Source organism: Callospermophilus lateralis, chromosome 18 (genome assembly GCF_048772815.1).
Source record: "Callospermophilus lateralis isolate mCalLat2 chromosome 18, mCalLat2.hap1, whole genome shotgun sequence".
In the NCBI taxonomy this organism is placed as follows: domain Eukaryota; kingdom Metazoa; phylum Chordata; class Mammalia; order Rodentia; family Sciuridae; genus Callospermophilus; species Callospermophilus lateralis.
The window spans coordinates 40,233,238-40,368,426 of NC_135322.1; the positions used below are offsets into that span (position 1 = coordinate 40,233,238).

At 42.4% G+C, this 135,189-nt stretch overlaps 4 protein-coding genes, 1 long non-coding RNA gene, 1 other non-coding gene and 1 pseudogene across 7 annotated transcripts; 3 read left to right on the forward strand and 4 right to left on the reverse strand.

The window, feature by feature from the left end:
• Positions 1–359: 359 nt before the first annotated feature.
• Positions 360–18,225, reverse strand: Nudt21 (nudix hydrolase 21). Its single transcript, XM_076838950.2, has 7 exons — positions 17,982–18,225; positions 14,402–14,602; positions 13,543–13,606; positions 8,614–8,703; positions 3,370–3,445; positions 2,054–2,168; positions 360–694 (listed from the first exon to the last, which is right to left on the reverse strand). The coding sequence occupies exons 1-7, from the start codon at positions 18,095–18,097 to the stop codon at positions 673–675; spliced, it is 684 nt and encodes a 227-aa protein (XP_076695065.1). The 5' UTR covers positions 18,098–18,225; the 3' UTR covers positions 360–672.
• LOC143383974 (small ribosomal subunit protein eS12-like) lies at positions 6,165–7,051 on the reverse strand (annotated as a pseudogene).
• Positions 18,226–18,466: 241 nt separating the features above from the next.
• Positions 18,467–42,289, forward strand: Ogfod1 (2-oxoglutarate and iron dependent oxygenase domain containing 1). Its single transcript, XM_076838464.2, has 13 exons — positions 18,467–18,656; positions 20,335–20,480; positions 22,904–22,950; positions 27,578–27,678; positions 30,685–30,801; positions 31,401–31,492; positions 31,701–31,829; positions 32,286–32,399; positions 33,846–33,925; positions 34,212–34,519; positions 38,326–38,448; positions 38,963–39,021; positions 39,576–42,289. Exons 1-13 carry the CDS (start codon positions 18,503–18,505, stop codon positions 39,735–39,737), a joined length of 1,632 nt encoding a protein of 543 aa, XP_076694579.1. The 5' UTR covers positions 18,467–18,502; the 3' UTR covers positions 39,738–42,289.
• Positions 34,237–72,097, reverse strand: Bbs2 (Bardet-Biedl syndrome 2). Of its 2 annotated transcripts, XR_013154568.1 has the most exons (18): positions 71,828–72,097; positions 66,911–67,138; positions 63,547–63,672; positions 63,270–63,332; positions 62,197–62,274; positions 60,402–60,506; positions 60,234–60,320; positions 57,245–57,380; positions 56,871–57,010; positions 55,850–55,994; positions 55,589–55,760; positions 55,098–55,227; positions 52,752–52,883; positions 52,131–52,268; positions 51,351–51,463; positions 48,412–48,560; positions 35,892–36,029; positions 34,237–35,326 (listed from the first exon to the last, which is right to left on the reverse strand). XR_013154568.1 is itself a non-coding variant. In XM_076837827.2 (17 exons), the coding sequence occupies exons 1-17, from the start codon at positions 71,942–71,944 to the stop codon at positions 47,631–47,633; spliced, it is 2,166 nt and encodes a 721-aa protein (XP_076693942.1). In that variant the 5' UTR covers positions 71,945–72,097; the 3' UTR covers positions 47,122–47,630. The 2 variants fall into 2 exon arrangements, 1 of the variants encoding a protein (XP_076693942.1); XM_076837827.2 differs by lacking the exons at positions 34,237–35,326; positions 35,892–36,029 and adding an exon at positions 47,122–47,737.
• Positions 72,098–101,948: 29,851 nt separating this feature from the next.
• Trnaa-cgc (transfer RNA alanine (anticodon CGC)) lies at positions 101,949–102,022 on the reverse strand. Its single transcript has one exon. It is a non-coding gene; the product is annotated as a tRNA-Ala (tRNA).
• Positions 102,023–106,352: 4,330 nt separating this feature from the next.
• On the forward strand, positions 106,353–108,363 carry LOC143384036 (metallothionein-4). Its single transcript, XM_076839089.1, has 3 exons — positions 106,353–106,383; positions 107,720–107,785; positions 108,272–108,363. The coding sequence occupies exons 1-3, from the start codon at positions 106,353–106,355 to the stop codon at positions 108,361–108,363; spliced, it is 189 nt and encodes a 62-aa protein (XP_076695204.1).
• An 18,354-nt stretch (positions 108,364–126,717) lies between these two features.
• LOC143383884 (uncharacterized) lies at positions 126,718–127,809 on the forward strand. Its single transcript, XR_013089203.2, has 3 exons — positions 126,718–126,903; positions 127,316–127,431; positions 127,722–127,809. It is a non-coding gene; the product is annotated as an uncharacterized LOC143383884 (long non-coding RNA).
• The last annotated feature ends 7,380 nt before the right edge of the window (positions 127,810–135,189 follow it).

Here is a 135,189-nt window from a genome sequence, read left to right on the forward strand (position 1 = left end):
TTTTGTACCAATTCCCATGACTTTGCTAACCCAGCATATTTTAATTATTTCCCATATGTTTAATATCTGTTGTTACTAAGGCCTAGATGGCTGTAAAACATACTGGTAAGTTAATATCCCGGGAGTTCTCAGCAAGAGAATTCACAAGAGTGTAAAATGTGGTACAGGAATTGCACCTTGGACTCAATCAGACAAATTAGCTCCCAAAAGTAATGAAAGATCCTCATCATAAATATCAGTAATGGGTTTGGAATATGTGCCCCCAAATGGTACTGGAGCCAGGGTCCCACAAACTCAACTAATCTAAACTGCCACTGTTTTAACATTCACTAGCCTAAAGGAGGGAAAAAACAATCCTCAACTTTTGAGCTTTTCAAAGTTTAATGAGAAATTAAAAAAAAGAATACAAATAGAAAGAAGTTTGCTTTCTTTAATGTTGTACAAAAAATTATGAGTAGAACCAAAAGTAAATAAACATTATCACATTTGTTTACACCACTCTCTAGTTCCTCATATTAACTTTACTATTCAAACAATAGAAAGTTGGCGGCAATTTAGGGATTGGGAAAGGAATAAAAACCAAAAAAACTTTACTAAGACAAAATTCTTCTACACTGTGTATAGCTGTGCTCACAGAGACGGCTTCTTTTACTTCTCCTCTGCTGCAGGTATTCAGTTGTATATAAAATTGAACCTGAATTTTAAAAAGAACAATACCTTTATTAAAAACAGTATTTGTTACATTGGTTCCCTTATCATCTACAGTGGAAACTATCAGGATGTTTCTACCCTCCCTTGACATGATTACCATTTTGTACCTCACCAATCATTACCTTCTACATTAGATAAGTGTTGCTGGATATTTATATTGAAAAAAAATTAAAGACTATATATTTGATTAATTGTCAATTATCAAGTTCCTTGAAAGCAGGAAAAGTTTTTACATGTCCTTGTATTCTGATCACTCAGCACAGTTCTACACCCGACAGGTAGGAGTTTAAATGAACACTTTTTTTTTTCTTTTCATTTTTGAGTACTGGGGATTGAACTCAGGGGCATTCAACCATAGAGCCCCATCCCAAGCCCTATTTTTGTACTTTAATTTTAGAGACAGGGTTTCACTGAGTTGTTTAGCGGCTCGCTTTTTGCTGAGATTGGCTTTGAACTCGCAATCCTCCTGTCTCAACTATCCAAGCCACTGTGCACCACCACGCCCATCAATTTTTTTTTTCATATACCATACTTCAACTTATAACTCATCAAGAGACCAAAGTGGAAGAACAAAAGACCAAGTTTGATTAGTGACTAAGTAGGCTGATTTCATATTTAACAAGCTTTCATACAGGGCTAAAATCACTATTGAAGTAGTTTTTACACTAGCATTTATTTAGTACTTACCTGGAACCTAGCACTGTTCTAAACATTTGCATGTTGTTCCACTTTTTTCTCATATACAGAAGAAGAAACACACAAATGGGTATAAAAGTTTGTCCAAGGTCACATTATCACTACTGAAAGTATAATTCAAATATAAACACTGACATAAACTCTACATCCATAATCACCATGGTATTATACAATTCTTATCTGTGGTTAGTTCTAAAAACTTTAACCAATACAACTTTTAAAAAATCCATTTCTCATCAATTTATCTGCCTAAAAATTTAAACTCCATGTAAAAATTTGGAAATTAATCTCATATGCCCTAATTTAAGCCAAATATAGTAAATTCCAAAAAGGAAAGAGAATATATTACACCAAGAGATTCAATTTCCACAGTTTTATATAGACTCCCTTATACACTGTTGACTATTTCACCACTACCTTTTTGAATGAAGAACTCAAGCTTAACTATAGAGAATATCAGATCTCAGGAAGCAGTTACATAAATGTCAGAACATCATGCCAATTGGTTTACACTTGACCCCAAGAGTCAACCTACAGTTTTAGTTTCCTTAAATACCAGATTTTGTGAACTGCCCCTTCTCAAGTGGCTCTGAATATTTTAAATTTGACAATTTAAATGGATGAGAAAATGTGCAACTTTCCATACCTGCTCAACAGCTGAGGGAGACTAGAAATGATGGGTCCATATCCTGGTGCATTGTCATACAATTCAAACAGTGGTGCAGCTACCAGCTTGTAATTTTTAGGGACTGCAAACAATGCTAAAATAAACAAAACAGGATTCGTTTTCTGTAACTTCTCATATAGTCACTAATTCTACTTTATTTCAAATTAATACACAATTTTAAATCTGAAAAACACGTCTAAGAAAAAAAGATAATTCTCATCAATACATTTTGGTTGTGTCTTCTATGCTAGAGATCAGTCACACATTTGAAACTAACCGATTCTCTTAAGAGATCCATGGTATTAACAACATGTACAACTTTATTATAAGTACTGCTCCAGGAGAAAGGAAAAAATAGCCTTGGGGTTATAATTCATTTTGAATCCCATTATAAAACCTTTGTAAAAAATGGAATCATTTCTTGTTAAATCACATAACAGGCCAAGACTCTCTTTAAGGTTTCACTAGTTTTTCACAATATGAAAATCAATACCAAGAGCTGAAAAAGTATTAAAATACCATCATCTGCAAGCATAGTGACGCTTGCCTATAATCCCAGAGGCTCAGGTGGCTGAGCTAGCAAGTTCAAGGCCAGTTCAGCAATTCAGCAAGGCCCTAAGCAACTTAGTGAGACCACATCCCAAAATCAAAAATAAAAAGGGCTAAGGATGGGCTGGGATTGTGGCTCAGTGGTGGAGTTTGATCCCCGGCACCACATAAAAATAAACAAATAAAAAGGTACTATGTCTATCTACAACTAAAGATTAAAAAAACAAGGGGGGTGGGGTGAGGATGTGGCTCAGTAGTAAATTGTCCCTGGGTTAAATCCCTAGACTCCCTCCCACCTCTGGCAAAAAATGAAAAATACTACTATAATCTGGTATGTTAGGTTCTAAATTTACTTTTCCCTCAATACCACGACTGGCACAACTAAGAGAAACTAAAGTAATTCTGCATGAACATGCCACGTTTTTTGGTTTTACAATTAAAAATAAACAAAAAAACTCTAGTAACCTGGGAAAAAACACAAATAGAAATATCCTTGAAAACATTCTACAAGTGTTTAGATGTACCTTCAAAAAACAAAATAACTGTGGTGGACAACTGTAATCCCAGTGACCTGGGAGGCTGAGACACAAGGATCATGAGCTCAAAGCCAGCCTCAGCAAAAGCCAGGCACAAGCAACTCAGTGAGAGCCTGTCTCTAAATATAGGGCTGGGGATATGGCTCAGTGGTCAAGTGCCAGAGCTTAATCCCTATTACCCCCACCCCCCCCCCACCAAAAAAAACTTACCTTTCTCTTGAAGTTGAACCAGAAACAACTTCTTATGTTCCTTAGGCTTTGTAATGTGTGCAGGAATATATGGATACTAAAATAACAAATGAGAGTAATTTGTAGTTTTCAAAACCAACAATTCTTTCTACCTCCCCACCTTTTAATTATCAATATCTCACATTTCAGACGCTAAGGCCAACTACAAACCCTTCTCAGACCAAGTTCTTTATATTCTAAACACAATTTTAATTTAACATGTACTCCATCACATGTGTTTATTTCTTTATATGTTTATTCCCCAATACACTGTAAACTGATGGTAGAATATTATTTTCTAGTTTTCCAATTACCAGGATGGATTACCTAAAAAATATACTAATAAATAAGTATTTTCATTCATATAAAATAACAAGTAGTTATAAGTACTTGTTATTTTATATGAATATAAAATATAAAATTCAAGACAACTAAATATGAAGTCACATTATTTATGGCCCTAAGAAATTTACAACATGATGAAGTTTGACTTTAGTGTCATTACTGTTTTAAAATATCATTACAAGGTAAAATGCTCTAGAATCCTATGTGGAACATGTTTACTTTGTTAAAAGTTTAAATATATCCTGTGAGGTATTTGACAAGATGCTTTGTGTTCCTTCTTCCCTCAACAACCCTCCCAACTACACATACACAGCATACACTAGACAAGCCAAGTAAGCGGAGTTCTGCCAGTTGGACAAAGTATAATTGCTTGGTAAAATGGAGAAAATATTTTAGACAATTTAAAGGGATAAAAAGAATTAGAGAAAGAAACTACTAGGTAAGAATGAACAGTTTTAGGGCTAGGGGCATAACTGAGTGGTAGATTGCCTGACCAGCATATGTGAAGGCCTGAGTTCAATCCACCAAAATTTTATTTAAAGAATTAAAAAAAAAACCTAAGGGATTTTTCCCCCAACCCTACCATGTATACTTAACAAAAACTTCTGCTATATCTCCCCACAATACATTCAGAAATCTATTTTGCTTCTGGAGTTTTATTTGAGGGCAAGAGAATTAAAAAGTGCTGAAAATAGACATAAAGGGAAGGTAGAAAAAAAGTAGATGCTGCCAAAAGGAGGTATTATCATCATCTACATTTTATAACTTCTACTAAAAGAGACCAAGAACGTTTCCCAAGATGACTCTGCTAAGTAGTGAAGCCAAAATTCAACAGCATCTGTTCAACTCTTTATCTAATTATAAAAGTCTATGTTGCTTTTCATCGTGTTACTCACTGGCTCCTAACCAGAATTCGGGCTAGGTTCATTATACATCACAGCCATTCCTAAAGAAAATGGTTTGAGGTGATGTCCAAGGCTTTGGAGGTCCCTTAGACACATTAGCAGCAGAGAAACAAACACACTAGCAGCAAAGATCTGAGAAGTGACTTAAATAGCACATAAAAAAAAAAATTAAAAATAAAACCTGTGGCTCCCATATAACAAAAGTACCCAACTGTGACCAAACCAATGTGAGTGCCATTACCCTAATTTTCTTCCACTTGAAGCTACAGTTCCTTTTTTTTTTTTTTTTTTTTTTTTAAGCCTGTCTTCTACAGTCCTGGAGTTAATGTCTAAGGCAATTACACTCTTATCTGAAAAGACTGTAGGGAGCTTATAATTTTGTAACTTCTTCCCACTGGGGCTTACCTAAAATTCTAGGTTTACTAAATAACCATACAATCCTTTTGTACCTGATACTGCCAGGACTTCAGCAAAGGGAAGCATTCTAGGACCATGGCAGGGGAGATGGATGAGAGTATTCAGAAAGTAGACTGTAAAGCAATTTCCAATTAGGTCAGATAATGTTCAAAAAACCAAAACCAGTTAAGAATAATTGCTCTGATTATTTTTTTCTTTCCACATTTTTTTATTGGTGCATTATAGCTGTACATAATGATGGGATTTGTTTGCTCTGTGTCTTTTTGAACAAAAAGCAATTTTTTTTTTCTGTATGGAATTAAAGCCAGGACACAGACAGATGTGTTCTCGGCAATTCTTAGGCAGTGTGCACTAGCAGTGTGCACTAGCACTTTCAAGCCCTGTGTCCTCCTATCCCTCTGCTATGCAAGACAGTCAAATGAGAAAGTACAGAATCATCATTTGTTTGGCCAATATTTTGTGGATTGCTTAACCTAGAACATCCTGTCATGCAAAGAAGATATCAAGCCACAGGGCCTTTGGCCAAAAGAATGCAGGACCCAACTTTAAGATGTTCCTTCACCAGCCAAAGTAGGAAAATCTAAGCATCAATAACATTATCAATCACTACAATAGATTGTAAAATACATCAAATATATTTAAATTCCTGAGGTCATACTGACACTTCAAAAGGTTACTGAAATGTACTTTTTAAAATATAATGTAGTTGTAGCTGGACACAATATCTTTATTTTTTTATGTGATGCAGAGAATTGAACCAGTGCTTCACATATGCTAAGTAAGCTCTGTACCACTGAGCCACAGCCCCAGCCCCTAAAACATGATTTTTATGCCCAATATGACAGAACCACATTCTCCCTCAGATTTCAGGGCAGCTGTGTTTGGAAGTGTCAGAAATTTCCCTGCTTTCTGCTATTGTTCCGCTCCCTGTTTTTCAGAATCTAAGCTTTTCCAAACCCTGAAACATCTCTCAACTCATGCTCAGACCCAACATGAAAGTGCAAGGGAGTTAATGTAACTCTCACACGATGGGGAGAGGGGTCTCTGGCCTTCTTTCTTCTTTTCTATGTGTGTATATGTGTGTGCACAAACCACATTCTTTTAATTTGCTTATTTCTTGCATTTGAAGTACTCTTTGATGACATCCTTGACCTTAGATTCTTTGCCATAGTCCTTAAGCACTATAAAACTGTTAACCACTTTAAGAGATTTGCCCTTTCAATCAATTTGACAGAAGCCTACCTCTTCTCCCAGTTTCTTGCTGTCATCTCTCTTAATTAGGCTGATATTGTGCTTAGCACAAAGGGCCTCCTCGAACTTGACACACATGGGCTCATTACAGTCGGATGCAAGCACACAAAGATGGGCTTGTCTCTCCTTTTTTTTTAGCTTTATTTTATTCCTTTATTTTATGTGGTGCACGTGCTAGGCAAGCACTCTACCACTGAGCCACAACCCAGCCCCTGGGCTTGTCTCTTATCTAAGGTTCCAGCAGCTTTGCATATTCCATGTGTAAGGCCTTCATGGATGAGGACAGTCTTCAATATTGACGTCCATCATACCTCCAGCCGCTTTATACCAGATGGGTAAAGCCAATCTTGAATGTACCTGAGCCTCTGTGGGACTCAGCAGCGGCAGGGAAAGAGTCTGCTCTCTGTCTTTCTGATGGGCAATTCTGAAGTACAGTCCACATGGCTGCTGATAGTCCTTAGCTGGATTCATTTAGTTGCCCTCAGTTGTAATAAGATCAATAATAATGTTCCTCCTCCTCCTTTAAAAAAAAAAAAAAAAATTCTGCAGCTGCTACTCTCCTCTCCTTCTCTCCCTATACTCTTCTGTTTCCTATAATCACTTCCCAGAACTATCTGCACCAAAGTCTATGTCTTATTTTGAAGAAAGTCAAGTGTCTGCAGGATGCTAAATAATGAACTCATTCTTCTGAAAACTGGTAAGTAAAAGAAAAAAAGAATATTTTTTCTTATACACATTATACACCTCTTTATAAATAAGCAACAATTTGTCTTTACATAAGTGTTACAAACCTAATGAATTCACAGATCCAGGAAATTCTCATCAATTAGTTAATATTATAAAACGAAACAACCAGATATTCTAAATACCAGATGGGGATGCCAGCCTCTAGATGACACCCAATGATCCCTGTCTCCTTGCATTCACACCTTTGTGGAGTGTTCTCCCAATGCACTAGAAGGTGATCAATAACATACATCAGCATCAATGGTATTCCACTGCTTAGATGAGGTATAAGAAACTGTAGCTTCCCCTATGGTCACTTTCACTGACACCCACCACCTCTTCAATTACAAGCCAATTGAGGAAGCCAGTTGCATTACTGAAAGTTATCCTTTGGAGATGTTCTTATGACAAGTAACTGAGGGAGGCCTTGTGTCAACAGTCAGCAAAAACTAAAGCCTTTAGTCCAACACCCCAGAAGGAACTGAGGGGTTACATGTGAGCTTGGGATCAGAGCCTATCCCAGCGATGCAGTCCCAGTTGCCAATCTAACTTCATGAGACCCTAAGCTGAACTACCCTGCAAGGTAGTTTCCAGATGCCTAATCCTGGGAAACTAAGATAACACATTTCTGTTATTTAGGCCACTAAGTTTTGAGGTATAGATTGATTATACCTTATCAGAAATGCTTAGAACCAAAGCACTTCAGATTTTGGAATTTTTTTCAGATTTTTGGAATACTGGTAAAGACTTAACCAGTTGAATATCCCTAATTAAAAAATAAAAAATTCTAAAACCAAAAACTTTTTGAGTGTCATGTCAACCACAGTACTCTGGACTTAAATGCTTGATTTTAGGAATGCTCAACCTGTAATCTGTTACACAGGAATAGATATATAAATATATCATCAATGATAAGCCTTGTTACTCCCTCTTCTCCCCACATAAAGACTGAATTCAATCTTTTGATCAAACTATCAATTTATAGGACATACAGGAGAAAGAAATACGTGTCCAGTGAAAAAAGGGGGATGCAAATCAGCAAAGGAAACACTAAGACTTTAAATAGCCTGTTTTCATCATTAATAAATTACAAAAAGAAAGAGACACCTGTAGGAGTTAAAAAAAAAAAACTATGCTAATTGAAACAAATATAAAATAGAAATAATCAAGACAGTAAAAACAGTGACTGAATATATTATGAATTATTTCTCACTTTTTAGTACAATAATGTATGTATGTTTAAAAGGTCCTTATCTTTTATGATTCAAACTGAAGTATTTACAAGTGAAATGATATCTAGGGTTTGCCTCACAAAAATCTAAGCAGATAAAAACATGTATGATCATGAGTTGGTGATTGATAGTAACAGGATTCATTTATTACTAGTCTCTCCACTTTTGTATATTTTTAAATTTTTCCTTTGAAAGGAATGAATATGTGGCATTGTCATTTGTTAACTAAATGAAGGAGGGGAGAAAAGAAAACTCAAAGTCAAATAGTACTTTGATCATTTTTTAAATGTCTAGAATTTAATCATCTTTTTGTTTCTCCAAATGCCCAGCAAAGATAACTGAACACTGACCTGAGGAGGTTCAAAATTTGGTCTCCACCAGTTACCAATGCAGTCATCAATGACCCAGTCTTGCAGGACCCCATCTTGACGACCCAGTATCTGTCAAAAGAAATGACATAGCTAGTAAACTAAATATACTTACTCACGAACACCCTTCTTTGATGAAGAGACTATTTCTGGCAGCACTCCTAGTATAGACATACAGCTAGTTAATGTACCTTCCTTATATACTTCGTCTCCATAATTCCTTGTTTATTATCTATGTCATTCTGCCCAAGATAGACACTGTTGGTTCAAAATTAGCATTCTACTATGAACATAATGCTATATAGGGCCAACAAATCTGTTACTGTGCTCTGGGTATACACAAAAAACCCAAGTTCATCAGTCAATTACATCAACCAGCAATACAACAGTTTCTCTAGAATCAAATAGAGCTTCTATAAATCCTCTACCTAACCAAGTTAGAAATATTTTCAAAATACACAATCTTCGTTTTTATTATTCTGTGTAACATTAAACTTAGTTAACTTGATCAAAATTATAATCTACACATTTTCATTGTTCAAAAATGGTTCTACAAGGTTCATATAGTAAGAAAGGGAAGTTATCTGTTCCGCTTCACCTGTTCCCACTGGCTGCAACATTCAACTCAGTTGTCTATTCCTCTGTTGCCTCTATTTTTAAACATACTGTTTTACCCGACCAGAAAACTCATAAAGATAGTTCAAAGACTTTCCATGTGTCCTACACCTGGTTTCTCCTTTTGTAACTAATGAACCAATACCAATACATAATTACCAATTGAAATCCATACTTTACTCAGAAATCCTTAGCTTTTCACCCAATGTCCTTTCTGAGTCCTGAGATCCCATTTAGGATATCACAATATATTTGGTCATCATTTCTCCTGGGGCTCCTATGGACTATGTCAGATTCTCAGACTTTCCTTGTTTTTGATGATCTTGACAGTTCTGAAGTCTATTGGTCAGCTTCTGTAGAAAGTCTCTCAATTAGACTGAGATAATGAATCTTTGGGAGGAGGACCACAGAGGCAAAGTGCCACTCTTACAGCATCACATCAAGGGTACCACTTACCACTAATACCAACCTTTATCACCTGGTTGAGGTTGTGTTTGTCAGATTTATCCAATGTAAAGTTACATTTTTAAACACATTCCTTTATGACCATTTCTTAATTACTTTTATTTTATTGCTGGGGAGGGGATAACCAGAGGTTGAACCCAGGGGCACTTAACCTATGAGCTACATCCCCAGGCTTTTTTATTTTTATTTTGAAATAGTCTCACTAAGTTGCTTAGGGCCTAAGTTGCTGAGGCTAGCTTTGAACTTGAGATCTAACTGCCTCAGCCACTTTGAGCAGCTGGGATTACAGGAATGTGCCAACGCACCAGGCTTACTTTTCAATTTTAAAAACCTAGAAGAACCCTATTATCTCCCTCTATTACACAAGAGAATTTAGATATTAAAACCATATCACCCACTCATACTTTTTCTCCTTACATTCTCTCATTATCAACAAATTAATATACTTAGGTAGATCAGTCACAATAGTGACTAGTAAATGACAATTACATTTCCTTATTTTTACAACTATTTTTTCTTTAGAGTTGATAAATGTTTGATTTCATTTACTATCACTATATTTATTCCCACATAATAATTTAAATTTCTTCTCAATTTAAGCATCAAATTACTCTATCAATTTCACTTTTTCAAAGAGATGTTATGCTCCAATCTATACTAGATGCACTCAGCCCTGCTTCACACAGCTAGAGTCCTAGGGCTTCCCTTGACCTTTCTCCTACAGTTTGATGCTCTCTAATATTCTGATCCTATGTCTTCAGTCTTAGTTTACTTCCTCATTGTGGTAGTGAAAACCCTCTGAAGTTTGCTAAGCAAAGGTACAAGGAATAATACCAGTTTTTGAATCTCTTCATGTCTGGAAATAACTATTTTACCTGTACCCTTGACATGTAAGACTTTAGACAGGAAATGCTAGGATGGAAATCACATTCTCTCAGAATTACAGGAGCATGCTCTAGTATCTTTTAGCTTCTAGTATTCTTTGTTGGCAGTCTGATGCCATTTCTGATTTTGATGCTTGTATTAACGTGTATGGCTGCCTAGCCACTCCCCTCCTCTTTGGAAGCTTTGAGTACCTTCTATCATCATTGGTCTAAATATTCATAATGATGTACCTTTGGGTGGATTTTTAAATACTCTTTATAGAGGGCAGGCCAGGAGGTCTTTTCAGATGTCCTTTGGGCTTGGGAAATTGTCTCAAATTACGTTTTGCTAATTCTTATTCCTCAGTTCTATTTACCTATAGTTTATATTGGTCATTTTAAAAACGAACACTAATTTTGAATTTTTTCTAATCTACATTCTTTTTATCTTTTCATTTTATTTTCTGATAGTATGAACTACCTTTTAACCCACCACTGAGTTTTTTGCCCTAACATTTTAAAAAATATTCATGAGGTTTTATTTTGGGTTGGTTAAAATCTTTTTTAAAGGACGCTTTGTCTCATAGATACAATATCTTCCCTTTTTTTTAAATACCTTTATTTTATTTATTTATTTCTATGTGGTGCTGAGGATCGAACCCAGTGCCTCACACATTCAAGGCAAGTGCTCTACCACTGAGCCACAACCCCAGACCCACAATATCTTCTCTTATTGTACCAAGAAAATTAATCACAGTTTTGTCACTGAATTTTCCACTTCTCTTGAATTCCATTTTTTTAAAAATGTATGTATGTACACATGTACTTTTGTAGTACTAGAGATGGAGTCCAGGGCCTTGCTCATGCCAGGCAAGCACTCTACCAATGAGCAACATCCAGCCCCCTTTTGCTTCTTTTGACCTCTCTTATTAAAAAGCCTTTCCCACAAGTCTAGCATACTTGTTATCTGCTCACAATTAAGGATAAAGCATAAGAGGTTTAATTAACATCTCTGGGTGATGAATGGCAGGGCTATGCTATTTCTTCAGGAAGACTCCCAAATAGCATCACTTGGGAGTTTTCCTTAGACTGGTCCCTCTCTCCAGAAACAAAATCTTCAGCCTTCTGCCTGGGTATGTAAGCCTAATTGTTAACATTCCGTCAGCTGGCCGGAAATTTTTTTATATAGTTCTGCTCCATCTATCACTAGATGCTCTGAGCTCGCTTCAGAGTTGGAGACATTATTCAGGACGGAAACTTTCACTTACTTCTACCCATCCCCTAAACCTTTCATTGAAGGTTTCATTCTCTGATTCCACTGCTTTCTCTGTAGAATCAATCCCCAGCCACTCTGCCTAATTGTACAGAGTAGGAGAAGACAATCTAGCTATATAAATACATCCTTTTATTTCATATTTTTAATTGTCGATGGATCTTTATTTATTAATTTATTTATATGTGGTGCTGAGAATCAAACACAGTGTCTCACACATGCCAGGCAAGCTCTCTGCCACAGAGCCACAACCCCAGCCCTACAATACATTTATCTTATACAGACTTATCTAGCTTTCAACCCATTCAAGCACCGACCTTCATATGTACCTGGCACCTCTAATTCCTCAGACTCTGGTGTTGTTCACTGTTAAATTCTATTCTGCTCTCCTTCTGGACTGAGGCTTCTGCTAAGTCAATCATTATTTGCCCCTCCTAGCTCCTCCAAAAATTATGTTGTTTCTTTTTGCACTCCTTCAATCCTATTGGATTCATATGTTTTTAAAGATATCCCTTTCCTGCCTCTTTGGTGGGGTTTTCAGAAGCATAGGTAAGCAGGTAGATTCAATCTACGTAAGTCCAAGCACAGGAAATGAAGAGTTATAACGCACTTTAACAAGTACTAGAAAGGGGCTGGGGCTCAGTGGCACCACACTTGCCTGTGAGGCACTGGGTTCGGTTCTCAGCACCCATATAAGTAAATAAAGGTCTATCAACAAATAAAAAAACAATTTAAAAAAAAAATCATATTAAAAAGAAACAAGTACTAGAAAAACCAACCAAATAAGTTCATAATGACAACTTAAACCCAAGTGTTAGTATAATGTTTATTTTCTGAAAGTTGAACTTATACCTAAAGTTTATCTTTAGGTGATTTTAATTCTGGTTCTCCTTTGCTTCTCTGTGCATCAAGGGTTTTGCAGAAGGTATGGATTAATTTTATTATTTAGAGGAAGACTGCATTTTAAATATGAAAAAAAAATCAATCATTAAAACAACCTACAGTTTTCAGTATCTACATATTTGAATGCAACTATTAAGAGGTAGACATTAGAATGATTTTTTTAATTTTTTTTTTAAATATTTATTTCTTAGTTCTCGGCGGACACAACATCTTTGTTTGTGGTGCTGAGGATCGAACCCAGGCCGCACGCATGCCAGGCGAGCGCTACTGCTTGAGCCACATCCCCAGCCCTAGAATGATTTTTTTAAAAAAGTAGTACAATTTGTGCAAATTTTAGAGACTTATTTTGAAACTATGAGCATTCATGTCTCCAGCTCCACTACACAGTAGCAGTATAATATCAAAACTATCTATATCCCAGTATCCGTATCTGTAAAATAGGATTAGTAATAATAGTACCTACTTCCCAGAGCTGCTGTGATGATTAAAGGAGTGACTATATGTAAAACATCTAGAACACTGTCCAGAATAGTAAATACTCAAGAAATGCGGGTTTTTATTTATCATTATTGTTATATCAACATCTCAATTTTTAAAATGTTTAGATAAACTTATAAGTTCAACTTTCAGAAAATAAACATTATACTAACACTGAGGTTTAAGCTGTATTTATTAAAAACTAAATATTCAAAATAAATTTATCCTTTTCAGAAGACAAAAACAAAATTATATATAAGTTGATGATATTCAGATGGGCAATTAAACCGTCAAAGTGGTTAAACAGAAAAATACCTCTGTCATTAAGCGTTTTAGTCCTTCAACTTCATCTTCTCCTGGGTTAAGTTCACCACCAGGTCTGTATAAAGGTTAAGAATTTCAGCTTTCAACTTAATACAATTTGGGAATAACAACAAAAATACAATAGTAATTATTTCTCTCAATGTCATATAAGGCACTCAGAACAAACAAATGTCAAAAGCAGGGGAAAGAACATTCTGGAAAGTTGAATTCATAATGTTAATTCATCAGACTAACAGTATATTGTGCTGGTTTTAAACAGAAAAAATATATAACCCAGTATAAACATAAAGATAACTACTGGACACCAATTCATCCCAATATTCTTTCTGAAATCTATCCCCTAATAATGGAGTCTAGAAATGCCCAGAAAGCATAGACCACATTGTTTAGGTCTGGACATTTTTCAAGAATTTCAATCTAAGTTTCTGAGAACTTTCTTTTTTGATATAATTAATCAAAAAGCCGTGGGCCAAGTAAATATTAAAAGATTTATGAGGTCAAATGATTGAACTATATTAAAATGAGACTAGAAAACACCATTCTAAGAAAGAAATAACATCAATTGCTCTTAGTAATACTATGCTGACATCTGGAAACTGAGCTTGAACTAATCTGTTCCATGGGGTTTCTTCCAAGCTCAATCATTAACATCAATAATAATAGAAATGTGCAGATTTCTGCTTAGAAAAATAAATGACCACTCTCCTGGAGAAAACACACTTTTTTTCCTTTCAAAAGACTCCACTGAACAGTGTTTGTTGAAATGAATAAATGACTAGGGACTAAAACTGTTAAATAAGCCAGCCAGCCTATTAAAAGTTGTCTTGCTGTTAATTCCAACACCACTTACAATTTGAAGAAAGTTGTTCCCAGCTGTAGCAGTAACACATGGGGTAGCCGGTGCTCATGTACAATCAGAACCCCTTCTACAGTCCTTCTCATTCCAATTTTATCAAATTCCTCCCTCATGCGCTGAAATCTGGCTGCAACAGAGCTGTCCTTCTCATAGAGGGGCTCTTTTGTACCAAAAGTATAATTGGTAAGAGGGTACCTGTGATCCAAAAATAAACATCTAGTATGAGAACTGATAACCATAATTTGCCATAACAGAAACCAACTACATCAAAAGAAAACATAATCAAAAGTGTTACCTTTGTGCTCAGAGACTTAGGATTTGCCTAAAGTTACACAATTAACAAATGAAATAGCAGAGAACAGAATATTGCTCTCTGAAGTCTTGAAATCAGAAAACCATTATGATCAAGTGGCTATCCCATAAATGAACTTTCAGGCATAGATAATGCTACTATAAGGCCCTTAAATGCTTAGAGAGGTGGTTATCTAGATATTGGTAATACTTTGGTTTTAAACCATGGCTGCTATATCAATAATTACCAACCTGATTCCTCTAATACTCTAGTCATAAATTCTATTAACTATAGGTGCTAATAGCTAATCCCCTTTTTCCTATATACTAAGCATTTCTCTATTTTTCATTTCTCGCAGTCAATTATGATCAAATTTTTCTAGCACCAAAAGCTTTTCCATATCAACGTTCCTATGTTCTTTCCTCTCTAAACCTACAAAGAGGCCTTCTTAGCATTCTGCAAATTATTCTATTCAGTATCCTCATTCTTTCCCTCTCATTTGAATCTTCTACCCATCATATCTAATCTGAATACACTTTTCCTTATCAAGAACTCAAAATATGGTTTATATTGTTGAAGATAGCTGTCATCTTATTTAGTAAAGATCAATTTTTTCCTTACAGAGTTAAAACCCCACGTGTGTATTTTATCACAAGCCACCCTGTAATACCTTGATTATATAAGCCTTTCAATAAAAATGTCTTAGCCACATTCTCTCAAAAGCCCTTGACATACTACATACCCAATCCATTCTACTTTTTTTTTTTTTTTAAAGGGAATTGAACCCAGGGCACTTTTCACATCCCCAGCTCTTTTTATTATTTTGAGACAGGTTCTAAGTTGGTGAGGTTGGCCTCAAACTTGTGATCCTCTTGCCTTGGCCTCTAGGGCAACTAGGATTATAGGCAGGCCAATGGGTCTAGCCACTCAGCCATTCTTGAAAAGGGAAATCAAAATTATCCAAACAAAAAAGTTACTTTAATTACAGAAGCCAAATTCTAGGCAAAAATAAAGTAGCTTTAAAATACATTAACATTGTCAATGTTAGCAGGAGCACACAGCACTATGTGTCAGGTAATATTTTTAAAATACTTTACATAACAGGTAGTTCTCAGAACCTAAATTAGAAAGATAACACATCTCTTTTGAAAGAGCCAGCTCCCATAGCAAGAAGGAGATATTATCAAGATGAAAAGTTTGAATTTTCAGCTGTGAAATCAAAGTGCCAGCCCAAATACATACATGTTATTCTATTATAAGCATCATAAAGCAGGGGCTGGCTACATCTTTCTTATCACTCTTTATCCTGTATTAGGCACACTGCCTGGTACAAAGTAAGCATTCACACAGTATTTCATAGATGAAAATACTCTGGGGGACAGGGGACTTGTTTTCAATTTAATAGATCATTACTCAGCCAGTGTAATTGCCATTCACAACACAATTATTTCTAAATATCATATTTATATGAAAAGAAAAGTATTATAAATCGATTCATAATTTTTTTAATATATTGAGGATTTAACACAGGGGTGCTTTACCATTGGGCTACATCCACAGCCCTAATACGTAACTTTTTTTTTTTTTTTAATATATTGAGGATTTAACCCAGAGGTGCTTTACCAATGGGCTACATCCCCAGTCCTTTTTTTATTTTGAGACAAGGTCAAAAATCAAAACGTTTTGTTCATAGCATCAATTCTACATAATGGCCTGCTGCAAACTGATCCAGTAATCAAGTAATCAATGCAAAAACAAACAAAAGCTCAAGTGGGACCTAGTTCACATCATGACTGAAAATAATCCAGAAATTGTGCTTTCATCCATTTTTAAAAGAACTCGTCTTTTCCGTTTCATAGGAATCGTATATGAGGACTTTTTAAAAGTAGTATCAAATTAAAGCACTACTACATGTTAATGTAAATAATACCTAAGGTTTTAACATTTATACACATGAGTATCAACTAATTCCAAATTTTATAAACCTAATATTTTTATTATCCAAATTTCCAAACCAGCAACTGCTTTGCCAAACAACAATAATAAACATCCTTTCCATTTCAAGACACTTGTTTTATTTGAATATAAAACACTTAGATTGTCTTACCAAAAAAAAAAGCAGCAAATCCTTGCATTTTTTTAAAACACAGACCAGTATAAACTGGTCACGTCCTCCGTTATGGTCAGCACCACACTGCCTCAAAATCAAACTCTAAAAAAATCAACCAAAAAAAAAAAGCATACTGACCCTCCCAAACACACAACACACACCTGTAATTCCAGTAGCTTGGGAGGCTGAGGCAAGAGGATCTCCAAGATCAAAGCCAGCCTCAGCAACTTAGCTAGACTCTGTCTCTAAATAAAATATAAAAAGGGGTGGGGATGTGTCTCAGTGGTTAAGCGCCACTGGTACCAAAACAAAACAAAACAAAAACCATACAGACAATATCTTGAGCAAGACACATCCCAAATACCAATTACTTGTACCACAAGATTATGTATGTCAGTGACCTTGAAATGCAATGATATGCTTAAAGAGAAAGGTATGTTGAAAATAAAACAGCCCACCATGGGTTCTTTGAGGCAATACTCTCGTTCGGTCCACTATCTAAAAGCCCCACCACCATAACAGCGTCCATACTCCCAAACTGAGGCCTATTGGTGCCCGGGATGCTGCTGCAGAGTTAGACAAGACATGTGAATGCACAGGGTAGTCCAGGTATCCCTGAACAGTCAGATTAAAGGTGGTGTATTCCTTAGGTGAAATACTATACAGCACTTAAAAGGAGGGGAACACCCTAGACTCTTGCATACAGATATGTCCCGAAATCTTACTCTGTTAAAGTGAAAACTGCAAAAAGGATGCTGTTACACCATTCGTTTCCAGTAAAACACACAAAGAAATACCCTACACGTGATGGGAAAGTATAAACACTGAATCGGAAAGAAAAACCACATTTTGAAGCTGGTTACCTCCGGATAGGTGACAAAAAAATTAGTTCAAAGCAAACATCGATTTCACCAGAATGACTGAATACAGAGGAATGGGAACAAGCTCTGTTTTCAAATGAACGAAACTTTTCCAAGAAGGACTCTAAGCCCCAGGAGCTATGAGACCAGGAAAGGGCCTGAGGAAGAGAGGAAAGTGGCATCCCCGAGCGGGCGTCGGGGTGGCAGGGAGGCGTGCAGCCCGCCGACCCGCTGAAGGCGCGCGGGAAGCAGAAACGTCTCTATGAGCGCTCACAAGGACAGGGATGTCCGCCAAGGCCGCGCCGCACTTACAGGTTGATGGTGCGCTCCAGGGTGAGGGGCTTGGTCTGCTGGATGTACTTGTTGCCAAACTGGGTGACCCCCCGGGGCCAGCCCGTCTGCGAACGATTGGGTGGAACCACAGACATGCTGGCGAGCTCCGGAAATGGCAGGGAGCAGAAAGTGGGAGTCAGGGGAGACTTTCCCCGTGCGGGCAGCGGTTATCAGCGTCCCGCTCAGCAGCCGCCGCCCGCCATTAACAACAGAGCGCAATAGAAGGCGAACGCACGCCGGAAGTGAATCCGGGCTCTCTGGCGGCAGGAAGTAGAGAGGCGGAGACCTTCCAGGCCGAGAGCCATTGAGCCAATCGCTGGCGAGGTTATCTCAGTATCTGAAGCTTCCATTGGTAAATCAGATTTATGGTTCCGCCTCCTCGTATTTTCATGCCTCCCATTGGGTAGCGCTGGGGAATCGCGGGGGGCATTCTGGGAATTGTAGTTTCCGGAACGAAGTAGCCACTTCATCTGTGTGGCGTGGTTCATATACCTTGTGAGATGAGTGGAAAGCGGCCCGCGGAGCCTGGCCCGGCTTGGGGGGGAAAGAAGGGAAAAAAGGAGGTGATAGCACAGTTTTCCGATGCTGTCACGGAGGAAACCTTGAAAAAGCAGGTGGCTGAGGCCTGGAGCCGTAGGACAGCGTTCAATCACGGTAACCGGGTGCTGTGAGGGAGGAGCCCCCGCGCAGGGGTCTGGAAGCCTGGGGAAAAGCTCTGGGACTGGAGCTGGGCCCCAGGGAAAAAGGTGTTTGGATGACTTTGGTCACCTCCGACTCTCCTGCCTCAACTGCTGCTCCCTTTCATTTTAAATTTAGTCTGAAGTGAGAAATCTGAGAAGAAAAAATGTAGGCCGGAGAGTATCGGGAAGTAGACGCACCAATTGATAGAATTCTGTATTCCATGATTACGAAGTTAGCATTTTTACTGATGGTGCGTCGTTGGGCAATGGATTTAATCTTTTTTAAGCTTTAATTCCTTTCACACACATATATAGTATTATATAGATTAACAGTATTTATCTCGGAAGGATGTTGAATGGCAATGATAGATGCATGCACGCATCAGTAAATGTTTCTCTGGGTAAGGGCCAATAAACATTTGGACAGATGTTCAAGTGGCTTTCGTGATGTTTCCGGCAAGCGTTATGCTCGATCATCCCATGATAATTTAGCCAGACCATTTGCTGTGAGCTGTCAGAGAGCAGATACCTGAAGCACTTGTTTTGGAGAGTCTGGCTGTATGACCTAAGAAATAAACGTGACTTGACCAAAGAAAGGATCACTTGAACATCTCTCAAGGAATTCCACCCTCAGCTCCAAGTTACAATTTATAGGATACAGCTCTTCATGTGTCATGAATTTTCTTCCAAGGTTCACCATATTTTTTTGTTTCAGTTGTTAAAATGCTTTGAAGAGGTAAATCCTGGGTGTTTGGGATACTGAGAAGAAAGTGAATCGCTTAGTATTTAAAGTGCAGGGTTTGGACACTGGCAGACTTCTCATTCCCTCATCTCTAAGATAGGGGTAGTGATATCTACCCCACACATTAAAGTTAAATGAAATAATAATGCATGAACAGCACCACTGAACCAGGCACCTGGTAGGAAGTTGTGGTGGTTAGTTTTAGAGGAATAGTGATCTAGCCTTCCAGAGATAGAGGGTGCAATGTTGGGATAGAAATCAAAAAATCAAAAGTTATGCCTGAACTGCTTTATTTTTAAAAAGTATGTAATAACTTCCTCCCATAGTAAACTAGGGGAAGAAATGGCAGAGTTGAAGAGAAATTACCAGCCAGTGTTGCTCTTGTTTTTCTATTGTAATTTTAGATTTGGGAGGAAAGAATTAAGAATCTAAAATACATTCAATAATCATTAAACCGAAAAACTAAAATTTTAAAAAAAGCAGGAACTTTGATTTAATGATGTCACCTATGCTCATCTTAAGGACTAGTATTTTAAGCAGCATTTAGCCAGGCGTAGTGGCACAGGCCTGTAATCCCAGTGATTGGGAGGCTGAGGAAGGAGGATTGCAAGTTCCAAGCCAACCTCAGCAAGTTAGCAAGACTCTGTTTAAAAGTAAAAAAAAAAAAAAAAAAAATGGCTGGGGATGTGCCTTGGTGGTTAAGCACCCTGGGTTTAATTTCTGGTACCAAAAGAAAAGAAAGAGCAGAGCTTCTGATTCTTTCCTCCCCACCCCCAAATCTTAGATATTAGGCATTGGGTCCCCTAAAATTCATGACCGACATCCCCTTTTATATTCTCCTTGTTGTGTTACTTTGGGGTCAAAAACACAAAAGGAAAGAAAGCCATAGATAATATTTTCCTTCCTACAGAAGCCATTGCCATGGACATGGACCCCTTTCTACACTGCGTGATCCCAAACTTCATCCAAAACCAAGACTTCTTGGAAGGGCTTCAGAAGGAACTTTTGAACTTGGACTTTCATGAAAAGTATAATGATTTATATAAGTTCCAGCAGGTATTTATTCCCCAGTCACATTAGTTCTTCCACCTCAGAAATTTATTGTCTATAAAACTATTTAATACCTTTAAGACTCAAGGTTTTAGATTGAGTTTGCCTTAGTGGGGGTGATGCCAGGAGAAGTCCTTAGTGCTCTGTTGTTCAAAGCATTCCTTCATTTAATGTAACTTACTGAGTGTTAACTATGTATTAGGTGCTATAATCATAAGGGAGATTTTGACATTGCCTGCTCTAGAAAACATTAAAGTCTGAAATAATAGGGGTGACAGTGACAAAGGTAGTCAAGAATAGACTAGCAATACATTTTGCCAGTAAGGAAGTTCGTTATAAACAAAGGCACAAATTACGTATTTGAGAGTGGTATAGTGAAGGGAGTTATGCATTAAAAGTTAATAACCATTTAAAATTTTGAGTTCATGTCTTTGTTTTAGGTGGGCTTCATATGTTGTTGTATACTCAGCATTACACCCTGTCCAGTTAAATCCATTCCATTTTGGTGGACAATTTAATTTGGCAGAAAAGACTATCTCGAAATCAAGATTTTCTTTACTCTTAAAAGATTCAGCCCAGACTAGCATAGAAATATGCCATTGGTTTTCCCAGTTTGGGAGATATCATTCAGTACAGGGAATATATCACTGTTGGATATCCTTTAGAAAGCCTCATGACATCAGGGCCAAAATGTTCAAAAAATACAGATAAGAAAAATGAAGAATTATTTTGTTTTCTATGCGATTTCCTTTTGATTTTATCTGGGATAAAAGTAAATAATGGGTTTCTATCCTTTTTATTATTTTATACTAGAACTAATTGTCTGGTCAGCTGGCAGTATCCTGCCCTACCTCAATCTATCTTGGACCTCACACATGTGATTTAATCAACCAAGCTAAATACAGGAAAACAGTGAGACTCTTAAATCAGAAAACCTAATGAAAATTAAACTTTTGTCTATAGTAAGATTACACAGGTTAATGAAAACCCAGTTATCTGTCTTTATAAGCCCTCATACTTATAAAACTGAACTCCTAATCTCTGCCTGTGTCTGCTTCATTTTCCCATCTCAGTTGATCGATCACCAACTTGATCTTTCTAGTAGTTCAAGCCAAAAATGAGTCATCTTTGATTCCTTTCTCACCCCTCATGTCCATTCCATCAGGGAGATTTTTCTGTCTATACCTTCAAAATATATTCAGAGTAATAAAAAAAAGCCCCTTTTTACCATTTTCACTGCCAGTAGCCAACACCTGATCCAACCTGTCCTTGTCTCTTACTGGGATTATTCTACTAATATGTTAATTGGTCTCCTACCTCATTTATTTTTACAATATCAACTATTGTGTTCTTTTGCAATGCAAACTGGCCCTAGACTTTGAAAAATATATGTTCACAAAAACTTGTTCACAAATGTTCATAAGTCGCATTACTTATAATAACTGAAAAGGGGAAAACTCAGCTGTCCATCAACTGGTGAATGGATAAACAATAGTTTGTTCATTCCATGGGATTTTATTCAGCTATAAAAAGGGATCCACTGCTGCAACGTGGGTGAACCTTGAAAACATTTGCTAAGTGAAAGAAGCCAGACACTAAAGGCTGTAAATTGCACTTCTTTATAATATCTAGAATAGGAAAGTATATCTACAGGGGCGGGAAATGGTTTTAATGTAGTGATTTCTAAGAGCTAGGATAGGAGAAAATGGGGAGTGACTTCCTGATGGGTATAGGATTTCATTTTTGAGTGTCAACAAATTCTGGACCTAGCATTGATGGTTACTGCACATCATTAATACATATGCTGAAACCAGTTGGTTTACACACTTTCAAATGGTTAAAATGCTAAGTTTTACGTGAATTTTAACTGAAAATAAGTCACGTAAATGGAATCACATTATTTCTTTGCTTTAAAACTCTAATGGTTCCTCATTTCTTTGAATAAAAGCCAAATAACATAGACCAGCTCCAAGGACCCCTTTACCTCTTTGATCTCAACTACTACTGCTCTTTCCTTGCTGTGTCCTAATCCACAGTATCCTTTCAGCATCTTGAATTGACTTGGCCTCACCTCACTGAAGCCTACTCTTGTCCCATTATTTATCATTGCAAACCCCTCCTGGCTCTCAGCACTCCCCACTCCTCTTTCCCAGCTTTATACCAATCATGTGCCCTTTTTTACATTGTCTGTCTACCTCAACAAACATGAACTTCTCTATGAAAACCACTTATTTATTGAATGAATGAGGTACGGTCAGGCCAAGTAACTTGCCCAAGTCAGAATTGCCAGATGGAAGGGCTATGTTAGTCTGGTTTCAGAATGCAGGCTCTTAGCCATGATGCTCTACTGCCAGATTCTCGCTAAACTGCTCTTCTCCTTGTGTCTAATATAACAAAAAAAATCCTTGTTTTTTTCTTTCATGATGAAGTCTGATGATTTGAAGAAGAGAAAAGAACCTCATATCTCAGCAGTAAGGTAAACAAATAATCATGTCTGTTGGGTGCCAAATATGTGTGAGGCAGAGTAGTAGGTGCTTTAAATGTTATGTCAGATAGTCTTTGTTGACATTATTATCCCATTTTGTATAGTAGGAAACAGACTCTGAGTAATTAAACAACTTCTTCAAGTCTCCCCAGCTAAAATTGAGAGATACAAACTCAAACCTATGATTTTAAAGCTCAAGTTCTTTTGGGGGTGGGCGGTGCGCGAATACACAGCACATGGGGTCTCAGAGGCCACTGGGATTGAGCCCGGGCTTTTTTTTTTTTTTTACATTAGTTGTCAGTAGACCTTTATTTATTTATTTATTTTATTGAATCCAGTGCCTCACACATGCTAGGCAATCACTCTGCCACTGAGCCACAACCCCAGCCCCCAGTGCTTTCTATATGCTAGAAAAACACTCTACCTCTGAGCACACCTGTAGCCCAAGGCTCAAATTCTTAATAATAAGTGTTTCACTTTGTTAGTAACTGGAGATACCATTTTTTTTTCACACTGTAAATTGTGAAGTACTGAAAACAAAACCTCTGTTGTTGACAGGACTATAAATACCTTCATACACTGCTGCAGTCTTTTTTTAAAAGATGGTTTGGAAAGATGCATCAAAACCTTTAAAAGTATTCATATCTTTATGCAGAGTAATTCTAGTTATAGGAACTTATTGCAGAATAATTAAGGATATGCTTAAAGACTACATATAAGATTATTATATTATTCATTGTAATAAAAACTCATAGATTTAAGTAGTTACTTGCAGAAATAAGGTTACAAAACATAAAGTAAAAACTATATAGTCATTAAATGTGTGTATGAATCATAACATGGGGTAATATAGAACTATATACAGATATATTCATAGATATAAGGATATAATTTATTTATTTTAGTTTTTACATTTTAACATCTCTGAGATCCAGTGATTTTTATAATCACTGTTTTGCCCTAGTTTAATTGGCAACATTTTTTCTTAGGGATATATACAATAATACTTCTTAAAATCAAGAAGATTCATTGAAATGCATTTTTTTGGGCTGGGGTTGTAGCTCAGTGGGAGAGCATTGGCCTACATGTGTGAAGCACTAGGTTTGATCCCCGGCACCACATAAAAATAAATAAATAAAACAAAGGATATTGTGTCCATCTACAACTAAAAAAATAAATAAATAAAAATAAAAAGAAATGCATTTTTTCCCTTAGCCTACTAGGGATTGAACCCAGGAGTGCTGTACCATTGAGCTATATTCCCTGGTCCCATTTGTTTTTTATTTTGAGACAGGATCTCACTGAGCTGCCTAGGCTGGCCTTGAATTTACAATTCTTTTGCCTCAGCCTTCAGAGCAACTAGGATTACAGTCGTGTGCCAGTCCACTCAGCATGAGATATTTGTGTCAAGGGAAAAAAAAAACAGTATATACAGTATGGTCTTGTATTTAAAAATAAAATGCACACATATACTTGGATATCCATGTGTACAAAATAAAAGAAGTAGGATTACACAGCACATGGGGTCTAGGGGGCCACTGGGATTTGGGGGGGGGTTGTTTGTTTGGGGGTTTTTTGTGGGGGGGGGATCAGTGCTTTATCACTGAGCTGTATCCCCAGACCTTTTTTATTGTTTGTTGTTTGAGACAGGGTCTCACTAAGTTGCTGAGGCTGGCCTCAATATTGTGATCCTCCTACCTCAATCCCGCCCCCCCCAGTCACTGGGATTACAGGCATATAGTACCATACCTGGCTAGAATTTTTCAAATAGATTTTTGTTTTTCTTTTTTCACTTCTATAGGATTTTTTTTTTCCTGTATTGAACACATGTTGCTTTATAATAGCTGTTTATCATCTATCTGGTATGAACTATTTTTTTTCATTCTCTTTTTACTCTGAAATACTTTCAAATGTGGCGGAAACATAATAGGTTATTTCCTGTAAATCTTGGTTTTGGTTTTTTGGTTTTTTTTTTTTTGGTTTTTTTTTTTTCCTTTTTTGGACTACTGGGGATTGAATTCAGGAGTGCTCTATCACTGAGCTACATCACCAGCCCTTTTTTATTTTGAGACATGGTCTTGCTCAGTTGCTAAGGCTGGACCTCAAGTGTGATGCTCCTGCTTTAGATTCCCGAATCCCTGGAATTACAGATGTGCATCACCATGCCCAGTCTATTTCTTCTAAATCTTGAAGTATTGCTTACATGTTAACTGAAACACAGTGTTTCATATTTGTGTAGACTTTCCCCACCTTCAGAGCAAGACAGTCTCAATTTAAGGCATCATCTCATGAGTTCACAGCACCCTTCTGGTAATTATTTAATCTGAGACTATAACATCCATAACTAAAGGTTAACAGCCAAGAATGAGAACCAGAATTCCTTGATCATTACTGAGAGTTGATCTTTTCATTCCCCATTTGGATTCTGGAACTTCTCTCATCAGTACTGATAGTACTGATAGATGGTCATTATTAATGACCATGAAGAAAGCCTATCCCTATGACAAATTCATAGAGTACAAGAACCTTTTTTTAAAATGAAAAAAATTTTTTGGTTGTAGGTGAACACAACGACTTTATTTTTTATTTATTTATTTATTTATTTTTATGTGGTGCTGAGGATCTGAACCAGTGCCTCACCTGCACTAGTGAGCACTCTACCACTAAGCCACAACCCCAGCCCCTAGAAGAGCCTTTTATGGAAAAAAGTTGTGGAAGTTTATGATACCAGTTAAAGAAAGATTTAAAGTTTTAATGATATTAGTTGTTTAAAGTATCAAGACTTTACAGAAATATTTATCACACAAATTGCTTGCAATCTCTGCCTATCCATTCTTTATAATTTACAGTGACATTAAAAGTTACATAACACTTGTGGTTGAACTAAGCACAATATTATATAGAATATTTTGGTTTAAGTAATATATAATATAAAATGGTATTTAATAATGAAATATTGTTTAAATATCTACCTGGAGACTTGATATTTAGTTAGGAACATTGTGCATTTGAACTAGGGTACTCTAAAAAATATTAATGAAGTATCTTTATGTGCCTATTCAAACAAATGTAAATCCTTTAAAAACGTTTTTAACTCATTAAGGTTAACATAATTTCACAGATGATTGGCCAAATAAGTCATAAATTGTATTAAAGAGATTTCTTTAGAGAACCAATTTAGCTAGAAAATGGAAGTGTTCACATATTTTACTGGTATCCTGCTAGCATCAGAACTTCAGTGAAGGACTTTATTTATTATTGTACAGCTAGTATAGTACTCATTGTTAATGTGATTTAAAGTCATGATCTTCTACAACAGTATTACCCAAATGTTCATTAAATGGTCTAGTATTAGTGTTTGTGATATTGCTGTTTATAACAGAAAATGTGTGTGTGTGTGTGTGTGTGTGTGTGTGTGTGTGTTGTACTGGGGAATAAACCACAGGGCTTGTGCATGATAGGAAGTATATATTTAATCTTAGTCCCCATTCCTGGCACCAAGCTCCAAAAACCTTTGGAAATTTGTTAAGATTAGTAAAGATGAATGGAGCTTCTTTTTTTTAATTATTATTATTACAAACCCCTTTTAGCCATACTTGAGTTTATGTTGATGAGATGACTTTTGAAAAGCCCAAAAGCTGGGGAGGGACTAGTTACCAAGGAAGCTAACTATGTGATGGTTCTGTTGGAACTTTTAGCCCTGACCATCCCAGCCTCCCAGAGGAAAGAAGGGCTGGCAGATTGTTGGGTTAATCAGTAAAGTCTCCACAAAATTTTCCAACTGAAGAGTTTCAGTCTGCTGAAAACATGGAGGTGCTAAAAAGTGGTGTCCCTGCAGAGGATATGGAGCTATCTGCCTCTTCCCCAGTACTTTGCTCTATGGATCTTTTCCATCTGGCTATTCCTGAGTTGCATGCTTTATAATAAACTGGTAATATAGTAAGTAAACTGTCTAAGAGATGGCCAACATTAAGGAAAATGTTTTAAGAACCTTTGATTTATAGCTACTTAGAAGCACTTGCGATTGGTATCTGAAGTTGCATGGCAGTCCCATGGGACTCAGCCCTTAACCTGTGCTAACCTCTCGTAGGTAGTGTCAGAATTGAACTGAAATGTAGGACACCTAGGTGGTTTCAGAGAATCAGTTAGTATGGGGAGAAAAACCAAATGTGTTTGGTGTTGAAAGTAAAATATATAAAGGAAAAATAGTGAGGCTGAATGTGGTATATACCAAAAAAAAAAAAAAAAAAAAAGGTTGAGTTTTCCATTTTACTGCTGAAAAACATGTCTGAAAATCAGTAATTTAGAATGCTGTGATAAGTTGATATGACAAAGGCCAAAGTGCTGCCATGGAAGGTCATACTTTAAATTTAAGAGGAGGAAAATATTAGGAAATGAAATATATGTTATAGTAGCTAGAGATTTATATTTATTTCTTTGGGAACATTAATCTTAAATTACACAAGTTTAAACTGAGAAACATTCTCAGAATGTCTTGAATGAAATAAGAATGAATTTCTTTAATAAAATGTGATCTCCAAGAAAGAAGAGTTGTGGCACAGATCCAGGTAGAGCCCACACTCTGGCATAACAAGTTATTTTTTGTTTTTACTTCTAGGAAACTTCTATTTGAAGATTTCCGGACCTGGCTTTCTGACATTTCTAAAATTGACCTGGAATCAACCATTGACATGTCCTGTGCTAAATATGAATTTACTGGTAAGGAAGATAAAACCCTGATGTCTATAAGATTTAAAGGCTTTAATTCCAGCATGATAGAAAGATAGCACTAGTACCAAAATACTAGCCTAAATATCCCTATATAACATCAAGATCTTCCTAAGGACCCAGCTCATATACAGAAATAGCCACTGTGTTGGGGAGGATGAGACAGCTGTTCTCTTTGGAAATATGATGAAAGCTATTGACCATATTTTCAAGGGAAAAAATGCTCATAATGCACATATACACTAACCTTGCAGGCAGTATCATGAGATTCAAAGATAATAGTATAAATTCTGTTCTAAGAGTTCCTAAGAAACAGTCGTCTCCCTCAGTGCCATTTCTCTTTATTTCAAATTCAAATGTGAATGCCATGACAGTCCCTGTCACCTCCGTACTCCTCCTTCTCCTCAGAGATATTCATTGTCACCAGTTTGAGGTGCATTCTTCCAGTTCTCTTTTCAGGACACATAAATGTATTTTTTAATATAAGTTTAGCTTTTAATGTAGAGGGAGCAGTATTTTCTCTCTTTTTTAATGTTATTGTATTTTTTTATACCTTTATTTATTATTTTTATGTGGTACTAAGGATTGAACCCAGTCCCTCACACATGCTAGGCAAGCACTCTACTACTGAGCTATAACTGCAGCCCCAGGAAAAGTATTTTCTTATTGTTTGTCTTTAACTTACTTATACATATGAAAAGCCATGTCGTAGAACAAAATTTTATTTATTAATTAATTGATTCCTTTTATGGTACTAGGTATCAAACCCAGGACCTCACATATGCTAAGCAAGTGCTCTGCCAATGAGCTATATAGCTCCAGCCCTTTTCTTTTTATTTTGAGACATGGTCTTGCTACATTGCCCCATGTTGGCCTTGAACTTTATGATCCTCCTAACTTGGCCTCCCAGGTAGCTAGTATTACAGGTGTGTGCCACTCTCTGCCTGGCCATTTATATTAAATATATTTTTTTCTTTTTATTTTCTAGTAATTTCAAAATTATAGAAAAGTAGCAAGTTCAAATAATTTGTTTCCTGTTTTACTTGAAAGTAGGTCATAGTCTTGGTCATCCATAACCCCTGAATACTTCAGTAATTTCTGTAACAAGTATGTTCTCCAACATGATAGTAATAAACCATCAAAATCAGGAAATTAACCTTTGTACATTATTCTCATCTAATCTGCAGGCCACATTTACATTTCATCATCTGGTCCTTGGTAGCAAAAGAATCCAATCAAGGGTTGCACATAGTGCTTCCTCATTGTGTCTTTTCAGGCTCCCTCAGTTTAGAACAGTAGTTCTCAGTCATTCCTGGACTCTCCAAATCTTGAAGCTTTTGAAGATTTACAGATGAGTTATTTTGTTAATATTCCTCAATTCGAATTGGTCTTTGAAGTTTCCTCAGGATTGGATTCAGTCCGAGCAGCTTAGGCAGGAATATTATTAATGTAGCTGTGTTCTCTTCACTGAATCCTACAGTGGTACACAGTTTCTCTGTGTCACATTATTAGTGATATTAACTTTGATTACTTAATTAGGTTTGCTGAGAATAGGTTAGTCCACTGTTCTTTTTTCCCTTCATCAGTATGTATTTTGTGGAGAGATACTTTAAGATTAGGTAATTGTCTCTTTTCTCACTGAACTTTGATTCACTCTTTTAGTGGTGTCTTGCTAAATTATTGCAGCAAAGGTTGCCAAATGTTGATTTTATAATACAGTTATTTCTTCTGTTTATTGTTATTTTACTGTAAAGAAAATCTTTCTCCCCACTTTTAATCATTTAATCAGGTTGATATGGATTATGTAATGGTTGTTATCAGTTACTATTATTGTATTGATGCTTATATCATCCTTGATCAAGGAGAGTATCTTCAAACTGACTTCTGTCTCCTTTCCTTAGTCCCATCTTACTTTTATTTCTTAATGCAGAGCAAGATTTTCTTGTGCTTATATTACTGATGCCTAGGTCCTAGAACAACTTAGGGTCAGCCATTATTCCAAAGAGCCTTGGTTCCTTTTAGTGAAGAATGATACTTAAAAACTAAGCTCTAGGCTCTAAGTGTCCTTGCCACTATGGTGCACTATTCCCAGACCCTTTTATTGGAAAGAGGTAGCCCATACTTGTATACATATCAAGATACACATGGATGCATAAACACACATTTACATTTGTAAGTTTTTCTATACCTATATAAGTCCATACAGATATAAGAGACTGAATTTACTTGATCCTCCAGTTTGAATTGAACATCCCAGGGTTCCTTCTAAATTTCTTCTTTCCCATATTTGTAATTCCCTTCTTCCACAGTGAGAAACCTGGTTTCCATTATCTTTAATACGTTTATTTATTGGAACAATCATTCCATGTTTATATGATCTCAGTCCCGTGAAGCCTTCTCTCCCCATCTCATTCCACATAGATACCTACCTTGCTAAGGCTAAAGCCCATTCAATGGCAAATGTAGCTTAAGGAGTTAACGGGAACCGGTACTAAAAGATCTATATATAATATTTTTAAAGTATTCTTTAAAATAGCCAAGTAGTAGAAACAACTTAGTTAACAAATAGGAAACCAATTAAAAGGGGAAGGAAGTAAATCTATAATTCATATAGAATAACTCTGCAGCCATTAAAAGTGATGTCAGATCTGTATGTTGATGTGGAAAGATTCTTGCCATGTAATAAAAAATGTAGGCCTCAAACAACCACTGTAGGAGAACATTATTTTTTTAAAGTAAATGCACACATATAAGAAAAATACTGGAAGAATACATATAAAAATATTGTATGTGCACTTTTCAGTATAGAGTTTCTATGTTGGCAGTTTTGTTTTTATACTTACAAAAGAAAAAGAAGTGTCATTTTAAAGGCAAGGGACATTTAAAACTGGAGCTGGCATTAAAGATGAATATCAGAAGGACTGATCGTTGATGCATAGTAAAGTGGCAGCAGCTCATTGTCTACAGGGATCTGAGGTGTGCATTCAACTATTGCAGATGCCCTGCTCTGTCATGATGATGAGCTGGAGGGGCGTCGGATTGCCTTCATTCTGTACCTTGTTCCTTCCTGGGATAGGAGCTTGGGAGGCACCCTAGACCTGTACAACGTTGATGGTAAGTTAAGTATGTGTTCATCACTGCCACTGACCATCTCTGAATTAATCCCTGTTGATTAAGCACCACCATTCTTATATACACTGTGTGTCCTCCCTAAAGGGCGTGGAAGCTATTCATTATAGTGACTGCCTCAGGAGGAATTGAAGCCAGCCCTGACAACCACCTCTTGAAATTATACTTAAAGTGAATATTACTCTGAAAGTTAATTAGAATTGATTTAAGGTGAGAAATAGCTTCTGCTTCTGATACTGACTGTGGAAAGGTAGAAAGCATACCTTTCTACCTGTAGCTGGTCTGTATGATAGGAAGTCAGAGATTTTTTTGAATGATTGACACCAGAGGTTGACACTAGGAGATTTTTCAGAACCTCCCCCGCCCTTATCAAAGGCAGATGTGTGATACAGTAAGAATACATGTCACCTAGCAGAACTAGCAAGTATGAGTGAAACAGATTAACAGGGTAATCTTTCAGGATCTGAAGATTTTATAAATCTAAAAACCCTTAGAAATTTGAGGATTGTCAAGAGACGAGGCAGCCTGGGGGGATGGTTAATGATAATGAACCACCTTTGTGGATGTGTTCTCTCCTGGCGCAGAACACTTTCAACCGAAGCAGATTGTCAAGTCTCTTATCCCTTCATGGAACAAACTGGTTTTCTTTGAAGTGTCGCCAGTATCCTTTCACCAGGTAAAGATCGTAAGCCACAAATTACATAGAGTGCTAAGGATCATGCTTTTTTGTCATCTATTATCTAAATGTGACAGCTTCCTGTTGGGCTTATTATCTGACCAGGTCGTTTTAGTACCTAGCTTGAAGGAGCCCCAGATTAATGTGCCTTAGCTGATGCCCTCTTTCTTCATCTTTGTGTTGATGTGCTGCTGTCTTGTCCTTTCAGGTGTCTGAAGTTCTCTCTGAAGAAAAGTCACGTTTGTCTATAAGTGGCTGGTTTCATGGTCCTTCCCTGACCAGGCCTCCCAACTACTTTGAACCCCTCATTCCTCGGAACCCTCACATCCCGCAAGATGTAAGGATAAATTATTGGAATTCTTATCTTTGAGCTGTAGTATTTTATTTGTTTTTCTGATTTTAAGATGAGCTCTTCCTGATAATGAAACTAGATTTTGAGCTTGCCCTTTCCACTTTCAAATTTTTAAATAATTTTTTGTAGTGTTTTTTTAAACCCAGGGCATTGTATATGCTAGGCAGGCACTCTTATCGCTGAACTACATCCCGAGGTCTTTTTATTTTATTTTCAGACAGTGTCTCACTAATTTGTCCAAGTTGGCCTTGAACTTGGGATGCTCCTTCCTCAGCCTCCCAAGTAGCTGGGATTACAAGTGTGTACTACTGTGCCTAGCTGTTTAATAGGAGAAACTTATAAAGTGAGGATTTGCATGTGTCTTACTAATGTGAAATAATGTAAAAACAAATGCTGCAGTAATAATTAAATCATCTTTTGCATCTGTGACTTCTTTAAAAGCATGAAATTTTATATGAGTGGATCAACCCTACGTATCTTGACATGGATTACCAAGCTCAGATTCAAGAAGAATTTGAAGAACGGTCTGAAATTCTCCTGAAGGAATTTCTTAAGGTAGGTCAGGCACTGAGCTACATCCCCACCCCTTTTTTGGTCTTGAGACAGGATATTGCTAAGTTGCCCAGGCTGGCCTCAAACTTGTGATCTTTCTGCCTCAGCCTTCTGAATAAGTAGGATTATAGGCATATACAACTGCATCTGGCCCTGTTCTGTATATCTTGTTTGGTATACAGTCTTACTTGAATGGGTGAATAGACAGAATACAAAAATGGTGATGTTAAACATTGGTGTCAGTCGTATGTCTGGTAGGTTGAATCTCCCCAGTTCCCTATCCTTAATGGTCCAAACACACAAAACTTCTACGTTGAAAGGGAGTTGTGTCTAGTTGCTTTTCTATTCATTTGACGAATATGGTGCTTATTATTGTTTTATAATAGATTATTAATTACAGTTGATTTACACCTACTAATGAGTGTTTGACAATGATGAGGCAGATCTGAAGTCAGAAAACTGATCATGTCCTGACTCTAGTTTTACTAACTTGAGCAAATCACTAAATCTGTGTATCTGTTTTATCATTAATTTTACTGGGATAATACCTGCCATGTGTTTCTTGGCAGAGTTATTGTGAGAGCCACATGAGATAACGTGTTGGTAAGGTGCTTCACAGTTGACCATGAGTCCATGGAGTTAGACTTCCAAAAGGAGCTTCTCCTCTATGAAAAGGAGAAGAGAGATTTTACATTCTCTCACACATAACTTTCTCTCAATTTTCTCTCTCTTTCCTTCTCTCTCTCTCCCTCTCTCTCTCTCAAATTGTTATAGATGACTTTAGAATATTATAGAATTTGAAAATTATAGTAAATAAATTTGCTTAACCCTATTTAATTGAGCTTACTTAAACCATGCTGTCCTTTATCTTTTACATATTTATAACTGTTAAGAAGCCATGGGAAATTGCATTAAACAAATAAATTCAAAGCTTCTTGTGGATGTTTCAGTAGATTAATGAGTTTCTTGTATTGTACTTGATTTTCTTTTTTTTTTTTTTTTTTTTTTTGGTACCAGGGATTGAACTCAGGGGTACTGAATCACTGAGCCACATCCCCAGCCCTATTTTTATTTTATTTAGAGACAGAGTCTCACTGAGTTGCTTAGCATCTCGCATTTGCTGAGGCTGGCTTTGAACTCGTGATCCTCATGCCTCAGCCTTCAGAGCTGCTGGGACTATAGGTGTGTCTAATGCTAATTGCTCCTGGTTTTTTGTTTTTTTTGCAGGAGATTACCAGGAATTGAACTCAGTGACACTTGACTACTGAGCCACATTCCCACCCCTATTTTGTATTCTATTTAGAGAAGGGTCTCACTGAATTGCTAAGCACCTTGCTGAGGCTAGCTTTGAACTTGCGATCCTCCTGACTCAGCCTCCTGAGCCACTGAGGTTACAGGTCTGTGCCAATGTGCCTGGTGTTCATTGCTTCTTTATTGCTTATTTTCCAGCCGGAGAAATTTGCAAAAGTCTGTGAGGCCTTGGAGCAAGGAGATGTGGAATGGAGTAGCCGTGGTCCCCCTAACAAAAGGTAGAACCCGTCCTCTGAAATGTTTGCATCTGCATTTAGCGTCTACTTTTTTTTTGTCTGCACAGCTTACTTCCAACAATAGGACCTTAGCTTTAACAACCTTTTGTTTCGAGGAGCATCCATTTTGTTAGGGATATCTTAGACCTTAGCAAAATCTCGTAGTAACTTTGTTTTAATAACCTGGGCCAAGATTTAGGGGAAGAGGTACAAAGTTGACGATGACCTTTTATTCCATTAATAATTTTACATGTGGAACTTGATGCAACTTGACATTATTGCTTTTCAGGTTTTATGAGAAAGCTGAGGAGAGTAAGCTCCCTGATGTACTGAAGGACTGTATGGAGTTATTTCGCTCCGAGGCACTGTTTTTGCTGCTCTCCAACTTCACAGGCCTGAAGCTTCACTTCTTGGCACCTTCAGAAGAAATTGAGGACCAAAAAGAGGGAGAAGCAGCCTGTACTGTTGATAGCACTGAAGAAGGAACTAGCCAGAGCTCCTCTGAGCCCGAGAATAATCAGGCAGCCATCAGGAGCAACAGCCAGCAGAGCCATGAGCAGACAGACCCAGTGCCAGAAGACAATGAAGCAAAGAAAGGTGAGCTGCTGTTAGGATTTGACCTTGTTTACCATTAACCATTTATCATTTAGTCATTTATTCATTCAACAAATATTTCTTGAGCATCTGCTACTGTGAGCCCCATTTCAGGGGCTGGAAAACAAAATGGACAAGGACAAGATCTCTGTTTCCCTGGAGCTTATGTTGCAGTAGGAAGGGACAGAGGTTAAATGATTCTACACACAAGAAGTATGATAAGTGCTGTGCATAGCATTGTAATAGGGGCATGTGATAAATGACTGAGCCCCTCCAGAAAAGCCTCCCTGAGGAGCTGCCGTTTATTTAAGCTCAGATCTAAATTACAGGAAGGATCTGCAGAAAGAACATTCTAGGTAGGGGAACAGCTAGTACATTGTATTAGGCTAAGAATAGTACACATGGTGGAGAAAATAGTATAAAGGGTGGAATAATCTTAGGCTATAGCTGCTACAATTGCTCTAAAACACATGAACGTGAAGGAGAGGAAGGCTAGCAACTAATTTCTGCCAAGACCGAAAGTAGCCTAAGAAAACTTGCTTGAATTTGGACTGGTTTATAGAGGGAAATTATTATAAGCAGCGGAACTTAAATCATCTACAAATAAGATGGAAAAGAAAGCAATACAGGCAGTAATTCTTCTTTGGAAATTTTGGAACCATTAACCAAGCTACAAATTCAGCTTAGATCTCTCAGCATCTGTTGACCATTTAGATTGGAAAATCCGTCACCCAGTCACTTTGCTCAGTCTTACATGCCTTGCTTCCACTTTGCTTCTTTCAAAGGACCCTGTGCAGCAAGCGGGCAGACCTGTGGAAACAAAATCTCCTTTGTAAGATGCTAACCATGAGCAACAACACTCACTCTGTGGCCTCCCACAACTGACTAACCAGGCACTTCAGTCACCATGGATATTTAGGAAAACTAGCCCTACATGGCCTTTTCTGTGCTACTCAATATACAGGACAACCTCTTTTTCATAGATTAGTTTTCCTTGGTAATTGATACTGGCATCTATGCCTAGAACCTAAAAGGAATTTGGGTGAAGGTCAGTGAAGAATCAAGGATTAAAAAAAAATCTTCTGTTCCTTTTTGGTTTCATTTTTATGGGGACCTGCAACTTAGAAAAAAAATCTGTATGAGAAATCAAAAGATACTTTATTTTGTTTTTTGAGCATCTATTGTATGTAAGGCCCTAGGCCAAAAATTAAGTAGGGAACATAAAAATGAATTAGAAAGATCAGTTTACAAAGTTTACCTGAACAAAGCTATAGTTTGTTTTTAAGTAAAAGGTGTAAAATTGCTTTGTGTATAATAGCAGCATTTTGGACATAGTTAGGGGATGACTAGTCAGATAACAAAAACCAATACAAACCTGGTAATTTTAAGGACATTTTAAATATAAAGACACGGGCTGGGGATGTGGCTCAAGCGGTAGCGCGCTCGCCTGGCATGCGTGCGGCCCGGGTTCCATCCTCAGCACCACAAACAAAGATGTTGTGTCCGCCGATAACTAAAAAATAAATATTAAAATTCTCTCTCTCTCTCTCCCTCTCTCACTCTCTCTTTAAAATATATATATATATATATATATATATATATATAAAGACACATGTCAATTTCAGAATGTTGAAAACAAATAAATAAAGGGAAAATAATAATCACCTAAAGGTGGACACTATTAACATTCGTAATATGTCCCAGTCTTTTTTTTTTTTTTTTTTTTTTTTGCTTTGTAGGCATATACACATGTACAGGGTTTGTGTGTTTATAATGGGATTATACCATATATGTTGTATTGTAGTGTTTTTTCACATATAGTATTTTATAAGCCTCTTTCTTATATCTTTTTTTTTTTTTTTTTTTTTTTTTTTTTTGGTACTGGAGATTGAACCCAGGGGCATTTACCACTGAGCTACACCCCCATTCTTTTTTATTTTTTGTTTTGAGAAAGGGTCTCACTGAGTTGCTGAGGGTCTCACTGAATTGCAGAGACTGGGCTCAAACCTGAGATCTTCCTACCTCAGCCTCCGAGTCTGTAGTTCATTTTAAGAATGCACAGCTAAAAGTTTTGAAAACCACTGTTATAATTTTTAATGACTGCAAGGTATTTCATCACATGAACTTAACTAGTCTTGTTTAGTTATTTAGATTGTTTCTAGTTCTTCACTATTGTTATTTCTTAAAATAACTTCTTACAAGTGCATATTGTTTAGTGCAGTGGGCATAACTTGGGAAACTGAGTCAGGAAGATTGCAAGTTCGAGGGCAGCTGCAGTATCTTAGTGAATTCCTGACTCAAAATAAAAATAAGGAAGAATGGAGATGTACCTCAGTGGTAGAGCACCTTTGGGTTCAGTCTCCAGAATACCACACACACAAAAAAAATGCAAGTGCTATGTCAAAACTGCTCAAGAGTTTTAAATCAACCGGCAAACTGCACTCCCCCAAACTGAAATTATCCCTGCCCTCCCATCAGCATTGTACATGACACTTCCCTTCTTCCTGGGAAACTAATTATGTGGTTTTTTTTCCCACCTGTGCTTATTATGTTGGTGAAATAGCATATACCTTTCACTGATTAATAATGTGTAATTGTAAAATTTCCTTGTATTTATTACTAAATTTTCTTGTATCATTAGGGGGTTTTGTCATTTTCTTATTGGTTGTGAAAAAATGTTATGTATAGGAACCTTGTCCCTCTGTCCTGTTGTAATAGTTTGCTTTTTTAAGTTTTGTTCAACTTGTTTTAAACTTTTTTCCTTCATGCTGGGGCTTGAACCTAGGGCTTCTTGTGTACTAGGCAAATAAGCACTACACCACTGAACTCTATTCCCAACCCACAAGTTTTAGAAAATGTTTTAGTAATCAGATCTGTCTGCTTTTCGTGGCTTCTGGGTTTTGTTTTGTTTTGTTTTGTGTGTGTGTGTGTGGTAACATGTTTAGAAATCACTTCCTTTACTTCAAGAGTATATAAAGTAATTCTTAGGTTTTATTTATTTTGCATAATTCTTTACTTCATCCGAAATTTATTATAAAGAAATTGAAATTCAACCTCCCTCCCCAGCACCAGAGTCAGACCCAGTAATTTCTTGTCATTTGTAGGACTGGATGGTAAAACTATGCATTGGTGGCTTGTGCCTGTATTACCAGTTACTCAGAAAGCTGAGGCAATAAGATCAAAAGTTTAAGGTCAGCTTGAGCAATTTAACAAAACCTTGTCTCAAAATTTGAAAAAAGGTAGCTCAGTGATAGAGTACTCGGGTTTCAATTCCCAGTCAAAAAAAAAATTATTTTTAATAAATAAAATTTAAAAGACTCGGGGTAGAGCTGGGGACATAGCTCAGTTGGTAGAGTGCTTGCCACACATGTACAAGGCCCTGGGTTCAATTCTCAGCATCACTAAAAAAAAATAATAATAATAATAAGACTCAGGGTATATCTCAGTGATAAAACACTGGCTTAGCATACACAAGGCCTTGAGCTCAATCCCCAGTACTGCATAAATTTTAATATTTATTTTTTTCAGTTGTAGGTGGACACAGTGCCTTTATTTTATTTTTATGTGTGCTGAGGATCAAGCCCAGTGCCTCATGCATGCTAGGCAAGCGCTGTACCTCTGAGCCACAATCCAGCCCAGAGTTTTTTTAAAAATTAAAAAAATAACCAAATGGTGGAACAGTAGATCAGTTGAAGGCTTAGGGGAATGGGTTCCTCTTAGTACCCTACATAGTTCTCATTTCCTTACAATCTAACGTTTATATCAGAGTTATTTTTAAAATCTACTGGCCCTTCTTTTGTTTTTCTAAGAGTCAAGTGTCCCCACATGCCAGGGAGAGCTGAGGCGTTGGAAGACTGGGCATTACACTTTAATCCACGACAACAACAAGACAGAGTTTGCCCTGGACCTGCTTTTCTACTGTGGCTGTGAAGGTAAGAGGGAGGAGGGAAAGCAGTGAGTGTTTCCTTAGAAGGCAGCCTCTGAGTGACCCTTTCCAGCCAAATAAATTCATAAGTAGTTTGCTATGGTCAAGATCTCAGGTCACAGAATCTTAACAATGCAGAGGGTTGTTGGGGGTCATGAATTACTATCTTCCATGTCAAAATGGATTCTGTCTGTGACTGGAGAAGGGGGAGATGGACCTTGCCATAATTGTACTCCAGTAAATTGTAGACTTATTCTGGATTTGGTCCACAGCTTTTGTTGCCCTTTAATTATCTCTTAATTTTCTTATTCAGTGTTGATCGAAGTAGGCCTGCATCCCAGTTCAGCTCTGTTGGAAAAGTAGGCATTTAGGGGAAAGGGAACCCCTGAAAAACAGGTGATAAACTCAGGCTCCCAAGTCTTAGAGCCGGTGACTGCTGAGTCCTAGACCCCTCACTTTTTAGCAGGTGATGTGACTCTTGCAGCAAGAGCTCTCTGAGTGTTATGTTTTCCCCTTGTCAGGCTGGGAGCCAGAATATGGTGGCTTTACCTCCTACATTGCCAAAGGTGAAGATGAAGAGGTAAGTTGTTTCTAATAGCAGACTCTCCTTTTCAGTTCTTGAGAAAGCTTTCCTTCTCCATTGACCTTATCTTTATGACCTCTGCAGTGTCTTTAGTTGATAAATCTATGTTGACCTGCCTTGCAATGGTTCTAAATTCTATAAGCAAATACTCAGCAAGCAATAAAGAGGCTAAGCATTTATTCTGAGCAATCCAGATTAAGAGGCTGTGGTGCACTCCCTTGAGTCTTTCAGTATTGCTAGATGTAAACAATTCACACTGTTGTGTGACCATGACCGCCATCCATATCAACCTAGACTTTGAGCTTAGAGTTATGTACTTGCATTTTGATTTCATTAGGTAGATTTTTTCTCGGTCTGTGCTGCTGGAATAGGGCCTGTTGGAAAATGCCTTGGCAACCAGAAAAAAGCTCATCTCCTAGTAAAGGATCTTTCAAAGGACCCCCATCCCCAGCTTAGATACTTGATGTGGAAACCATGTGTCCATGGTGAACTGTTGAAGACTTGAGAATGTGCTCTGTGTTCTGATGTGGCTTTGTATTTGCCTATTTCAGCTGCTAACAGTGACTCCAGAAAACAATTCTGTGGCATTGATCTACAGAGATAGAGAGACTCTGAAATTTGTCAAGCATATTAACCACCGAAGCCTAGAACAAAAGAAAACCTTCCCAAACAGAACTGGTTTCTGGGACTTTTCATTTGTGTATTATGAATAACAGGATGGGGCAAAACTGAACAAAAAAGTGACTACCACTACTGGAAAAGTTAGCATGGAATGAAGGAAAGGTACATGGTGGCCTGTTTGCTGGTGGGTGTTCTTTGGGGGATTGTTTTTGATTGTACGGGGTCTCAAATCTGGGGCCTCATGCATGCCAGGCAAGTGCTCTACCCACTGAGCCACATCCCCAGTCCATCTGCTAGTGTTTTAAAATGGTTTTTCCTTTAATAGGACTCATGATTTGTCCTCAAGACCTTGCGCTTAGAGCCATTTACTTGCATTTTGATTTCAGAAAGGTTTTTAATTTTGTTTCATGTTGAATTCTTCAATTTCACAGTGACTGCTTCATTAATTTTTTTTCTAATTTCAGTGATGTTCATCATTCTTATTGTAAAATTATGTAACAAATTTAGTCAATTATTTAAGTGTGTTGCTCAGTGGGACTGAGTGCATTCACACTGTTGTGTAACCATCACCACCATCCATATCCAAAACCCTTTCATCTCCCCAAACTGAAACCCTGTACCCACTAAACAGTAGCTCCCCACTCTCCCATGCCTCACCTCCACCATTCTACTCTTCCTCTATTAATATACTCTCATCCCTCAGAAGAGGAATCATGGAGCATTTGTCCTTTTGTGACTGCTTATTTCACTTACTGGATATATCAGTGTTTCTTTTTTAACTCGCGTGATTGCAGCTCCCATGCTTCCCAGTTAAATCAGACTAGAAATCACAAAAGCTTATTTCATGTTGAGTCCTCAATTTCTGGTACAGTTTGAATCATTGCGCTTCCTGCGGCTGTCCCACTGTGATTTACAGACCAGGGTGGACATAGATGGATAATACTGCCTCCTTGGAAAAGGTCTAACCTAAAACCAAGCAAGACATGTCTGACTGGTAAGAGGACAGGCTGCTTATTGCCATATGTAGTTACTCCCAGGTACCCTCTGCCTTCCCACCTGGAGGTTGCGGCTTCTGTGTAATTATTTGAGTCTAGCTTCACATGTGGCTTTCATTTTCCTACAGTATTAGGTACTGTAGAACTAGTTGCCTGTTTTTTCTTGAAGATATCCAGTGCTCAAAGCTACATGGGAATGTCAAGAGCCTGTCCATTTTACATTTTCCCTCAGCTGCTCCAGTGGGCTCTATCATAACTCCTCCTGGTGTGGTTTTTTTTTTTTTTTTTGGTGGGGGGGGGGCGGGTTGCACCACGGATGGATGAAAGAAGCTGTTCTCATGTTCTCACTCCATCTCTAGTGTGTCCCTCTGTTTCCTTTCTCTTTTTCCATCTATTTCTTACTGTTGCAGCAGTTTTTAGTGTCGGTTTTACTAACTAGTAGGAAAAGAACTGGACCTTTAAATGTCTCAACCACTTCTCTTTCATCTCCCAAGTACTAATTCTTTTCTGAAGTTTGCAATTAAATAAAGAAAATGAATTTCATTTTCTTTAGGTTGATGGTTTCTTTTTTTTTTTTTTTTTCACATACCCAAATCAGTAAAACACATTTTATCATGTGTGTCCATTAAATGGGTATTTGAGTTTTATACATGTAGTACTATTAGTTCTAAAACAATGTTATAAAACAAATCCTAGTTTTTAAATGAGATAAAAATGTCCAGAGTTCTAGTATTGTCTTCCCACACCCACAAAGTATGTGAACCATTTTACACACTTACTATTTTAGAGACCACAATTCTTTAACCACAGCGTAGTGATTTTCAAGTGGGATTGAAGATACTTTGGTACTAATAGCTAATTTTGAAGCTTGCCTTTTCTAAGTTCCCGGGGCCTGAAGTCACCTGTACTATTACTGCTTTCACTCACTTGCTTTCTAGGGTATTTTCCTGAACAGGGAGGGTAAGGTTATAGTTAATACCTTCATTCAGTGGCTTAACCCCAGCAAGACCCAGGGAAAGGTGCTGGGTAGGTTAATCCCTATGTGTGCCAAGCTTGGGAAATGGTGTGAGGTCATGGCTGTCATTGCTGTCTAAGGCCACCCAACTTTTCCAGAGCTGGTTCTAAATCTCAGATAATACTCACATGTGAGAATGTGCTTATTAGTTTCTCCTTTTTTCTCCATGTGCTTATAGTCCACGCAACAGAATCTTTTATACTACAAAAACAGATTTGGGTGTTTAAGGGAAGAGAATCCCTAAGGGCCTAATCCTGATGTTGCTGTCAGTTCCTGCATCTCCAAAGTACAGGACTGTCGAGGAGAAGGTAATTTGCAGATTGCTTCTCTGTCCTGAGGATGTGGTAATTAAGAAGCAGCTTTCCTCAATAGTCAGGCACCTCATGATGATGTTCAGTCAACGACAGACTGATGGCAGACTGACAGACAATAGCTGTCCCCTAGATTATAACGGACATGACAGATTGCTAATGCCTAGTGAAACCATCACCTCTATTGCAAAGCATTCCTCCACATCTAGTGATGCTGCTGTAAACAAGCCTGTGTTGCCAATTGTATAAAAGTATACAGCACATGTATATGTACGGTATGTAATACTTGATGATAAATAAAGTGACTATTATTGTGTATTATAGTTTTTAGCAATCATTACAGTGTGCTTATGTCTAAAAAAAAAATTCACCATAAAACAACCCTCAGGTGGGTCCTTGAGAAGGTATTCCAGAAGACATTGTCACTACATAGGATGACAACTCCATGTGTGTTGGTGCATTTCCTAGTGGGACAAGATGTCCAGGTGGAAGAGAGTGATAGTGATGATCGTAACCCAGTGTAGGTCTAGGCTAATATGTTTGTGTCTTAGTTGATTTTTTCAAAGTTTAAGAAGTAAAAATTAATAGAAAAAAAAAATCTTATAGAATAAGGATATAAGGAAAATACTTTCCTGGATGTGGTGGCACAGGTTTGTAATCCAGTTACTCAGGAGAGAGGCAGGAGTATCATAAGTTCAATGCCAGCCTCAGCAACTTAGTGAGACCCCTCTCTAAATAAAAAATTTTAAATAGGGCTCAGGTTATAGCTCAGTGGTAGAACACTGGGTTCAATCCCCAGCACCACAAAAAGAAAACTACTTTTTATAGCTATATAAATTTTGCAGCTAAGTCCAAAAGTTAAGCCCAAAAGCTTATTAAGTAAAAAAAGTTAGAGTAAGCTAAGATTAAGTTATTAAAGAAAAATAAAAAGTATTTTTAGACCAGGCACAGTGGTGTAAGCCTGTAATCCCAGCAGCTTGGGAGGCTGAGGCAGGAGGATCGTGAGCTCAAAGCCAGTCTCAGCAAAAGAGAGGTACTAAGAGCAACTCTGTGAGACCCTGTCTCCAAATAAAAATACAAAATAGGGCTGGGGATGTGGCTTAGTGGTTGAGTGTCCTGAGTTCAATCCCTGGTATCCCCCCCACCCCAAAAAAGTACTTTTAACATATTATACAAGTTTGTAGCCTAGAAGCACTAGGCTATACCATATAGCATAGGTGTGGTGTAGGCTAAACTATGTAGGTTTGTCTAAGTACACTGCATGATATTTGCACAACGAAGAAATTGCCTCAACTTATGACTACTTTTTTGATCCCCGTTACTTTTTAGGGCCTGGAGCCAATGTTGGCAACTATTAAATAGCAAAAGAATTAAAACATGAGCAACTTTTTTTTTTTTTTTTTTTTTTTTTTTTTGCAGTACTGGGGATTCAACTCAGGGCCCCACACATGCTCAGCAAGCACTCTGGCACTGCACTGTATCTCCAGCCCTTTTTCAAATTTCATTTTGACAGGATCTCACTGAGTTTCCCAGGCTGGCTTTGATCCTCCTGCCTTAGCCTCCTTAGTGACTGGGATTACAGACATGCACCACCATGCCCAGAAAACTTGGGCTGTCTTTTACTGCTTTCAAGTAAACCTGTGATGTTCACCTCTATGATATATGGCATCTTTTTGTTAATTCTTTAATAGTAAACCTCCAATTCTTAGAACTCCCTTCAGTAAAGGAAGATTTTTTTTCCCCACAGAATAGCTTTATGTTTTTTCAGATTATATAATGAGGTTCATTGTAAAGAATTAAAACCACATGTAAAAATACAAAGTCAAGGTCACCTAGATGGTAATCCAGCTACCAGTAGTTTTGTAAGATATCAATGAGGCCTTGCTGAACCACATTTCCCAGAGCCCCCTCCCTGTTTTCCTTCAGTGAGAGCCACAAACTGCCAGACTAAGGGCCAAATGAGGCAGCAGCCATTTAGCAGCTCAATGTCGTTGCTCCCCCTGTTGGCAGGAGTCAGCATCCTTCAGCTCTGACGAAGGCTCTGTCTGCAGGATGCCCTGACCATCAAGGTCTGGGGCAACAAGGACTGACAGGCTTCAACCTATCCTCCAGGGCTCCAGCTCCTGTCTGTGGGTTCCAGCTTGTTCTCTCCAAACTTACATCCTGACTACCTGCTCTGTGGGCTTCAGGCTGCAGCATCTGACAGAGCGAGCAACACAGCTTGCATCACCACCCCCGCAGTTAAGGCTGAATCCCCTTTATATGTTAACTGTAATGGAAATTAGGAATATATTTATGAAGCTGTTTTTGTGGACATATTTGAATTTCTGTTAATAGGAAGAAAAATGTTTAAGGGTAATCCTGTAAATAATCAAATAACGGTCCCTAATTTTAAGGATGTAGAAAATAAAGCCTGGAAGAGAAAAAAAGATAATTAAATTTTGAAACTGGCATGTCTGCTACTCAGACTCCACTGAATGTGGTTGTTTATTCCCCACAAAATACCAGAAAAAAAAAAAATCCAACCTGGGGCTACCTCTCCCAAACCTGTACCTCTCCATCCCCATTACATGCTTAACCCTACTAAAACTAATGAGAAAGTATCCTTCTGAGAGCAGATCCAGGGACGTGAATTGCAGGCATAGCCTGCCTGGACCAGGACAACAGTCTCTGATGAAAAACCAGTCCACATGGACAATGGAAAAACTATTTTAGGAGAAGCAGAGTTCTGTACCAAATAAAAGAAGACTCAGGAGCCAGAGCACGTAGTAGGCAGGGTCCAGACAGGAGAGGCGAAATGCGAAACACCAGACAGCAACAGGTATCTTGTATTTTAATTTCAAAGTGAAATTGGCAATAATTGATAATTTAGTTATGTGATCACAGGACTCTGCACTGGCAGTTTTGAAACATTAATGACAACGTTGAAGATCATTTTTGTAAAGTACCTCTAAGGCTGCATAATAATTGTAAAGTTCCTGGTGAGGTTTCTGAGGCTCCTGACAGGCTTTCTTAGCACAGATAAGCCCACAGACAGCAGCAGTTGTGTCTCTGTGCTCAGCTTTGGCTTAACACTGGTAAGGATGAAGCTGATTAAGATACAGGCCCTATTCTCACTTAATAGGGGCTTAAGATTTTATACACAATGTAATAGGAGCTAAAGAACATACAATGGGTCTGGGGTTGTGGCTCAGTGGTAGAGTACTTGCCTAGCATGTGTTCGATTGCCTAGCACTGGGTTCGATTCTCAGCACCACATACAAATAAACAAAGATTCATCAATAACTAATAAAAATTAAAAAAAAAAAAAAAAGAAAGAAAGAATAGACAATGGGACCCGCAAGGTCTCTTGAGCAAAGAAGCTGTGAGCTGAGCCTCAATGTACCGGATAGGCAGGCTCAGTGGCAAATACTAAAAGCCCATAGAGTACCTGAGCTTGGGGTGGGGGATGATTCTTTAATTTAAAGGGATGCTTGCATAAGACTAAAAACTTTCCTCCCAGATACCAGAATCCTCTAAATCAATTTTCTTGGTTTTTTATATATCTTTATTTATTTAATTTTATGTAGTGCTGAGGTTCGAACCCAGGGCCTCGCACGTGCTAGGCGAGCACTCTACCGCTGAGCCACAATCTCAACCCCTCCAAAATCAGAAATATTTAATTGAAGGTTGTATTCACTTAGAGCTTGAAATTCAGCAATGAACCATGCAGGGTCTAGCCACGAGAAGGCACTCAGATGCTGTCAGGATAGAAGAAGGGCAACAAAGCAGTAACCGATTAACTCCTTTCTGATAGTCATGTTCTCTAAGCCGATGATTAATGTTCTGATAGTTAATGTTCTCTAAGGGTGATTTCTAAGAAAAAGGCAGTTGAGTGTTTCATGAATGTTTTCATCTCATCCAATCTTTACTTGCTTGGGATCGGTCTGGAGTAACAGAAAGGACCATGACTATGTAGTTTCAAAACTTCATACCATAACTTACCAGGCTGAGGGATCCTGTCAGGACATTCTACCTTCCTAGGCTATAAGGCCTCAGCATCAAATAGAAGCATTTGTAACCTACAGAGGACCTGACACATCTTATTGTAGGCCAACCTCTTAAAGCCTTGTCAAATATTTTTAGGTCTCCAGAAGCTCTTTGGCTAAGAATGACCTTTGATGAGATTACCCTATTAGATTCACAAAAGATGAATGCTAACATGTAATTTAAAACTAGCACCAATTAAAGATTTTACCCTCAGACGGTTTAAGTTAGGGCTGGAGTACATGTAGCTCAGTGGTAGAGTGCTTGCCTGGCATGCATGAAGCCCTGTACTGCCCAAACAAAAACAAACTAGTGCAACTTCCGTATGGCTTCTAATTCTGTGACCTTGACAAGGAATTAGTCTCTGCTGCTCAGATTCCTTATCTTTGAGGCAGACATTAAGGCTACTTACTTATTACTTAAGGGAAATAATACAGTATGAGTGGAAAACTCTAGCTTATCAAATTGAAAATGCAAAATGATGTGATTATAGGACATATTCTCATAAAATTGGGACTTTATAAACCTTCATTTCAGATACAGGAGAAGGGGAATCTTAAGGGCCAAATGAAGATGACTAGTAAAATTAGCTTACATCAACCTCAAGGCAAAGATCCAGTTTCCCTCCTCACTTATGAATGCTATTAAGATGTGAAAACTGATTACTGTTACAAAAATTAAGCCAGTCCAGAATTCTACCTCAGGCCAGAATTTTACCTCCTGGGAAGGGACTGTCCCTTTGCACATCGACTTTCCCTCATAAGCTGACACTCAGCTGGACTGCATTTCCTGGTCTCCTTTGCAATCGTGGCCAAGTTACCCAGTGGAGTGTGAGTGCAGTGACTGCTGTTTCCCGACTGAAGCTTCCAGCAGAAGGAGGCCTGCTTCCTCCTCACTCTCCCCCTTTTCTACTGGCTTGGATATAAATAACTGCAAGGCCCTAGAATAGCCCTTGTCCAATATGGCTCCACGCGAGAGAAGGAAGCCTCTGAAGCCCAAGGGCCTCCATTATATGCAGTGAACATGCACCTAAACCATTTTCCTTTGGTTTGTTTCTATACAGAAATCCCTGTATGATAAAAATGAGTCATAAATTTTGAGATGTTAAAGCAGCAGCCATTAACCCAACTAAACTAATTCTTCTTTAATATAAATTGGTTTACATTCACCTTTCAGTGATTAAAAAATTGAATATCTACATTTTTTGTTCTTCTCCACCAAATACAAATGACTTATATAATTCTGATACCATTTTGCAATCACTCAACAACCAGTCTAATATATTTTAATTTTAATAAAAAAGTAGATAATCTATTTGAAAATTACAAATTCAATTACAATTTTAAGGGGGAAAAACATAATATATATTGACTTTACATAAACAAAAACTGGATTCTGAAGCCCTGACATTTAAAATGTACTTGCCCTCCTTCCTACAGATCTAGCAAGTACAACTGATCTAAAAACAGAAAGGGAGTACGGTTCTCAGATGCAGTGCCTTGTTTTTAGCCTGTATAGCTCACCAAGACTGTATGCATCCTTAGCACCCTGGTTCACCAGGATGTGACCCAAAGCATACCCGCCTAGAGTGTTAGGGAAAACCTTCTGTCCAGAAACTTATTCCCTATTTCCTCCTCTCTATGAAGGAGCTGTCCCCACCCGCATGATTCTGAACAGGGTATTGATATTGTTGCTTCGAATAGCATCCCGACAAGCAGAGATCACCTGGTTCTTCGGTTTTCCAACTGTACGAGAAGGAACATAAAGTCAGTACATCCCGAGACAATAGAAGTGGAATTAGCAAATAGAGGCCAGTTTTAAAACAACATAAAACTAGGGTAGAGAAGAGTCATATAAACAAATTTTCTAATTTATGCTCCCTAAAAACGTAATCTTGGTGAAGGAATTTACCACAAAACAAACCTAGAGACCATCTCAAATCTACAAAACCCAAAGTAGAAAAGAATCAAAGCTCACGTCCATCCAGTAAGATTATAAAGATGTCAAAGCACTGGCCCAAAACAGAATTCAGATATAAATCTAGCTGTATTTCGGCTTCCTTTGATTTATTCTATTATTCTTTTTCTAAACTTTTAAGTTGGATACTCAACTCATTAATTTTCAGTCTCTGTTTCCAATTGGGTCTTTAAGGCTCCATAGTCCTTTGGGGTATAAACACTAGGTCTTTCTTTAGAGGAAGCAGAAAGATCTTAGAAAAGGAGCTGAGCTGAAGAATTCTTTCCCTTTGGAAGACTAATGTCAAGCAACAGGCTGATGGACAGAAGCTCAAGAGATGAGCCGCCTTTGCAGCATTAGGGTATGCTACTTTAGGCCCCAAAATGAGTTAGGGAAGCTACCAGCATCTTCAGTGATCCTCACCCCAAAAAGTACAATTACAGTGCTGTGAGAAAAGACTTACCACGCAGACGCCCAGCTCTTTGAATTGCTTGATTTACTGCTTTAAGATTTCCTAATAGTTCAGTGTGATTGTTACAGCGAATTTTATATCCATTTAGCAAGTCTTTATTAAGATCATAGAGTTCCATATAGCGATTCTTCATTGTTTTCCTGTATAAATCAAGATGATTTAACATCACTTGTCTTACTGTGCTGGGCCTAGAAATCCCTACAGGGCTGGGGGTGCAGCTCAGTAACAGAGCCCCAGCCTAGAATGCTTGAAGCCTCAGGATGTGATCCCCAATATCACAGAAAAAAGAAACACTTGTCAGTGTCTTAGTTACATTTAAAAAAGAGAGAAGACACATTTTTAGCTGTATTTTCATTAAAATGAGGTAGCTATTAAAGTTTGCTTTGAAAACATTGAGAAGTTTCCATCAAAATATCCTATTTCTTCCATATAAACAGAAGATAAGCAGTCTTTCTTGGTGATTGGTCCATGGTTGATCTAGATTTAGAAATTTAAGAATTATTGAGTCCAGAGAGCTGTGAATAGGGTGATGAGCTATATTTCAGGATCCAATTAATATTCATTAGACAAAAGTGATCTATTCTTAATATTGTTAGCAGATTCATCTTCATATTTTATCACTGACTGGATCTTTTTTAACGTTAAGAAATTATTTTGTATTTTTCCAAGAGAGCTAATGGAATTGAGGTTTTTTTATACATTTTTTATTTTTTAGTTACAGTTGGACACAATACCTTTATTTTATTAATTAATTAATTTATTTATTTATTTATTTTTATGTGGTGCTGAGTGAGGATCGAACCCAGGGCCTTGCACATGTGAGGTGAACACTCTAGCTACAACCCCAACCCCTTTTACACATATTTTTTTAAGGCCTTCTGCCTGACATATTTGTAACTGTAATCAGACCATGTCAAGAATTTGTTTCAGGGCTGGGGATGTGGCTCAAGCGGTAGCGCACTCGCCTGGCATGCATGCGGCCCGGGTTCGATCCCCAGCACCACATACAAAACAAAAATGTTGTATCCGCCGATAACTAAAAAATAAATATTAAAAATTCTCTCTCTCTCTCTCTCTCTCTCTCTCTCCTCTCTCACTCTTTCTTTAAAAAAAAAAAAAAAAGAATTTGTTTCAAAATAATGCAGTGCCTGGGAAGGAAAGAGAGTAAGTATAGAGATGAGAAAAGAACAGTGGCCCGGAGCTGGTACCCACTGAAACTAGGTGGGTGGCATAAAAGAAATAATTAATTATTCAATCTACTTTTGTATGTTTGAAATTTTCAACTCAATACAATCATTTTAAAAATAATTTACTTAGGAATAATACTATCTTAATTATTTATCAATAATTCAGGCCTTTCAGGAAAAAAGTACAAGTAACATCCTGGTTGAACCCTCACCTCTAAAATAGATGCATAAACTTCACCTATTACTCATTTTCTACTGAATTTGCTTCAATACATTTCACTGTGAAGATGAATTTTGCACCTTAGCAAGAGAGAGGCTAAACACGCATTTGTTTTTGTTTTTTTTTTTTTAACTCTGTAATTGTACAATGTTACATATTCAGAAAAATTCAGAGAACAAATGCTTGTTAAGGAGGTCAAGAAACAGGATGTTGCCAGCATCCCAGAAGCTTCCTAATTTGTTCTTTGTAAACAGTTTCTCCTCCCCTAGAAGAAAATACTATATTAAACTCCTCCTCTCTCCCTTTATGCTTTTGCAGTGCTGGGGATCAACCCCAGGGACCTCATGGCATGGCACGCAAGCGCGCTCTACCTCTGAGCTGCATCCCGTTATGGTCTTATCATCTACGTATGCCTCCTGGGATATACAGCTTAGTTTTGTCCTTTTCCAAACGATATAAATGGATGCACCGGGCACGACAGTGCATACCTGTAATCCCTGTGACTCAGAATAATGAGCAGGAGGATCATTAAGTTCAAGACCAGCCTCAGCAGCTTTGTAAGACCTTGTCTCAAAAACTTTTTAAAATTTTTAAAAAGAGCTGGCGATGCAGCTTGTGGCAGAATTGACCCTGGGTTCAATCCCCAGTATGCCCTGCCAAAAAATCTGCATTCTGTACATGTTCTTTAGGCCTCTTTCCTTATCCAGTATGTGAGATTTGGGCATGTTCTGTGCCAGGGACACTCACACACTCTTGCTGCTCCACTGTATGAATATACCACATTTATCCACTACACTGCCGAGGCTAGTTCGGACTGTTTCCACTTTGGGATTTGCTGTGGTTCGGATATAATCTGTGTCCCTAAAAAGTCTGTGCTGGAAGCTTGGCGCCCATGTGGCGATATTAATAGCTGGTAGGACCTTTATTAAGTGAGGCCTAGTACAAGGTCATTAGCGGTGCTGCCCTTAGTCAGAAGGGACTAGGTTGTTCTCATAGAACTCTGGTTAGCTCTCTCATGAGAGTTGTTACAGAAGAGCAACACTGGCCCCTCCCTGGTCTCTCTGGCTTCCCCTCTCTCCATGTGATCTCATTCCTGCAGCTACTCCTGGCATGAGGCCATCTGCCATTAGGTGACACAGCCAGAGAGGCCCTCATCAGAATTACTACCATACTGTTTGGACTTCAGCATCCAAAATTATGAGCTAAATAAACCTCTTTTCTTTATACACTACCCAGCCTCAGGTATTTTTTGGTAGCAATGGAAAACGGACTAATATAAAATTCTTATACCTTTATGAATAGTCTTATATAAATATCCTAGTTTAAATGTGCACAAGTTTCTCTAGGGTATATACTAGAAGCAGAATTTCTGGGTCCTAGGGCATACTCATTTTCATCTTTACCAATAATGCCAAGTTATTTTCCAAAGTCACTGTATCGATCTAGGACCCCCTCCCTACCCCAGCATCTGGGAGCTGCTATTCCATTGCTCACATGTTTCATCTTGCAAGGCAAATACCCACATGTTCCTCATCAGACGAGCATCCTCAGCTTGGACCAGCAAACTTCGGATCAGATTGGAATTATCAGCCATGTCAGCACTGAGTTTCTGGTGCACTGAATGATATTCATCCACCTGGAGAACATGAACATCAGGAATTAAAAGGGTCTTGCAAACTTCTTGAAAACTAGACACACTGAGAAGACACTACCCACTACATGCAGAGGCCCTTTTCTTTCCCTGACCACTCATACCATTTTCATATGTATTCATAATCGCAATAATACTTCCTATCATTTCATCTCCTCTTCAACAAAATAATTAGTCTCTGTGGCCTCCATATGACATGCAGGGGGACTCTGACTGTGTTTCAGCACTGAGGCCTAGCAATACACAGAGAGACATTTAAGGGATTTGAGGTGAGAATGGTTTAATACTTTGGGGACAATCACAATCCTCCTTGGTTTGCTCTTGGGTTTTTGGAAAGCAATAAACTGAAGACCAAAGAAGATATAACCAGATAAGATGAAGGGCTAGCAAAGGAGGATATTAATATGATGTATATTTTTAAAAATGTCCCCCTAAACCAAAGAAAAAAAAATAGGGTGGTCAAGAGATAGCTACCTACTCTTATAAAAGAAATCCTTTAAAGTTTCCAATACTAATACTAGTTCAATTTTTTTACAAGAATTATTTAGAACATGATTATCACATAAGTACATCTGTGGCCTCATTCATTAACCGAAACATTCCAAACTAGGAGAGACCACATTCTCATTGATGCAGCCACAGGCACCCTCACCTTAATCAGCACCTTTCGTAACTCCTCAAAGTACACAGGAAAATCTGCTTCTACCTGAAGGTCTTCAACAGCAAAAAATGAAGCCATCGACTGGATGATATCACCAGCCAAGTCAATATCATCAGTATTTACTGTGATCTATCCAGGAAAAAAAACAGGCCAGGTTAGCATCCTCAGACAACAGGCAAACTTGGCTGAATCAGTACATGAATTTCTCCATAGTTAACACAATTTCTGAGCATATATTTATATGTAGCAATGAATGAGATAAGGGTTATTAATCTTTTAGGAAATTATAAACATTCTTTATTTCCTGTGGGTAGCTAAAAAGTCAATCCTCTAGCCTTAGAAAATAAGTGACAAGACTGAAAAATGCTTTTATGCACCTCTATAATCCCAACCCTACCCAAAATGTACATGAAAGGGGTGAAGGAAAGGAAAGAGGGAGACAGAGAACCACTCTTCTAGATTATACCCCAGGGTCTACAACGGTAATACTAACAGACTATGTTACAACACTTGGTTTTATGATCTTGGCACTGAAATCATCCGCCTCACTTTGCACCAAGTGGTTAAACAGCACATGAAAAATCTATGGACGACCTTGACATTAAACAGTACCTCTCCACTAGGTTTTATTTTTATGTAGAGATGGCCGCCATTTCGTAATGATGTGAAACATACTTGAAATGGAGCATTCTGAATGTTAGTGTCTTCTGGTAACAGAAAGTTCTGGTTGAGCCATATAGCAATCTGAAAAATAGAAGAATAAAACAAACTTCATTTTTTTAAAGTACAGTCATTACAGAAGGAAGACTTCTCCCTCGGTTTAAAAAAAAAAAAAAAATGTTATACCTCATCCCCACCAAGAGAACACTGATCACACTCCCTTTTCCCTACTTATACACATTTTACTTTTTTTTTTTTATTGAACCCAGGGGCACTTAACCACTGAACCCCATATCCCTAGCCCTTTTTTATATTTTTATTTAGATGCAGGGTGTCAATGAGTTGCTTAGTGCCTTGCTTTTGTTGAGGCTGGCTTTGAACTCAATCCTCCTGCATCAGCCTCCTGATCTGCTGGGATTATAGACAGGCCCCACAACTCCCCGCTCTCACACATATTCTTAAGTAACATTCATGATTATGTCTGACTCCCAGAAGACAGGATTTTACAGTATTCTCTACTTAGACAAAATCTTAAATGCAATGTACAAATGACAGAAGTACAGTATTAATTCTGTTTATACAACAGCTCTTTTGTGGGTGTATCCTGGACAATGTAATCAGCTTAAAACTATTCCATTCTATTTTTTTAACTAATGATGAGATCTTTCTTTTAAAAAAATATTTATTTTTTAGTTGTAGTTGGACACAATACCTTTATTTTATTTATTTATTTTTATGTGGTGCTGAGGATCGAACCCAGGATCTCACACATACTAGGTAAGCGCTCTGCCACTGAGCCACAATCCCAACCCTCCACTCTATTAAAAAAAAAAAAAAAAAAGGGCTGGGGATGTGGCTCAAGAAGTAGCGTGCTCGCCTGGCATGCGTGCGGCCCAGGTTCAATCCTCAGCACCACATACAAACAAAGATGTTGTGCCCGCCGATAACTAAAAAATAAATATTAAAAAAAAAAAAAAAAAAAAAAAAAAACTCAAGTGAAGAATATACACACACACAACACAGACACAGGACACTTGCACGTGAGGAGTTTTAATGTTAAGAATTCTTTACAGTGGCTTGCAACACAGATTCCATGTCAGAATCCCTTGATGCCTTTGGAAGGGTCCACCTATGAAGTTTCTGATTCCACAGGCAACACAGGGGCCTGAAAATCCATGTAATTAAAAAGCCCCACCAAGAATTCTGAGACCTGGCCACAGTTGAACTTAATAAGGCATCACCATACCACTCATGTATCCTCAGGGGCCCTGAGTGGTAGACAACACACCTTCACTTACAGATATGGAACTTGAGGCTCAGGCTGGTGAGGGGAACTTCCCTAGATTATTTAAAATTTAATTAAGGGAGCATTTAAGGGCTGGGGCTATAGCTCAGTTGGTAAAGTGCTCGCCTCACATGCACAAGGCCCTGGGTTCAATCCCCGGCCCTACATAAAAGGAAGAAAAAAAAAAAGGTAGCACTTAAACCCCAAACAATGCTCCCAGCTCCAAGTCCCACTCTCCATCTTTTGTTGTTGTGGTTTGTTTGTTTTGTGTGTTTGAAGAGACTGGGCCTCACTGTGTTGCCCAGGATGGCCCTGAATTCCTAGACTAAATCCTCCTGCCTCAGCCTCCCCTAGCGAGGCTACAGGTGCGTACCACGACACCCAGCTTCTCTCTTTGCATCTTGATGTACATTCCTCTCAAAATACTAAGTCAAGACAAACACACTGGGGCTGGGGTTGTGGCTCAGTGGTAGAGCGCTTGCCTAGCTTGCCTAGCACGCGTGAGGCCCTGGGTTCAATTCTCAGCACCACATATAAATAAATAAGCAAAATAAAGGTATTGTGTCAACTACCACTAAAAAATATTTTTAAAAAGGACATACACACTAAGATCATAACAAAAGAAAGAGAGAAATTAAGAACTGGTAAGAATTCATTTGTAATTAAGGATTATGCAAATAATGTATTTTTTTCAAAGTGAAAGAAGATACTTTAGCAATATTTTTATTACCATGTTACAAGCTAAATCACAACATAATTCTTTTTTTTAATATTTATTTTTTAGGTGTAGATGGACACAACACAATGCCTTTATTTTTATGTGGTCCTGAGGATCAAACCCGGTCCCACCCATGCTAGGCGAGAGCTCTACCGCTAAGCCACAATCCCAGCCTCCACACTACATAATTCTTTCAAATAATGTTTGCTGAATGAACATAATTCATATAATTTCCCCCTTTCTAAAAAGTAACATCTAAAGGACTCCAATTTGAAGAAAAGCACAAGATACTTACCCTCTGTGCCCGTTCGGCAATGATAAAGTTAACATAACTGACGGGTTCACTGGTGTTGTGTGGGCTGGTCAGTGCATACATAGAGAATCGGGGGAGCTGTCTTGTCAATTCAAATACATGGAACTGGGTGCTATGGCCAAGAAAAAGGACACAAGAGAAGTGTGGAGTGGAGTGTTATTTCAAAGCACAAGGTCCAGAAAATAAGGTCACCACTTTACTGAGCCACATACCTACTCAGCCCCAAATAAATATATTTATAAAATGTTAGGGGTTGGAGACATAGCTCAGGGGTAGAGTGCTTACCTAGCATGCATGAGGCCCTGGGTTTGATTCCCAGCACTTTCCTAATTTGGAAAGATTTCAAATTAGGGAAATAAAAGGTTGTGGGAAACACTAACCGGGGGCTGGAACCACAAATATCTTCTCTGCCCCAGAGGACGCCTGCACAATGGAAAACCTTGCCCTCCTCTAAGTGACTTGTAAAGGGTCACCTGCTTCTGTAACCCACAAAGGTTTTCAAGTGCAGATCCACCGGGACATCCTTGGGAGGTGACACTGGGACACGGATGGAGCTGGAAAGGTTGTGAACGCTGGGATGTACCACATGGCTTTCACCTACAAAAATTCCCTCAGCAAAAATCAACACTGCCCGGATGATAGTGTCTGCAGGGAAGAGAAGAAACAGCAGCTCCAGCCCTGCTCCGCGACGGCACCAGCACCCCTGGCAGAGCCCACTGCAAACACCGGCTCACCATTGGAAGTGGAGATGCACAACTCCACGTGAGCAGCTTGCTTCTCAGTCCCCAGCTTGACGGAGAGTGCAGTGTGGAGCTTGGTGTTGGCCGGGATTATGCCTCTTTGCCCATCGCCCTCATTCAGTGGACTGCTCAGTTCAGCCTAGGAAACACCCACCCACCAAAACCTGTCACTAAAACAGTGAACTAATGTCGATTTTAAATAACGTGGCTGCTTGGTTTCAAAGGACAGACTCCCCATCATCTACTCCTGAGTCTGAGGGATGAGAGAACTCATCTCAGGTGCCTCTGCCCCACCTGGTCCTGTGGGAAACACCCATCCCTTCACCCTTTTTGTCGTTATGGTCCCCTGCATCTCACTGTTCCTTTTACATGCTTTTCATGTTCTTTAAAATGACAGTGGTAAAGCACATGTCAGCATGTACAAAGCCCTAGGTTCAACCCCCAGCAGCCCACCACAGAAAAAAAAAAAAAACCTCACTTGATAGGCCAAATTCCAACACAGTAACATATGACAGGATAAACTAAAGCCCACTCCTACTCATCTCCAGCCAGGCTGGTGGAAACACACACGCATTATTTTTTAGTTATCAGTTTATGTATAGTTTTTTTTAAATGTTAAAAGAAACACTCTATACATATTGTTTTTGCTTTTTTTCCACTTAATAACACCCAGATACCCTTCCATATCAGTCCAGATATATTGACTTCATTTTTTGAGCAGCTATTAATTCCCCAGTACGTACTCCCTGTCACTGATGAACAGTTGCTTCCAGCTATTCACCTGACAAATGTTTCTACAGATCACCTGCCTGAAAGTGGAATTTCTAGATCAACAGATGCATGGCCTCGTCACTCTGGCCCTGGCAGAGAGGATGACGCAACCTGCACTTCTGCAGACAGGCAGGAGGAGGCCCGCACCCTGGCCAGCCCTGACCCGGTCCTTCTCCTCACCTGCCGATCCTCAGGGTCAGTATCGGCATTTCAGATTCTGCCTCCCCCTCCCAGCGGGCCCTACCTTGGCATTTTCCTCGTAGTTACGGAGTTCCAGCAACAGATTTTGCTTTTTTTGACTCAGCTCTCGGATCAGGTCCTGCTCCACACTGGTGTCCATGAGGTTTCCCCTCATCTCAGTGGTGCCTGGCAGGTAGCCCCGGACTGAAGAGGGGGGAAAAACACTCACTGGACGGAGGACCACCCCAGGTACAGCCACATCTACTTTTAGGTCATCTGTTAGTTGCTCTTAAAAACCAAAAACTGAAATTCTCATCTTCTCAACTGATGTGGACTTATTAAAACTCAGCATAAATACTTTAGAGTAGAATTTCCTGGCATTTGACCCAACCAAATTGAAAAAGTGACTTTACAAGAATTTTTCCCAACTCAATTTACTTTCCCCTTCCACTGAGCAGCAGATTAACTGTACGTGGCCATCCATCCGGTAATCCGCCTCGACCACACCAGCAATGGCAGAAGAGAAGTTGTCTTTAAAGATGACCTCCCCGGTTCGGTCACTTCGAGCATCAACCTAAAAATAAAACAGGAACTTAAAGTCACTTATGCCACAGTTTGAAAATACCATCATCAGCAGCACAAGGTTTTGAAATAAAACCCAGCTTTAGAGGTCATTCAGTCAAGCAGTCTTTAAAGTGTTCCACGAAGTCCATGACTTCTCCGTGACTGCTTCTCCATGTTTCTTAGCCATTCTGTGCTTGGTCTCCTGTGAACATCAATAACCAGACGCGAGGGAAAGAAGAGAGCCTAGACCTCCCAGGGTCCTAAGGAGGCCAGAAAGAACTCGCACATGTAAAGCACTTGAAGAGGGCCTGGCACATAGGTCCAGGGCACATGTCAGCTCTCTATAAAAATCCTATCTTCCTGAAAACCAAGAATACCAAATATCATTGTATCTGAAGTGTAAACGCCAAGTGAGGCCAGTCCCCCACCATACCACCCAGCCCCCCACCATACTACCCAGCCCCCCACCATACCACCCAGCCCCCCACCATACCACCTAGTCCCCCCCCAATAACACCCAGCCCCCCACCATACCACCCAGTCCCCCCCCATACCACCTTTGCAACGACCCTGTGAAGCGTCCTCTTCCAAGCAAACTGCCCAGACTCAGTACTCCTATCCTCATTGTTCTCTTCCTCCCAGGAATAAACCAAATAAATAACTGACTGATCAGAAGCAAAGACATCTAAAGGACAATCATGGATGCTCACTTGAAATGATGATTTAAGCCCAGGTAAGGACACAGGTGTCATAAACAAAAGCTACGGAATATCTGGCAGAGCAACCAGTGTCATTTCAATGACACTGCCATTCACTATTTAGTCTTTTTGAATACATTCTTCTAGGGAAAACTTTGCAACCAAAAAATTATTTAAGTCACAGACTACCCCTTGTCCAGGGTATATATGCATGTTATTTCTTTTTCTTCCTTTCTTTCTTTCTTTTTTTTTTTTTTCCTGTGGTACCTGGAATTGAACCCAGGGACTTGTACACATGCTAGGCAAGTGACACATGCTAGGTGCTCTACCACTGAGCTACACCGGCAGTCCTTCGTACTGTATTTTGAGACAGAGTCTAGTTAAGTTTCTGAAGCTGATTTCCAACTTGTGAACCTCCTACCTCAGTCTCCCAAAGAGCTGGGATCACACGTGTGAGCCACTGTGTCCGGCTTATCTGTGTCATTTCTAACAACATCAGGTGAGCCTGAAGATTATGATGACCAAAACTTGCGAAGGAAGGAATGCTGGTGTTTTACCAAAGGTAAAACTGAACTGAACTTCTTCCCTGTGAAAGTCTGGTTATCCAATAGCCTTAGCACTGCATCGCCATATTACTAAGCCAAGGAGGGTTTGCAGCTGAGAAGGACTACAAATAAGTCCTTCTGTGGACAGTCTCTTCTTTTGCTTATCCAACAGGGAAGTTTTGTCCTGCAGGAGAGGACAGACCTCCAACTCAACAAACAACCTACTAAATACAAAGTTAACAGAGTAGTATTTTTTTTTTTTAGTATTTTTACTCCTACATTCACAAGTTGCATCTGTTTATTTACCTTTTCAAGACTATTTGTGTTAAGTGTAGATAATCAATTTTTCCACTTATATAATGATTTCATAATTTTCTTATCTTTTTTTATGCCTTGGAACAGATTATATAACAAAAAATCCTTAAAATTTTGAAAGCATTAAACTATGAAACTCTAGGTCCAAAGTGTAATTAGAAGTAACTTTTAATAATTTCTCAAGTCTAAGTAGTTTTGTAATTCTTGAATCAATCATAATTTATATTCTCCCAGAATATAGTACTTTCCTATGGTTTTAATGTTTGTGTCTCCCCAAAATTTGCCTGCCCTCATGCCTGGGATCAATACCCTCATGACAGTCCTTGAAAGACCTCCACCCCTTCCACCATGTGAGGCCATAATAAGAAAACCAACCGTGAGGAAGCAGCCCTCCCAGACCAGAGATCTGCCACACCCTGACCTTGGACTCCCAACCTCCAGAGCTATGTGAAATAGACTTCTGCTTTTTATGAGCCACCCAGTCTGTAGTATTTTGTTAAAACAGCCCACATAAATTAATCATCCATTTTGTGGACTTCTTAATAAACAATGACACAGCCTTCACTTATGATTTTGAATACCCACACCAAGGACAAGCCCAGGAAGAAGAGCAGGAACAGCCTAATAACTTTTTAGAATCTGTTCATTATGTAACACCACAGAAAGACTGGAGGTGCTGGCCCAAAGTAAAGAGAAAGAAAGACAAAAGATGGAACTAGCCGATCCCCTCCAGGCAGCCCAACACTGACAGAGAAGAAAGCAAGGGCACAGTATCCATGGAGACTTGGCAGCTCCTGAGACAGTTTCTGACAATCTGGACTTGCCAAAAGACTAAGAAATTCTGATCTGAGTTTAAAAAGGAAAGAAAGAAAAAGGCGTTTTACTTTGAAGTGATAGCTGGGAAAACAATATGCTAACCTGATTCTTCTCATTAATTCTAAGTTTTCAGTCAGTGTTAAAGATTTATTAGGAAAGAGCTATTCAGACAATTCATTATTACTATGTGATTAACCCCACCCCCCCCCAACTGGCCTACACCTACAGGCAACCTGATTGATGGCTTTTCCTTCTTTCAAAGAAGAGATTTAGAAAGAACCCCCCAGGAGATTTTTCTCAAGCAGGGCTTACAAGGCTAAAAGGATAGTCACTATGTAGTAGGAAGAAAAGTGTGGAAAGATTGGGAGGTTAAATCTGAAAACCCAGCCAAGGAAGTCAGGGTTGTTTCCATGTTACAATTCTAGGTCTGCAGCCCTTATCACAACATTATTACTTAGAACTACACACAAACCGCTAATTTACACTCACCTTCCCATTCGACCAACCGGTTATCAGTTCACACACTCCATCAGAATTAAGGTCAAAAGCATGAATACTCATGGCATGATTTTTGGACTGAAAGGGAATTTCAATAATTAGTACAGAAGTCTCTGATACTGAAATATAAAGTGCATGAATAGCAGAAGCTGACTTTACTTTTATTCTCCAGTATCGAGCTGTTTTGTCATAAACTCCAACTGTGCCATTGGAAAGGGCATAACCAAATCGACTGCCATACATGGGACACAGAGAGGTGATTATCTGCAAAAAATAACACATAAACCACATCTTTTTGTTAAGGTTCAATTTAATATGAAGTATAGTTTTTGAAACTATATGCCACTGGGTGCAGTGGTGCACACCTGTAATCCCAGAGACTCGGGAGGCTGAGGCAGGAGGATCCCAAGTTCAAAGCCAGCCTCAGCCTCAGCAACTTAGTGAGGTCTAAGAAACTTAGAAAGACCTTGTCCCAAAAGGAATATATACTTCAAGTACACAAGAACTAGAATATGAGCCAGGTGTGGTAGTGTGCACACCTGTAATCCAAGCTACTTGGGAAGCTAAGGAAAATCACAAGTAGGTAGATTTTATTTTTATGTGGTACTGAGGAATGAACCCAGTGCCTCAGGCATGCTAGGCAAGCGCTCTACCACTGACCCACAACCCCAGTACAAACAGTTACTACTATAGTCTAAATTTTAAAAATAATTCTAATCTACAATTGACTAATTTTTACATTTACACTTTTCTATGACATAATTGTTTGCTTGCAGTAAAATAAAGTATAATCCTTTCAAAACTGAAAATCTGAGTAAGTGGGTTTGTATAGTATGTAACAACATACAGAACTGTATATATTGTACAGAAATAGTTACAGAATTACAACAAGGATTTAACATCCTTAAAAGGATAAAATTTTAGATATTAAACAAAATTATACTTTCAAGTTAAATCCAAAGACTAATGATATCTATGATCTTGCAGATCTATTTTCTAATTCTGGCCCTAATACAAGAGATATTAAAAAATAAATTGTATAAAGCAGAGAATAGTTATGTAATTTCCTTTACACCTACAGCTTTTCTACAAAACCACCCACTCCACTTAACTCTGAATACGAAGTACTGTGTAGGAATCCAGAATTATTTAGCTCAAGGCATTCTCCTGGCAATACTCAGCACTGTTCAACTGCCAAATGAATCATGATTTTGCTGATCTGGGAAAAGATATTGAACGGCAAGCAAAACCAAACCAAGAGGAGAGGAAATTGGCTATTCAGACGAACAATTTTATAAAGTTCATATTTTCATAAATTTGGCCCCAGATTGTATAGATCCTTTAGTATTTCTTTAGTTCATTTGCCTCTTTCTTTTGTGGACGTGAGGAGCAACAAGTTCCTGGTAATCTCTAGCTCTATTTCAAGGTCTCCTCTCCTTGAAAAGTGTTTCAGAGAATTACACTCTCCTCACATCCAGTATTGACAAACAACAGAAATCTAAAGAAAGCAAAACTGAATGACTTCTACCAATGGGAAAAGATTTACTGTAAATTAGAATGAAAGAGATATAAAAATGGAGGACACAGCACCTTCAGGCCAGTGACCCTCCAGCTGTTTGGGGTGGTTCTAGGGGGTGGGAGATTATGAGTCCATTCAAGAGCCTAATGATCAGTAAGGACCCTCCTTCTGGAAAAGCACATATTTATATCACAGGACCCTTGCACAGACACACCTGTCCACACCACTACTTGTAGCACTAATTTCTCTCCTTCGTTTCTTCTCTATCCATAGCTATCAGTTTACATTTTAATAACTGTGATTATATAAAGCATATAGTATGATTAAATAAGTTTTTATCCTAAAACCCTCTGAACTGTAAAAGATGCCCTGGCACCCTCATCTGATGTTAGGTTTGTTGCTTGATCTGCCCAAGGCTAAGGTGGTACTTCTTACCTCTGTTTCTGTCATTTCTGCCACAATCTCATCTTCTTTAAAAACTCGGATATCAAAATCCTCAGATCCAACAAGAAGCTAAAGTGAGGGGAAACCATATACATTTAGTTCAGGAAATGAACACAGCAAAATTCCCATAAATGAAACAAAGATTGCATATTACTTTGCTGCTACCACCACCCAAGAGTCCCAATCCTCCAATAATCTAATGCTCAAGAAGATCCTCTCTAATGGCAGGGCTGCAGGTCAACAGACTCAGTGAAGAAAAAGTAGCTACTCTACATTTTTTCTTTCCATGTGGGAGGCACATCTTGCCAGACATGTTCTTTTACCCTGTACTTCAAAATGTTCCCTAGTTCAGCAACCTTCCCTGCTTGCAGAGGGAGACCCTGTTTCAAACACAAGAGCCAAGTGTCCATGGACAGGAGGACTAAGTTAGTGCCTGAAATAGCCCTTCACATGCACTGACTGCTCAAGAAACTAATTTTGAGTAATTATTAGAATAATTTAAAAAGCTAAGAAACAATCTCTAAAACTTTTATATTACTGAAAAAGTGGGCCAAAACTGAAAACTACTTATTAATATGATTTCAGAACATCAGAAGCAATTTACAAGATTTTAAATATGACAGATTCCCCTCTAACTGTTCTGCCTTCTCTCTCCTGTGTTTTTATTTTATTTTTTTAACATTTATTTATTTATTTATTTTTTAGTTCTCGGCGGACACAACATCTTTGTTTGTATGTGGTGCCGAGGATCGAACCTGGGCCGCACACATGCCAGGCGAGCCCGCTACCGCTTGAGCCACATCCCCAGCCCCTCTCCTGTGTTTTTAAAACTTCCTTGATCAACTGCCATGACCTTTGTATTAGATGCACGTTCAATCTAGTTGACAAGTGATTTATTGTTCAAAAATGAGGAAAAAGACTAATGAGGCCAGTAAGCTCATCATTTAGGTAACAGAGCTCCAAAATCAGGCATGAAAAACTAAGACTTCTCTCCACACTAATGTCACTGTCAGGGGCAACTTATTTAGTTCAACATACAAAGTATCATCTTCTCCCTCACATACCTCTTTCTTCCCATCACCATCAAAGTCACACAAGGCCAAGGAATGAACATTGTCTCCAGTAACCTAAAAATGAAACCAAAAATCATTAAATCATCTTATTAAAAATTCAATCAAAATATACTAGCAATATGAAGGGGAGGTTATACAAACCACCCTTTTTTAACATTTGTGAAACATTACAAATTTTGTTCTATTTTATGTTTTATTATTTAGTACAGTGAATGGTTAAATAAAATTAAAGGTAAAAATGCCAAAAAGAATGTTTAGTTCTTCATACCGTCCAAAAGAGATCATTTCCTTCATGGTCAAAACCCTGCAGAGCACAATTTCCACCAATAATGGCAAGAGGAGAGGAAATATCTCCCAATGTCCCCAGTACAATGGCATTTGCCCCATCTGCTACCTAAGAAGACAAGACACATAATCTCAAATACAGTGATGTGCAGGCACATTGGAGGTAACATACACCTGTGCTTTTACTCATATATTCAAATTCCTTTGTCATCATTTGGGAGAATCCACATGGTCTCCTGACTGGGCAGCCACTGTGGCTTCTGCAAGGATGAGCAGAGAGCCAGCGTCAATTCAGAGCCCTGCTCTCACACCATAAGACACTACAATAATCCAGGGCTCCCCAGGATCACCAAGTTCTAGAGCACAAATTCTCTAGAGGATCAATGCTTTTAAATATCCAAATTTTGTAATTTAGTTTACCATTTTGGATGGAAATATTTTTAATACTATTGCCCAATTCTCCTATTAGTAGTCTTTCTCATTTTAAAATTACTAGAAAGTATAAAAAAAAGAAACCCCTCTAGTCTAACTCTCCAGAATTCTTGAATATATTACATAAACATACCTTATCTATGGAAGAATCAAAGACAACTTTGTAAATACTGTTTATGATTTACATTTAAGAGATTTATATTTAAAGTTTTGTTTGTTAACAAAAGGCAAAGAAAAAAATAGTAAACACCTAAGTCAAAAAAAAAGAAATTCACTATAAAAAAATACTAATAATAACCAACATGAAAAAATGTTCAATATATCCTTTTTCATTTTCTTTGATGAAATGATGAAAAAGAACAATAATATTCATTGTTGATTAGAATATATTAGAATATATATTAATATAAATATATATTCTATATATTAGAATATATTAAAATACATATTCTTATATTCTAAGGGCAGAGTAGAAAAATAGTAGCCTTTCTAGAAAGTAATTTAATAATCTCTATCAAAAAATCTCATTAAAATAGGTTTTTAACTCAGCAATTGTGTTTCTTCTTCTTTTTTTCATTTATATCTTCAATTTGTTCTGATTCTTCACATATAAGCTGAGTCCTTGTGACAATAATTTTATGCATCAACATATGTAGGCCACAGTACCCAGATTTTTGGTTAGACAGTATTCCAGATATTGCTGTGAGGGTTTTTTTAAGAGGAGATTAACATTTAAATCAGTAGACTGAACAAAGCTGGTCAGTCTCCATAATGGGGGCGGGCCTCCTCCATTCAACTGAAAGACTAGTAGAAAAAAGGCTGACCTCCTCCAAGAAAGAAAGGATTCTGCCCACGGACCGCCTTCAGACTTGGGCTTCAACATCTACTCTTTTCTGGATCTCTAGCCTGCTGGCCCACCCTGCAGATTTTGGACTTGCCAGCCTCCACAATCAGGTAAGCCAATGGACAACTCTCACAGGTATGTTGAGTGAAAGAAGCCAGAGACCAGTGTACATTCTACATGATTCCATGTGTATAAAGTTCAGAACAGGAAAGTCTAAGCCAACAGATATCAGAACAGTGATTGTCTATGAGGAACAGGAATTGGCTGGAATAAGACACAACAATCTTCTAAGTGACAGAAATGTTCTACATTTTTATCAGGGATGTTGGTTACAGGGATCAAAATTCATTGAACTTAAGGATTATGCATTTCACTATATGTACACCTTATCTCCTTAAAAAATATAAAAAAGGCATTTGCATTTCTAGGAACTTATCCTTAGGAAATAATCAGAAAAGTGACAATATATATGCTTATCTTAGTAATATTTATAAAAGATAAACAATGAAAATAATATAAATGTTCAGTAATAAATTTCAGGTAAAATAAATTATATATATTAACATAATGAAATACTATAAAATCAAAAAGAATGATATATAGACCTACAGTAATCAAAAAGAATGATATATAGACCTTACAGTATTAGATGTTCCTAATAATTTGTAAAAGAAAAGACTAGATAGCCAGGAATTGACATGCCCATTAACTCATGAATGGATAAAATGTGGCATATACATACAATGAAAAATTATTCTGCCATAAAAAGGACTGAAGTACTGGTAGATGCTACAACATGTATCAACCTGGAAAATAACATACTAAGAAAAAGAGGCCAGTCACAGAAGACCACATCTTACATGATTCCATATTTATGAAATGTGTAGAATACATAAATTTCCAGAGTCAGAAAACATTACTGGTTGCCTAAGGTTAGCAAGTCAAAGGAAAATGGAAGTACCTACTAATGGGTATGGGGTTTGTTTCTTTTGGAAGTAATAAAAAATGTTTAAAATTGCTGGGCATGGTAGCACACACATGTAATCTCATCTACTCAGGAGTCTGAGGCAAGAGGATTGTAAAGTTCAAGGCCAGCCTGACTGAATGAGCAAGACCCTGTTCAAAATAAAACTTAAAAAAGAGGTTAAGAAGCAGGGGTTATGGCTCAGCAGTAGAGCACTCACCTAACTTGTGTGAGGCACTGGGTTCAATCCTCAGCACCACATAAAAATAAATAACATAAAGGTATTGTGTCTAACTACAACTAAAAAAACAAAAAAAAAATTAAAGCTATAAAAAAGGGGTTAGGATCTAGTACAGTGGTAGAGCACTTGCTTAGCATGTGCAAGGCCTGGGTTGAATCATCAGATGAAAACTGATTGTGGTGATGGATGTTAAACCCAGAATAAACTAAAAACCAATTAATTGTACCTATTAAATAGGTAAATTATCTGGTGAGTGAATTATATTTTAATAAAGCTATTATAGGAAAAATAAAGTAAAAAGTTGCATGTATGTAGTATGATCCCATTTTGTTAAAAAAAAAAAAAAGTGTACTTACATATACTAAACAAAAATACCTGGATAAACAAAGAACTAAATGTTACTTCTAAGTCAATAAACTATGGGGATTTTTTTTCCTTTTTGTTTCTTTCCCTATACTTCCTATAACAAATATGAGTTATTTTGGGTATTGAAGTAGTAGCAGCCTGTAGATGGCAGACTACAGTCAGGGTTTCTCCTACAAACTACTGTACTAAACTGCAATGCAAGGCTACCAGGAGACCTGCTTGCTGGCTTCCACTCCTGGCTGAATTCTCAATAAGTATTGATAGATGGTGCTGTCACAGATGAACCTCTAGAGACCAGGTGAGTGTCACCAAGTGATTCCAACCATGACCAAATAAGTTCCAAGTACTGAAAGATGTGAGTGGAAAACTCCCTGTGTTGTTTAACTCCACTATAACAGCCACAAAATAAGCAAACCAAAATAAACACGAGATCTCCTTCAAGCATAAAAACTGTTGAGCATTGGGTAATGGAATTTTATGGTTATAAAGGGTATACTTGCCTCTTTGTAGAACAAATCTGAATTATTATAGACATCGTAAGCCAAAAGATTCGTCTGTGTCCCCACCAAAAGGACATCACGGCCAAGCTCAGGGTTCAGCTTTCCTGCAGTCAGGCAGCTGACCGCCTGGTTAATGTTGAGAAGAGAAACATCAGACTCCAGGGGGCTCTGGAGGACTCTAGATGCACTGAAATGCTGGCTCCGTGTGTGAGGATTGTGAATAAAAACCTAAGCAAAAACAGTTAATTACATTCCCTTAAAATATCAAAAAACTAGGTTATTAACAGATATCACCATTAACAACAAGTCACTTTTATCTCCCACAAAACTTAAGATGCTCACACCCAGTTCTGTGCATGGTAACCATCAGTCATTATCAACTATGAAATCTGGAGGTTCTTGTCCTTTGAAGAACACGTGAGGCAAGGCTCGGGCCGCTCACCAGGGCAGGACACCCCAGCACTCACAGACCAGCCTTTCCCCCATCCACCCACAGGCAGCTGCTTCCAGCTTCAGTAGGATTGTTACACACCCCAAAGATCACAGAAAGCAGAACAGACACGTCTTTTAGTATACTTTGTTCCAAACACCTAATAACTTTACTTTCTAACCTAGTCTAGTAGTTTGAAAATGTTTTATGAACTTAAACTGTGTCATAGAAATCAAATTTCTTGAAGAGTTTTTCATCATCTATACTAGTAAGACAGAGAAATAATTTGTCCAAAGATATTAAACTTGACAGGTTCAATTTCATAAATATAATCATCTGAGTGACTGTGTAAGTCATTCAACTTCCTTGGGTTTCATCTCTGAAAAGGAGCTTTGGAGTAGAAAAAATGTATTCTCAGGAGGGGTGAAACTACTCTCAAGATGGGTAACTGGGTTTGAGGTGAAAAGATGTTAAATATTAGGATGTCTTGTCACCAGGCACAGTGGCACACACCTGTAATCTCAGCAACTCAGAAGGCTGAGGCAGGATGATCACAAGCTCAAGGCTGGACTCAGCAACTCAGTGAGACCCTGTCTCAAAGTAAAAAAAAATAAATAATGGAGCTGAGTTTGTAGCTCAGTGGTTCAGTGCTTGCTTTGCATGTGTGAGGCACTGGGTTCAATCTTCAGCACCACATAAAAAATAAATAAATAAATACAAAGATTAAAAATAAATAAATAAAAGAACTGGGGATGTGGCTCAGCAATAAAAGTGCTCCTGGGTTCATGTCCCAGTACTAAAACAAAACAAAACAAATCAAAAAACAACTGTGGCTCCAAAGGGCCACAATACAAAGAGAAACACAGTATGAACGTAGTATTAAAATTTCACTGGAGAAATTTTCAATGTCTAAAAAAGCTACATATGGGGGCTGGGGCTGTACCTCGGTGGTAAGAGTGCTTGCCTAGCATGGGTGAGGTACTAGGTTCGATCCTCAGCACCACATAAATAAATAAATAAAATAAAGTTGTTTTTTTTTTTAAACTACATGGGGGCCAATACAATAAAAGAAAGGATGGAAGCCACTGGACTAGAAATTCCTTGGGCTCTTTCTGGTTCTCAAATTCACTAATTTTAAATAAATATTTAATTTCTTTGATATAAATCCAAAGAGTATTAATTTTAAATTATTAACTACACAAAGTAGCACATTAAAAATAATTTTCAAAAGAATTGACTAGAAACATGTAGAAAACATTTGCAGCTGCTGAACAGTACCTTTGTGTTCTCTTTTGTGTGATTATGCTTTTGCAAACACTAATTGAATTTGATCCTCACACCAACCCCTAACTTACGGACAAGGTCAGAGGAGAGAAGGTCCTTTCCCAAGGTCTCAAGACTATGAGTGACAGGGTGAAAACATGAAGCCTGTCATGCTCTAGACCCCAAGCTCTAACCACATCACACTTCCTTTTATAAGAGTTCTGAACAGAAGAATCTTTGCAGTCTTCTATTAGTTAGATCTGCTGAGAAAGAACTTATGGGACCCACAGTTATTGGGTTTTGTTTTGTTTTGTTTTTTTGGTACTAGGAATTGAATCTAGGGGTGCTTAACCATGGAGCCACATCCTCATCCCTTTTGTATGTTTTATTTGGAGACAGGGTCTCCGTGAGTTGCTTAGGGACTTGCTCAGTTACCAAGGCTGGCTTTGAACTTGTAATCCTTCTGCCTCAGCCTCCTAAGCCATTGGGGTTACAGGGTTGCCCCACTACTCCTGGCTCCCACATTCATTGTTAACCAGAATGGAAGGAGTGTGATTTTTGCCAAGAGTCAACAAGAATCCAAAGAGTCAGAGTTCTTCCCTGTTCCTCTCTTGCTGTTCTCTGCACACACAAATACGAATGTCCAGGGAGAACTACTTGTCCCTTCAGACAAGGAAAAGCCAAGCTCAGTCACATGACAAATGGACTACTCCCTATTTTGTAGATTCTTAAAGGACTGGCTGAAGTTCATAAATCATTTGTTCTAGCTGATGGAAAGGTAAATTGAACTTATCCCCCCACACCACCAGTTCTATGGTGAGGGAAAATATGTTCCCAGAGGAAAACACTAAGTTCATATTGCAAGGAACCCCTTCTTAAATACCCTTGACCAGGTGCCATGACATGTGCCTGTAATCCCAGCTACTAGGGAGGCTAAAAAGGAGAATCACAAGTTCAAGGACAGCCCAGATAATGTAGTAAGACTCTGTTTGGAAAAAAAAAAAAAAAAAAAGTTTTTCAAAATAAATAAATAAAATATGCTTGCTCGGGCCAAGATAGACAAAGTTCTGTTTCTAGAAATGAAGGCCATAGTAGTCAGAGTAGGCTTTAGCCTTGCCAGGAATGTTTGTTTTTAAAGACGACATTTACATGTTATGTGAATCATAAGATATCACCAATTATTTTTTAAGTCTCAATATAAAAGATTAGAACTTTCCAGATTTATTTAAAGTTATAAAAACAAAGTACTCAATTACTCAGAGCACGGGATCCTCTGTTGTTTGCCATCTTCATAAACAACCCTAGAATCAAGTGTCCCTGCCTCCCACTCTAGGTCACAGTTTAATGTGACAGAACCCCTGCCTGGCTCCCTGCGTCCCCAGTACATCCTCCACATATCAGTCAGACAGTCAGAATCACTTTACCTAAAACATAAAGCAAATCCTATCACCCTCTTTATTGAGACCCTCAGTGGCTTCCCAACCTACTCAGTATAAAAACCAAGGTCTTTACAGTGGCCTGCAAGGCTGGCCCTGCTCACCTCAGGGCCTCGGCATTCCTTTCCATCCCGACAACCTCTTTGCATCCTGGAACACACCAAAGCCTTTACACTCACTACTCCCTCTGCCTGCAAGGCACTTACTCCACATATCCAGAGCTTGTCTCCTCATCTCCTTCAAATCTCTGATCAAATGATATAAGAGGCCTCACTGACTACCCCATCTAAAATAGCAAGCTCCTACCATCCCCATCCTCCACTTCTTTTCCCTCCCATGTACACACACGCGCACACACACAAGTAATTCTGGTAATAGACTCCAAAGGGATGAAACTTGTCTGTCACATTAACCACTGCACCTGAAAAGCTAAGAACACTGCCAAGCATGATAAGCCTTCAAATTAGGCGCTGTACACCTACAGCAGGACTAATGTGAATTTCGTTTGGGGATCTGTTAATGCCTCCCAACAACTAACATCATGTATGGACCCTGCACTAAGTGCTTTACTCCTTAATGGAAGGGAATCACTACTCTTTACTTATGTATCCAAAGGTATAAATATATCATATGATGTAACAAAACATGTACTTAAAGTTTTTATTTAATGTTGTGAAAGCTATAAATTATTACATAAATGTTAGCTATAAAATGCACACTGGGTCAGAGAACATGCACTATGATCTCATTTCACCAATTTCCAGTTGAGTGGCTTCAGGCGCTGCTTTGAACCTCCCTGAATTATCTAATCAGCAAGGTAGGCATCACAATAAGAAAATAATAGGTAACAATTAGTGACCACTTCCTATATGACAAGTGTTTTACATGTATTAACTTATCTAATCCTCATGACCCTAAATTACTACAAAGTACCTTGCCAAAGGTCATGAAGCAATTAATGGAGCCAGGATCCATCACATCTGTGCTATGCTACTACCCTTAATCTTGTAGCAAAGATGCTGAGGTGATTAATGTAATAAGGTTTTGTACTTGTATTACCCTGTATTTCATGTATTTTGAGCATGCCTCCACCAATATATTGGGCTTTGATCTATACATTGTTTGACATCCTTCTACACTTTAAGCTTTCTTAAAGTAGGAATTCCAATTTCATCCGTGAATCTAGCATAACAGAGGTGTTCAGTTGAAGTCTGATGACTGTTGAATGACCATGTCTCTTGCAGAGTATCTGGCACATATGTAAGCACATAATGCTTAGCTAATATATTATGGGGAAAACTCTGCATGTACCTGGCCAAGGATCAAAAGTGCAATTTGAGGGTTGGAGATACAGCTCAGTGGTACAGGGCCTGCCCTGATTTCCATCTTCAGGACCACACACACACACACACACACAAAGAGCAACTTGAATTTAATTCAGGGATATCTATAGACCTTTCTCTTTCTCACCAGTGTGAGAGTGCAAGGAGTTCCAAGCGACAAGCAGAGGCTCCAAGCTGGATTCTAGGGTCAGCTATTAGAGCTAATCCTAGCCAAGCCCTTTTCCTTTTGAAGACTTCCCTTCCCTAAGCTCCTTTTTCGTCCAGGCACGCCACCAATGTCCTGACAATCAGAAAACAATCAGAACTCCCTACTCCTCTTGGCAGGATGGACCCTACGCCGCGATTACGACAGGTTGCCAGGCAACCGCGGCCGGGGCGGGGCCGGCGCGAGAGGCGGGGTCTCAGGGGCGCGGGGCCCGGGCTCCGAGCCGGTGGGAGCGGTTACCTTGCCCGCTTGAGTGGCGGCCGCCAGGCACGGGTGAGTCCCGTCGTAGCGCCCTATAGCCACCATGCGGGGGCTGATTTTGTGGCGCAGTTTCAGGGTGAACACGGGCAGCAGCATGATGGTGGCGGCGGCGGCGGCGGCGGCACGGTAGTGGGCTGGCGCCCGAGGCCGGCGAGGGGCCCCGGGACAAGACCCGCCCAGCCTCGGGCGGGAGGCGAAAAGGCCCCAAACCGAGCTCGCACGCCCCGCCGCCGGTTCCCGCGGCTACACGCACCCACCCAACTGCTTCTGCGGCTGCGCAGACACCGCCCCGCTCTGAGTGCGGCTGCGCAGGCACCGCCTCACTCCGAGTGCGGCTGCGCGGTGGTTCGCGCCGCGGAGGAGCAGAGCTATGTTCTCTCCTAAGAGTAGTCGCGTCTTCGGCTGCTGTAACTTGCCTGTTTGAGGTTCAGCTCCACCCAGGTGTCTGCGGTGGCCGGATCTGAGCCAGTGCATCCCCGCAGGCGTCCCCTACCAGCACAACCAGTCTGTAGCCTGCAGACCCTGGTGGTCTATGACTTTTCAGTTGCTCTTCTAACAGGACATGACAGCATCACTAACGCTTATTGACCATTTTCTAGCTGCCATTATAAGTGCTTTATATGATCATTTTACTTAATCCTACTATAACCTTATGAGGTAGGTACTGTTATTAGTCCATTTTACAGATGATAAAACTTTAGCATCATTCCTTCCTTCCTCTCCCCCAACCCCCACCCCGGCACTGTCTCGGTCTCCCTCTCTTTTCCAGTATTGAGATTGAACTCATTTTACCACTGAGCTACATTGCCTTTTCTATTATTATTATTATTATTATTATTTCTATTATTTTATTTATTTATTTATTTATTTATTTATTGGCAGGGAGACGTCTCCCTAAGTTGCTGAGGCTGGCCTCAAACTTGCAATCCTCCTGCCTTGCTCTCCCAAGTCACTAGGATTACTAGTGTGCACCAACTGTGCCTAGAATCACCACCTCTCATTATACGTCTAAATTGGCTCCCTATTTTCAATCAAAGAAAATCCAACCTCTTTAACAGATTACACGAAGATCTCCAAAATATTCTGATCACCATTTATCTCTACAACCTTATCTTTTGCTTTTTCCCCTCAAACCCTATCCTTTACATGCTGTTTCTAGACTCTCTGCTCACATTGTGTTTTCTACCTGGAATGACTTTCCCCATCCCTTCCATCTTGGAAGGCTTGGGTTGGACATCACCAGGGAGTCATGTGTGGGGCTGTCACTGCCATTCTCATATTTAGGAAGTAGCCACACTTTCTGTGTGCCTTCATCAGATCTCCAGCAGTCACATCATTTGTTATGTAGAGTATATTTGAGTTTTTGGAGCACAACTCCAATTAGGATCAGCAAGGCTCCCAGAAGGATAGGGGAAACCCCCAGACTTTCTGCCAAGCACCAATCCAGGCAGGGGACTTAAAGGTTTTCCTTCAAGGAGAAGGACCCAGAGTTGACCCTCTCCTGCCAGGAGTCCTGGACTCTTCTCTGCCTGCCATGGCCTGCCAGGGGTTACTAGCTCAACCTTATGAGAGTGAGAGCTGGGGCTCTTGAGGACATAGGACTTTGCAGGGGGAATGGGAGCTGGCAGTGGGCTGGGGGTTGGCGGTTATTGTAGAAATGCAGCAGTACAACCTGTGATTCTCAGCAGCATGCAGACCTGGTTCAGACTCATCCTCCCTTAGTCACTAGTGGAAACTCAGGTCCACCATTTAGCCCTAATGCTCATGTTTATTGAGCACCTTCTCTGAATCAAAGACTTGACACAAGCCATCTCACTAATCCTCATAGCCACTCTTAGTCATCATGCCATTTTACAAAAGAGGAAACTGAGTCACAAGAGTTCCTATAACATAGCCCAAAGTCACACAGCTGGCAAATGGCAGAACCAGGATGGCAAACCCAGGCAGTTGGGCTCCAGAGCCTGTGCTCCAACCACTGCACCACACTGCCCCCAGTAGTGACCTTTCCTGAGCACCTGCATCCTTGTCTAGAAAAGAGAAATATCACCTGCACCACTTCTGAAGAGCAGTATTGTGAGAATTAGATGAACTAATGAAAGGGCTTAAAGCTATGTCCAGCCCTTAATAAGGGCCCCCGTGCGTGGTTATTATTACCTCTGGGAGAAAGGGCTGCCTTTGGGTAGGGTCACCGTGGTAATAAATTTGGGGTCTTTTTTCTTTTTCTAGCAGGCAGCATTGGTCCTGTTTTCTTCCAGTCTGAGATTGGAAAACCACCTTGCTAGTCAAGTTGTAATGGTTTGGGTTAGGACCAAAATATTTGATCCTGATTTGCTGGAAAGGTAGAGGGCGCCTATGCGGACAGGCGCTCTCCTCACCTTGAATTTTCAAAGCACCCACTAGAGGGTGTGCAGGTGTAAAGAACTGGTCCATGGCTCAGGACTCAGAATAAAGGCCTGGTCTTTATTGGGTCTCGGAGGGAGGTGGGGCAGGAGGCCCCACAGGACAGGTCAGGACAGGAGACTGACTTCTCAGAGTGGACTGGAGCTTGAGAAGGGCTCCTTTAAGTCACCAGCTTGATTCTGAGGGAAGAGAGAAGGACATTTGTTGTTGTTCTTTTTAGATATATATGGCAGTATAGTGTATGACATATTACACATACATGGAGTATAACTTATTCTACTTAGGATCCCATTCTTGTGGTTGATCCTAAGTAGAGTGGAGTTACACTGCTCGCATATTGATATGTGAACATAGGAAAGTTATGACCAATTCATTCTATTCTCTTTCCTATTCCTATCCCCCCCTCCCCAGTCTTCATTCCTCTTTATGTAATCCAATGAAGTCTCTCCCCACCTCCCTAATTGTGTGTTAGTATCCACCTATCAGAGAGAACATTTAGCCTTTGGTTTTGGGGGATTGGCTTATTTCACTTAGCATGATAGTCTCCAGTTCCATCCATTTACCAGCAAATGCCCTAATTTCTTCTTTAAGACTGAGTCATATTCGATTGTGTATATATACCACATTTTCTTTATCCATTCATCTGTTCAAGGGCTTCTAGGTTGGCTCCATAGCTTTGATATTGTTAATTGAGCTGTTGTAAACATTGATGTGGCTGCCCCACTATATGCTGATTTTAAGTCCTTTGGATATATGCCGAGGAGTGGGATAACTGGGTCAAATGATGGTTCACTTGCAGTTTTTACAGCAGAATTGTCTCACATTTTTAAAGTGAAAAAAAAAAAAAGAAAAGAAACAGTAAAATAACAGCTTGAGGATGGAGGCCGTGTGGATGGTTTTAGGATCCAAATCTGCGTCCTCTTTCCAGGCGCATCCCCCCAGAGCCTGTGTATGAAGGACTGCAGTCTTAGGTTCCCCAAACTCTTTAAGGGGAGTAGCCATGAGGACCCCTCTCCAGTCCATGGAGGAGCGGGTGGGGAGACCACTGGATCAGACAGGCTGCACAGGGCCAGGCTCTGAGAGGACTTTTGTCTGGTTTCCTGCAGGAGCAGTTCTCCTGGACATCCCACTCACCCATCTTCCATTGCCTGCCTTCTTTCTAGAACTCCTAGTAGCTCTGTGATGGTCTGCTGTGGCTGCAGGGTGAGGCTGACTACGTGATCTCTTCTCTCAGCTCATTTCACACATGTCAGAAATTAGGATGAAGCATCTTACGTCAGAGTCACTTAGCAGCATGTCACATGTGAAAAAATATATATAGAGAGAGAATAGAGGGGCCAGGGGGGCTACATATAAGAATAATAATAGGTAACATTTTTTGAGTGCTTACTATGTGCCAGTCTGTGAAATTCATCTTTTAACATTTTTTGGTTGTTGATGGACATTTATTTTATTTAAATTTATTTATATGTGGTACTGAGAATTGAACCCAGAGCCTCACGCATACCAGGAAGGCACTCTACCACTGAGCCCCAACCTCAGCCCCTGTGAAATTCTTTATTCAAATTATTATCTCGCCTAACTCTCCACACTTGAGGGTAGGTAATATTGTCCCCATTACAGATGCAGAAACTAATTTCAACCCCAAGTTCTCTCTACTCCCTGTGTTATAGTCAGAGTGTCCAGTTGGGGTCCAGAAGTTGAACCACAATGCAAAGAAAACCACTTTTCCTTAAGACCAATTTTAAATCAAATTAAAGCCAGCTTATATTGTGTACACAAAGCTGGCCAGCAACTATCACTCCCCAACCAGGCTAGAGATCAGCCCAGCTCTCGAGGAAGAAAAGGTTTATATAACACAAAAAGTTACAAAATGGGGTGTCTTGGGAACTTACAGTTAACAGGTTGTGCAAGCATAATACAAGGGCAGATAACAGGTTAATGATCTACATGGCATGATATTTCAAGGTAGGGAGTAAATTCAGATCCCAACATCAGAATTTATTAGGCGCCACTGCTAAGGTTTCAGAGAGGGTTGTTATCTGGTCAGGGGGAGCCAGGAATGGGTAAGTTCAGAGCATGGGCAGGAATTCCTAACAAGTTTAGAAATCTCAGCAATTTAGAATAAAACAGAAATGAACTTTTCATGACTTTGTGATGAGATGGCTTTCCTCTAAGGATTCTTGCCACATTCCCAGGTGCTAAGATAATAGTAGGGCTGGGGATATAGCTCAATGGTGGAGCACTTGCCTTGCATGCATGAGGCCCTGGGTTCAACACCAGCACCAAAAAAAAAAAGGTTCTTTCAGCTTAAGTCTAAATAATATCTCTTAATAAGAGATGCTGAAAGTTAGACAACTCATTTTCAATATATTTTGAATGATAAAGGTTACTAGAGCTCCGTGGAAGACCACAGAGCTATATTTTTGAACTTGCATTTTTTTTTTTAACTTGCTGGTTGTATATTTTTCATTTGCCTGTCCAGATCCATTTCTTCTTCCTCTGTCCTTGTCTCTGCAGGAAGATCAATTGTAAAGAGGTGTGAGGGAATTTGGGAGGAGGTGATAAAAATGTTTGATAATTTGATTGTGGTGATGGTTATGTAAATGTATACAGTATGATAGCTAAAATCATTAAACTGGGCTCCAGGTATAGCTCCAGGTAGAACCCTTTCCTACTATTTGCAAGGTTCTGGATTTGATCCCCATCACTGCAATCAAAAATTCACCAAATTATATATTTAAACTAAATGTATTTTATTATGCATAAGTTACACCTCAAAAAAGTTGACTTTTAATTTTTTAAAGATCAACAAGTATGTCACTCCCATACATAAAATCCTCCAGTGGCTTCCCATTATATATGGAATAAAATTCAAACTCCTAACTTGTCCTGTGGAGCTCTGGTGCCCGTGACTCACCCCGATATGTCATTTGCTCCTACCTCTGTGTTATGGGCCAGGCTCTATGGGCAGTGGCCAAACAGACTCCATTTTACCCTGGGACTCCATGTCCTGTAAGAAATCCATCTCCCATGAGAAAACTCCACCTCTACCATCCTGATCCTGCTTAGCACACCCTGCTTAGAAATGCAGAGGTTTCTGTTCTTCTTATACAATGTAAGAATGCCCATTTTTCTTGGGCAATGTACCCTGTGAGACGATTGTCTAGACGTTAGTAACCATTCTTTTCTTTTCTTTATTTTTTTAATAAGTAATTTGGAAGGGAGAGTGAAATCTTTATTTATTTTTTACGTGGTGCTGAGGATCAAACCCAGTGCCTCAGATGTGCAAGGTGAGTGCTCTGCTACTGAGCTACAACCCCAGCCCAGTTAGTAACCATTCTTTAACTTGTACTCACTTAGGGTCATTTTGACCCACTTCCCCTTCTGCTTATGATTTTAGATCTCATAATGTTTGTTCATAGTTTTGGATCACAGCAACAACCACTTATGATTAGTGTGGTTTGTACCATAAAGGTGTGCTCTAACCCTTGGAGGGAGTCAAAGGATGGAGATTTGTAGTCTCCCCCTTGGCCCGCCACCTGGCAAATCCAGACCACAGGCTGGTGAATAAATAAATGTTCCATCTCCTGCTTTAAGATTGAATCGTTGATTTATTGCAGTCTCGCCATAATGTCTGAGCCTTTGCTCTTACAGTTCTGTCCACCTGGAAGGCTCTGCCCCAGATCTTTCCCAGCCTGGCCTCTGTGTGTCAGTGGAGCTCCCTCTGCAAGAAATGCTCCCACCTAATCTCATCCGGGCATCTTCCACAGTTCCCGGCACGTCATGGGTGCTCGTCAAGTATTTGGCCAAGGAATGACTGTCTCTTCAAATAAATCAATATTTGTGCCCTAAATAACTCATCTGACAGGACTTTCTACTCCGCCTTCCAGATCTCAGTGCAAGCCACCCCTTTCTAAAGAGGCCAGCCCTGCACCCCCAGTCTCTGACAGTGCATCCTGCCTTATCAATCCCAGCCTGTAGGATTGGCCTACGTGACTTATTGAAACATGCAAGATACGTGGGTGTGTTCTAGTAAGCATGAAGTGGTGCCTCTTTCTTGTTTTTGCACCATTTATCCCAAATGGTAAGTGACATGACACCCACAAGACCATACTTAAGATTCTGGGTGAGTCAGAGACTCCCAAAACAGAGAAGGGAAGTCGCAGGAGAATGTGACACTGTGCCCATCTTGGGACCAGGGATTGTTGACACACAGTTCACTCAACAAAGACATGTTTTGATTCATTTTTTGTTGATGCTGTTATTATTGTCTGGCTCGTGGCAGGAGTTTCCGATTTTGAAATGCTAGTATAACTTACGTAAGTTGTAATTTTTTTTTTTAATTTACAAACCTACTCTCCTTAATCTTTTTGTTATAATCTATGAAAAACTCCTGCTTTCATTTGCGCCTGCCAAGGCCACAGTAGTAAATGGTCTTGATGGGAAGGTGGGACTGAGGTGTGCAGACAGGGATGAATCTGCTTTGCCAGGGCAAGGAATTGCCAAGGACTCTTCAAATGATTTTGAAATGAGAGGAGGCCACAGTGGGATGCAGCACCCAGCACCCAGGGAGCTAAAGAACCAGCCTCTGGCCCAGCCCACCTCCAGCTCAGATCAAAGGGGCTAGCTGGGTTCTGCTCCAGTTTCCAAGGAGGGTGCTCTTTATAAACCCCTGGAGCCATCCCAGGGTGTGGCCAGCATCAGACGCTGGCTAAGACCTGACTCAGCTTTAGTAACTATCAGCTTGGGTGGGAAGCCAACCTCTGGGGCACCTGCTCCAGAAGGTCTGAGTTTCTCTACTTCAGTTTGAATTCCTGTAACTGAAAGCAGAGGACAGCTTTGTGGATAGGAACATCATATCTGCAGGGGACTCAGAAAGTTAGAGGAAGTTCTTTTTCTATATTCATGACCTTTCCAAGTAGGAATGGGCCAGAGAGATCCCCAGCCCAGGCTTCTGCCCAATGCAAGAATCACCACCCGCTCCTGTCTGAGCACTTCCTGTGACTGGGTGGCTCACAATTCACAGAGAGGCTGTTCCTCAAAGTGTGGTTCTCAGAAGTCTTGTATTTATATTAAGCCACACATCAGTCTTTCTATAGAAACATATGGACTTCGTCTCTGTTCCCTGTCAGCTCTTTAGGAGTTTGAAGATGTATCATCAAAGTCCCCATTATGCTGAACACCTCCAAGCAACCTTTAGAGATTTCTTAGGTGGATGGAATTCCTACTTATTCACCTTTTTTCCCCTCAATACTGATTGAACCCAGGCATGCTCTATCTCTGGGCTAGATCCACAGACCTTTTTACTTATTTTATTTTGAGACAGAGTCTCACTAAGTTGTCTGGGCTGGCCTTGAACTTGTGATCCTCCCGCCTCAGCCTCCCAAGTATTTGGGATATAGGTGTGTGCCACCATGTCAGGCTCAGGTTATTTTGTTTGTTTTTGTTTTTGTTTTTGGGGGGCACACTTTACCATCGCTGCTGTTTTAAGGATCTGCTCTGAGAGGATCAGAACTGAAATGCAGATATGAACAGATTAAGAATCTCTTCCCTCCTGAACCATCTACCTGCTTCACGTGCTCCCAGTGTGAGCGTGAGATGAGGACAGCTGTGTAACACAGAGAGCAGGGGTGCACAGCAGCCATGGCTCTCCACCCAAGGACACCCAGGCACAAAGACAGGGCGAGGCTGGGGACTGAACCCACAGTTTTGCACTGATAGGCACGTGCTCCACCACTGAGCAGCACGCCCAGCCTGGTGCCTCTTTTTGAAAGAATAGACAGAAATCAACTAGCTGAAGTGCTGTGGTCTGTGCATGGGGCTGGCTTACCTGGGGCTTAGAAAAGCAGTAACAGGAAAGAAAAAGCCTTAGAATAGCAACACAGAGCAGGGAGGCCACAGCGAGAGCCGTGACCATTTGTTACGGGCTAAATTGTGTCTCCTCTGCTCCCCCTGAGAAAAAGCTGTGTTGAAATCCTGAATCTCAGTCCCTCCCTGTGTGAGCTTGTGTGGAGATAGGTCTTTACACAGACAACCAAGTTACAAGAGTGGCTCTCGCCTATAATCCCAGCAACTCAGGAGACTGAAGCAGGAGTGTCACAAGTTTGAGGCCAGCCTCAGCAATTTAGCGAGGCCCTAAGCAACTTGGCAAGACCCTATCTCAAAATAAGAAATAAAAAAGGGTTGGAGATGTGGCTTGGTGATAGAGTGCCCCTGGGTTCAATCCCCAGTACCAAAAAAGATTTAAAAAAAAAAAAAGACGTCATAAACAAATCCACAGCCTACTATGATTGGTGTCCTTATGAAAGAGAGAGATATGGACACACACACACACGCGCACACACACACAGGGAGAACATCACTTGAAGAAGAAGGCAGAGACAGAGCTATGCTTCTACATGTCATGGAACACCAAAGATTGCCAGCAAACCAAGAGACACTGGGGAAGAGGCATGGAATAGATTCTTTGTCACAGCCCTTGGCAGGATCCAGCCCTGCCGATACTTTGATCTTGGACTTGTTAGCCTCCAGAACTATGAGAAAATAAGTTTCTGTGTTGAAGCCCTTCAGTCTGCGGTAGCCCTAGAGAGTGAAGATGCTGCCTACAGGCATGGGGGAAGTTATTCTCCAGAGCCCAGTGAGGTGGGGCCTGGCTGGAGCTGCACTCACAGCAGCTGCATTGCAAGGAGGGACTGGGCAGTCAAGACCTTGACCTTCTGTCCTCCAGCCTCCAGCCTCGGCACTGCCTAAGCCAGCGAGCAACAGAGGCAGGTGATGCCAACAGAGAATATGCACCCACCTGCCAGGTGTGGTGGCACATGCCTGTAATCCCAGCGACTTCGGAGTCTGAGGCAGGAGGATCACAAGTTCAAAGCCAGCCTCAGCAACTTGGCACGGACCTGAACAATTTGGTGAGACCCTGTCTCAAAATAAATAAATTAATTAATTAAAAGGGCTGGGATGTGGCTCAGTGGTTAAGTGCCCCTGGGTTCAATCTCAGGTACCAAAAAAAAAGTTTTGATTTGGGATGATGAAAAAGTTCTAAAAATAGTTAGTCACACAAATGTATGGCTTAAAGCCACTAATTTGAGTACGTTAAAATGGTTGAAAGGGTAAAATTTATGACAATGCATATTCTACCAGAATTTTTTAGAATGTATATTCTCTGAAAAAGTGTATATACTGAAAGGAAATCCCCCCTCCCATCCCTGTTGTTGACACCAACATCCCCTCCCTGTGGATCCCCTCTGGGACCAATTCCAAGGTCTCCTCCCACAGATGCCATGTTCTTTCTTCCTGTGATATTCTTCTCCCAGGCTTTCATGTAGTCCATAAATAGAGGCATACAAGAGACCCAGTCTTGTATTTTGCTTTTTTTTTTTTCATTTAATATATTTTAGAGTGCATCCTCACTTTCTTATCCTCAATACCTGGGATTACTGCATAAAGCCTTTTCCCCAGGAATCTACTAACATTTGAGGATGACAACATCTGCTTTGTAATAAGGTATAACATCTTAACTCCAAAGAGTGAAGCAGGGATGGAAGAATTCCAGACACCTGCCAAGGGTGTGTGTGCATGAGGAAAGACTGGAGGGGGGCGGGGGATACAGCCTTTTCAGCCAGAAGGATCAAAGCATGATCCTGAGTTGCTGGGATTATAGGCGTGAGCCACTGCGCTCACCAAGACCTCTTGTAACTTGGTTATCCGCACATGGGAAAGGGGCCTTTGCTGGATGCAGGTATAATAATGGCCAGCAGCTGTGTAGCTCTCATCCTGGGGAGCCAGTGTCTAAGCACTTCAGGCATATTAATTTTTTTTTATACCTCACAACAGCTTGATGATGTAGGCACTGTTATTAATTGCCCCCATTTTACAGGTCAGGGCTGCAGGGCATGAAGAGGTGAAGTAATTTGCCCGAGATCTAATGAATGACAGAACTGGGATTAACCCCACAGAGTGGGGCTCTAGGGCCCTTGCTCTTGTTCACCATGAGGTGCTGCCTCTGGGGCATGCGAACGTTTACCAACCGCCTAGACATGAGCCCCACCCTCGAGGAGTTTGTTCAGGAGCATAGTTCACTTGATCCATGTTATAAGGGGAACATGTAGAATGTTCTGGAGAGTAGAGGAGGAATGGCACAGAATGCTGGAATGTCATGCAGAGGAAGTGACATTTAAGTGTGAAAGGAACCAAAGCTTGGGGAGCAGCGATCCCACGTATGTACGCTGCTTGAGATGCTGAATCCTTCCAACAACCCTGCTGTCATCCCATCTCCCAGACGTGAAAGATTCACTGTGGCTTTCAACAAGGCATTAAGGTGGTGGAGCTAGGATCCCTGCTGGCTCCTCTAGCTCAGACCCAGGGCCTCGCGGAGGTGAGAGCCAGCCACAGGCCTGGTGGGGTCCTCCCCATGCCGGTGGCATCAGCCTTCATTCATCAGGAATGCCTGGGATCCTCAGCTGGCATGGTGGGAACCGCCATCCTTGGCAGGAGTGCCCAAGCCAATTAACAAGCAGGAACTCTTTGAAGAGGAAATTGTCCATAAAAAAGGGCTGGTTCCCACAGTCACAGCAGCAAGGCAGGGACAGTGTGGGGAGAGGATTGTGGTGACAGTAATGAAGGAGCAGGTAGGAGTTCTTGGGTGGAGAATCCCTGACCAAGGAGGCTGAGCTTCCAGGCTCTCCCAGAAAATGTCCTCCTTTAGTCCAGAGGAGGCCACAAGCAAAGGCAAAACCTTCTCAACTTCAGTGTGAATTAATCCCCCCTGAATTTTGCTATGACTGTGACTACGTTCTGTCTGTTCCAAGATTTACATTATCTCTCCCTTAAGTTGACTCACTCAAAAATGATTCATCCTGTGTCTCAGCAACTCGGGAGGATCACAAGTTCGAGGCACGCCTGGGCAACGCAGTGAGACCCTGTCCCCAGATAAAATAAAAAGAGCTGGGAGGGTAACATAGCGGTAGAGCACCGCTGGCTTCAAGCCCCAGTACTGCAAATTTTAATTAATTAATTAGTTGATTTATCCTAAGCATTAAATTTGTGAAAATGATAACTTCAGTGTGCTGTTGCACTTCTTTCTCATCCACATTAAAATGAACTAAAACTACCAAAACCATGAAAATCAAAGTTTTTCCTGCAGACCATCTACAAGTCTCTTCCTTTTGGGAAGCCCAGGCTGAAATTGGTCTTGAAAATCAGGATGGGGTCCTCGTTCCTCCTCGTGTGGAACCCGAGAAACACTGAAGCAAGAGTAAAAAGTGAATTTTATTTAAGAAACAGAATATAGAGAGAGAGAGACTCCTCCAGAGAGGTGGGGGGGGGCGTCCAGAGCTAGTGCTGAGGGAGTGGGGGTGTCTTGCCCCTTTATAGATTTTAGGTTTCCTTTCTTCTCATCTTCCCCCCTTATCTGCCCCCCTTATCTTGCCTACATGACCAAAAATGACCAAAAGGGCAGGGAGAGAGACATCCAGGGGGTGACTGCTAGTGTTGGAACACTGATCCTTTCCCTCCCCCAAGGTTGTTAGCAACCAGGTGATGGGGAGCGCTATCTACCCATTTCCTTTTATTTGATAATGAGGTACCTGTCCTTTGCCCTGGTCTGACTTCTCTTCTTCTTACTCCATGACCTTGAGCACTTCCCTTTTCTTTCTATGGCCCCAGTTTCCCCATCTCTGGTTCCTTGCTGCTATTGTACAGCAGGTTGGTGAAATGCAGATTCAAGCCTGCTCCAGTCCTGGCCTTACCCTTTCCTGTAGTGAGATCTCAGGCAAGTTGCTTTAACCCATCTCTGCCTTAGCTGCACCATCTATAGATGGAGGCTACTCCACCTGGGCTGCTGAGGGGCAATCCGTCTTCTCTAAGGGCCTTTCTTGGCCACCTGATTACATCTACCACTCTCCACTACTCCCACAACTGCAGAGCCCCCTTACTCTATGTGTCCTTTTCTGCAGAGCATTTATTACCTTCTAACTAGCTATATCATCAATTGATTATGTTTACTCTTTCCTCCTGCCCTCCCTGAATATGTAAATTCCATGAGAGCAAGGATAGAATTTCCTTCACTGAGGAAGCCCTAGCATTTGGGTAGAAGATTGCCTGATCTTAATCTGTATTCGTTTTTGATACTGTGTATTTAACTCAGAGGACACTTTACCACTGAGCCACATCCCTATCCCTTTTTATTTTTTATTTTGAGACAGGCTCTCACTAAGTAGCTAAGGCTGGCTCCAAACTTGCAATCCTCCTGCCTCAGCTTCCTGAGTCTCTGGGATTACAGGGATATGCGGTGATGCCTGGCTTTAATACATGTTTCTTATATGAATGGAATGCTTGAGCAAATGCTGGATCTCCTGACCTCAGATGTGAGATAAGAACCCCACACCCTAGGAAGACTCAATAATACCAGTGGCCAAAAACATCATTGATTTCATCTTTCTTTGTCTTTGTTTTTGTCTTTCTCTCTTTCTCTCTCTCTTTCTTTCTTTCTTTCCCTCCCTCCCTCCCTTCCTTCCTTCCTTTCTTTCTTTCTTTCTACCAGGAATTGAATCCAGGGACACTTAACCACTGAGCCACATCCTTAACCCTTTTTAGTTTTTATTTTGAGACAGGGTCTTGCTAAGTTGCTTAGGGCCTTGCTAAATTGCTGGGGCTGCCTTTGATCTTGCAATCCTCTTGCCTCAGCCTTCCTTGTCCCTGGGATTATAGACATGGGCCACGGAGCCTGTCTAGTTTGGTATTTTGAAGGAATGAGGTCTATTTGGGAATAGTCCCTGATTTACAGGGAAGACAGTCTTTTTAGAAATACTAATGGCACATCAGAGGGAATGAAATTATCATAAAAACAAATGTGTTTCAGTGAGTCAGGAGCGTGGGTGGGGATGCTGCCCTGTGTGGTTTGAAAGCCAGGTGTGCAGGGTCTCCGGAGTATCCCAAATGTCACTTGCAGGCTGTGATTTCCCCTTCTCAGCTGGGAAGGAGTAGCTACTTTTATTGAATACCTGCTAAGTCCTAGGGGCATGCTATAGATTAGCTCATTTATTCCTCAAGAGAGCTAAGCACAGTAGGCAGAATTTTGCCTTTTCTATGATGGGAAGAGACTGGTGGAAATGTGACTTTCCAGTGGTCACCCCGCATCTGATTAATCAATAGCAGAGTCTGGGCTGCAGCCTGACTTGCTGGGTCCTGCCTGCCCTTCGCTTGCTGCTCTCAGGCCCTCTCTCCCACACCTTGTTTCCCACACCTGGAGCTTAGGCTTCCCCTAAACAGGGCAGAAATGGGCTTCTTCAGATGATAATTACACATATTTATTCTCCAAGGAAAGATGCTCATGGCATCACTTGGAAGGCAGACTTTATTTTCTGACCCCAAAGCATTTCCTACCTCAGCGACTGGGCTGGCATCCAGGAGACTCTGGCTCTTTCCAGAAAGATCAAAGGAGTCTCCTAAGGGATCCTTAGAAGAAGCTGCAGGTCCATGGGCCTCCCTCCCACAGCACCCATGTAGATGGGGTTGTTCCTGCTCGCCACTCACTAGCAGGTCACCACACTTTGCACTCTCAACCGATGCTCATATAAAATATTCAGCAAGGATCACCAGCACAGTGGATCCTTTAGCTCATGCAGGATAGAAATCAGCCATGGCTACCAAAGAGAGGCTGAAGAAGAATTATTTGTTGTATTGATTAACATAGCAGGTGACTGCCCCATAGGCAGAGTGGCAAGGAAATCAAGGCGGAAACAGCATATGTACATTTGGGGGCTAGAAATTAACATATTCATAAGCTCTGTTGCAGAGTTATTACTGCACCTGCCCAAAATGTGTATATATGGTTTGTAATGTGCCTAGGGCTGTGCACGTCCCCCAGCCTTTAGCATGCAAATGCATGCTAATGAGAGTCGGAGTTACTTTGGGGCAAGCAGTTGTGGTCAGATATGCTTACTCTGGCTTGAGGCTTTTTTAGTTGTCTGTCTTAAACACAGACACAGTTGGGGAAGATTCTCCTGTCATTTATCTCAAGCATAGAGCATGCAGTCCTTTTCTTTCAACAGTCACCAACTTAACTTAACCCTGTGCTCCTGCCTCACAAGGAGACACAACATGGTATAGTTGCCTCTGGGAAGAGGACTGCATGGCTGGGTCAGGGGAAGGAGGGACACATTTTGACCTTTTTTTTTTTTTTTTTTTTAACTCTCCTTCTTTGTTTCCTTTGAATTTTGAAATATATGACTATGGTGTCTATTAAAAAATAGATTTTTTTTTTTTTTTTTTTTTTTGGAGTGGTGGTGGTGCTGGGGATTGAACCAGGCCTTGTGCCTGCTAGCAAGTGCTCTACTACGGAACTCCATCCTTAACCCCTTAAAAAGTAATGCTAATTCTAAGCCAACCTCAGCAACTTAGCCAGACCCTGTCTCAAAATAAAAAATAAAAATTGTCTGGGGATGTGGCTCAGTGCTTGAATGCCCCTGGGTTCACTCCCTGGCACCCCCCCACACACCCCCAGCATAAAAAAAGTAATGTTAAAAAAATAAAGATGATACCAAAATATGTTTGGGGAAAGGGGAAAGTTGCACAGTAATTTGTTTACTATAAGCTAGTTTTCATGTTTTTACAGTTGTATGTGTGTATGTCACATGGGACCCATGGGACATTATGGGCCTCCTGATAGGAAACCGTAAGGGAACATCATTTCTGTTGAATCTCCGCCAAAACGGCAGAACCTGCATCTGATCATGAGGACATGGAGTGGGGGGTGCGCAAACCTTGAGGGGGCTCTCTGCAAAATAATTGGCCTCTTCAAAATGCTAAGATCCTAAAGAAAAAGAAAGGATGGGAACTGTTCAGATGAAAGGAGAATAGAATCATAGCCATCTAAATGTAGTTGTGTGGTCCTGGATTCCATCCTGGGCCAGGAAAAAAATTGGTAGGCGGGACATTAGTAAGACAGTTGTTACAATTTGAATAATGTCTGTAGACTAGATAAAAGTTAAATATCAAAGTTAAATATCTGGGTATTGTGAATTGTATTGTGGTTGTGTAAATTAATATCTATTTTTAGGAAATACATAATGAAGTATTTAGTAGTAAAGGAGCAATTTACTCTCAAATAGTTCAAAGAGAAAATAGATTTATATATCTAAATACTTATGTATAGGTATCAAATAGAGTTATATCTACATATATACAGGTATGTGTGCATTATATGTGTGTGTGTGCATATATCCACAAATAGAGGCTGAGCAGACTTAATCTTAATATCTGAAATCTGAACTACTCCAAAATCTGAAACTTTTTGAGTGTCAACTTGACACCACAGTAGAAAATCCCACATTTGACCTCTTGGGATGGTTCATAGTCAAGATGTATGTGCACTAAAAATATTATATAAAATTGCCTTCAGGGGCTGGGGTTGTGGCTCAGTGGTAAAGTGTGGTGTGAGACCCTGGGTTCGATCCTCAGCACCACATATAAATAAGTTAAATAAAGGTATTGTGTCCAACTACAACTAAGAAATAAAATAAAAAAATTTCCTTCAGTTTACATTTATTAGTTATTCATGGAATATAAATGAATTTCATGTTTAGTCTTGGATCCTATCCCCCAAAATAGCTCATTATGTATTTGCAAATATTTCCAAAATCCAAACTCAAGAGATGTTTCTGGTGCCAAGCAGGGATACAGCCTGCAGGTAGACAGCAAGAGGAGAGAAAAGAGAGAGGAGAAAGCAGGTGGCAAAATGTATCTCCTGGTAAAGGGTATGTTCAGTTTCTTTGTACTATTGTTGCAACTTTAAGTTTGAAATTAATTAAAGAACAATAGAAAAGTATGATGTGAAATCTTATTAGTGTTTATTTCTATACTTAATTATCATTAAGTTTTCTTTTTGCTTTTCTTCTGCATCTTCCTCTTCATTTTCTTCCTCTTTTTCTTTTATAAAAGCAATAAAAATATATGGTAAAATGATTAATAATACACACGCTTGCTGGGCCGGGGTGTAACTCAGTAGTAGAGCTCATGCTTAGCATGCAAGAATCCCTGGGGTCAGTCCTCCACATCAAAAATAATGACAATAAGAACAATTCCAATGCTAAAACTGTTTCTCCAGAGCTGAATGCTGTGGGATACACTTGTACTTGCACTTATTCTAGAGGCTGAGGGGATCACTTGAGGCCAGGAGTGTGAGGCCAGCCTGAGCAACATAGAAAGACCCTGGCTCAAAAATCAGAACAAAACAAAAACCCAAGTTCCCACAGAGTGAGTCTCCCTCCCAGCTCAAGTCCCTAGGCCTCAGAGCTAAGCAGCAACGTCTGGTTCCAAACCTGAGCAGCCAGACTGTTCTCCCCATTCTCCCTTCCACAAATGTTGGCTTCCTGATCCACACAATCTGTACCTTGCTTTTCTCCAATTAACGTGCTACCTTCATGATTCTTCTATATGGGGACGTATAAAACAACCTTGTGTTTTTATGAGCTGTCTAGAAATCCACCGCATTGACACACCATGATACGTTGATTCCATTCTTATTGTCATAAACATGTAGGGCTCTTCCAAGATTGCAATGAATGCCACCCACTTCTTGGTGCGTGATGTGTACATCAACGTACAGGATCATTCCCTGCAGGCAGAGTCGCTTGGTGAAAGCAGAAGTACCTTTCCCATTTGGGTGCACCTGTCTGAGCATGCCCACTTCCCCAACAGCCTACCCACATGCACGCTTCACATTTTTAGACCTCTGTCTATCACACAGATTTTTGAAATGCTTTCTGGTTGTCGTTTTAATTTGCATTTATATTATTGTGAGCGTAGACTAGTATCTTATCACATGCTCTGAAAGACATTTGCACCATTTTCCTCAATCTCTGTTCTCTTGCTCTTACATGAATCCAGCCCTCCCCAGGAGAAATCCTTGGTGTTCATCCCAGGCCGAGGCCTCCCTGGGCCCCTGTGGGTGCAGAAGGAAAGAATTAGAGTCTTCTGGTGCCTTTGGACCACCATGGATCTCATCACGGCAAGGACTTCAGCCTTCTTTCAGGTTTTCTAGCTATAAACTCAAACATGATCATTAACCCCAGTTACTGGGTGGGTGACTCGGCCCAGGCCCAGGCAGCCTCCCTGTCCCTTGACAGGCCTCTCTTCAGACTATGCGTGGTGCCTGCCTGCCCACCCGCAAGAAGCAGAACTTCTCAGTTCCTCCAGTTTCTGTTTCTTCCAGTTTCCATGGGAACAGAATGCTTTATTCATCAGGAAGCCCTGAAAGGTGCCTTTGTGCCTTCTGGGAATCTGCCCAATTTTCTCTGAAAAAGCAAAGACTCGACAAAAGCTAGGGTCCGGGAACCCTGGAGGTCAGGCCCTGGCTAATGAGCTGTGGGCTTCTCGCTCATTAGTAGGCAAACACATGCAGAGCAGGCTTGGGTGACCTTGGCAGGTGACCTCTGTTAGCTGGTGTTCTCATCCTAAATATGAATTTACAATAGTAACCCACTTTGCAAGTGAGGCGCTGTTGTCTTGGGGTGCAAAAGAAGTACAGAAAGGATATTTTGTGATCACGGACAAACAGAATTGGAAGCGATTCACTCGTCCGACTTTTCCTCTAAGAAGCCAAGAAAATAACTACTGAACTCGGAAAAAAAATCCAAACCTTTGCTTTTGGGTTGAAACTCAGAAATTTCTCATTATGCCATTACCCTCAAGGCAAAAAACAAAACTCTTGCCCTGCTCCTAAGGCTCTGTGTGATTTGGCTCCTGTCCACCCCCTAACTGCCAATCCACCTCTTGGCCTTGGCCTTAGGCCCTGGGCCCTGGCCAAAGTGGACCTTGCTCAGGTCTGTGAACACTTAAACCTCACTCATCACCCCTCCAGCCTCTGATCCTGGAAGCTTCCTCTTACCTGGAACATCCTCCCACCTTCCTCCACCCTGAGTAACTCCTGCTCCATGTTTGGTATCAGCTTAAGCATGACTTTCTTGGAAGGAGAGAGGGGCTCCCGAACCCCGTGCAGGGACTCCTGCCAGTTCCATCTTGTAAACACACACTGCACGTGTGTTTCACTTCTGATTCTGTCCGTGTTCTTGCTGGAGTGCAAGCTCCGCAGGGTATGTTCCCAAGCCCACACCATGACTGGCACATAGAAGGTCGCTGAGCATTTGAGGCAGGAAGAAGGAGGCCAGAAGGGAGGAAGGAGAGGACAGGCCCGTGGGAAAGCCACGGAGGGGGATGTTACATTTGCTCCCTGGATTCCCACCACCAGGGCAGGCCCCCTGGACATGGGGACAGGATGGGGCTATCTAATGGTGGCACTTGAAGGAACAATTTCTTTGCAATCCTCTTCTGAGCTTCCCTAGCTACCTCGCTCTTCTGCTTTAGGAAGCTTCAAAGTCATTTTCACACCCTAATTACCCCCACACTCTAGTCCCAGGCAGCAGCCAGTCTTGGCTCCAACACTCACAGTTGCAAATTAGGAAACTGAGCCCCACAGTGAGCAGCTTGCCTGGGGCCTGCAGGAAAAAATCAGCCTGAAAGGCTCTTTGTTCCTCAGGAGGCCACCATAAGCAGTAAGAACTGGCAGCTGACGGTACTTTGGGCTTCAGGTCACTTACTGAGAGATGTCACTTGATTCTCTATTGAGTATTTACTCAGCTCAGGGGCTGCAAAGAGGCAGCACCCCAGCCATCAAGTGTGTGGTTTTGGAAGGTCTTAGCATTTTTTTTTTTTTTTTTTGTAATGGGGACTTTTACATAAAAATCTGGATTCTCTTGAAATATCAAGAGATATCAAAATATCAAAAAGCCTGACACTGCTGGACTCACAGTCTCCACTTCCACAAGTCTAAGGCTGGCTGGAGTGGAGCAGTAGTTGCCTCTTTTACACAGGGCGCATTTTATCCAATCTGCCACAGTCCCCACTGCTCCCTTTTGCCTCTGACCCGGCTTACTTTACTCAAACATGAGTAAATGCTAAACGTTGTAGGTATTTGATCCACAACTCTATAAGCACCTCTTCTTCTTTAGTTAGGACCCTTGATCATCTACACTGGTTTCTCCCAGTTTCTTAAAAGAGAGAGAGAGAGAGACAGACAGACAGAGACAGAGACAGAGAGGGGGGAAAAAGCTCTTTCCAGCCACAGGGCCTTTGCATATGGTGTTTGTGCTGCCTGAAAGGGTCCCTTCCATTTTCTGAATCACATTCCCCCTCATATGCTTCCATGTCACAAAACACAATTTGGAACTATTCAATTTTATTTTATTTTTTTAAATTGTCAATGGACCTTTATTTCATTCATTTATTTTTATGTGGTGCTGAGATTCAGACCCAGGGCCCCACACATGCTAGGCAAGTGCTCTACCATGGAGCTACAACCCCAGCCCAGACTAGCTGTTTTTACCCATTGTTGCATCTGCAGCATGCATCCCAGAACCCGGTGCATCTTAGGAAACTGGTGGACATTTGTGGAATGAACACAGGAGCTGGTCCTTGCCAGGCCTATGGGCATCCATTCAAGGAGACCAGCATCCCATCTTCCTGCAGGTTGGTCAGAGGGTGCCACTTTCCCGGCCTCCCAGTGGAATTCCCTCAGACTCCTTTTTGCAGGTAAGTTCCCCCTTCCCAGAAACCTGGGGTGAGAGGTGAATAAAAACTCTCAGGGGCACTCAAACCTGGTCCCTGTGTCAGGCGGATGATCAAAGCCACAGTGAGATGACAGGCTACAAAATGAGGTCTCTTCCACATGGAGAAAAGGAAGCTCAGCTGGACTGACATCTTCATCAGAGCAGATGCAGAGAGAAGGATGCCAGTCACCTCCCCTCAACAGAAGGGGAGGGCATCCTTGGAGATTAGAAGAGTTCAAGGCAATCAAGAACTATGTAATGTTTTGAACAACCAACAATAAAAAAAAAAAAAAGAAGAGTTCAAGGCAAAGCGACACCCTTCCCCCAACCTACTTACTGAAACGGATCTTAGAACACCTTCTGCCCCACAGGTTAGGGTGGGCCACAAATAAACACAGGGCGAGGAAGACTTCAACTTCTAGGTGACATATCCGAGGCTAGTGACAGGTAGTAGGTCTGAGGACCATTTGTAGATGTGTGATCAATGTTTGGCCCAAATTCAATGAATAAGCGAGAGCTTCTGAGGCATTCAAGTGGGCCAGGCTGAAAGTCTGGTCCCAGAGGTTTACATGGGTTTTAAGAGGCTCCACGCCCCTTAAGCTTTTGGTTTCCAGGGTAGCCTCCCAAAATAGGACCCTGTGGGCTGCTCTGCCTGAAATGTTCATGAGGAGAGTATTTAAAAGTAATAGAGAAATTTGATCAATGTTTAAAAACTGCAATATTCCCTCTACACACACACACTCACACTCACACACACACACACACACACACACACACACACAATCCAAATTTCCAATTTCTCAGTAAAATCGGAAGAGGTGGTGGTATTCAACCTTTATTCCCAAAGCCCAATATTCACTGGAGCTTCGGCAGATTGCCAGAGTCCCCACCAGCCCCAATTACCTACAGTCAGCCCACTCCACTTTTCTGGTTTTTGAACAGGGAACCTGAGGCCTGATGCATGCCACACACGTGCTCTACAGCTGAGCTACACCCCCGGCCCCGACCCCACTCTTCTGTATTAACCACCCAGCTCCTGAATGCACTTCAGTTTGAGACCCCTGAAGCTTCCCCAGAAATCCACCAGCTTCAGAGACTGTGGCTTCTAAGGTAATTCCTGCACCAAGACGGGAGCCACCTGTTCCTGGCTGATCTGGAAACCAAGGGACCTCACTCTCCCCAGCAGCCCCACCCCCCAGCCCGCATCCCGCCCTACCGACAACTTGTCCTGGGCCTCCAGCACTGGGCCAGGGACTTCAAAGCCAAGCAAGATCCAAATTTAGCTGGCACAAACCCTCTCTGGCTTCAATCTGTTTTCCTCTGCCAGGCCGAGCCTTCCCACCTCTGCTCACTTCCTATTAAAATTAACAAGCGTTGTGGCCGGCATCAAAGGCAGGGCTGCGCATTTAACACTCCAGGCAGGCCCGGGCTGGGATTGCAGCCCCCACCCCATCTCTTCCAACTGAACTGGGGGAAACGGTTCAGCCCCGAGCCAGAATTAGAACAGTGCTCTCCTCCTCTGTTTGATATCTGTACCAAGGAAAATTCCAGGGCCAGCAGAACATCCTCATGGTAATTTTCTTCAAAGTGCCTTGCAAAAAAAGAAACTAACCAATTATTCTTAAGAGGCACCCACAGAGAGATATATAATTATCTCCATTTTATTGGCAAGGAAACTGAGGTCAAGTGGCTTGCCCAAGGCCAGAAAGAGAGAGAGAGAGAGAGAGAGAGAGAGAGAATGAATCAGAGCAGTGACAGCATAGATCTGTATCCACTGGGGGATCCCCCAGATCTGGATCTGCCTGTGCCCATCTAGGGGGTCCTGGCCACCCTTCCTTGTTCTCATGCTGGGCTCTGGAGAAGCAATCTTTGTAAAGACATTGGGGCAGTGACCCTGCAGACGCAGAAAGAGACAACGAGCTCCATCATCTAGTCCTTTACGACACAGGGAAGCGATGCAGTGATAATTAATCCCCTTCTCACCATCAAACTGTCATCTTTATTTTTTTCCTCCCTGACATTGATGGCGATAAGCTGACCGAGGATTGTATGTCTAACTAAAGAAATCTACAGAATACCCGTTCCTGTGGCCCCAGGTTATTGGTGAAATCCATCCCTGGTAGGTGGCTAAGGGCTGCGGGTGTGAGCCTTGGGGTCTCTACCTTGGAGCTGTTCAAACAGAAGTTCTGCAGACCCCCAGAATTCAGGAGTGGTTGGGTGCTGGCGATCTGCCAAGCTAACGGAGGGGGAAGCACGGCAGAGCCTGCCGGGCTGAGCTGTAGAACCCAGGCCCACCTCCTGGGTGGAGAAACAGCCCAAGAGTGCCTGCGGACCAGCAGCAGTTTGTGAGGTTTCTCTCAAAAGCGGCCTTTGATCCCAGTGTTTTAAGTACAAACTGCTTTGGGGGGATGTGGATGGACAGGTTGCCCCTCCAGAAATCTTAGACATGTATCCCCCAAATAGTTGTGTCCTCACTGACAGCAGGAACAGAGCTCAGTTAAAGGGAAACATGCGTGAGCGGGTGCAAAGGACCCCGGGCCTGGTCTCAGGCTCAAGTTCTTACACTAAGGGAGAAGAGAAGGAACTAGAGGTCGGAGGGTAACAGAGCAATGAGAGAGAAAGGGTGGGTGCAGGGAGCAAGAGAAAGAAGAAGAAGAAAGAGAAAGAGGGATGGAGAATGAGAGAAGACAGAAGCTAGGCACCTTGGCATAAGCCTATAATCCCAGCGGCTTGGGAGGCTAAGGCAGGAGGATCACTAGTTCAAGGTCAGCCTCAGCAATTTAGCAAGAGCCTAAGCAACTTGGGGAGATCCTATCTCTAAATAGAATATTTTAAAAAGGGCTGTGGATGTGGCTCAGTAGTAAAGTGCCTCTGGATTCAATCCTTGGTACCCCCCCCACCCCCATAAAATTGAAAGAGAGAGATTCTAAGATGTTCAAGAGCACACAAGCATCAGCTCGTGGGTGGTTTCTGGGTGTCTCAACTCCCCAGTTTTACCATAAAACCTCTTTGCACTCCTGGGTGAGGAGTGTGGCACCCTGTGGGCCCTGGGGTGGGGGGTTGCTTAATCCAAGCAGGCAGTTCTGCAAATGGCCACCGTCCGCAATGCCTAAGAGCTTTCCTGGGCACAGGGAGCTTTTCCTCCCCAGTCACCTCCCTCAGCAGATCCATGATTAGCAGCCGCTTTCCCCCTTGGAGCCTCAGGCTTCCAGTCTTTAAATGGGGTTGGGATGAGGAGAAGGTTTGGACAACGGCACTGCCCCCCGAGCTCTGGCGTCCCTCCTTCAAGTTGCATGAGTGGCATTCCAAGTTCAGAACTTCTTGCTGTAAATGAGTTACCCCTGGAAGGAAGGGGCTCTGAGTAAGTGGGAGTCTGAGACCAACTGTGCCAACCTGGCCCTTCCCTCCGGCATAGTGCTTGGGGAGGACTTGGCAGCTGAGGATGCGGCCACCTCCACTCCCTGGACCTCTTGAGCCACCTTCCTGGGGATACACCAGCTCGCTCATCTTCTTCATCTCCCAAGGCCATTTGAAGTCTCCTCATCTGGAAAGCCATTAAAAACCAAGAGTGTGGGAAGACAGAGAAATGTGTATATCTGGAATGCAGAGTGTCAGGAGCACACTGGACCGTGGAGAAGAGACCTGAGTGGTCCCTGATCTTATGATCATGTGTTCAGCCTCTGCATTAGCACATCAACCGCCAAGGAAGAGGCATTTCCTATTTGTCCTGTCTCATCCAGAGGGTAGCCCCAAGTCTAATACAGTTTGTTTGTTTTGCAGTACTGGGGATTAGGCCCAGGGGTGGTCTACCTCTGAGCTATCTCCCCAGCCCCTTTTTAAAAAACTCCTTTGAGGGTCTTGCTTAGTTGCCCAGTCTGGCTTCAAACTTTCCATCCTCCTGTCTCAGCCTCCCAAACCACTGAGATTACAGGTGTGCACCCAGCAAGGATAGTACAGGGTTTAATTGGCAAAAAATATAAAAGTCTGACAATACAAAGTGTTGACAGGATGTGGAGAATGGGTACTCTGATACATTCCTTTTGGGAGAGTAAACCCCTGCTAGGAGCCATCTGTGGATATTAGGAAGGATGCATCTGTGGATCTCTAGAATCTGCATGTCCCCTTCTAACAGAAGTCCTTCCCAGGCATCTCCCCAAGAGAAACCTGACACGTTTCACATAAGGAAATGCATATACATGGGTGTTAATTTCAGTTTTAAAAGGATCAAAACACAGCAGTGTTCATGACGTGAAAACGTGGGAACAGCTAAATGCCCATCATCAGGGAAAAGGATAAACTGAAATATTAACATCATATCATACTATAAAAGCAGTTAATACCATAGATGAACAAAATGCTAACCCAAAAAAAGGCCCCAAAATGTGAAAATCTGCATAGGGAAAGATGCCATTTTATATAAGCTTTACAAACCTGTAAAAAAAAAAAAAAAAGACAATATAATTTTGATAGATAGCTACACATGTAATAAATAAGTAGAAAAACATGCGTAGACATGATAAAACTTACTTTGTAAAACTGGTTCCCTGGTTTGGTGCTGGGGTAGAGTGAGATCAGAAACGATGACATAGGGGATTCTGCCCTCTTTTGAGTGTTTTGATCCTTTTAAAAATTGAAATGAAGATGGGCGCAGTGGCACCCGCCTTTGATCCCAGTTGCGAGGGAGGCTGAGGTAGAAATAAAGCAAGTTCCAGGTCAGCCTCAGGAATTTAGTGATGTCCTGCCCCAAAACAAAATTAAAAAGGGAGGGTGGGCACAGTGGCTCACACCTGTAATCCCAGTGACTCGGAAGGCTGAGGCAGGAGGACCACAAGTTCAAGGCTGGCCTCTGCAATTTAGCTAGACCTTGTCTCAAAATAAAAAAAGGTCTGGGGATGTAGCTCAGTAGCAGAGCACTTGCCCAGCATGTGCCAGGCCCTGATTGACAGGGAGAAAAAAATTGAAATGAATAGTAGTTGATGTTAGTATTTGACGAAGCTCAAAGATCCCATATTTAATTTTCTCTTTTTACATGTTTTTAAAATGTTTAAGACTCAGTATAATTTTTAACAAGAGAAAACATGGAAAAACATTGGGCCATGTGCTGCGGCCACCTGGGACTGCAGGTCCAGGCCTGCGCAGGTCCTGCAGGCGTCTCTGGCAGGTTCACTCACTACCTTGCTAGCTGGGGCTGGTGTTGACCAACTTTCTAACAGTTCCTAGTTGCCACCTATCTGCCACCCCCACTGCCCCCAGCCCATCCCGGGGATGAGGGTGGGATGCGCAGGATGCAGGTTTTTGAAAGAGGAGCTGCTGTTTAAATAGGGCACACGCCCATGGCCCACCCAGCAGCCCTTACAACACACCCCTATGAGCCCCAGGGCTCTGAGCATGCACAAGTTGAAAATCCCTAGTGCGGCCCCAACACCTCATGAGGAACCCAGAAGTCACCTCGCTGGGACAAATGGAGGTGAAGGGCCAAGACCAGAGCAAGGGGAGTGGGACACCTAGCACACAACAATGAACTGCTCAGTGTCAGAGCTGTCTCACATGCCACCCTGCCCTTGCGTGCCCTCGAAGAAACTCTGCTTGCTGTCTCCTTTTCTGTTTTTGTTTTCTTGCGGTACTAGGGACTGAACCCAGGTGCGCCGTACCGTTGAGCTACATCCCCACTCCTTTATTTAACTTTTATTCAGAGTCTCACTAATTTGCTCAGGCTGGCCTCTAACTTGTGATCCTCCTGCCTCGGCCTCCCAGGGTGCTGGGACTACAGGCTTGCACCACCACACCCAGCTGCTGTCTCCCTTTCTGAAAACGACCGGTGTGCTTATCACCCCCATTGGAAAGGAAGCCCCTGGGCACCAAGGCTCAGGTTCACTCACCCTTCCAAAGGGCTACCCAAAGCCTGGCACACAGTAGGCCCTAAACATGGTTGCTAAATGACTGACTAAAGGATAGAAGGGGGAAAGAACAAAGTGAGGAAAGGAAGGAGGAGAGGCCGGCCGGAGCCTGCTTCCCACCCTGCGGAACTCTGCTCCGGCTGCCAAGCAACCTGGACTAGCCACTTTGCTGCTGGGGGCGCTGGCTGTGGGTAATTGTCGGCTTTGGCCTTACTCATCCTTCCTTGGGGTCGTGTGCAAAGCAGAGGGTTTCACTTGCCCAGTGGGCACTGAATTATAGCTGTGGCGCTGGGTCCCATGTAATTATCCGGGAGCCGCCAGCCCTGGAGAGTCTGTGAAGCTTGCCAGGCACACAGGTGCTTTGGGCACCAGTGGAGGTAGCTCCTAATTAACCTTGGCCTGATTTCCACGCTCCTGGAGGCTGCTCACACGACGGCTGGGGGCTCTCTACTGGGTCTCTTGAGTGGAATTGGGGGGCCAGGGGAAGTAGAAATTGAGTGCATTTGGAAGAGAAAAGTAGAATTTGTGGTTGGAGGGAAAGAACAGGCGCAGCTTTCTCAGGCTCTGTATTTCTGTCCGTCTTTCTCACTCACACAAACCCAAATGTGGACGCATAACACAGACATATGGACACACAAGCACTTGCAGACATGCCCACACATCCCCTCTTAGCTGGTGGAACAAATCTCTAGAAAAACTGAATGTATTTAAAGGAAATATGAAGAACATGACAGATTATGAGGTCCTGCAGAGATCTCCCCGACGGTAAAATGCTTGGCTTCCGTCTGCCCAGCGGGCAGAACCCGGCCCAGAGGGGAGGCACCCTCACAGCCCTCTGGGGAGGGGAAGAATACGTGGCAGTGGGTGGGGCAGGGGCTCTCGCCAACCTTCCAGCCAGCTCCCCTCCCCAAGGCCCAGCACCTGGTGTTTGGAGGCCTCCGCATGGTGGATCCACCTCCTGGAACAGGATGGATCTGTGACAAGGAAGGTTCTCCACGGCTTCCCACGTCTCCCTTGAGCTTTCTACCCCGGGATCTCCTGTCTTTCCACCTGTTCTCATCTCCCTTTTAAAGGTGACAAACTGATGTCTGGAAAGGGGACATGCCTTGGCAAGTCCCTGGGCTGACCGTGACTCCGTGTCAGGTTGCCACTAGCCAGGTGCTCTGCGCGTGGAATCTTAGTGAAGGCTACTGGGGTGGGAGCCTCAGTGTGGTACCTGCCTGGTTCTCTCTCTGTGAGTAAGCCCACTTGATGGCAGAGACAAGGGAGCTTATCTGGGTCGGTGCAGCAAACAGATGGAGACTCCAGGATCCAGGATTGGAACCGAGTGTAAAGGACGGCAGCCTCTGGTCCTCACTGTGCCCTCTCTCTAGGGTGGGAAAGGCACACTCAGTGTAAGGAAGACCAGACCAAGCTCGCTGGACGTTAGGGTCGGTGAGCTGGAGGCAGGGGCATGCAGATTACGTTTCCTTGAGATTCCACTTTATCAGATGGGCAAGGATTTCAAAGTCTGAATACAGGAAATATCAGAGGAGCTGGTGGGGAAATGGGGACCCCCAGCAATTGCTAGAGGGAATGTAAGATTGGCGCAGGGTCTTTGGAGAGTGACTGTCCCCTACAGCCTCATCATCCTCCTCCTAAGGATGAGTGAAACTTGCACACTCATCTATGTGATATGAACGGACATGCTCCCCACACCCCAGAATTTTCATAATAGAGAACACATGGAGTCACCTATATGTCTGTTAGTAAGAGAACAGATAAGGAAAATGTGACATCTTCGTACAATATAGATGAGTTACGTCTCAGCATGGATAGATCTCAAAAACGTACTTCCATTACGGTGTCCCATAGGTATTTTTTTAAAAAACACACAAAGCAATGCTATGTACAGATTTATGCACATACACACTTGTTTAAAAAAAAGTATAAAAACAACAACTTGGCAAATACACATGAACTCCACAATTGTCTTCTTCACAGGAAAGGGGAGGATTGAGGGAGGGAGATGAAGGGGATTTGGATAGATTAATTCAACCAACTGAGCATCCATATATGAGATACAGTATACAGGAGGGGACAAAGCAGCCCAAAATCCCTGTCCATATGGAAAAAGAGTCAGGCAATAATATAAATAAGCAAAATATACAGTATATTTAACGGGAATAAGTACCAAGGAAGAAACAGAAAGCAAAGAGTCTCATAAAGAAGTGTTAAGGGGCAGATATTTTGGGTAAGAGGGCAGAGAAGACCTCACCTGAGGGAGGTGACGAGTAAGCAGAGCAGATGTCTAAGGGAAGATCTTTTAGGGATGTGCAAAGGCCCTGGAGCTGAAGTATGCTTAGGGAGTTCAAATAGTGAGGAGGCAGAGAGGCTGGAGTGGAGTGAGGCTGGAGAGAGCTGTAAGAGACAAAGGCAGAGAAGTAACAGGGACTGACCACGGGTAGCCAAGAGCTTTGTTGTCTTCTCATGGGATGGAAATCCTCTAAAGGATTCAGAGAAGAACAGTGACATGCAACTTTTATTTTAATAAGATCACTTTGAATGTTATGTGGCAAACAGAGAGGGTGGTTCAAGTCAAGAGGACAGCCATAAAGGGAGGGGCCAGGAGACTGGTTAGGAGACAAGTGCTGAAAGAAGGAGGAGATAATGGTGGTTGTGACCACTGTGAAGGCCAGACAAGCCGGTGGAGGATCTGGCAGGGGGCGAAGTGGGAGCCAGAGCTCAGGACAATGCCCCACGTTTTGGATGTCCTTTGACCTCCAAGTGGAGCAGTGGAGTAGCAGCCAGAAATATGAAGATTTGAGTTTAGAAGAGGGGCCCGGTCTGGACATTGAAGCCGGGAGTGACCAGCCCAGAGGAGATGTTTAAAGCCAAGAGCCTGTTAATTTTTTATTTCTTATAATTAAAAGAGGTGAAGCAAATATGCCCCTGTTGACATCTACTAATTCTGGGTGGTGGATACAGTGGTGTTCAGAATACCAAGCTTTGTACTTTTTAGTATGTTTGAACTTTTTTCTAATAAACAATTAATTACTAAACAGTTTATAAAGCCACACAGGCTCCACTGCTGAGGGATCCAGTCACAGTGCTTCAGATCTACAGCATGGGTGGTGGCCAGTGAGTTGAGAAGCCACGTTCAGACTCCTCCTCCCGCCAGCCTGGGCTCAGTACTTGCAGGGTGGGTCCCATCTCTCTGGGCTCCTGTGCTGCCCTTTGTATATCAGGCAGCTGGCCTGACTTCTCAGCGTTCTGAGGCTCCCACGTAGGATTCAAGGTGGTGGGCCACAGGACTCCTGGCTGATCTGATTGTTGCCCCCTATATCAAATGCGTAGTCTCATATATAAGACCAGAATCACCCCATAAAAGGGTTCTGTAGGTGGAAGGCCAATTTTTCCTCCAAACAGGTAGAAAGAGTTTAGCAACCTGTGGTCCCCAGACCCCAGGAGTCCAAGGGAATTAAATCCAAATATTAAAGCTCTACAATTATATTGCTGATAAATACAATACTACTTAAGATCTCGGGACCTATTGAGGAATATGAGGCACCGGTAATAATAATAATATGAACAGCCATAATGTTAAATGATCCTAACATTGTGCCAGGTTCTGTTTGCTACACATTTTCTCATTTTTAAAAAATTTTTGATTGTAGATGGATATAATACCTTTATTTTATTTATTTTTATGTGGTGCTGAGGATCAAACCCAGTGCCTCACACATGCCAAGCAAGCGCTCTGCCACTGAACGGCACCGCGAGCCTGCATGTTCTCATTTAACCTTCACAAGGACAGTGCTGCCGCTTGCATGATGCAGATTTTGCAGATGGGGAAACTGAGGCTCAGAGAGGTCAAATAACTTGCCCTAAGGCAAAAAAAAAAAAAAAAATGGGGGAGGGAGGACGATGAGAAAAGGGATTTGATCCAGTAGGACCAGGATTTGATCCCAGGTCATGAGACTCTGGATCTCAAAACTTTCAACTGCTCTTTTTGAACAATGAGCTCCTTTGACGAACAAGCCAGAGAAGATAACCAGGATGTGACTCTATTCATCCAGCCAATCATTCATCATCAGTTGATGGACCACCTGCTGGATGGCAGCACTCAGTGGTGCCTGGCCCTGGTCTTGGAGATGAGGCACCCCTGTTCCTGAGAAGCTTTATGGTCTAGAGAAGCTGTGTATTTTTGGCGGGGGAGGGTGCTGGGGATTGAACCCAGGGCCTTGTGCATGCGAGGCAAGGCACTCTACCAACTGAGCTACATCCCCAGCCCCCTAGAGAAGCTGGTTTTTATGTCAGCACAATAACCCGGTGGCTGCAGCCTACTCCAGGAGACATGTGCATCAAGAGGGTCCTGCATGAGGAAGGTGGTCCCAAAAGCAAAACCTGGCGGGGAGTAGTGACAAGGAGTTGGACCTTTCTCTGCCATCATGGCATGGTGCCAACCCATCCCGAAGCCAGGAATACCTGAAACTCCTTTGTGCAGAAACTGCTGGGCACAGAACAGCCTGGGTTTTGCTTTCACCTTTATGGGGAGGAAAAAGACAAAATTCCAATTTCTTTATGTTGTGTGAGAGGTGGGGCATTAGATGCCGTTTGAGACATCCTGTTTTGTTGTTTGAGAAAAACCACTCGAATATACTTATGCGTAAATAGAGGTCAGACCTGGGGAAGAAGATATTTAGGATTGGGTGGCTCAAAGGAGTAAAAACTTGGGGGGTCATAAAAAAAGAGTTGCTCCAGGCAGAATGGCTTCTTTGAAGAGTTAAGATCTGCAAAATCCTTGTGGGGAGATGTTATGCATTTCTGCTCCCCTCCAATGCCCCCCACAAGACAGTCCAAGCTTTCACCAGACTTTCAAAGGGCTCCTGGAATCCCTCCAAGAAGACTCAAGGATGGCTTCTCTAAAGAAATATTGATTTGGGGGATGGGGCATATAGGAATTGAACCCAGGGGCATTTAATCATTGAGCCACATCCCCAGCCCTTCTTATTTTGTACTTTGAGACAGAGTCTCACTAAGTTGCTTAGGGCCTCGCTAAATTGCTGAGGCTAGTTTTGAAGTTGCGATCCTCCTGCCTCGGCCTCCCAAGTCACTGGGATTACAGGCGTGCGCCACCGTATCCAGCAAAATACTGTTTTTTCTATGCGTGGATTTAGGCATGCCTGCCAGTCGTCGAGTGTTCTTGGAGTGGCACGTATGTTCTTGTTTTCCTGCTGCCATTCAGACACCAGGAACTGAGACTCAGAAAATGGTCCGTGAACACTCTTTCCCAGGCTCTAAAAGAAGGATTGTGTAAAAGTACTGGACCAGCCTGGGCATAGTTCCACCTAGACCAGAACGTTCAGTGTTGCACTTGGTTGTTTCAATCTAGACAACCCAGAAATTGGGAAATATTTAAATATGAGAGGGTTGAATTTTGGCACAATCATTCAATTGAGGCCTTAAGCAACAAGATACTATTGATCCACAAAAGAGGAAGCAATTCCTGGCACAGGTAGTGAGGAGGGAGGAGAGATGGCCTAGATAGGGTGAAGGAAAGTCTCCTCCATCTCTGGGCTCACTTGGTCGGGCTGGGACTCCAAGGCTACTACGTGCTAGGGAGCATGTGCAAGAGGTGGGGGAAGTGGGCCCTGCCACAGAGATGGACTGGGATGAGCTGGTAGAGCAGGCCCAGGAAGACGGCCCCAGCCTCTGGACTGTGTGACAGCTACGCCTAGACGTGGGTTTCCTGGGCTGAGATGCTCCTGCTCTTCTGAACTATGGCTGCTTTTCCTCATGGCTGGCTCTCCAGCGCCCTGCACAGACTATGGCCCTGGTGTCACCGAATCTGCAGATTCTTTTCCTGCTCTGTGCCATTTGCAAATGACCGGTCTGCGAGCAGGCAGGAAACTTGACTCACCGGCCAATGAATGGAAAAGGGGCACTCACGCTCTAAAGTCACCTTCTTTCTGAACAGGCCTGGGGTCTGGTGATGAGGGGGCGTATCATTCCTGCCACCATCAGAGCTTTTCAGGGAAAGGGAGGAGATTTCCAGAGATCAGGGCCACACATCTCTTCTTTCCTAAATTTGGGCACAGTCGATCCTTCATCCTGCCTGTGGAGGTGTTTCTTATCATTATAATGAGATGATAAGGATCCCAGGTTCCTATGGTGTATGAACATGGCCTTGGACACAGATGGAGCCCGGTCTGGATCCCTCCTCGTGGTTGGGGTTATGTGAGAACTTGATGGTCCACAGTGGGAGCAGGTGGTGGCATCTGACTGACAGGATGACAGTGGTTATCCGTAGTAACTTCAGGGCTCATGCTGGTGACACTTGAAAGGCAGACAATGAAGAATGTCCCCCACTGGGCAGCGAATGCCTTTAGGTCAGGGAGCATTTCTGAACCACCACAGTCTTGTCCCCGCCCAGTGCCTGCCCAGAGCTCCTCTAATGACCTTGACACCTCATCCCTTTCTCCTCAGTGGAAGTTCTCAGTTCAGATGGGTGATTCCACGCATCAGGCTGGGCCCAGGGGGTCCTGGTGGATGACAATGGAGACCCCGCCAAGCTGAGAACCCTGAGGAACCATCTGCTCTGGTGTCGGCCAGGCCCCGTCATTTGCCTTTTCAGAATGGTGACAACAGTTTTCAGCAGAGATTCCCAGTGTGGCCACTCGCAGGAGATCCATGCGTCTGTGTGTGAGTGCGTGTGTGTGTCCTAGGTCACTCACTCATTCTCTTATTCAGGTGTTTGCTTAACCTCTCACTTCTTCAGTCATTCAACCATCCATCCGACTCATTCACTCATTCATTCCTTCAACATCCACTGGCCGTACTGTTGTATTGTGCACTTGTACGAACACATACAACGAATCCCATCATTAGGTACAACTAGAATGCACTGATTTACTGATGTACAGAAAGTTAAGAAGGAGGAGAGGTGCTTCAGATGCTGGTCTTATCCCTGAGCACTCCCAGATTGTAGAGAGGGAGATCACAGCCCACTTACCTGCTCAGCCTGCTGTATGGTTATTTAAACACAAATAAAATATTTGAACAGAAATAATCATACAGCCAGGTGTGGTGGTGCATGCCTGTAATCCCAGTGGCTCTGGAGGCTGAGGCAGGAGGATTGTGAATTCAAAGCCAGCCTCAGTGTTAGCACAAAAGAATCGGGCCAGACAGATCAGCTCAGCACAGCTTTTATTCCAGGATGGAGTGACGTCCTGATGGATCCATTTTACTGGTGGAAAATGAGCCTCCAGCCAAAGGGGGAGTTTGGGCTTATGTAGGTTACACTGAGAGGTGTCAGTTTGAGCTATCTTTACTGGGCCCAATGGAGGGTGTGGGGTCAGTATTCAGTATCTGGGATTCATTTTTACTGGGCCAGATGGAGGGTGTGGGATCAGTGGTTTGTATCTGGGAAAAAATTTGTTTTGGGCGGGATAAATGCTTTGGCCTCTTTCCAGAAACTGTCATTTCAGACTTGATGGATAGCTCTTCTCAGGACTTCCTTGTTACTGGGAAAGAATGTATTGGGAAAGGATCAGTGCATTGCCTTCTCTCTCATTTCTTCTCCCTGGGCCACATTATTTTGGAGTTTGTCATTTTCCATATCCAACACTCAGCCACTTAGCGAGGCCCTAAGCAAATCCGGGAGAACCTGTCCCTAAATAAAATACAAAAAAGGGCTTGGGATGTGGCTCAGTGATTAAGAGCCCCTGAGTTCAATTCCTCCTCCATCATCATCATCATCATCATCATCATCATCATCGCCCAGCAGAGTAGAAAGTAGAAAATGGCAAGAGAAAGGCACAAACACATCACCAAGGGACACACACACAGAGATTTCTTTCGTCTTAGAGAGGGAGAGATTGGAGGCAGCCTCTTGGAGGAAGCCCCATTAGTGGCTGCTCCATAATTTCTGTTCAGGGGTGGGTGAAGGGGACAGCTTAAGGGGGGACATTTGGAGCCATGTCATCTGTGGGGCACTTTGCATAAGAGTGAACGCTAAGCAGTTGCTGCCTTTATCAAAGAATGGGGTCATGATGGAGGTTGGGGCTAGATGTCCCCCAGTCCTCTCTGGATTCTGCCATCCCATGTGTGAGCTTGAAGGAGAGCTGCGAGCTTCAGGTAGGAGAGTCCCCCTGATTTCCCACCTTCTTACCCACAATAAGGATCAACCCAAGGAAAGAAAATGAGGCTGGAGCCAGGACAGGAGCAGCCCCGGTGAAGCAGGGAATAGAAATGGCAGATTATACAGTAGGTAGGACCCGGAGGCTGGATGCCTACAACTGCCAACTTGAACCTGAGCCTGGTTCTGTGACACCTTGGCAGGTGGACAGGTAGAGTAGGTGCAGCACCTGTACCTTTTGTGGAAAAGCATTCAAATGATTGTACCGCTCAGCCTCTCTGTCCTCACCTGCCTGATCTCCCCAGCCCCCAGCCTGCAGCGTCTGGCTGGGCCGTGTGCAGGGCGTCTGGCCCCAGGGAGAGGTGGGGTGAGCTGCAGGCCCCACCTACACGGCTTTAAATAGGGAGCCTCCAGCCACTGCTGGCTCAGCCTCCCTTCCTCAGCTAGGACAGCAGCCGGACCACCTGCACGCCTGGACCATGGACCCCGGGGATTGCACCTGCATGTCTGGTAAGTAAGGAGGCCCTCCTGGGGTCCTGGAGCACAGCACCACCACCCTCCAGGGAGCATGCAGGACTCCAATCAGAAGTCACCAATCAGGTTTGTCCTGGACTGACAGCCTCTGGGGCAGCTCCCACCATGTTGGCTTCTAGTCTGATTTGCTGGAATTGATAGCCCTGGCACAGGGAATGGCCGAGGAGAGGACCTGAAAACCTTGGTCCTCCTAGTTGCAAATCCTGGGGGCAGCCACCAGGTTCGGGAAAAGAACTCTGGACCAGAACCTGGCAACTTGGTTTAGGTCCATTGCTGCTGCCATTCACTCATCCACACTTATAATTTTTTGGGTCGTGGTTTCCTCATCTGTAAACTGAGATCACTCATTCCCAGCTGCATCCTCCCAGGGTTTCCATGAAAGTGCTAAAATCATTAAGCACTTACAGATGTCAGGGTGGTTGTTAGCCACCTGAGGGGATCCCCGAGTCTTCAAAACTGCTTATCTTCACAGAAGCATGTTGATCAGAAGGAGCAAGGTCTAGTTCAAAGCCATCCTGAGATTTCACAGCCTTGGAAAACGGTATCTAAAAGTCCACAAGCCTCCCATCCTTAACAGCACATGCCTGTACCAAAAACGTGCTAAAGAGACAGAGCTTCCAGGGCTGGGGTTGTGAACTCAGTGGTAGGGCACTTGCTTGCACATATGAGGCACTGGGTTCAATCCTCAGCACCACATGAAAAATGAATAAGCAAAATAAAGATATTGTGTCCATGCATAACTAAAATATTTTTTAAAAAAGATAGATAGAGCTTCCAGCATTTTGAAATGATGGCTGGGATGAGTTTAAAAGAAAAAAATGGCTGGGCATGGTGGCACATGTGTGCAATCCAAGTGACTCAGAGGCTGAGGTAGGAGGATCACAAATTTGAGGCCAGGCTTAGCAACTTGGCAAGACCCTAAGCAACTTAGACCCTGTCTCAAAATAAAACAAAAAAAAGGGTTGGGAATGTAGCTCAGTAGTAAAGCATCTCTGGGTTCAATCATTCCCAGTATTACCAAAAAAATTTTTTAAATGTGGATGATTTTTATGTATGAAAAATACTAATGGCTTTCCCCACTCAATTCAGAAATCAGACAATCTTAGGGTTTGGTCCCAGGAATGTGCCTTTTAACAAATATTCCTGATGGCCTGTGACGGGAACCATTGGACAGTCCTCAACACAGGGGGATGCTCAGCAGCTACTCCCCAAGGCCAGCACAGACACCCTGCCACAGTGAGAGTCTGCAGCAGGGCTCACAGTCCACTCCGTCCCAGCCCTGGTGTCACGGTGGCCCTGTCTTCTCTTGTAGGAGGAATGTGCATCTGTGGAGACAACTGCAAATGTACAACTTGCAGCTGCAAAACATGTCGTAAAAGTGAGTATGGTGACGAGGGACACCCAGGGCTGGGCTCTGGAAAGGTCTAATCTTTCATCCTTAACTATGCAGCCATGGTGCCATTGAGGGAACTTGAACTCATTTGGAAGGGCTACAGCCCACCCAAGCACAGGGACATCCGTGGGGTTTGGAAGAGGAAGGGGACTGAGGGAAGGCTCTGTCCTGTCCAGTGGCAAAGGAGCTAACACACCAGCCTGGTGCCTGGAGCCCTGGTTCTAGTCTTGTATCTGCCACTACCCATGGCCTTGACAACCCCTTCCCCTCTCTGGGACTCTGGCAGACTCTGGATGACCCCTGAGATTCCCTTCCCTTCTCATGTCCCACAGTCTCCCATCCCACGGTTTCTAATATGGATCGAAGCCTCGGGCTCACACTCTTCCCACCTCCTCTCAGCGATGGGAGGGGAGGGTGGGAAGATGGAAGAGTGGATGCAAAGCTGACTCATTCATCTGCTAACCCTTGCAGGCTGCTGTCCCTGCTGCCCCCCAGGCTGTGCCAAGTGTGCCCGGGGCTGCATCTGCAAAGGGGGCTCGGACAAGTGCAACTGCTGTGCCTGAGACCCGTCCTTTCGTGCTGGGAGAGATCCTGGGAGCGTCTGTACAGTGCATGAATCTAGAGGTTGAAACGATTGTACCATAAGTTGTGCTTTTTATATATTTGCCCAAACGTGGTGTTGGTGACACTCATGTAAAGTGCTGAGAGCAATAAAGTTTTCACTCGTGGTCGTCTGGCGACTCAGAGCATTGTTTTACCCACGCCCAGCAAGACCAAGATGGGCCGGCTCCATAGCAGACCCTGCAGCTGGCCCTGGGAGCCGCTGCTCATTGCACGTGCTGCCACCCTGCCCCTGCTCCAGGCTTTCTCTTGCTCAGGGCAAGCTGGGCCTCTGCACTGTGCAGGTCCTGAGCACTGGAGAGTTAATGCCCCTGGGAATAGCCTTTAACAATGAGAATCAGGAATTGGTGGATAAATACCCAGTGTTCCTCTCTCACGTGGGACAACTCTGAGACTTGTGCTGTGCTGTCTCCTGAAAGTCTCCACTAGCACCCGGTCCCCTGCAATCACCTTCTTATGAACCCCTGTTGCACTTCCCTGTTGCCTTAGGAGTGCTTCCTGGTTCCCCACTAGAAGGGAGCACCGAATCAGTCCTGAGCGGAGTCTGTGTAGCTACAACAACCTCCAGGGTCAGCAGACACAGCTGGTATTAGTGGCCCTCCTTTGGATATTTGGTGACTAGGCAGATGTGGACCAGGGAGGAGAAGCTGGTGGAGGCACAAGAACAACGTCCAGGCAGAACTCCTAAGAAATGATTTCTAGATGGGTGGATGAGCAGGCAGAAGTCCCTGGAGGCTGGCAGAGGGGAGAGGTGGTGGCTGCCTCTCAACCATGCTGTGACCCTCTACAGCGGAGGGCACAACCCAAGCTCTGAGATGCACCCCAAAGGGCCTGAACCAGCGCCTTTTCCTCCACTGGCCTCTGTCCAGCAACCTTCAGGTACAGGAGTGGGTGAGAATGGAGCCCTATCCAAGGTCACAGGGCAGCTCCAGGGCATCCCGTGGGGCTAGGCTCAGTTGGTGAAAGGAGGAGCAGGATTACTGGGTGCGTCCTTCCACCAGGCACTTTCACAACCTGCACGCTCATTATCCCCGTGTGGAAATCAGCTGGGCCTCCCTGGGCCGGTCCTGTTCTCTACCTGCAAGTTGCGCTTCAGACTCTGGTATCAAGCACAATGGAAAGGGCTTGGTGCTCCCCGCTCCCTGCTGTATGACCTTGACCAAGTCACTCAACCTCTTGAGTTTCAATTTCCTGAACTGTGATGCGTGTACCTTTTTGGCAAGGGTGTAGGGAGGAACTGGAACTGAGCATCTTCGCAAACAGTAGGGGTTTTAGCGGGGCTGCAGTCTGTCTTGGGCTTCGGTTTATCAGTCTCTGAGAAGCCTCCTGCCAAGTCACCCACTGCAGACCTCCTGGGTGTCCTGGGAAGAACATGGCTCTCCTGTCTTGGTCAAGCAGGCTGGCTACTTTCCCTGCAACCTCAGGCTCAGCACCCACAGGGAAGCCACCCTGTGTCCTCCAAACGCCTTTAGAGAAGCTGCATCAACTAATCTCATTTATTCCTATCACTCCTCTGAAAGGGAGAATCAGCCCTCAGATCCTCATTTTAATAATAATATTATTAAATACCAATAGATAATATTTATTAAGTGTTTATTATGTGTTGAACACCAAGCACTGTGGTAAGCAGGTTATAAACATTATCTCACGAATCTGCATAACCAGGACAGACAATGTGGGACCCTGCCTCAGAGGGTCTGTCTCAGGGTCCTCATTACCAGTCCCTCCCCCTCAAGCTCCTATCATTCTGGATAATGCCTTGAGACCCCAGAGCCCAAATCCTGAATTTGTGTATGACCCCTTTCCTGTATCTTCCTTCTGAGGGTGGACCACACCATCAGTCTCTTCTTCACTCCTAGGCTTGAAAATGGCCAAGGGCACTGTTCTCAGGATGGGGCATGTGTGGATGGTAATTAGATGCCCACATTTTGATGTCTACTAGAGTGGAACAAGCCAGGTGGGAAGACAGGGTGGTGAGCTGCAGGCCAATCCTCTTCTTTTGCTTTTGTCTCACACCTTGCAAATTTAGGGGCTGGCTGCTCTAACAACCCTGGAGGAGAAACCTGTTATGACTTCCATTTTGCAAATGAGGTAGCTGAGGCTCAGGCAGATTCAATGGCTTTCTCCAAGTCATGAGGCTTGCTAGGAGCAGAACTGGGACCTCAGTCCGCCTGACTCAAAGACTAACTCTTGCCTATGCTGTATGGGTGGGGCGGGGAGAAGGCTGCAGGCAATACCACCCAGACCCAGGCAAGAAGAGTCCATGCCTGGACCCTGTGCTTTAGAGAGCCCACATTACACAACCCTCAAACCCCAAATTTATTACAGAACATGAGGGAGCCTCCATAACTCAGGAGCTGGCATGTGTCTGGCACAGTGTAATCAAGTAATTCTAAATATTTGATCTTGTTACTAACATCTCTTGGGCCCCAGGAAAACACTTCTCCATCTCTTGCCTTATGTCCTCAAAACAAAAACCAACTATATTTGAGTGCCAAGAAAATTTATGGATTGTCCCAAGGCCAATATCAGAGACCGACACTGTTTTCAAAGTGCAAGGAAGATTCGAATGGGAAAAGAGAGAAAGAAAATGCAAATTGACTCACCCCATCTGATTCTTTTTCCTCAAAGAGCATACGTGTAACAGATTCACACACTATCACTTCCTATTAGGGTGATACATTCATGTCTTTTGCTTTTCTGTGCATTTCAATTTGTGTTTCCAGGATATTCATGATTTTATGCTAATTGTAGGAGTTGTGCAAGGCAATTAGCAATATTTTGTAATACTCAGCAATTCATATTACTCATATAAATTCACATTCTTAAATGTGTGTGTGTGTGTGTGTGTGTATGTTTTGCATATGCACTTTGGACTGAATTGTTTGTGCACACCACCATCCCCGTTTATATGTTGAGGCCTGGGTCCCCAACATGATTTTATTTGAAGGTGGAAATTTTAGGAGGTGACTAAGTAATAAGAAGGACGTCCTCAAGAATGAAATTAGTCACTTGGATCTGTCACTTGGATCTTTTGTAACCCTTTTATTGATTTTTTTTTTTTTTTTTTTTTTTTTGTCAAATTGGGCTGGGAGTAGTTCAGTGGTCCAGTGCTTGCCTAGCATTTGTAAGGCCCTGAGTTCCATCCCCAGCCCCACAAATAAATTAAAATGTTAAATGTATTTAAATACTAAGGAACTTTTTTGAATGTTTCTTTATTACATTCTGCTCTTTATCTTGTAAATGAAGTAATTTCCTGAATCTCTGATGAGTTTAAAGGGTTTCATTGTTAAGCTTGCTTTCTTGAATTATTTCTGCTGCTTTGAGCAGAAAGCAAGCTCTGTGGGCGTGGGAGAGGCTTGCTGTGTGGAGGGCTTGGATTTGCATGCGGGATGGGGAGCTGGCAAGCAAGCTTAGCCAGACCTAGGGTCGAAGCTAGAAGAGGTGTCCCCTGGGGGCTTGAGCTTACTCTGAAAGCCCAGGGCTCTCCTAGACTGATTATCCCATTTCCTCAGGGAAACCCCTGGCAGTCTCAGGCGAGGGGCAATAGTGGAGCTGTACACACCCAGGCGAAAGAGGCCCACATGACCACCACGTGGCAGCTCTACAGTGAGATCTGCCCACCATGGCCCTGGTTTCTGCCCCGTCCCCACTTCTGCTCTCCTACCTTGTCCTCGACCCACCAAAACAACACAAAATAGAATAAAATCATCTACAGGCAACTCTACTACTTGATTGGAGCTATGACTTTCTCTGTGCCTGTCTACCCATCCCTGTATTCCAGAAATAAGTTCAAATCTCCCATCCACTGATGTACTGTCTGCCCCATGCAGGATTTTTATTGGTTTTTCTTTTTTTCTTTTTTTTTTTTTTTTTTTAACCTCCTGCCCTTCTTTAAGTTTCTTTCAATGGATGTTGAGGAAGAAGGAGAGGTAAATCCACGTGCTCTGGTCTACTGTCTTGAGCCCGAAATCTGAACTAAGCCGGTGTGTGTATATGTGTGTGTGTGTGTGTGTGTGTGTGTTATTAGGGACTGAACTTGGGGGCATTCGACCACTGAGCCACATCCCCAGCCCTATTTTGTATTTTATTTAGAGACAGGATCTCACTGAGTTGCTTAGCGCCTCTCATTGCTGAGGCTGGCTTTGAACTCACTATCCTCCTCTCTCAGCCTCCCGAGCTGCTGGGATTACAGACGTGCACCATTTTTATTGGTAATATATATATTTTTTTTATCTTTGCAACAGCCCCGCACAGTAGGGATTATTATCTCCATCCTACAGATGAGAAAATCGGGCAGCAGAGGACCTCAAGCTGAGGCCATGAGGAATGGAGCTGGTGGGAGAGCAGCAGGGAAGCAGAGTGGCTGCACGTGGCCCTGAGCGGTAACACTGGAGCTGCGAGAGGAAACACCAGGGAAATAGAGCTCAGGTCAAGAAAAAGAGAGGCTTTCCTCATGCAGAGCCGCCTGGCGTGGGAAAGGGCTGTCAGGAGGCTCCATGCATCAGATGCATCACCCGACTGCGGTCCTGTGCTGCCTAAGGCACAAGGAAGGCCTCTGAGGGCCTGGCAGACTCAGCACGTATTCAGGCCCAACCTGGAGGGGACCAGAGCAGGGTGGGACCCGAACTGTGGAGCCCAGGTCGCAGGACTGGGAGCGCAATCCCTCGCGCCGGCTGCAGGGGGCGCAGAAGTAACCTGAGTCCCGCAGAGAGGCACCAGGGGGGTGGGGGAGGTTGGCGCCACTGATCTTGCTGGGCTTGGGGACCGCTAAAGCCCAGAAAGATCCCAGGACCCTCGAACACGGTGGCCCGCTGGGAGGGCAAGTCGGCATAAACTCTCCAAAGGCCAACTGAAGGCGACAGCTGCAAACGGCTGGAAACCACCCAGGTTCACAGAGCACAAAGTTTTAAAATTTGGTCATATACATGAAAGAACCATAAAAACGTTCTTCTGATTTGACCCCATGATTTCAATTCTGGAAATCTAAGGAATTTAGGGCAGGAGACTGTAGCTCTGTGGTAGAGAACTTGCCTGGTATGTGGGAGGACCTGGATTTGATTCCCAGCACTGCGGGGGGGGGGGGGGGGGGGGTAAGGTGGGGGGCGTGGATTTAGCACAAATTCAGGGAAAAACAAAAAGAAAGACAATGTCACTCACAAAAATGTTCATTGCAGTGGTATGTACAATTATGGAAAACTGGAAACAACCTAAAGTCTGAATCTATTCAAATAGGCCAGGGCCCATGCACCCAATAGGATATGATAGAACCGTTAAAATGCAAAACAAAAAACAGAAACCAAGAAGTGGTTATGGTAAAATTCGAAACAGATAATGGGCTTCAAATCTGTTATGCAATAATTTTTCTTTTCTTTCTTTCTTTCTTTTTTTTTTTTTTTTCAAGACACAGTATCTTGCTATATCTCCCAGGCTGTTTTTTCAAACTCCTGGGCTCCAACAGTCCTCCTGTCTCAGCTTCCTCAGTTACTGGGACTACAAGCATAGGCCACCATGCCTGACTCTTAAGACTTTTTTTTTTTTTTAATCCAAGTTCTTTCTAAGTTGCTGAGGTTGGTCTGGAAATTATTATTATTTTTTTTTAATATTTATTTTTAGTTGGGCACAATATCTTTATTTATTTATTTTTATGTGGTGCTGAGGATTGAACCCAGGGCCTCGCATGTGCTAGGCGATTGCTCTACCGCTGAGTCACAACCCCAGTCCCTGACCTGGAAATTATGATCCTCCTGCCTCAGCCTCTCCAGTCACTGGGATTACAGGCTGGGCTCTCAGCAAATTTAAAATAAATAAATAAACAAATAAACTGCAAAGAATACAAAATGCCGAAATGAAATATGCTAAAATATGAATAGTGGTTGTGTTCGGATCACAGATAAAAGATGAATCTGTCAGAATTTTCTAAAACTTACTCAAGTAATACATGTCAAAATAAATAAGAATATTTGAAAAAGGAAAAAGTACATATCCTTTGAGACAGAAGGAATGTTGTATCCTAAGGAAAAAAAGTCATGAATTTACACATACAAATGTTACCAAAATGCTTATCACACCCCAAATTATAATAGTGAAGATTTGGAAGCAGTAAAAATGTCTCAAAGTAGAGGGTCAGCTAAATTAGTTTGGAATGAGTCCATTAAAATAAAATTATAGGGCTGGCATTGTGGCTCAGTGGTAGAATGCTTGCCTAGAACGTGTGAGGCCCTGGGTTTGATCCTCAGCACCACATATAAATAAATAAAATAAAGGTATTGTGTCCAATTACAACTAAAAAATATTTTTTTTAAAGAGAGAGAGAGAGAGAGAGAGAGAATTTTTTAATATTTATTTTTTAGTTATCGGCGGACACAACATCTTTGTTTGTACTTGGTGCTGAGAATCGAACCCGGGCCGCACACATGCCAGGTGAGCGCGCTACCACTCGAGCCACATCCCCAGCCCCCTAAAAAATATTTTTAAAAAATAAAATAAAATTATAAAAATAAAATATTTTTAAAAAATAAGATTTGGGTTGTAGCTCAGTGGAAATCGCTATAAGTAAGTATGCAGTGTAGGCTTCTAAATATTTGAAGTGTTACATGTATCTTTTTAGTTTCCCAAAGTTTTCTACATTAAGGAAGAAAGATTAGGGAGATGAGGAGCAAGACTGAAGTGGGAAGATAGAGGTGGTTTTTAAAATCAGGGCACAAATGCCTGAACTGTCAGTTTTACTTTTGAAGACAAGGAAAGGACAAAGTATTTGAAACTAAAACCGTCTCCCAAAGTTCGGGCCACCTGACAGCAATAGACACAGGCGAGATAGAACTTCCCCTCCCTGTCCATATCCAGCCTCCCTGCCTACCTGCCTTTGGGGAAAAAAAAAATCCTCAATGATTTCTTGTCCGTGACACCTTGGTCAGGGAGGCCAGAGTAGCAAGGCCGTCTACAGTCATAGACTCCGAAGTTGCCAGGCGATGCTGAGTCAGAACTTGCAGAGCCAGTCTTCTGAGTCCCCTGACTCCCTTCCCTACATGTTGGAGCTGTTAAGGATCATAGCAGGGTTGTTGGAGGATAAAGTCAAGTGGGGTTACTCAACCTTGGCCCTACTGGCATTTAGGATTCCGCCACTATAGGAAGGTTAGCGGCATCCCCTGCCCCATCCATCAGATGCCAAAGATATTGCACTAGAAGCCCATCATCCCCACCACCATCACCATTAAGTGTGACAACCCTTGGTCCCAGACATTACCAAATTCTCTCCCACGACCAGACGGACTGGATTTAAAAGGGCTGGTCGCAAAGTTAAACTAAGAAAGCAACGAAAAATCACGCAACACAGGCATAAAGTTTTCAGATTGAGGGCAGGACAGCTCAGCGACCACACTGGAAAAGGATCAGCTTCCACACTGGAAAAAGGAGTGTGAGCCTCAGAATCCCTTTATTTTATAGCAGGGGCATTAAAGGGGTATAAGGTTTCAAGGGTGGAGTCTTGCTTCCTGATGTCCCGGGTCAGCAGATTGATTGACATCTTGGCGAGCCACACCCATCGCTGTGTGGGATCTTAGGCAGAGCTAAAGGGGGAGGCCCACCTGCATCATGGGATCAATCCCATAGGGACTGATCCGAATCAACTGGTCCTTGACCCCTCAAGAGGCTACTATGTACAACACAATCCATACACAGCCTACAGACGGCTGGTGACAGCAAATGTCCCTGGAGGGCAAAAATCACCCACGGCTGAGAACCAATGAAGTAAGGTAAGGGTGAGAGAGAACTTTAGTGCTAGGTCAAGCTGCTGCCCCATCCCCATATCTGGGGAAGCTCATCATTAAGAAAGTAGAGAAAAAGATTGGTTTGTGTAAAAAGCTGTGGGTACTATCATGCTGTGCAGACTGTTATAGCATTTATCTTACTATGTGTTGAGGTTTTATTTTGTTGGTACTGGGGGATTGAACCCAGGGCACTTTACCACTAAGCCTCACCTCCCCCCGCACCCCGCCCCAGGCCCGTGTTTTTGAGATGCTAAATTGTTGAGGTTGGCCTCAAACCGGTGGTTCTCCTGTCTCAGCCTCCTGAAACACTGGGATTATAGGCATTCACCACTGTGCCCCACCTTTGTGTTGATCTTTATTAAATAGCTCTCCTCACCCAGATGTGGACTCTTGGACAAGGTGGACATTATATTTCTTTGCTCTGTGCCTCTAATGTCTAGATTAAGGCAGTGTTCAATAAATATTTGCAATGTGAAATCCACCACTATGTTATTCATTTAGGCAAAGCAGAGCAGTAGAGGCTTCAAGGTTGCTTTGTTAATAGGTTGAATTCAGCCTGACTTTTTTCATGATCCATCCTTCGAGGGGGTCATGTTAAAAGGATCAGCCTCAATTCAGACTTGTTCCAACCTCACATTGATTCATTCCCTCAGCGTTTAAAGGACATTTCGGGTGTGCAGGGAACTTTGTTATGCACTCAGATCGGAGAGGAGATGTCCGGAGCTGCCCTGGGTGCAAATGCCTTTAAGTCCTGATGCACCAGGTTCTGACCAATTATTGCCCTCAGTCTGGCACAGAAGAGCCAGGTAGAAGTAACTTGGGCGTTACTCCCCACCCCTCGGATAATGGGGCCTGGCTCCAGGAGTAGGTGTCACCTGGGGAGGCTGAGCTACACTCGCCTATTCCTTTGTGATCCTACCCCTTGCCTCATTTGAATGGCTTCTTCCCAATAAAAGGATTCAGCACGTGCTCCTCTCTCTTTCTTGCCTGCCCTGCCCCCCTTGTGAGAGCTGCAGCTGAGGAGCGGTCACTGAACCCAAAGAAAAGGTACTTTCTGTGTCTGGGTCTTCATTTACTCCCCAAATTCCCTTGGAGTGACCCTGATGAGTTTAATCAGGAGACGAGACAAGGAGGGAGCCATTCCTCTCAGTTCCCATGTTCAGGAACCTCAGTCTGTTGGAGAAAAGTCCCATCTCCTACAGGAAGGAAATATCTAGATAAGATCCAGGAGTTCCAAGGAGTGCTGGTTCCAAGGAGAGGATGTCTTGCTGCTGCAGGAGTGGAGACTTCCTGAAGGAGGTGGCATTTGAGCAGGAAGTGTAAGATGGTAAACAAATGGACATTATATATGCAGGATAGTCCCGAAGAAGTAACAGGAAACAGAAGCACAGAGACAGGAAACCTTGGAATATATTTCTGAATTAACATGATCACATTTGATTGGCGCAGGTGAGTGGGAGTCAGACTATGGAGAGTTGTAAAGGCAAGCTAAGGGGAACTGGGGTGTTATTTGCTAATCCCAGGTCCTTGAAGATTTCTAAACAGGAGAGTAAAACTAGGGTTACTGTTAATTGAGCATCTACTATGTGTTAAACAATCTGCGTGAATAATTTCCTTGAATGTCATCATAACCCAAGAGTTAAGTATATTAGTATCACCATTGAATAACTGAGAAAAAACTGGAGAGATTCAAACTCTGCTCTGTCTGACACCAAAGTCATTGCTTTTTAAGAATGTCAGTCTTCAGGCCACTCACTTACAACCATCTGATGCTTCACAAAAGTGTCAAAAATGTATGGTGGAGAAAAGACAGCCTTTTTAACAAATGGTGCTGGGAATACTGGATATCTACATGGAGAAGAATGAAATGAGATCCCTGCATCTTTGCACAAAAATCAAATCAAAATGTATCAAAGATTTTGGAATTAGACCAGAAACCTTGCAACTGCTAGAAGAAAACATAAAGCCAACTCTCTGACATATTGGTGCAGGCACTGACTTCCTCCACAAGACCCCTAAAGCTCAAGAAATAAAACCAAGAATCAGTAAGTGGAATGGCATCCAGTTACAAAGCTCTTACACAGCAAAGGAAACGATCGAGAGAGTGGAAAGATACTGCAGATTGGGAGGAAATCCTATTAGCTGCTCCCTCTGACGGGGTTAAATCCAGAATATAAAAGGACTCAAAAAACACGGTGCCCTCAAAGCAAATAACCCAATCAATAAACGAGCAAAAGAATGAAACAGACATTTCTTAAAAGAAGAAACACAAATGGCCAACAAATATATAAAATGTTTACTAAGTCTAGCAATCAGGGAAATGCCAATCAAAATCACACTAAGATTTCATTGCACTGTAGTCAGAATGGTGATTATCAAGAATATGGGTAATAATAAATATTGGCAAGAACGTGGGGAGAAAGGTTTACTCATACATTGTTGGTGGGACTGCAAATCGGTACATCCTCTCGGGAAAGCAGGAAAGGAACCACCATATCCATATCACCCAGCCATCCCACTGCCCAGTAATTATTCAAAAGAACTAAAATCAGCCTCGACAGTGATACCGTCATTACCATGTTCACAGAGCACAATCCACCAGTGAGACGGGCCGACAGGAGCCGGGGCTTGGCGGTACAGCCTTCCAGTCATCACCGCATTATGGATGCTTTTGTGCTCTTATTCTTGAGTTGGCCCAGTGCCTGCCCCTCCCTGTCCTGCCCTTGCCTGGCTCACCCCGGGGTTTCAGCCGTGATCCTAAGGCTCCTGAGCACCGTGCCAGGGGCACCATCAGCCATCAGATGAGGAAACCAGAGACAGCATGAGTCTTGGCCGAAATCACAGGGCGACCTCTGTCCCTGTTGCATTAGAAGGCGGTTCAGGGACTTAGGGAGCATCTGTGTTGCAGAGGTTAGGGTCAGGGACAAACATCAGGAACCCGGCCACCTTAGGTACTCTGGCAGATGGAGGCAGCTTTCCCTGCCTCCCTTCCCCCAGTGCACCCCATCCCACCCAGAGCCAAACTGGAGCAGAGTCTCCTGTGGCCTTAGCATCTGCACAGTGGCGCCTGGCTGGGGGGAGACGCTGGGAGGGAGTGGAAAGAGAACTGGTCGCCAGAATGGATCTGTGTGCTCAGGGCACCGGCCTGGTGGAGGGCAGTGTTCCCCTGATGGCTGTCCTTGAGAACCACCTAATTTTAGTCATGATTACATATCAGCTGGTCTAGTATTATCCTGAAATTTATTTTAAAAGGAAATCTTGTATCGCTATTGTTGGGGAGACACGGGATGATTTGCCATAAACAGGAGGTAACCATGGAGATAAATACAGAGAAAATATAAATATAGCAAAGCCATAACAGTTGTAGCCAGGTACCGAGGCCTTCTGAGACTCCCTCCCCTGTCCTTTCCCTGACTCCTCTGCCCTCTCTGTCAAAAAATAAAAGTGGGGGCGGGGGGCAGCATGGGAGACTGCACTGAGGACATCTTAACACCAAGCTGAGTCTCCTTGAGATAATCAGGAAGGTTGACAGGGAACCGAAAGGAGAATCACCATGTTGTTATGTGATTCAAGATTGATTTATTAAAACCATCTCACAATCTATATTTGGGGTAAAAATGGGAGTTCATAATCCATTTGAATCTAATGTATGAAATATGATATGTCAAGAGCTTTGTAATGTTTTGAACAACCAATTAAAAAAATTAAAAATAAATAAATAAATAAAACCATCTCACTCTGGAAAGTTAGAGGGATGCGACTTGAAGTCAGGAGACATGATTCAAATTCTAGCTTCATTACAACCTTGCTATGTGACTTTGGCTGAGACCCACATGGTCTCTGGTTTCCTTGTCTGTTAAAATAAGGAAGTTTTCAGAAAGGAGACTCTGGATCACCGCTCAAACTCTGGGGTAAGTGGGACCAGGATAGGACAGGGAGGGATGGGGCATTTACCAGATCAAAGGTAAATTGATCTGAGGAATCAGTAATCTGGTGACCTTGGGAAGTCAGTTTAGGAAAGGGTAGAATTTAGGCACCCAGAACCTCGTTATTACCACTCACAATGACTGCTTCCGACTCAGGGACTTAGTCTCCTGCAGATGAGAGTGGGCTCCCTGTCACATTGGAAAGATAGGCTTGGTCTGCTTGGAGTGGATGGTTTATCCACACAGGGAAGTGTGAGGTCAAAGTTCTGACGCCCTTTGATGTGGGAGATCACACACAGTATCATGGGCCAGGCTATGTGTTGTCTCAGGGTTGTGGCAGGTCACAGAGGGTCTGAGTGGGGCATTTCCGGGGACTGTGGGCCTACCATGGAAGTGGACTTTTCTAGTTGCATACCGGAAAGTTCTGTGATTCCATGAAGTTGGCACATAAAGTATCAAAGTATAATCAACTGTCTGAGAGCCAGTGCATAGCATGCCTAAAAACTGGAATTCGTGGTGAATTGAATTAAAGATATTGGGGTGGGCTGAATACCGTGGTACTTAGAGTCAAGTTCTGGGTCTGATGCCAGGATAGTCACTTAATCTCCCTGAGCCTCAGTTTCCTTTCCTACAAAAATGGTATTAACAATGCCTAACGTTTACATCCTGTGCATGTACGAATATGTAACAACCAATCTCACTATTCTGTATAATTATAATGCACCAATAAAAATATGAAAGGGTAATATCTAATGTAAGTCAATGAAATAATATGTGAAATTCTTAGCTTCACATGATGTTCAATATGGTGCCCGGTGCACGTAAACCCCCAGCTGATGAATCCAGCCTAATTCCATCTGAAGATTGGGAGCCATCTTGTCACAGAGTCAAGAAAAATTAATTTCTGTTTTACTATAAATTTCTGTGATTTCTAAACTTGTTTGGAATTCCTGCCTGTGCCTTGAACTCACCCATGCCTGGCTCCCCCTGACCAGATAACAACCCTCTCTGAAACCTCAGTGGCACCTCATAAATTCTGATGTTGGAATCTGAGTTTATTTCTTACCTTGAAATGTCAAGCCATGTAGATCATAAACCTATTATCTGCCTTTGTATTATGCTTATCAAAATCCTATTATCTGTAAGTTCTCAAGACACCCCCCTTTGCAACTTTTTGTGCTATACAACCGTGTTCCTAGAGAGCTGGGGTGCTGATCTCCAGCCCGGGGTTTTGGGAGAGACAGTCCTGGCCAGCCCCTGTGTACACAAATATAAGCTTGCTTTAATTTGATTCAAAAGTGGAGCCTGTGGTCTTTTCTTTGCGTTGTGGTTTAACACCAGCAGATGAAGCCACTAACAGTCATTTGGTCAACCCATGTGAAACTTGAGCACAGACTAGGGACAGTCCACAAAATTATTTCTAGGCAAGTTTGGAGCTAGAAACCATGAGCCTGCTGGACCAGTGCCCCTTCTCCAGTCTCATCTGTGGACAAAATTGCTCGTTCAACATTTATTCATTGGAGAGTACTCTAAGAAAAGACTTTATTTGCAGACAAGCATATTTGCCAATTCCTTTTTGCATTCCATTGTTTACCTGGGTTCCTAAAATCCTGGCCAACTGTTCAGTCCCAGGACAGTAAATTGGGAAATTCTTTGAGAACGAATCCTGCATTGGGTTAATTTCAACTGGGTGTGGGACTTGCTGGGCTCTTAGCTTTTTTCTGAGATCATCTGGGGATTTTCCACCCCTTGGTTGGTGTGTCCCTAAGTGATCTCCACCCTGCAGCTACTAGATCCTGCCCATTGGCCCCAATCTAAGTGAAAAGATACACGTCTCAGTGAACAACCTTCTCCCACAAAGCCTGAGAATAATGTGTGACTCAGGTGGCCCAAGCTGACACCCACAATACTGCCATCAAGTGGAGGCTACTGTGTTTAGGGAAACACAGAGCTGAGGCTGACTGTGAGGCTGAGTGTCACCCAGGAGCTCTGAGAGCCAAGGCTCCCTGCAGGGCCTCACCTGGCTTCCTCATGTAGAAAAGATGAGAGCCAAAGTGGCTAAAGGCCCCATTGTGTTTTCCAAGTGCCATCCCATTTAAACCCCTGACAAATCTATGAAATAGGAACTAACAGTATTCCCATTTTCCCCTGAAGTGACACAAGGCACAGATACATTAAGTAACTTGGTAGTCATTTACTAGGGGCCCCAGCAAACTTCCAGCTGCCAGCTGATTGGCTCCTCTGTGATGATGCTCATTGGGCTGTTTCCCCGCCCTTTCAGACCACGGAGCTGCTCATTGGAGGACTCTTTTGGCTCCGCCCATGAGACCCAGCCAATCGGCCTCAAGAGCAGGAGGAGTGGCGGGTTGAGAGACTAGCTGGAAGCTGGTGGTGGCAGTTGGGTTCTGAGGGAATTCCTGAAGAGCTTGTGTGGTGTGGCATGTGTGTGTTCTGAAAATAAAGTTTGTTTCTGCTTGACAAGTGGCTTGTGAATTGTGCCCAGCCAGACTGCGGCAGTACGTAGTAGAGTCCCCGTGTGAACTCAGCCGGCATGATATCTTCATTCATTCATTCGTTTATCCATCACTTATTTACTAAGTATATCCTATATCCCAGGCATTCTTACAGGCACTTCAGTACGTCAGTGAACATCAACAACGGTCCTGCTGTCATCTGCAAAAGTTCTAGCAGGAGGAGACAGGCAATTGGAAGCATTTCAGATAAATAAGTCATTTAATTTATTAGAAGATGTTAAATGCTATTAAAAAAAAAAAAAAAAGAAAGAAAGATTAAGCAAGGTAAAGAGGATCAGGAGTACCCGGAAGTTGAGGCCCTGCTATAATTTTATTTTTTATATTTATTTATTTATTTTTAAAAAGGTTTATTTATTTCTGCTATCAAAGAATAGAATTATGACAGTGTAATTTAACAATCCTAATTGGCTTCATTTTAAATTTTAAAATCAGGTAACACTTCTTTACATAAAACAGAATCAGTTTTCCTGTGAGCCAAGCACTCATCAAAAATAATTTGATGATTAACATCAGATTATTTATTTTGCTTACACAAACTAAGGACAAGGGAACTTCATTATTTCACCAGTTGAGAATGGCTGTTCTCCCTCCAATCCAGATTTCTCTTGAAGGTCCAGATATGTCAGCTTGGTTTGATTTTCTTTTTTTTTAAATTTTTTTTTAATATTTATTTTTTAGTTTTCTGCGGACACAACATCTTTGTTTGTATGTGGTGCTGAGGATCGAACCCAGGCCGCACGCATGCCAGGCGAGCGTGCTACCACTTGAGCCACATCCCCAGCCCTGCTTGGTTTGATTGACTCCATGTTTTGTTTTGTTTTCTTTCTCCCCTGGAATTTTTTTTCAATATCTATTTTTTAGTTGTAGTTGGATACAATATCTTTATTTATTTTTATGTGGTGCTGAGGATCGAACCCAGGACCTTGCCCATGCTAGGCGAGCACTCTACCGCTGAGCCACAACCCCGGCCCCTCCCCCTGGAATATCGTCTCTGTTGAAAAATTGGCTTCACAAAGAAGGTGACAGCAGGAAAATTTCAGAATCCAAAGCTTAAAAATAAGTCTTGGGCAGTGTGGGGTCATTTTCTGTCTTGGGGGGAGGGGGGCGGGGAGGGGATCATCCGGTGTCCGAGGCCTGGGGACAGAGGAAAAGTCCCCAGGCGCCTGGCTAAGCGAGGAGAAAGACGGTGTCCCTCCTCAGGGCCTGGCCCCTGCGCCTGGTCTCACTTCCTTGCCAGCACCACCTGGAAGGGGAGGAAGTGACACCCAGGGGAAGGCCGGGAAATGAGGCCACCGTCACATTCAAGTTCAGGGTGCGACAGCTCAGTCTGCCTCTCAACAGGCCCCATACTCAGCTCCCCTGGGCCACATCCCTTCTGAGAGTCATGCCCTACCCTTTATAGGCACAAGGACCCAGAAGTTCCAGGGACACGTCCATGTTTAGGCCCTCAGATCCGGAAGTTCCTTAGGCATCCATGTTTAGGCCCCCGGATCTGGAAGTTCCTCTGGCGCACGTCCATGTTTAGGCCTTAGCATCCGGAAGTGCCTCGGGTGCAGGTCCATGTTTAGGGTCTAGGATCTGGAAGTTCCTCAGGTGTCCATGTTTAGGCCCCCGGATCAGGAAGTTCCTCGGATGCACATCCATGTTTAAGCCCCCGGATCCGGAAGTTCCTCAGGCATCCATGTTTAGGCCCCCGGATCTGGAAGTTCCTCAGGCGCACGTCCATGTTTAAGCCCCAGGATCCGGAAGTTCAGTGGGTGCAGGTCCATATTTAGGCCCCTGGATTCGGAAGTTCCTCAGGTGTCCATGTTTAGGCCCATGGATCCGGAAGTTCCTCAGGCATCCATATTTAGGCCCACGGATCCGGAAGTTCCTCGGGTGCACATCCATGTTTAAGCCCCCGGGTCCGGAAGTTCCTTAGGCATCCATGTTTAGGTTCTGAGATCCATAAATGACTCAGGCATCCATGTTTAGCCCCCCGGATCCGGAAGTTCCTCAGGTACACGTCCATCTTTGGGCTCTCGGATCCAGAAGTTCCTCAGTCCTCCATGTTTAGGCCCCCAGATCCAGAAGTTCCTCAGGCGTATGTCTATGTTTAGGCCCCTGGATCCGGAAGTTCCTCAGTTGCACGTCCATGTTTAGGCTCTAGGATCCAGAAGTTCCTTTGGTGCACATCCATGTTGAGACTCTAGGATTCGGAAGTTCCTCAGGCGTCCATGTTTAGGCCCCCAGATCCAGAAGTTCCTCAGGTACATGTCCATCTTTGGGCCTTCAGATCCGTAAGTGTCTCAGGCATCCATGTTTAGACTGTAGCATCTGCAAGGCCCTGCTATAATTTTAAATAGGCTGATCATGGTGGGCTTCACAGGGAAAGCAAGATTGGGGCCAGGACAAGAAGCTAAGAAAGAAGTGAATCCGGGAGTTGCCTGGATGTTTGGGGATGGAAAAGCACAGGCACAGGGATTTGGACGACGAGATTTCACATTGTGGAAATGGGCTCAAGGGGTGCAAGGGGAATTAAGGGGGGCAGTGAGGGGACCCCTGGAGCAACACATCTACATGAAAGGCCTCTCAGAGGTCACAGAGGTTGAGGCCTGAGGGGCGAAGGGCCCAAGAATGAGGGGTAGGGTGTTTCAGAAAGATGTTGTCTTTCTCAATATCTCAGCATTCCAGCTCAGAAACCTGAGAGGCCGCAAGGAACAAAGAGAGGTGCCTGGATACAGAAACCCAAGGGTCAGGGCCTAGGAAGGGCAATAGGAGGCCAGAGGAAAAATGAAAGCAGGGCTGCGGTTGTGGCTCAGGGGTAGAACCCTTGCCTAGCGTAGGTGAGGTTCTGGGTTCAATCCTCAGCACCACTTTAAATAAATAAATAAATGTCCATTGACACTAAAAAAAAAATACTTTTAAAAAATGAAAACAAATGAACAGACACAAATCTGGTGCTAGAGTTGGGGGCTGAGAACCACCAACCACCTTGGGCTTCAAGTTCAAGAGATGTTAAATGACCTCATCTCTTCCTCCGCCTCCTCTATATTCCCCTCCTTGTTCTTCTCACTTTTTATTTTCTCCTCCTTCCACTTCACTGAAACTTTGCCTCATGGACCATTACATGGTGGCCCTGCAAAGAACGGTTTGGAGAAACTAGCTAGCTTGGCCCCTCTGTGGAGGCTATCTGGAGACCTATAGCCACTAACATTGGGGGAGAAGGGTTTCCAGCTAAGTTCATAGAACTTGCCCAGCTCCTGTTGGGAACAGAGGCTCGGCTTTGCATAGGGGTCAGTTGGAGCCATGCTAAGTCTCTCCGTGGAGTCCCAGTATCCCCTTCTCTGTAAAACCAAAATCTGAAGCCTTCCTTGGGGAGCAGTTTCAGAATCTCTCCAAAGAGGGAGAGACGGGGTGCCCAGGGGATGTCTCTTTAAAAGGAAGTGAAAGTAATGGTGAGGAATGCCACACTGCCCAGCCTCCTATTTCTGCAGCCTGTGACCCCTTGTCTCTTGCTTTTCCTTTGCTCCTCTGGTTCCTGGGTATCGAGTGTCTTCATTTTCCCTGTTGAGTTTACCGCCAGCAAGGATGTGAATGGCAAATCAGTGTCAGAAATAACATTTCCACCCACACAGCCTCCTGACTCTCAACATAATGTTTCTGACTCAATTTTTGGCTCTGGAGGACAGCGGCCTGCCCTTTCCTCACCCAGGGTTATGGTTAAAATGTTTTCTTCTTGGGGCTGATTTCCCCATTGTGACTGGTTCTTCATCCAAAACTGGCCCTAGCCTTTCTTTGGGGCCCAACATAATGCTCGATTTCCCCTGGCCCCCAACTCTGTCCCCAACTCTGTGAAAATGTTGGCAAGCAAGGCAGATTTTTGAAACGTCTCAGAGGGACTAAGGAGACAGTTACACTAGGGACCACACAATGGCATTTTAAAATGCCCTTAACAGAGTTCCTCTCATAGCCCTGCCCCCTTCTTCTCTCCACTACCCCAAACTTGGGAGGAGGGGGAGGCTCCTGGATGACCTATCTGTTGAAGAGCAGTTTTCTCTTACTCTGCTTCTCCAGGGATCACCCTCATTACCCTGCTCAGCTGTGAAGGATCCTCTTGGCAGGCTTCCTTGGAAGGCAGCAGAGGTGGAGAGCGTGGTGCACACGTCCTTGTCCCACCGCTGACCTTGGCATATGATGTCAGAACTCCAGCAACCAGGAAGTGGGGGAGTTATTCCCCAGAGCTGAATCTGGGTCTGGACTTGGAGTAGAAGGTAACGGGTCCCTGTTACCTACAGTGTAAATAAACTTCTTCTCACTTTGCATTTAAATCCCCTATCTAAGCATTGTTGTACCTAGGCTTTCTTCTGTAAATAGAAAAATCTTATGCGTCTTCACTGACTTTGATAAACCTCCTTCCTGGATGAATGGGGGAGGGGTGATGGGGACATGTCCCCACTAATAATCCCTCTGAGTACTTAAGTTCTGAGGTCTAGGCCTTGTTCTATCTCAGGCTCATTCTGGGACCTATGAGGATCTTCCTTTCGGGCCTCCTTTTCCTAATTTGTATAACGGAGCAATAGGAGTCACAGATCTCAAGGTGCTGGGCAGGATGGAGGCGGAATGGAAGACGACCCTCGTCCCTGCACGTCAGGCTCAGTGTGATGGGTCTCTTTCTGCCCCCAGCTCAGCACCCCATTTGGACGAAACTGGCGCCAAAATTCCAGGATACCGGGGGCACAAGGCAAGAAAGGGTTGGAAAATGCACAAAACATCTTTGCCTCCCTCCACTTCCAGAGATGGTACGTGCTCACTTCCTCTGGCGGTGGCTGCAGCCGCGGCCCCGTCCCGGGTGGTTCCCAGGGCGCGGAGCCGCAGAGCACTCGGCTGCCGGGCGGGGTACGGGGAGAGCCGGCCCGGGCACAGCGACCGCAGCGCGCGCGGCGGGGACAGGGGGACACTTGCCGCAGTACGCCGGGGCCCGTGCGCACAGACCGAGAGCGGGTGTTGTGCGCAGGGGCGGGCGCCCAGCGGGCTTGGCTTGCGCGCCCCCGCCCGGGGCTATAAAAGCCTTGCCACCTGCTGCCACTAGCCACGCAGTTCGTCCACTTACTGGAGGAGCCAAGTCACCGTCTCCAGTGCTGCTTGCCTCGACATGGACCCTGAGACCTGCCCCTGCCCTACTGGTGAGCCCCCGCCTCCCTCCTGCGGCACAGCGCACCCCTTTACCGGCAAAGAATCCCACGCCCCACGCTCCGCTCAAGGACACTTGGGGGAGGGGCCCTTTATTTCCCATTTTGAACCTCGTGAAGGATGAGGATCCCATGTCGCGAAGAGCACGGGATCTGGCAGCCCATCTCCTCCTAGGCCCGGGGCCACCGGGGTTTTACCGCATTAACCCTTCCTGCGGCGTCACCCACTCTAGGTGGTTCCTGCACCTGCACCGACTCCTGCAAGTGCGAGGGATGCAAATGCACCAACTGCAAGAAGAGTGAGTGCACCCCCCGCCGCCATCCCCCCCGCACCTCCCCCCACACACCCCCCCCCCGCCATCCCCCCCGCACCCCCCCCCCGCGTGTGGCTGGATACAGAGGGACCCCTAGGCCCCGCGTCCAAACCTGCAGGCAGACGTTAAAATACAGAGGCCCAGAGACTGATGCAGTGGGGTTGCGATGAGACGCTTTTGCCAATTCCCAGAAGATTCCAGCGGTCAGCTGGGGGTGGAGAACAGCTCCTTTGCTCCAACCTCTGCCCTGGAGCCCACCCTTCAAAAACCCGGGTGCCTGGGGAGGCCATGAGCCAAGCTGGGGTTAGCTCGGGAGTTCCAGTCCTTGGTCCCTCTCAGGCCTGTGGATGCCCCTCAATTTGGCCTCCCCACCCCTCAGCAGTATGAAATTCATAGAGGGGACAGGAGAGGGAAGGAAGGCTGACTTCTTCCACTGGGTGCAAGAACAGGCACAGATCCCTTCGGGAGTTCCTGACCCCCCACACTGCACCATCCCAACTCCTGAGTTATCTTGCAAGGCCTCTTCCAAGACCATTTGCCTGGCAAGCTTTCTCCTCAAGGCCTAGCCCTCTCTGAGCCTGGGCCTCAGCTCAGCATGACTGGCACCCACCAAAGGAGCTATGAGCTGGTGGGAGCCGGGAATACTCCTATAGAAGCCCCGTAAGCAGCTGGGGCACCATAGGTGCTGAGTCAGACCAGGTGTGAGAGAAGGAAGCGGGCAGCCACCAGCACAGGCTAAACGGGAATGACTCCCCACCTCCCAGCAGCTGTCCCCCTCCCCTTCCTCTGCTGGGGACAGATGGGAGACATCAGGCGAGCACCCCCATTTTGTCCGCAGGCTGCTGCTCCTGCTGCCCTGCGGAATGTGAGAAGTGTGCCAAGGACTGTGTGTGCAAGGGTGGCGAGAGCGCCGAGGCGGAGGCGGAGAAGTGCAGCTGCTGCCAGTGAGGACCTGTCTCTCTGGGTGGCTCATGTGTGAATAGTGCCCGGTGGCCCAGGGCCATCTCTGCCATGGTGGGGTGTGGCTGTTGTCGCCTTCATCTGCTGCCCACTTCGAGTGACAATAAACCTGATGAACAGCATGAACCAAGCCCTGGTCTCTTCTTAAAATGGGGAAGGATGTGGAGAGATGGGGACCCACTCCAAGGTACCCTCCAGTTAAAAGTGAAATCTAGAGGCTTGACCACTGGTGTGCACAGGGCGGGGATGGAGCCCTGAGGACAGTACATTCCCTTCCACCATCAGATAGCACCTGATCCTCCTGCCCGGCTCTGGGGAGAGAGCAGAGACCAGATCCACCAAGGTTTGTCTATCCAGCCTCCAAACTCACTTGCTCCATCTGTACAGTGGGGCTGGAAGGAGTCAGGCCCCAGACCCAAGTACCGCCAGACCCAAGTACCCCCAGACCCAAGTACCCCCAGACCCAAGTACCCCCAGACCCAAGTACCCCCAGACCCAAGGGCTTGTGATTCTGGCATTCTCTAGTTGTTCCCGTGAAAATGTCTGTTTTCAGAGTCCTTGGAGGAGAATCCAGAGGCCTGGGGCTTATCTTGGCACACTGTCGGCTGTGTTACCAAGGCCACCTCCCTGAATGGCTGGTCTCCCCAAAGCGATTGTCCAGCTCTTTTTCAAATGTCACTTGGCAATTTGTTGCCTTCTTTGTTCCAGGGGAAGTAGGATCATAAGAGCTTTTATCCGCAGTGGTTGTGGTCTGGTCCTTGAGGAAAGAACTCCCAGACCTACCTGGGAGTAGGAGAGAAGGGAGAAATTGAATTCTGGGAGACAGAAGTTTTAAAAGAATAAAAGGAGTCAAACACAAACCTTTTCCTCCAGGTTAGTTTCTTAAGATTTTGCATTCCAGACTCGGCCACCACAGTTACCATTATTTTTTATCTAACAGGCTGAATTTAGAAAAGGAGAGTGTAAGAAGAGCCAAGCCAGTTTTGAAAAGGAACAAAAGGGGCTTGCTCTAACAGGCTAGCACTACTTGTTCCAAAGCTGTAGGAAGTGGGGGTTGGCTCAGGAGTAGATCAGTTGACAGAGAGGAGGGGTCAGAAACAGACCTTCAAAGCCAAAAGTAAGAGATGATGAAGTGGGGTGTGTGTGTGTGTGTGTGGTGAGGATGCACTAGTCACCAAAGGACTACCCTTGGAAAATCATGTAGAAAATAAATCTCAATTCATCTACACACCTAGGAGCAAAAGTCAAAGCTATAAAAGAAAGTGGAAGGGGGAAGATAGGAGGAGGATTTTTACTTTGGGGTCTTAAAGACACATTAAAAAAGATTGCTGGGCTGGGGTGGTGGCTCAGTGGTAGAAAGCTTGCCTAGCATGTTTGAGGCACTGGGTTCAATTCTCAGCACTGCATATAAATAAGTGAATAAAAATAAAGGTCCGTCAGCAACTAAAAAACATTTTTTTAAAAAATAAAGATCGCTAAATCTGAGATCACCTTGTGCTAAATCCTTTAAGCATCTTATCTTACTGAAATTACAACTCTAGAAGAGCAACATGATTGTTCTACCCATTTCACAGATTAGGCAATGGGGTCTGGAGGGATTTGCATGAGGTGCATGGCTAGATTGTGGCGGAGCCAAGACATGGACATAAGCTGCCTAACTAAAGTCTAGTTAGTTAAACTTGACTACAAGTTGTTCTCTGTCTACTGGCTGGCCTGTGGCACAAAAAAGAAAAGTCAGGGCTGGGGATGTAGCTCAGTTGGTAGAGTGCTTGCCTTGCGCGCAGCCCTGAGTTCAATCCTCAGCACCACCAAAAAACAAACAACAACAAACAACAAAGCCAAATCATCTCATACTTATTAGGATGACTAGAAGAAAGAAAAGAAAAAGTCTTGATCAGGATATGTAGAAAACAGCCTCTGTGCATTGCTAGTGGGAATATAAAATTGGGCAGTCCCTATAGAAAACAGTTAGGCAGGGGCTGGGGATGTGGCTCAAGCAGTAGCGCGCTCGCCTGGCATGTGTGCGTCCCGGGTTCGATCCTCAGCACCACATACAAACAAAGATGTTGTGTCCACTGAAAGCTAAGAAATAAATATTTAAAAATTCTCTCTCTCTCTCTCAAAAAAAAAAAAGAAAAGAAAACAGGCAGTTGGCTAAAAATAGAACTAGCATATGATCCAGCAATTCCACTTCTCCAAAAGAATTAAAACAGGGTCTTGAATAACATATTTGTATGCTCTTATTCATAGCAGCCTTATTCATAATAGCCAGAAAGTATTGAGGAAATAACTCAAGTGTCCACTGACAAATGAATGAATGGATAAACAAAATGTGGTACGTACAAGCGATGGAATGTCATTCAACCTAAAAACAGTACTGAAGTTTTGACACATAATACAACATGAATGAACCTTGATGACACCAAGCTAGTGAAATAAGCCAATCATGAGAAGGCAATATTGTTAGTTTCCATGGTACCATGTCCCTGGGGGGCAGGGGAGTGAGAGTTGTTTCATGGGAGTTAAGTTTCAGTTTTGCAAGAGGAAGAGTTCTGGAAATTGGTTGTTCAACAATCTCAGTGTGTTTAGTATTACTGAATTGTACGCTCAAAAATTTGAAATCTTAAGTGATGCCGGGCGTGGTAGTGCACACCTATAATCCCAGTGACTCAGAAGACTGAGGTAGGAGGATTGCAAGTTCAAATCCAGCCTCAGCAACTTAGTGAGGCCCTAAGCAACTCAGTGAGATCCTATCTCAAAATAATAATAATTAAAAAAAAGGGTTGGGGATGTGGCCAAGTGGTAAAGGGCCGCTGAGTTCAATCCCCAGTATCAAACAAAAACAAAACCCCCGAAGCAAACTGCAATAGAAAATATTTGTTATATGTGTGTGCAATGAGCTGAACTATGTCCCCCAACTCATGTTGAAGGAGGCTCTCTAATGAGTGAGTCAGGAATAAACAAGATCATAAGGATGGACCTTGATATTATAGGACCAGTGCCCTTATGAGAATCGTGAAAGAGGTGGCTCACCAGCTCTTTCATTTCATGCACAAAGAAGAGGCTATGTGAGTGCACAGTGAGGAGGGGGCTCCCTGGTGAGCCAAGAAGAGAGGCCTCACCAGTAACCAACCAGGATTTCTAAGCTTTTAGAACTGTGAGAAAATAAATTTCTGTTAAGCAATCCAGTCTATAGCATTTTGTTACAGCAGCCTGAACTAATACAGTGTGTATATATACTTTTGATCTTCTATCGTGTGTGTATACATATTGATCCTTTGTGCACATACATATATACTTGATAAAAGTTTGATATCTGTACTATAAAAAGAGTTCTTACAGGGCTGGGTTGTGGCTTAGAGGTAAAGCACATGCCTAGCATGCATGAGGCACTGGGTTTGATCCTCAGCACCACATAAAGTAAAATAAAGACATTGTGTCCACCTATAACTAAAAGATAAATATTTTTTAAAAGAGTCCTTATAAACAGATAAAAAGTGGACAACTCAATTTGGAAAAGGGGCCAGAGCATAAACAAGCAATTCAAGGAAAAATAAACTTAAAGATCAAAGAACAGGGAAATGATATTTGCCCTCATTCTAGCAAGGAAAACACAAACTTGCATAATATTTTGCCCTTCCAAAATACTGTAAGATATTGTGATTTTTTTTAAATTAATAGTGAAGGATAGATGAATGGTGACATACTTCCATCCCCTGCTGGAGTGTAAACTGGTTCAGCCACTTTGAAAGGTGTTTTAGCAGCACTTTCTCAAGCTGAAAATACATACCTTCAACCTAGGAAGCTAACTGCACCATCATTTGTATCCGCAGAAGTCTGGAAGCAAACTAAACCTCCTTCAATTGGGAGTTGATTTAAAGATGATCAGAATGAAGGTGGGCATGGTGTACACACCTGTGATCCCAGGAACTACTGCCTCAATGGGAGGCTGAGGCAAGAGAATCATAAGTTAGAGGCCGCACCTGTTCCTTTAGCAGTGAGGTTGAACATCTTTCCGTTGGTTGATGTGCAGTGTCATCATTTCTGAGAACTTCTGGTTCAAGTCTTTAGTTCTTTTTTTCTACTCAAGTGTTCACCATTTTATTGATTTGTAGAAGCTGTTTATATATTTTGGCCACTGGTCCTTTGTTTTCCATTTACCAGAAAGTTCTCAAAGTTTCTAGCCCATTACAGGCAATCTCTTTTAAAGACATTTTTTATATGAAGATAAATTTATATGCCATAAAATTCACTCATTGTAAGTATACTATTCAATGTTATTGGCACATTTTTAGAGTTATACAACCTTCGCAAAATCCAGCTTTAGAACATTCCCATCATCCAAGTTCTCTTGTGCCCGTTTGCAGTTCATCCTGCTGTCACACACCCCAGGTCCCTAGGTTACCACTGATCTGCTTTCTGTTTCTCAGTTTGCCTTTTCTTGACATTTCATGTAAATGGACTCATACAATATGTGGTGCTTTACATCTGATTTCTTTCACTTAGTATGATACTTTTGAGATTCAAGGTTTTTTCCTTTTTCTTTTCTTTTTTTGGTCTGGATGACATTTAATATAATACACTTTAATTATATAAATGACTTTTTTTTTTTTTGGTGGTGATGCTGGGGATTGAACCTAGGGTCTAGTGCATGCAAGGCAAGCACTCTACCAACTGAGCTATATCCCAAGGCCCCATTAGTTGTTTTTTTTTTTAATATTTTACTTCTTAGTTGTAGTTGGACACAACACCTTTATTTTACTTATTTATTTTTATGTGGTGCTGAGGATCAAACCCAGGGTCTCGCACATGTGAGGCGAGCGCTCTACCGCTGAGCCACAACCCCAGTCCCCTGTTAGTTCTTAATTTCTGAGTAGTGTTTGGATACACCACATTTTGCTTACCCACTTACCAGTTGATAGAAATTTGAACTGCTTTGAAATTTGATGCTGCTAAGAAAACAAGAAGCTAAGCCACAGACTGGAAGAAACCACTTACGAAACATATCTGATAAAGGACTGGCATTCAGAATATATATGAAAGTAGTGGTATTTGTAAAACAATGTTCACAGTAGCATTACACAGAAAGGTGGAAAGGACTCAATTGTTTATTGATGAATAGTTGGATAAAATCTGAAATCTACTTATACAATGGAATATTTATTGAACCTTAAAAAGGAATAAAGTTTAACATGTTACAACATGGGTCAGCCTTACAGACATCATGCCAACACACCAGGACAGATATTGTATGGTTCCACCGAGAGTCGTTCAATTCAGAGAGACAGAAAGTAGCATGGTGGTACCAGGGTTGGGGGGCTAGGTTTAATGGATGCGGAGTTTGGGAAGATGGGAACGTTCTAGAGATGAATGACGTTGATGGTTTATACAACACTATGGATGCCCTTAGTGTCCCGCCCTGTCCTGCACACCTAAACGGGGTATGTGGGCGAAATCTATGTCACAACAATTTAAAAGAAAAACATGGTCAAAATATTCAAATAGATATGTTACCAGAGCAAGTGCATGAGCAGCTAATAAGCACAGAAAGATGCCCAACCTCGCTGGTCATCAGGGAAATGCAGATTAAAATCACACTTGCTAGAACAGGTGTAATGAAAAACACAGGAAAAGACAGGGAGCAAGAGGTGATAATGAGGATGTGGAGAAACTGAAACCTCTGTGCATTGCTGGTAGAAACGATGCAGCCACTTTGGAAAGCAATTTTGGCAATTTCTTCAAAAGTTAAACACAGAGTTACCATATAACCCAGCAATTCTACTCCTAGATATCTAATGCCAAGATCAATGAAAATATATGTCCACCCAAAGACAGGCGGACACATGTTCATCATCATGTATGAACACAGCTATCTTTGAAAATGCCAAAACACAAAAGCATGTGCCAAGAGCCCCCAACTCGGACCCAGGCCACTGCTTTTGTCCCTGGGTAGCCAGACTTGGAGGGACGCCCTAGCCTCCCCAGCCTTGGGGGGTGCCTTTGTGGGATGGACCTAGTGTGACTTGCTTCTGCTAAACAGAGCACAGCAAAAGTGATGGGTGTCACCTGCACGATTAGGTGACGAAAGATTGTG

Coding starts and splice junctions, on each gene's coding strand:
- LOC143384036 (XM_076839089.1), top strand. CDS start 106,353: ATGGACCCCGGGGATTGCACCTGCATGTCTG. Junction 106,384..107,719: donor GGATTGCACCTGCATGTCTG/GTAAGTAAGGAG, acceptor CTTCTCTTGTAG/GAGGAATGTGCATCTGTGGA. Junction 107,786..108,271: donor CTGCAAAACATGTCGTAAAA/GTGAGTATGGTG, acceptor TAACCCTTGCAG/GCTGCTGTCCCTGCTGCCCC.
- Nudt21 (XM_076838950.2), bottom strand. CDS start 18,097: ATGTCTGTGGTTCCACCCAATCGTTCGCAGACGGGCTGGCCCCGGGGG. Junction 8,704..13,542: donor TAAAACGCTTAATGACAGAG/GTATTTTTCTGT, acceptor TTCTTTTGACAG/ATACTGGGTCGTCAAGATGG. Junction 695..2,053: donor CTCCCTCAGCTGTTGAGCAG/GTATGGAAAGTT, acceptor TTTAAAATTCAG/GTTCAATTTTATATACAACT.
- Bbs2 (XM_076837827.2), bottom strand. CDS start 71,944: ATGCTGCTGCCCGTGTTCACCCTGAAACTGCGCCACAAAATCAGCCCC. Junction 55,995..56,870: donor ACTACGAGGAAAATGCCAAG/GTAGGGCCCGCT, acceptor GGTGTTTCCTAG/GCTGAACTGAGCAGTCCACT. Junction 52,884..55,097: donor TTGCCGAACGGGCACAGAGG/GTAAGTATCTTG, acceptor TCTATTTTTCAG/ATTGCTATATGGCTCAACCA.
- Ogfod1 (XM_076838464.2), top strand. CDS start 18,503: ATGAGTGGAAAGCGGCCCGCGGAGCCTGGCCCGGCTTGGGGGGGAAAG. Junction 31,830..32,285: donor ACCCTCACATCCCGCAAGAT/GTAAGGATAAAT, acceptor CTTCTTTAAAAG/CATGAAATTTTATATGAGTG. Junction 34,520..38,325: donor AGACAATGAAGCAAAGAAAG/GTGAGCTGCTGT, acceptor TGTTTTTCTAAG/AGTCAAGTGTCCCCACATGC.